The following is a 139,225-nucleotide window of genomic DNA, read 5'->3' on the forward strand; positions in this document are numbered from 1 at the left end:
AATTCTTTGGAATATGTTTTCAAATCTTGATGGACATCGTTAACTGGGATTCCGACATTGGCGGATGATGTCATGCAAAGGTAAATTATTTACATATTCATGGCACGTCCTTGGAGAACGTTCTGGAATCCGAAAAGAGCGTTGTCCTGTGTTCTATGTATGACGTCATTAGTTTGGAATGCCGGACTGCTTTTACAAATATCGTTTTATCCATTTTATTATAAACTTTTATCCAGATGTGTAGAGGTCATTTGCCATTTCCTCGCACCTATAGTGACCTAAAGCTTGAGTGCATGAATACATGTTCAATTTCATCACATGGCGTAAGTACATATACTTCCCCTTATAAAAAAATGTTATTACTTATTGTTCATGCAAGGTTTGATTGACCCAGCAAGTTGTTTAGTCCTCACACACTTGCAATTATTTCATCACTACTTTCCGTATAAAACACTTGTGCTAAAACTACAGGCGGTTGTGTAACCTTACCTACCAGCAGTTCCAATGTGATTCATGTAGGTATACGTATGATGAAGTATTGTATTTGCGGACTAGTGTATGTCTATCTGCTAATGAGTACTGATGCGCCGCCATGTTGAGATGAAGTAGTTGTTCCAATGTCGATTATAACTGTCTTACAACTGTTCCTTGCTGGGTTTGATCACACTTCAACTAAGGGTGCTCACTATAACATAGGGTCGGCATTTATACACTCACAAAAATGTTCTATAATATGATGAAATCGAATCATATAAGAGTGTTTTTGTATTATAGTAAATTAACTAATTTTCATGACAGAGAGTTTTAACTGCCTGTTTGGGAATCTCATTTTCAAAGTTAACAAAATGCAACCGATCCTAACCGAGAAATATTAATATTTGCCTGTGTTACATGTCATAGGGATAAGTCGGAATGTATGGACTTCCACTGATATAATGACAGACCTTTTAACGTTTATGAATCTTGGTAAAGCTTAATTAAAGTCAATTTATATACACTCAATCAAAACGTGAACTAGGGGAATGAAATGATAAGAAACTACAAAGCGAATTGTGTAGCACAATACATCAGATGTACCATGAAGAAAGGGAAACAATACCCTTATTAAACACCGTAAATAAATTCTTGGAGTTTCAGTGGTTTGAATTTCTTTAAAATACTTTAGAATATGGCACTGTCAGTTTGCAAGGGAAACGATTCGGGTTAAACAATGCTGCCTCTGTTTCATTAAAGAAAATTCGACCAAAGCATTTATCGTGCTGAAAACATGGTCTTGTTTCTTGTTAACATTTGAATGTTAAAGGAAAATACTCTCATTTCTATTACCTATAAGCATTAGCTAAAAATAGTTATGACAGACAGGAAAAAACATCTACGCTTGTGTGTTCAACAGGAAGTAATAACGAAAACAAAAATTACCACAACGTCACTTCAGAACGACGAAATATCAATTGAAATATATAGAAAAAGGCAACAAAAGGCACACTCAGGACATCATTTCAAACGTGAGGGACACCATATCAAACGACAAGAGACACAAGATTAAACGACGAGACATCAGATTAAACGACGAGAGACCAGATTAACGATGAGGCCATATTAAACGACAAGAGACACCAGATTACCCGACGAGACACCAGATTAAACGATGAGAGACCAGATTAAACGATGAGAGACCATATCAAACGACGAGAGACCAGATAAATGTACGAGAGATATCAGATTAAACGACGAGACACCAGATTAAACGACGAAAGAAATCAGATTAAACGATGAGAGACATGTTAATGGACAAGCGACACCAGATTATACGACAAGAAACCAGATTAAACGATGAGAGACCAGATCAAACGACGAGACACCAGATAAAACGATGAGAGACCAGATTAACGATGAGGTCATATTAAACGATGAGAGACCAGACTAACGATGAGGCCATATTAGACGATGAGAGACCAGATAAATGTACAAGAGACATCAGATTAAACGACGAGAGACCAGATTAAACGACGAGAGACCAGATTAAACGATGAGAGACCAGATTAACGATGAGGTCATATTAAACGATGAGAGACCATATTAACGATGAGAGACATCAGATTTAAACGACGAGAGACACCATATCAAACGACAAGCGACACCAGATTAAACGATGAGAGACCAGATTAAACGACGAGACATCAGATTAAACGATAAGAGACATGTTAATGGACAAGCGACACCAGATTATACGACAGGAAACCAGATTAAACGATGAGAGACCAGATGAAACGACGAGACATCAGATTAAACGATGAGAGACCAGATTAAGCGACGAGACACCAGATTAAACGATGAGAGACCAGATTAAGCGACGAGACACCAGATTAAACGATGAGAGACCAGATTAAACGACGAGACATCAGATTAAACGATAAGACACCAGAGACAAGATTAGCGATGAGGTCATATCATACGATGAGAGACCATATCAAACGACGAGAGACCAGATTAATGTACGAGAGACATCAGATTAAACGATGAGAGACATGTTAATGGACAAGCGACACCAGATTATACGACAAGAAACCAGATTAAACGATGAGAGACCAGATTAAACGATGAGAGACCAGATTAAACGACGAGACATCAGATTAAACGACGAGAGACCAGATTAAACGACGAGACATCAGATTAAACGATAAGACACCAGAGACAAGATTAACAATGAGGTCATATCATACGATGAGAGACCATATCAAACGACGAGAGACCAGATTAATGTACGAGAGACATCAGATTAAACGATGAGAGACATGTTAATGGACAAGCGACACCAGATTATACGACAAGAAACCAGATTAAACGATGAGAGACCAGATTAAACGACGAGACATCAGATTAAACGATGAGAGACCAGATTAACGATGAGGCTATATTAAACGATGAGAGACCATATCAAACGACGAGAGACCAGATTAATGTACGAGAGATCAGATTAAACGACGAGAGACCAGATTAACCGACGAGAGACATCAGATTAAACGATGAGAGACAGGTTAATGGACAAGAGACACCAGATTATACGACAAGAAACCAGATTAAACGATGAGAGGCCAGATTAAACGACGAGACACCAGATTAAACGATGAGAGACCAGATTAAACGACGAGAAACATCAGATTAAACGACGAGAGACAGATTAACGATGAGGCCAGATTAAACCATGAGAGACCAGATTAAACGACGATAGACATCAGATTTAAACGACGAGAGACACCATATTTAAACGACGAGAAACACCATATCAAACGATGGGAGACACCAGATTTAAACGAAGAGAAGCACGAGATTTAAACGACGAGAGACACCATATCAAACGACGAGAGACAACATATCAAACGACGAGGCACACCATATCAAACGACGGGATACACCATATTTAAACGACGAGAGACACCATATCAAACGACGAGAGACACCAGATTTAAACGAAGAGAAGCATGAGATTTAAACGACGAGATACACCAGATTTAAACGACCAGAGAGGGAGCGGAAAAAACCTATAAAAGACATGCTGAAAATCCACACAAAACTCTTAACGCCACTGCTCCACAAAGGCAAACATGCCCTGTACCATATCAGACACCTATCATGATGTCATCTGTCGTTACTTAGTTTTTTTAGGTTTTTTTGTTTGGTTTAATGGCCTTCATCAGTTAACGTCATATACAGACGCGTGCCTAGTAAGACACTACCGAAAACAAGGAGAAGGGGAGTGAGAAAACCACAGCACAAGTGTTACAATGGGGCAGCAGATCCATGTTGGTTTCCTCGATGCCGCATAAGCAGAAGACACAGAAGAAAACCTCCAATTCTGCAAGAATCTACAAATTGGTCTCTGCTTAAAATGTACTGTAAGATACATTTTGATACAGCAGGCATTTTCTTTCCCGAAACCTTGGCTAGTCTTCAGGCTAACCCAGGACGGCATGTGGACAACCTGCTGTATAAAACATAGTGAACAGAGTCTTTAACCATGAATGACATTCAAACATGACTTTGCTTGAATACAGTTCACGATGTCGATTCCAACAATTCCTTAATGTAGAAAACTTTTAATTAAAAGTTCACTAGGACACATTTACCCGGAAAGATACTTCGAGAGGATCTCGATAAGCTTATCAAAGGTGATTTAAGTAGACTTATTACTGCAGAGACAGGGAAAGCAGCGGTCGTACAATTTAATCGTCACGTTTGTAATAGTTTCGTATTAAAGCGGCTATGATTGACATGCCGTGGGCAAATACCAGTGCATGAATTTAATCGTCACGTTTGTAATAGTTTCGTATTAAAGCGGCTATGATTGACATGCCGTGGGCAAATACCATGAAGCTGACAATGGGTATTTACGGGCCCATTATTCAATTGGGCGTTCTGAAAGGTAAGTTTCTGATATACCAAATCATAATCGAACGATAAAGGAAATTTTGGTTAAACAATATGTTTGTTAAACAAACAAATCAAATATTCTCCTTAAGTGATATAATCTTAAACTGTCAACATAATTAACTGGACAGTTGTAGACTATTTAACTCTCAATTATCTCTTGTGAAAGTTACAATATCATAACGGCAACAAAGCCTATACAGAAACCTATGATCAGAATCGTGGCCATTTCTTGCTGTTTAAACGATATTGCATTAGAAGAAGTTTCACCGTTTGTTTTACCTAAACTAGCATTTCAGGAAGAGGTTCTTAAATTGTTAAATTTCGGCTTCAAAATAATTAAATTCAGTCCTGTTGGTTTGGTTTTGTTTCCGTTAACGTTTTATTAAAAGCTAAGGTCATTTAAGAACGTGCATGTTTGTATATGTGTGGCGGAGACAGGGTATGCTGATGTACTTGCTTCCTTGTGATAGCGCGGATATGATGCCGTCTTTATAGTGTTATCTCACTGAAATACCATGCCAAAGGCAACCAGCACAGCACTCCACCGGACACATTTTTCTGACAGCGGGTGAACAAGTTGTTGCCATTCCATAAAATGCTGAACGGAAAGTAGGGAATAACAGCTACCATTTTAAGGACTTTGATATTCCCTGGCCTGGGGACAGAACCCATTGCCTTCCTCACCTTGGCGAACGTTCAACATTGAAGTCAAAAGTGTGGTATTGCCAAGCAATGCGTTGCCAAGCAATGCGCTAGGAAACAAAGGGAAGTTAGAAGTAAGTAGAAAGCACATAAATACCCCAAATATTGCAATGGGAGCAGCTGATTTATTTTGGTCGCTTTTGTGTCCCCAAGTAGGAGGAACAAAAGCAAATCCCCAGTTCTGCAGGGGGTTTCATATTAGTCGCCTCGATACATTCAGTGCGTTACAGCAGGTACATACTTTTCTCGATCCCCAGTCTGCAGAGGTGATCAGTCCTGTTCACAAACTTAAAGGTTGATAGTTTGAGTGGAAGAATCATTGATAATGTATGAAATTATATATACATTTGTAATTTAAATCCATAATTAAGTCGTACAATACTTTGAAATTAGTTTCTCTCTTTAGGAGGGGACAGCAAACACCAACGTATAAACATTAAAAACGATTAATAGTATTGTGTTGGTGGGACGTTCACACTATTATGTGGTCCTGTAAGAATCATGATATCCTGCAAAATTAAGATTCAACAAAAGCAAACATATTTATGCATAAAATATCAAACAAAAAAATAAATAATCATATCTATGAAATACAAGTGCTTGTTTACATTTCTCTATTGTATCCTGTAAGAAATATTGTATTTTTTGAGTCTTTTATGAATTCGTTCTTTTGAACCTGGTTCAACTCGAAAAAGCAAACGATTCAAATGTTGAGTCTATCAAAATATAGTACAGATTCGCTCCCATCCCGCAGATGAGGTTATACATATGGCAGCTTAAGAAAGTGATTTGTCCACCATCTCTATCTTGTTTCGTCCTTCCTTGTCACGACATTTTGCTTCTGTTATGGTGTCTCCTTGACTCTCATTTTGTCTCGCCTTTCAATTTTGCATGTGATTATTTAAAAGTGTAGCCAACCCAACTAAAGCACAGTATCTATTTGTCAAAATTTTGCATACAAAACGATTTATCAGTATGGCTTTGGAGAGTCTTTTCAATTACAATTTAACGTAAACTATGACAACTATCTGCATATTAGCAGAAGTAGTTTTGATGTTCCTCTCGCATCATTTGACTCATGTATTGTTGATTGTATGTTGATTCAGATACGCTGTTTTGATTGGCTATACTGGCTTCCTGTTTTAATCCTTAGTATAAACACGAAAAATAACCTACTTATCCCAATGCAAATACATTTGAACAAATACTATGTGTATAATGTTGTGGGGGAATCTGTATCTCCTTATGCTAAGTAGTTCACCGTAGTAAAGTACTCTTGTGAAATTTGACGGCATTTCCAATTACACGTCACTTAACAGCAGGCAGACTAATCGGAAAAGGGTTTCAAAATTGGTAATTTGGACCGGACCGGCTCGTGCTCGTTCGGTTGTTACCGAAGCGGAAATTTCAGAAAGTGCGTCAGCGTCCTGTTATCAACGATTTTAGACATCAATTGTTTTATTACGATTGGCGATTCTTAGAAAATGTATGTCCGTGTTAATAACATGCTGTACCTTTCGATATATGTGAGTATTTTTTCTGGGAAGATTTTTTAATGGTGTCTTCGGTAATAACAAATATATTTCACTCGTGTGGCTAATATTTTGATATTTTTCACTCGTGCTGCGCATATTAAAATATTAGCCACACTCGTGAAATATATTTGTTATTACTGAAGACACCATTAAATACCCTCTATATATTGTTGGCGCGATCAGCTGTGCGCATACATGTATGCACGTGATATGTGGTGACGTTGACCTCGAAATAAACGTTAACGAGACGTGATCCGCCCGCCGATGACATAACACTCAGACATATCTTGCCGCCCGCCCAGAACATTCATCACCCACGCCTAGTGCTCTTACATCGGCAAACAGTTGTAAAACACAACGATACAATCAATAACGTAAAATATGAGGCAGGTCAACAATTCGTCAAAAGTCATGCATATAATAAGAGTTCATTACAGCGTTAACATTCCTTTTCAGGTTTAGAAATTGTAAATTGATTTCATTTATTATATCGACTAAGCTGACAATTTTCAACAGTGGGGTGTGACAATGTACAAATGGCGTGCATTCATAGATTCTAGCATCATCATGCATATCACTCGAGAACAGTCTTTTTGTTCTCGCTTTTACCTTGAGAAGGTTTTCCGAATCTGGTTTTGATAAAGCTGACGAGATTCGAGTGCCTTAACTCTAGCGTTTACTGCACAGCATTGTTACATGTACATAAAGATATCTCATGTTATTACTTGGCACCGCGGGATCCCCGTATTGAGCCTCATCACGGCATCACGTAGATCTGATAAATGCGATATAACCAGGATAACATTGTATGGGTCAATCTGACTTATCATCGCAAAGGTCTCGTGTCAAACATCGCTGTGAAATCTCGAGGTGCAGGTAGGTCATTCATTATGTCAATTAATTAGTGGATCAATCAAGTAACATGTCATATAATTGATGTATGATATCGATACCTTGTCATAAGTGTCGTCATATCTTCAATGGGCGTGCACAAGACCATTAGAAGTTAGAGCATACATATGCTCCTGGAGTATATTGTTGATGAGTCTTATAACGTCATTTGTGTCAAAGCAGTTACTGTTGAACATATCGGATAGGTCAAAGTAGTGTTATACGATGCTTTAGTTGGACATAACTTAATTTGGGACGGTATCGTTAGTTACAGTTAATTAATCTAAATGTGTCCAAAGATTTGTTCGCCTCTGTGGTTCAAACGCCATCTTGTCGAGACACTAACGACAGCCGTTACGTTTACACTGCTTTATGGTCATAAGTTTTACTTTTTGTCGCAATTGAATGTTCACCAGAGTACCTTTACTGTAGATGTGAAATATGTATCTCGCGATTTATTTTAAGTACACGTCATGGTTGCCTGTGTTTGAAGGTAGATATTTGAGAAAGCTTGTGAAAATTTGCTATTATTCACATCGGTAGATTGTCCGTTTCATTAGCTGTAAAATAGTTGTTAAAATGTATCTCAGTTATGACGGCGTTATTTCAATATATCTTAATAAAGATCGACGTATTCTTTGTCTGTCCGACATATTGCGCATTGGTGCATAAACACTGATATAATACAAGCGTATTGAAGTTGTTAGAGAGCTGGAAATCAGATAATGTCGTTCCGACGGTGTCAACGTATTCATTCGTAAAGGATTAATTAACATCGAATTCAAATATTTCACAATCGCTCAAAGAAGATAAACACAGGTTATAATAATTTCGCGAGATCAAATTTTCGCCAAAACAAACGTCTTTCTAATCAAAATTATCTGTTCATGAAAATTGAGTTAATTTCAGAAAACTGGTCGCCACGTGTATTGATAAGTACATTGTGTAATCTATATGCGTGCTTTCAGGCAGAAATCCACGAGCTACGCGTCACACACAAGTGGTATATTTACTATACTGTTATGTGTGAGTACCATCTATCTGGACAAGGCGTATGTATACACATAGTGTGCACGTATTATACAGTTAAGTATGTAAATATATACATGTACATGTACAATAGTATGGGCAGACATTTTATTTAAACAAATAAACAGATATGTAAAAATTCGGCTACTCCTTCCGAACATATTTTGGCGGTACTAAAAAACGGTGACGACGAATGGAATTGTTTTCTTCCGCATGTATTGTTCACAATGCCTCAAAGGGAGCTTAATATGACAAACTAGCATATAACATCTCCCAAGTTTTCACAAAGTTTTGTCAAGTTTTAAAATATGACAATTTTATAAAATGTTAAATCACACGCGATACAAATGCATTAAAACATGGTAAAACCCACCCACAAACAATACACTTGTTTTTAATGATCGTAAGTGGTTTCCTCAATAGTAAATTTTATCATGCTCGTGTATTCTATATTGCATAGGCTTTCAAATCATTTACTGTTACTAAATTATCATTATAACTGTAATGTGATCTACACAGGCAACGTGCGTGTAAAACATATTGAAGACGACACGTGCATATATATGTGTGACACCACTTTGACCCCTAGAGATGTATCTGGCTCGCCACATTATGTGGTAAGCGTGTGCGGAGATTTTACATATGTTTCTATTGAGAAACGACAGCATGAGTAAGAGTAAGGTGAATATTCTAAGAACGGCGTGGGATGGGAACATCTCAACCCTTCGGATTTGTCCAGGACACAACAACCGTCCAATAAAAGGTGTCAGATTTCGGGTTTCTCCATTCCAAGCCATAACACTCGTATGATCACCCTGTTTAACCAATTTCTCTAAGTAGGTGTTTATGTTTATGAGTCAACAAGCCATCTAAAAGATGGTATAGTCACTATTTAATTCAACCTTCTGATAAATCATATCTCAATATCCTAAGTAAACATCAAAATTCAAAAATATAATTTCGATCACTTGTATTTTGGATATTGAAATGGTTTATCGCGACGTTAACTAAGTCAATAGTAAAAGACTGAAGCTGATGTCATTGTTTAAAAGATTTACCAGCATTATAACATGTCAATCACTTTTGTGACCCTACTGGATATTACGAAATGACAACTTCACTTAAATGTTCCTTTATATACCTTGGTAATGCAGAGCTTACTTTATCTTCTACTTCAAACTGTGTAGATAATACTTTACCAGCCTTAAATCAAGATGGGTTTTGCGATCCGAGTCCACGGAAATCATTGTGAAATTCCCCAAATAATGTTAGCAGATTTTGAAAAAGACAACGAAGGCTCAGTGGCCTAAACTAATTAATGTACTTAGGAAAATGTGTCACATCGTTGCATTCTGTTGTGTTATATAACAACTGTGTAATGAAAATGTGTAAATGAAAAGTACATTCATTTAAATAACAAGAGTAATTAAAGTTTGTTTTATACAAATAATAAATGTTACTAAAGGACACTTTGTGTACGTTTATTAATTTCACACGGTCACCAGGTCCTGGGTTTTAAATGTATTTCCGGTAAAATATGTTGTCGGGGTATTTTACTATTTACTACTAACGTCGCTATGTTTCAACACCAAAGTACAAATTAAGTATATCCAAATTCCATATATGAGTTCCGAGTATATATATATATAATCGCACGCCCTCCATCCATTTTAATCATGCTAAGATTATGGGAATTATTGAACCAAAGAAAATAACTATATTTCGAATTAAACATATATATTAATGCATCGTTATAGAGGTGAATTAATACAGTGGTTACTACGAAATAAAAAAATAAAAAGATACATGTCTTTTTATCCCCAACTTTCACCGAAACGGGGGATATTAATTTGGGTTTGTCTGTCTGTCCGTCTGTCTTTCTGTCACGCTTCGTTTCCGTGCAATAACTACAACAAATGTTAACCGATTTTCCTCAAACTTGGTCACAGGGTGAGATGTGTTAAGGGCTCGGCCAAGTACGATTTCAGCGGACCCCACTTGTAGGGGTTATGGCCCCTTGAATAACGAAAAATGCCATTATCTGCCGTTTCTGTTAATTAACTCTCGCAAATATTATTCGATTTTCTGCAAACTTAGTAACAGGGTTCAACGCATTAGGGGCTCGGCCAAGTTTGACAACCACTTTAATCGGACTCTATTTGGCAGAGTTATGGCCCCTTGATTAACGAAAAACGTCATTATCCGAGTTTCCGCTTAATTAATAACTCTAGCAAATATCAGCCAAATTCCTTTAAACTTGATAACATTGTTTGTGTTCCTCTGTCTTTCCACCCATCTCGGGCACTCTTTGGTTTTCGTGTGATAATTGCTGTATATATTGTTAAGATGTTTCAACCAAATTCCTTATATACATCCAACTCATGCTAAGTTTACCAACCGATGTGATTGTGCATATTTACGGATAATCAATGAGGTATATATATATTTCAGGCTATACATTATGCCTAAACAGCACGATGCTCACATGTTTAAACCTAACCTCAATAATGCTAACCTACAATATGTCCTGCAAGCGGGGGATATAATTTCCACGAATTTGCTTGTTTATTTCGCATTTATGTGCCATGATGATTGTTTGACCTTGGATAATAAGAATTCCAATTATTACTTGTATGCCAATTATCCTCTTGAACTTTTAATGAAATGAATCACATATCCCTCGGACAAAACCTTCTATTTCGACACATTTAAGAGTATACTTCTTGAAAAACACAACAAAGGCCGAAATTAAATATACTAAGGACGATATTGTGAGAATGATTAAGTTCCTAGTAGACAATGTGTAGCTCGGTGGCAGGATTTTCCAGTAGAATGTAGGCATTCCTTTGGGGACAAACTGTACCCGTCGTCTTGTCGATTTTGTTTTGTTTTCATATAAAGCTGAATTGATTAATATGCTTATCAGGATTGCCAAGACTTTCAATTTAACGTTCAGAAATATCTACGAAGTTTTGACTGTGAAAAACAAGAAATGCATTGACTATATCAATCGTATATATACTTCTGGGCTTGAAATTAAGGACACCACAGACTCTTCTCCTCAAGCTGATTTCCTCGATCTGTACTTACGTTATGATCAACAGTGACGGCTTAGTACAAAGCTGTAAGATTAGCGGGACGATTTCGACTATCCGATCGTGAAGTTTCCTTTTTTTAATAGTAACATCCCTGACTTTCCTACTTTCGACAGATTTCACAGTTGCAATCATGATCTTGCAGAGCTTTATGCTATTTCTTTGTGTGATATGAAGGTCGATAATTTTAAATATGCCGGGTGGCGCCGATGAAGCAGACGACACTTACCCTTCCGGAACACCTTGTCTTACACTCCTTCTACTTTTTCAAAGGTATCCATGTAAATCGGTCTTTTGTTCATATCTTGTACTCGTTTTATCGATTTTGAATTCGAATTATGGCTTTGTTTATACTTCGATATTATCATACTGAACGTAAGGCAAAGAATAACAACAACCCTTTTAAACCTGCATTTTTCTCTGACAATGAGGTGCATGACGTTTTCCTTGTTTTAATGTCCCAACAACTTCTGTTTGCAGTTCGAATACTGTCCATGTATATTGATGCTGTGGTATGTGTTATCCATGTGTGGTAAATATGTGATGTACTTTATCTGTGTGGGATAATGGCGCTGTAAATTTGTTCCTTATTTCTCGGTGTTACGGTATATTTGCCAACGTGTGTTCGACAATTTAATCCGTATGTGTTCACGTTGAAGTGCAATTTGTCCACATCTGTTAACAATTCTCTTTCATTGTTTAAATACAAACAGAAATCCTGAAATTATTGCATATTGTTATTTCAGATTCCGTGTTTTCATTTCCTTGTATCAGATTGATTGTACTTATACTGCGTATAGTTTTATTCTGAGAGTCACTTTATGTACTTATTTACAATAGGACTCCATAGTAATATATAAGGCGGTTAACTACAAATAATAATGCAAAGTCACTCTGTGTGCTGTTGTGTCTTTTTCTACTAAGTAAGATATACATATTGATGATGGCTTTGTTTTACAGGACATACCGGTGACGATAACCACACACGTAACATGTAGATCGCCGCACGATGAAGTCATGTGAGATTGAGTGTCATTTGGTCATGCTTGTAGACCTCGTGATGGTAAGTATTGTAAATATAAACAACATCGTCAATAAATAGGTATATACCCATACCCCGAATTTTGAAAGCTTTTATACTACGACTGTCGTTTTCGTTTATTTTATTTAATGTTTTCAAACACGTTAAGGCCTGTTTTACTGCCACAATGTTCCCAATTTATTTTATGTCTTTTCTTTTCATCTTGGAGTTTTGTCCGTTTTATATAAGTCATGAAACAACAAAAAGTGTGTTGCGGCTTAGAGGTAATTCCCCGTGTCAGTCTGTTCTTCTCTCATTTTGATGTTTTGCATATATATTACCTGGATAGCAATAACGGTAAAGTGTGGGTTTGGCAGTTGAAACGTTCTGAGGTGCAACCTTGCAGTTTCTGCTGTTGCTTTTCAAGTGCTCAGTTTTTTAACAACTATAGTTCTGTAAAATACGTCTAAATATATCATATATATGTATTGTTCTGTAGAATAAAACTTAAACAAAAGTGCATATTAGTGATAGCAGCTAGTATGTATTTAAATTAGCAATACTTTAAAATCAGTAATGAAAGCACACCGGTGAACGAAAATATAACCAAGAAAATATGTTACTATAAAATAGCAATAATAAGAACGCATCAATACATGGAGGCATTATCAAGAAAATCTATTAAATGTATATAATAACGACATTGAGGGATCACCTGTGAACGTAAAAGTTACAAGAAAACGTATTGAAATAGATCAAATAGAAATAGTAACAGCATACAAAAGAACGGAATTCTAATCAATAACAAAAATCTTTGAAATTTTATATTTGTATTTGCTCTGTACTACTTAAGGTAATAGGATTGTGTCACCATTTCTCAGTAGAATTTCTTCAAATTTTGTAGTTGTATTGCTTTGAGGTAAAGAAAATGTTCTGCAACAAAAACAATATAGGTTGTCAGAATTTTAAGGTTTTTAAATGGAAATTTATGTAAAAAGGTGTGAATTCTGAAATCTATTTTTTCAATATTTGTTTAGCGTAAGCGGTTCATGTTATGTGATTCATTGTGAATACGTCAAGAAACTTTAATGTGTAAATGTAAATCTAAGTGTGTACATTTAATTCCACCATAACACACCAACACACACGAATATCTGTTAAATATACTAAGCAAATGAAAATGTTCTTTTGCAGAAAAAACACCATTTTAACAAAGGATTTAAATGTCCCAGTTCCAGACAGGATGGTATCGGCAGGAGGCAGCTTTCTACGGGAAACCCTTGTGCCAATGTTCTTCTTATTTCTCGTCATGAACAATGCCTCATTTTCGAATTCCATGTCTATTCCAAATAATGTCGAACAAAACGTCACAATTTTTACCGACACAACTGTCCAATCACATTCCACGAAGGCTGACCGTTGCATACAGTGCATACTGCCATCTGGCGAGGATTTCAAACATAACGCATTTATCAAAAGGCCGCCGGAGACCTACATAGCGTATAAAGAAAGCACCGCTAAATTCGAATGCATTCCTAGGTCATTTAACAACTCTAATGGTGATGTCACCGTCACATGGACAATTCCGTTTTCTGTTCCGGTGACGACATATGATAAACTACATTCCCAGGATGCAACGGGGGCGTTTATAACTCCAAACAGCTCTATTTTGATTATGAAAAATGTGCAGCCCGAGTTCTCCGGAATTTATCAGTGCGTGGTGGAGACTTCGGAAAGTACTATAATAGCTGAAATGGACTTGGTCGTTCGGATATATTTTGTGGACATGTACAGCTGGCTCATCGCGGGAATTCCTGGTTTTTTACTCGTAGCCATGTGTTTAGTTATCGTCTTCTTTTATTGCAAAATCGAAAAAAATCGCAGGGAGTTCTATCGTGCACGTCGAATTATTAAAGAACAACAAGTTTTATACAAGTATTAACGTTTCGATATGTCATTTAATATTTCTTTTAAATAAAGCAGAACTTGATAGCTGCATATTTTATTCGATTATTTGTCAATTTCTTTAACTAAATACATGTAAATTATTTTCGTCCTCTGAGCTATGAAATTCGAAATACTTGAAATAGGACAATTCAGGGAAACCCGGAACGCTGCACTTACAGGCGTTGCTTTAACATATCAGCGAAAACCGCCATTGTTAATCCAAAGGATTCTTTAAACAAACTGTCTCCTATTTTATAGATGTATTTGTAGTCTCTGCTTGTGCAACCAAACAGCCTTTCGAATATGGAAAAAAACGAATCTGTCAAAATGATGTGCTGATCCCCTATACCTTTGACTATACATAAATGCGACCGTTATGTCTAATTTGTTATTTTTGTTGTTGGATCCAGAAAATACGGGTGGAAATAATAAGGAAATTTCTAAAATGAAAGACTGGAGCTGATGCAAAAGGATAAAAGAGATAAAACATGACCTTCAATTTCAGAGTGGTCAGGGACCCATGATTAGGTCATTCGGTAAGAGATCTGCAATAACCCTCGATATCACAGTAGTCAAAGATAATTTCATTGGTTAATGACGTGTAGCATGTTTTTGCATAATTAGCTAACAATATATAAATACTTCTTCATAAATCATTCACAAAATAGCTTTCAAAATGGTGGACGTTTTTCCTCCGGCAATCTCCCATACCACTTAAATGATGAAAACACCACAGTGCAACGAAACATTTCATTATTCTTCATTTCAAATACCCTCCGTAAAATCATTTTCAAATTTCGCAGGTGTTGGAAACATCGTACTTTACTATCACCATAGTGTTTGATGGAGTTCGTGTTTTTGTATTCGAGGTTCCTAACTTTTAACCAGCAGAGAGTAAATTGAGATAGGCGACGTTGAACAGTGATGTGAATATGCTCCACCAAACTTTTGGTGGATTCCATAAAAATGAATGAACTAAGGATCATCTAAAACATATAGGCCTAGTCATTTTTAAGTCTTCTTCATGCCGACAACGGTAAATTGATAGCGATGTAATGTCTGTATGCAAGCAACTTTAAATTATAAACAGTGTTCATTGATTAAGAAAAATCACATCGAAATGTATCGTAATGATTACTTGTTTATTCAAGATTTAAATCGTTGTTTGGTCAATAAAACATGTGTGTTTCTTTAAAGTTCTGGTGTTTTGTGTCCTTGTGAAATCCGGTGTCAGTCAGTAAGCTCATAGATTTCATTCGACAATCTCCCCAAAACATGTAGTGCAGGTGGTAACAGACATCATACACACTACGATATGAACACGAATTAACCTCCTAGCTATACCTGGAAAGTGTCTTTCTGTTGGCAGCCCAAACTCCCTTTTCAGGATTAACCAATATGACAGTCCATGCAGAGCTTACATACTTGTCTGTTTATCCTGGTTTGCTCTTAAACTTAAGGTTATCCGTCATCATCTGGGGCCCCTCATTATTTTACATTCCTCAGATATATTGTATCATATTTAGATATAACCTACAGCACCGTGTGTTAGGTACAGGTTTCTTACTGCTTTCACTAATATCCTGTCGTAATTTCATATCTGTTACCCTTTTTATATTTCATCCATCCATGTTTTCTTTAATGCAAGAGCCGGTTAATCATCTCCTGATATTTGACTACACCGACAACTAGACCTAATTGTTATCTCCAAGTTATACATTTCAATTTTTATCAATGTTCTGTTAATAAGACTTAATTTGTTAGAGCCGGTAGTTGTGGTGATGGTCGTCGTATTCATGATAACAGTTAAGATGTAGGCCTTCACTGAATACTATGATACCGTTGGTGATGATAGAGACGGTGGTGGTGGTGGTGGTGGTGATGGTGGTGACTGCTAAGATGTAGACCTGTGTGATATTATCCTGTTTTCTCTGAAAGGTTCATTCCCGTTTGTGCTTAGGAAAAGACAAAGCTGTCTTTGCCTACCATTGGAAACGACAGGTCAAGCGCGCTATCACTAGAAGATGTAAACGTCACAATCGCGTCATCACTTTATGTAGTGTCACCGAGTGTCATCAATGCTGTCACACAGTGAATGTTTGCCCGGAGACACTAGGACATGAGGACATGACATTACCTTGATTCGGCAAAGATTAACATGGCGGGTGTCATCGTTGAATCAGAAGATGTTTTCCGTTCCGGAACATCTAGTCTTACAATCCTTTTGTTATACACGACTATAGGGAACGTAACGCCCAAGATACAAGCATGTCTTTATCGTTTTTTATATCATCTTGATAGAAAAGATAAAGCCAAGATATCAGTCATTATTGGTTGATATATCGAAATCATCATCACTGAAAAGCTTTCATCTTTATTATATTTTGGTCAGGACACATAGAAAAGAAAGATGACGTTATATTCATAAACTAGATATAAAATGTTGACATCCTAACAGCTAGGGTAATTTAAGGACTTGCCTCAATGTGTATAATGTATGCATGTATGTGTGCTGGATGCGGTATGATGGTGTATTTACCTCCTTGCGATAGCGCGGATCTGATGCCGACTTTAGAGTGCTACCTCACTGAATACAAGCCCACGGTACCCAGCACACTATTCCATCCAATTACACTAAATCCTTTCTGATTAAGGATCCCTATACCCCAAAAATGCCGTTAACACTATGGTTTTTATTAATTCTTTCTGTAAAGAAAACCACACCTAGCGGGACAGTAATGAGAAATGAAAACGATGAAATAATTTAATTAAAGCTATTCCCAAAAAGTCATGACCGCGTATTCCGCAATGTTTCGCGCAATATTTGTAATGAAAACTTCTGATTGGTTAAAGTTATTTAGCGATGAAATTACTGCGCAATGTTGTGTTTTGTGCAATCATTTTTTTATCAGGAATGGATTATGTATCCACCAACTATGAATTAAAAAGTAATGTCTCACCTTTTACACCAAATTATAAGGGATAAACAGAATTATTGTTGGGGTTATACAGTATATACCGAAAGTGCTTGGTTTGGTTTGGTTTTATTTTGTTTAACGTCCTATTAACAGCTAAGGTCATTTAAGGACGGCCTCCCCTGTGTACAAGATACATGAGTGTAATGTATGTGTGTGTATTTTGGGAGGCTGCCATATGTTCGGGTTTGTCTCCTTGTGAAAGCGCGGAACTGATGCCGATTTTATCGTGCTACCTCACTGAAACAAACTGCCGAAGTCACCCAGCAGGACACCCCACCCGGTCACGGGCGAACCAGTCGTCCCACTCCTAATTTGCTGAGCGTTAAGCAGGAGTAGAAACTACCATTTTTAAAGACTTTGGTATGTCTCGGCCAGGGGACAGAACATCAAGCCTTCCTCACAGGGGCGAACGATCATCAAATGGCTAAAAGTGAGGCATTGTCAAGGGAGACATTAGGAAAAAGAAAGTTATTTAGAAAGGAGAGAAGAGATAAGGTCCCAAATTTAGTCGGATCTTACGATCATGCAATTGGGGGCAGCAGGTACAATTCTTACGCCCTACCTACAGGGAAATACCGAAAGTACACACAGTATATATACTGCATAATAAAAAAAAATCCTGGTTATTCATTAAATACACAAAATATAATAAATAACGACATTCTGAGTGTAGAATAAGACCACGGGGCTACACCCGGATTCGAGCCCTGAACTATAGACCTTAACCTATCGCTCTTACCAGCTGAGCTACGTATAACTGATCGACGAAAGTTATGTCTAAACGGAAGTTAAGGGGAGGTTACTACATATAAGAAAACCTTTAGTGCAGTGGGTCAGGGATCCTTGACCAATTAATGGTGAAATACTGATATCTTTCAGTGTGGTGCTTCCTACCTGTGTGCAGTCTTATACTTTGATGACTTCCGAAGTAACTCGGCTCGTTACAGATTATACATGTAAATAGTACTATACAAGGAACAAATAAGCTGAAATGCCAGGTATTCTTTACATACTTTATGAGTCGGGTTAAGCAAAAGAGCCAGTTATTACATTGGTTGTAGATGTCTGCACAACATTTGCAGGATTGAATTATCAATGTGTTACATACCATGTTTCTATCATTTCCTGTTCTGAAGAACATAAATATTTACAGACAAACAGTGTTATGCTGCCTTTGGTTAAGGCTTTTGTACAAGTGTTGAAGATCATTCATGTATATCCTGAACTACATGTTTTAGGATACTGGTATTTAGCAAAATATCAGTTGATCTAATATTCAAAACAGAAATACTTATTCCCTTGTCAATTAACTTGTTTTGTACTTAATTACCATACTTTTCGCCCATGTTGAAATTCGTGAATATCACTTCATTTTTACATATATAAGGTTTTATTTTCGTTTTAACGTCACTGAAAATAATACGATATCTCCGGAATACAATGTTAAAGCAGTTTTAAAACACACCCATCTCTTTTCCCTTACATCTATTTCTTTCACCAAATACAATATCTTGATACACTATAATTACTGTTTAATTGTGTCTGCCATGCAAGTATTTTATTACCATGAGAAAACGGCTTTGTATAAGTTTTCGAAAGTAGTTTGAAGATGCATTACTTATTGTATGTGTAGCGGAACTGGACTGGGTCGATCGTCGCCGACCAGGTAGCTCAATACGTAGAGCGTCCGTCTGGAGTTCGGAGGGTCCCGGGTTCGAACCCTGGTCTGGCCGTTACATTTTCTCTTTCCCCTGTTACAAAATTGGCGAGCTTGCCGACCCTTGTTTCAAGCGTTTGGAACACCTATACAGATAATTATTCGTTAACATAGGCGGTTCGGAACACCTTAACATAAAGGTTTACGTTAGATTCGGTCATTCGGAACACTTGAACAGATAGCTACATACGTTAAAATATAACAACACACAATATTAGGTTTAGCTCTTTATTCATTCACAACATCTAGTTCACATAATCAAGTTCACAGTCATCGCTTTACCTCTATCACGATTTACACAATATACATGCAGACAAAGGTTACCATTGCCGCATGAATACTTTCCGTAATGTTGAATCCGGTATTCAGTTTCCTGCTAATATAAGCTATGAATGAGGTATTTCACATATGGAGTTATATAAGATAAGTAACGTAAAAACAAACAAAACAAATGTATGACGTATTTGAACATTCGCGTGAGTCGGTCCTGTGGTCCAGCATTAAATAGAAGGCACATATAGAGTTCAAATCGGGACGGATTTAAAACGTACTAGTCAGCTATAAAAATATACAAATATGAATCTCAGTCATTTTCGTCCAAATTTGCCACTGTCTTACTTCGTCAAAGTTGATTTGCTTTACTTTTATTTCACACTGGAAGTATACATGTCCCAAACCTTTATGTTCCAAATGACAGCCAAATCACAAGACTTTTTTTCCGGAAACTTGTATCTCGAAAACTTTTCTCCGAAACTTGTATCACGAAAACGACGTATTCCATTACAACGGAAGCTGGAACAAAGTGACACATCCAGATCACTACAGCTTACGGAATTTCTGCAACTTGTGTTGCATGGATGACAAATTAATGTCTTCAACATCCTGGTCCTTGGTGTTTGATCAACGTCACTCCGACGCATTTTATTGACCGGAAGTGACAATATTCTGTATAATTGATGCAGAGAAACTTTTTTTCCGGACTGGCTTTTTTCATTACTATTGAAAATAGATTTGTTTCGTAGTTTAACTATTTGCATACGACATTAAGCATCTCACTTGCAGATTAAACTTTTACATGTGCAGTACATTGGTATTGAGAATTTGTCAAAATATCGCTCACTGTGCTCCGAGTCTGGTTCCACAAGAAGAAACAAGGTGACGTTTTGCGCTTCACATGTTTTACATCTGCCTCGACTATAAATAAAGAACATGATAAGTTTGTGAGTTTACTGGAACACTAAGGAAAGTATGACAAACAATTAAAGTCAAAGATTATGAATATTTCATATGTTGTTTATCATAAAAGAATCTTTTTCATAGGAAAATTGAATTCTGATATTTTTGGCGCATTTTTAACCAAAAAAAGAAAGAAAGAAAGAAATAGTAATCGGTACGTCTGATTTGTGTCATTTCGTTGTTTCGTCTTTGCGTCCCGAAAAGACGAATATAACCAATCTTATTTTCTATCTTTCGTCTATTCGAGGTGAATAGAGGAGAATTTACCAATCTTCATTCTCGATCTGTCAACAAGAATCAAAAGTTACTATATCTCGAAGTGACACAAATCACCGACCGTGAATCACCGACCGTGAATCGGTATTGATAAAATAATGTGACATCAACTAACTATTACACAATTGGTATCAACATCTTTTTATATTTCTCGTCAAGTTCGATTTAATGAAACTAACAAAATTGGTCGTTTCATTTGCCCTCGCAATCGACCGTATTACCATGTTCTGTGATCAGTGATATAGCAAAATCTGTTTTGATTCGCCGCTTTCTTTTTAGGTTACTATCTTAATAAGAATATTTACAAATTACAAAGTAGATTATTATAGCATGCTTTCGTGTAATTAGATTAAAATATTGTCTTCAGAACAATTCATTGCCGACATATTCCATGAAAATGTTCATTCAATGACCTACTGCACTTAAACATCAAGATCACACGCAGATTTGTGCGAGCTCCTGTAAAGTTATAGTACATAGTTGTAGACTTACAGCAGCTCTAGGTATTAACAAATGGGCTTAGATGAAATAATATAAATTACCTGTTGGTTATCTTGGTCTAGTGGGATGATATATTGAGTTTGTTATTTTATCATGCTTAAGCGATTTTACGAGAGCACAATCCAACGAATGGCGACTGTGGTAACCAGGTTAGAGATAATATTTACAAAATACAACCTGTTCGACAGGGTCAGAGTTAACGGTTTTACAGTACACATGTTAACATCTTAATTGATAGAGATCAATTACGTCACTTAGTATGCTAAACGACTTTATGATTGACTTAAATATTAAAAAAAGTCAGTTGTATCCTGCTGATAAAAAAGATCAGTTATACGATATACCTGGCACTCTCATAAAAAGTCAGAACTTACCGTCCATGTCCCCGGTGCGGATCACAATTGTCAACAAACGGAATTGCTTGAGACGAGTTGGTAAAGTGGGTTAGGGTTCTAATCAGGCCATCCGCGTTTCGCATTGTTTTGTTCTTAACGTGCTTAATAACTCTGGGGAAAGAAATAAAATACTGTATATATTTATTTCAAATTGGTGTACATGTGTAAGTTTGCCTAATCCTATGAATATCTTTCACGAGGGGTTTAGCCAGAATTGAAATATGACCATTCACACAACAAAACAATTGCTGTCTGGGATATCATATGAACACATGCATTATACATATCTTTTAATACATATATACAATTGTTCGATGTTAGCGTATTATATTTTTGGGATAAAAATAATATATCATCGTTACCCCATATAAATGCTCAACTTGCTTCTCAAATGCTTTATTTACAACTAGTTGGCTATAGTACTGTAGTAAGATTCACCAGGTAAGTAATAAAACTGACTGTATGATCACTATAGTAAGATCACCAGGTAAGTAATAAAACTGTCTGTATCACTGTAGTAAGATTCACCAGGTATGTAATAAAACTGTCTGTATCACTGTAGTAACATTCACTAGGTAAGTAATAAAACTGACTGTATCACTATAGTAAGATTCACCACCAGGTATTGATAAAACTGACTGTATCACTAACGTAAGATTCACCACCAAGTATGTAGTAAAACTGACTGTATCACTCACGTAAGATTCACCACCAGGGATGTAGTAAAACTGACTGTATCACTGTAGTAATATTCGCCAGGTATGTTATAAAACTGACTGTATCAATACCTGGTGGTGAATCTTACTGTAGTAACATTCACTATGTAAGTAATAAAACTGACTGTAACACTATAGTAAGATTCACTATGTATGTAATATAACTGACTGTATCACTATAGTAACATTCACTAGGTGAGTAATAAAACTGACTGTATCACTGTAGTAAGATTCACCAGGTATACAATAAAACTGGCTGTATCACTATAGTAAGATTCACTAGGTATGTAATATAACTGACTGTATCACTATAGTAAGATTCACTAGGTATACAATAAAACTGTCTGTATCACTATAGTAAGATTCACCAGGTATTGATAAAACTGACTGTATCACTAACGTAAGATTCACCACCAGGTATGTAGTAAAACTGACTGTATCACTGTAGTAAGATTCACCAGGTATACAATAAAACTGTCTGTATCACTGTAGTAAGATTCACTAGGTATGTAATATAACTGACTGTATCACTATAGTAAGATTCACTAGGTATACAATAAAACTGTCTGTATCACTATAGTAAGATTCACCAGGTATTGATAAAACTGACTGTATCACTAACGTAAGATTCACCACCAGGTATGTAGTAAAACTGACTGTATCACTGTAGTAAGATTCACCACCAGGTATGTAATAAAACTGACTGTATCACTGTAGTAAGATTCACCACCAGGTATGTAATAAAACTGACTGTATCACTGTAGTAAGATTCACCACCAGGTATGTAATAAAACTGACTGTATCACTGTAGTAAGATTCACCACCAGGTATGTAATAAAACTGACTGTATCACTGTAGTAAGATTCACCACCAGGTATGTAATAAAACTGACTGTATCACTGTAGTAAGATTCACCACCAGGTATGTAATAAAACTGACTGTATCACTGTAGTAAGATTCACCACCAGGTATGTAATAAAACTGACTGTATCACTGTAGTAAGATTCACCACCAGGTATGTAATAAAACTGACTGTATCACTGTAGTAAGATTCACCACCAGGTATGTAATAAAACTGACTGTATCACTGTAGTAAGATTCACCACCAGGTATGTAATAAAACTGACTGTATCACTGTAGTAAGATTCACCACCAGGTATGTAATAAAACTGACTGTATCACTGTAGTAAGATTCACCACCAGGTATGTAATAAAACTGACTGTATCACTGTAGTAAGATTCACCACCAGGTATGTAATAAAACTGACTGTATCACTGTAGTAAGATTCACCACCAGGTATGTAATAAAACTGACTGTATCACTGTAGTAAGATTCACCACCAGGTATGTAATAAAACTGACTGTATCACTGTAGTAAGATTCACCACCAGGTATGTAATAAAACTGACTGTATCACTGTAGTAAGATTCACCACCAGGTATGTAATAAAACTGACTGTATCACTGTAGTAAGATTCACCACCAGGTATGTAATAAAACTGACTGTATCACTGTAGTAAGATTCACCACCAGGTATGTAATAAAACTGACTGTATCACTGTAGTAAGATTCACCACCAGGTATGTAATAAAACTGACTGTATCACTGTAGTAAGATTCACCACCAGGTATGTAATAAAACTGACTGTATCACTGTAGTAAGATTCACCACCAGGTATGTAATAAAACTGACTGTATCACTGTAGTAAGATTCACCACCAGGTATGTAATAAAACTGACTGTATCACTGTAGTAAGATTCACCACCAGGTATGTAATAAAACTGACTGTATCACTGTAGTAAGATTCACCACCAGGTATGTAATAAAACTGACTGTATCACTGTAGTAAGATTCACCACCAGGTATGTAATAAAACTGACTGTATCACTGTAGTAAGATTCACCACCAGGTATGTAATAAAACTGACTGTATCACTGTAGTAAGATTCACCACCAGGTATGTAATAAAACTGACTGTATCACTGTAGTAAGATTCACCACCAGGTATGTAATAAAACTGACTGTATCACTGTAGTAAGATTCACCACCAGGTATGTAATAAAACTGACTGTATCACTGTAGTAAGATTCACCACCAGGTATGTAATAAAACTGACTGTATCACTGTAGTAAGATTCACCACCAGGTATGTAATAAAACTGACTGTATCACTGTAGTAAGATTCATCACCAGGTATGTAATAAAACTGACTGTATCACTGTAGTAAGATTCACCACCAGGTATGTAATAAAACTGACTGTATCACTGTAGTAAGATTCACCACCAGGTATGTAATAAAACTGACTGTATCACTGTAGTAAGATTCACCACCAGGTATGTAATAAAACTGACTGTATCACTGTAGTAAGATTCACCACCAGGTATGTAATAAAACTGACTGTATCACTGTAGTAAGATTCACCACCAGGTATGTAATAAAACTGACTGTATCACTGTAGTAAGATTCACCACCAGGTATGTAATAAAACTGACTGTATCACTGTAGTAAGATTCACCACCAGGTATGTAATAAAACTGACTGTATCACTGTAGTAAGATTCACCACCAGGTATGTAATAAAACTGACTGTATCACTGTAGTAAGATTCACCACCAGGTATGTAATAAAACTGACTGTATCACTGTAGTAAGATTCACCACCAGGTATGTAATAAAACTGACTGTATCACTGTAGTAAGATTCACCACCAGGTATGTAATAAAACTGTCTGTATCACTGTAGTAAGATCACCAGGTATGTAATAAAACTGACTGTATCACTGTAGTAAGATTTACCAGGTATGTAATAAAACTTGCTGTATCACTGTAGTAAGATTCACCAGGTATGTAATAAAACTGGCTGTATCACTGTAGTAAGATTCACCACCAGGAATGTAATAAAACTGACTGTATCACTGTAGTAAGATTCACCAGGTATGTAATAAAACTGGCTGTATCACTGTAGTAAGATTCACCAGGTATGTAGTAAAACTGACTGTATCACTGTAGTAAGATTCACCACCAGGTATGTAATAAAACTTGCTGTATAACTGTAGTAAGATTCACCACCAGGTACGTAATAAAACTGACTGTATCACTGAAGTAATATTCACCACCAGGTATGTAATAAACTTGGCTGAATCACGGTTGTTAGTATGATAAAATATATGTAAATATTTGTACTGATTAGATCTAAATTATGGTTAAGATAATATAAGATACAGTTGTAAATAGAGTTCTTGTAAGATCTAGTTAATATAAGAGAATACAAAGGTGCGGAGGTAAGGTATGTCTGCATTGTGTGAGATCAGATTTTAAAATGTCAGTTAAGATATAGTTTGGTTGGAATTTGAGCTGTAATAATATTTGAGCCGGAGCTAAATTGAAAGATATTAAGATCGACGAAAGAACTACGATCAGATATGGATATTCTTGAGGTAGAGCTAAGACAAAACATTTTTGGTTTTGAGGTAGAACTAAAACAAAATATAGTTACTTTTGAGTGAGAGCTTAGATGAGAAATGGTCAGTGTTGAGGTAGACCTAAGATAACATTTGAGTTGAGGCTAAGATGTTATATGGTTTGTGCTAAGTGTTAAGGTAACGTTAAAGAAACGCATAAGTAATGGTTAGATTTCAGTTAGAGCTAAGATATGAAAGGGTTAGTTTTCAGTTGTTAGAGCTTAGATAAGATATGAGTTAGGTGTAGATTATGTATATATTACAGGCTGAAAAGATATGACATGCAGACACGAAAGGTATATGGTACTTACGTGGGACAGCAGTTGTCATTGTCACTCTTCGTTGCCCTTAAAGTGTCCATCTCCTTGTTCATTCTGCCCATTGTCTCTGGGGTGTGAAATAGTCCAGGGTATTTAGCGACGTCGCGTATTGCTGTATGACTGTTAGAGTGGTGAGGAGGGTCGCATGTGTTAATTTGTTCTGTGTATATATTCTCTTCTGTCTTTGTTTGCTCGTCATGTCTGCTTTCAATGTCAATGTCACTGGTGCCTTCTAGGTCGATGGCTTGAATAACAGCAATATTAAGGTCAGGGTATAGTACATCATCAGTGTTCCTGCCCAGTACAATGGCAAGGTCACGATCTGAATTAACAATGTCAAGGTCACAATCTGAATTAACAATGTCAAGGTTGCAATCTGAATTCACGACGCCACGATCTGATGTTACAGTGCCAAGGTCACGATCTGGCTTTAAAATATCAAGGTCATAACCTGAGGTTAAAATATTAGGGTCACAATCTGACGACACATTGTAAAGATCATGATCTGATTTTATAAGGTCAGGATGAAGTTCGTGGGTCTTGGATTCCTGAAGCATTTCAAAGGAATATGCTATGGTTACAGCTACAGCAAAGAGCAACACCATCATCTGTGGAGAGACAGAGTCATTTATCAGATAGCTGAGACACAACATAATAGCGAAACATGATCAAATAGACACTTGTATGTTAGAATGGGGAAAAATACAACTGTTGATTATAAAGACATTTACATCCTTCTATCATTCACTGTTTTGGATTCTAGTTCAATGAAGAAAGAACATATGTCGACGGTATTCAGTCGATAACAGTTTTTAAAACTTTATCTTTTTCCAGTGGTCCTAATAAAACAATTATCATTACAACCTTTAAACATAGAATTGTGTTGTTTTTATTAGTTTCATTAATATCTTCTAATAATCAGTGACGATTAGTTGCGACATTAGGAAATAGTTTGTAAAGCTTTACGTATGCGATTCAATCCACCCGAGTAAAGTTTATCATGACTTTCCCGATATGTTCTTAGCTACGATACGTGTGAATTAATCTAAAAATCATGATATAAAATAGCTATGAAATATTTCAATCTCCCAAAACATTTTCCCCGCTAGGGTTCATAGACTAAATATCTCGTTACTGTTATCTTAATAAATTTCTTGTTAACCTGTATCTAAATAAATCTCTGATTAACATTTTCTTAATAAATCTCTTGATAGCATCTATCTTAATAAATCTCTTATTAACATTTATCTTAATAAATCTCATATCAAAATGTATCTAAATAAATCCGTTATTAATATGTATTTAAATAAATCTCTTATTAACATGTATCTAAATAAATCTATGAATAATGGTTATCTAAATAAATCTCTTGTTAACATTGATCTAAATCAATCTTTTATTAACATGTATATAAATATATTTCTTTTTGGTTCTATTAAATTGTTCCTATTATTCAGATGAATCTAAATTAATCCCTAATAAACATGTATCTCATTAAATTTCTTTTTAGTTCTATATCATTATATCTCTGATAACGTGTATCTAAATAAATCGATGATTAATGTTTATCTAAATAAATCTCCTTTAACATTGATCTAAAATTCTGTTATTAACATGTATCTAAATAAATCGATGTTTACCTGTATCTACCTTAATATATGATTTACCTGTATCTACTTAAATTTATGATATACTTCTATCTAAATAGATACCATGTTAACATGTATCTAAGTAAATCTCTAATTTACATGTCTGAACAATCTCTTGTTCACTTTTCTTAATAGTTTCCATATACATAGCAAAAATGATATTTCAAGTAACGTGTATGGTTAGTTTGATGTTAAGATGCAAAATGAAGCTTAAACAATCAGTATAGGGTCGAGTGACAATACAAAAAGTAGGCTACAAACCGTTGTACGTGAGATGTTCATCACCATTCTCTTCTCAGTATCTTTTTCTCTAGAACGATATGGTGTGATATTCGGATGTTCTTATTTATGGTAGAAGCTTGATTGGAAATCCAGATCATGAGACAAGTTGAATGAAACCCATCATCACGTCACGTGACGCACTTACTACAGGCCTCGTGAATCCTTAGGAGGAAATATCACGGAAATAAAGTGTATCAATTATTGACGATTTGTTGGCTTAATAAGTCTTCTTTACATTTGCTATGTCATCGTATATGTCATTCATTCTACAAATCTAGCACTACGAATAGCTGTATAAAACACCTGACCCTAAGCATTGAGTGTAATTTTACAATAATGAAACTGTCCCTACAAGATATCACAGATAGAGATTACACTTTAGTGTACTGTTAAGTATGCAGAACAAGGGAAGGTTATGAGTGTGTTGACATAAAGAAATAGGTCAATACACTTTATCACGATTAATTACGGATATATTTGTACTCGAATGAATTTGATTGGCTTATGCATAAATCGTCACAGTGACTGTTGCATTTCAGTGAACGACAAGGTTAATTATGAAGTTAATAAAACAATATTTTTTTACGTGTATCGATGATAATAGTTTCAATTAAAAAATATATGTGTTAATTAGTATGCTAGAGTAATGTTATGACGTACGCTATTTTATGTACAGGTTGTTAGGACATGTAAGGGTAAATAAAATACAAAATAATCTAATGAATTTGAAAATTGTATATTATATCCAATTTAAATAATCTAAATTGTATAGTCATCAATGTTTTCTACTTTACAGCCATATATGTATATCTTCATTATTGTTTTAAGGGAGAATACGATTTTATATCTTTTTTAATTTTTATCTTATCCGATTAAGATTTTGGAAATATAATATGTGTTTAAATCAGAATCTATCAGACAGGCAGTCAGTGGGACGGGTAACATGTTTACCCATTCTGCTCCTCAGTGGGTGTTAATGGCCGGGGTCATAAAGATGACTCAAGAGGTAGCCATTTGGTCGCTGTTCCGTGGCTACAGAGTATCAATATATATCAGGTCCACCGGGGGGAAAAACAGAACACCGCGTGAAAAACTCGAGAGATTTGGTGTCAGATTTAAGTGAGGACAACGTTAACTCGCACATGCGAAGTGTCTCTATTTTACTAATACACTAGCGGACGAGACTGCAAAGGCCATAAGAGATAGGTTAAATGTGGACAGAACCCAGAAGAAGCTTTCTTGTTGACATTATCATTTAGTTGTTGGAATTGATATTCAACACCACCTTCTTCTCTTTCAGGGGCACTATTTACCAGTATTACCTAGTAAATGACCCCTAGAAACAAAAACGTACAAACATACAGAGAAACTAACGACATGGTCACTATCCCATACATAAAAGGAGAAACTAGCCGGAAATTTGAGACAGGTCTGAAAACTTCAGAAAGACTTTGAAGCCAGGAAACAGCAAGTCTACACTAGAAGTACAAAGAAGACATCGGAGAGACAAAGCAATAAATCAGCGATTACAGAACATGCTAACACACACAACCACATCAAAGACTGGAACAAGTCGAAAGTGCTTGAAAGGGAGGACAACTGAATTGTGGGGAAAATCAAAGAACCTATATGGATTAGGAGGTCAAGGGGATTCGGGACGAAAGGGGCTACAAGCCGAGTCATCTTAATGACCCATTTGTAACATCCACTAAGGGACGGAAAGGGTAAAAATGTTACCCATTCCCCTGACTGTCTGTATTAGAGTGCTATTGGGCGAAATGTCTCGATACTTTTGAAAGCTGATTTTACTGTTTCGGCACACTGTGGCTTAGTGAGTTGTTTTCAGAGGTTAAAGGTCAAGACACCGGGGAAACAGACCTTTTCAAAAGGCTTGCAAAACAATAAGTTTTCAACAATTCCTGCTTGTATTCAAAACTAACCTAGCCTTTATTACTTATACCAAACTGATGAATCTTATTACGAATAAAGGACTGAACGGTATTTTTTCAATGCTCATGCTGGTATGATAATGTCGTTCAATCCTTATATAACAGCTATAGTAAAAGAAACAATATTCATATATTTAAACAAAACACATCTCTTACGTTATTCTTTATTTTAAGAAGCTTTACGAAGATCTTCATAAAAGACTTGTCAAGGATGACTCATAACAATTTCCTTTGAGGTCCTTTGTCGTTGTAGACTTATTATTTGTTTGGTCGTCGTTTAGCGTCCTCGCAACAGACAATATCACGTGTGGTCATGTGACTATAGGGAGACACCGCCCGAAAGAGAGAGCACTCTCTATATACTCCAGGGGTAACACTCACTTCCACTCTCTCCACCCCTGGAATGTGTCGTGACCAAATTGAAGGTTCAGTGTGCAACACCTTGTTGGTGAGAAAAGAAGACGTGTTCGATCTTTTGATGTACATCAAAAGAATATCGCAGTCGCGTAACGTTAAAATTGACTGGCTTTGACGCGGGCGTCGCTCCTCTCTAATCTTCAAAGGAGAAGGGAACAGCCTAGCGATTGTCAAGGTTTTTTTTATCTGAAACCAATCAAATAGATAGCCGGTGCCTTAAATTTTGTATGACATATTCCAAGGGTGCAGAGAACGTACGTGAGGGTAACCCCTGGATATCGAAGATGAAGAGAGTACATAGGAAAGAAAGTAGACAGGAAATATCAAAACGATCTTTAGGTAGAGAGAGTGAAGGCTCTTGGGATAATGCATGGTTATGGAATAAACTTGGATGAAATTTGGGAAGAAAAAATAAGAAAAATTGAGTCAACCATACATTGTTGGAAAAAACGAAATCCTACACATCAAGGATTTTTTTTTTATAATAAAATCATTAATACTCTCAACTATAAACTATGAAGTATCACAGACAATTATACCACAGAAGCATAAAATCACCATAAATAAAATAATTTACACATACTTATGGAACTCTAATGTAAATAAAGTTGCAAATGAAACATGTTATAGAGAAATTAAAATTGGTGGATTAAATATGATCGATCTTGACTTAATGGAGACGTTAAAGGGTATTAAAAATATATACAAGATCATTAACTCAGAACTACAATGCTGGAATGCGTTGGGGAAATACTGGCTTCAAAAATATGATTCTACCTTCTCTCAAAATTTCTTTTTGTGTCAATGTAACACTACAAAATCACTAGAATTACAAAATATTTCACAATTCTATAAGATCTCTCTTCAAGGTTGGCAGGTTATGCTAAAACGACGTTCGGTAAAAACAAAAAATGAAGTACTTCATCAAAGGATATTTGGAAACATAAATATCACATTCATACAAATCCGATCTTCCTAAAACACTGGACAAATTCAAATATAATGAAAATAAAAGACATATGGAGTGAACAAAGAAATAATTTTTTAAACTCTCAAGAATTATTGGAGAAGTTACGATTCAAAGATAACTGGATATCAGAAATCCCCATAGTCAAGAAGGCAATTTCTTCATGTAACAATTGGTTACAAGAAATAAAATCAATTAACCATGAGACTCCAGAAATTGAGCCCATAGTTGTAACTGATGAACTACACATAAAAATAAATAAAAACGATGAAGTAATAGATCCGAATAGATTAAAGAATAAAATATTGAAAGAACTAATTTTGAATAAGAAATACTATCCCAAAACACAAAATAGCTGGGATGCTGTTTATCAAAATGATGACACAGATTGGGTCAAAAGGACTTCTTTAAAATCATCAATAGCAAACAGGAAATGTAACGACTTCCAATGGAAATGCTTGCATAACATTATTTCTACGGAGGTAAAATTATTTAAAATGAAACTGTCGAACGGTTTATGTACACTTTGGTATTCTGTTCAAGAAAATCAAATTCATTTATTCTTCAGATGTAATAAAATAACAGTTTGGCAGACAGTTGACTCATTGATTAACAAAGCCTTACAGGAAATATCAAATTCCAATCAAGTATACCAAATAACTGAGAAAGTTGTAATGTAAGGAAGCTGGAATTTAAACCAAGAATGTAATGCAGTTATCAATTTGTTTGTCTTTACTACATAGTGGCACATATGGAAAGAAAAAATAAGATAAAATTTGATGATAAATATGAAGTTTCTGACTTCACACAGCATATTTTGAAGTGTGTAAAACAAGAACTAAGGTTTACAATCAACGCAATTGAAATTGAAAGCGTTAAAAGATATCAACAATTGGGGCGTACAAATTAGAGAGAGTCGGAGAATGACTATGCTACATGTACTATGTACAGGGATAAGGCCAGGCCCCATCTTGGTATTCCCAATTATATTCTGGATAATAAACCATAAAATAGAAAAAAACAAAAACAAACAAAAAAACGATCTTAATTGATGCATTGACGGTAGCAGATTTGTCATGTCCTCCTAGTCGAGGACACTGCACTGAAGCAAACCCCGAATCTGGAAGGGCCCCACAAATAACATAACTAGGTATTTTGTGTAATACATCCGAACATTGGAAAGCGCACTACAATCTTAAAGGATTCATTTATCTTAAATAAAATTCAATATGAGTATTCCAGCTCCATTTCTCCAATTAGAAAGATGCAAAAACTAGTTACAATCGAGATATGTTATACAAGTTTATATAAGTCTAGTTGTAGAATATTGACATAATACTTGTGTACGGCCATAAGCATTTTTGTTTTTATTTTAGATCGTTTCTTAGACGGCCGTGGGTTTATAGCTGTCATTCAGAATTTCAAAACTGTACTGGTGAACTGTTCCATAATTTAATTCCATTATAAGAAAATGTTAAAGAAATACACTTTTTAGCATTTGGTACTTCAATGTTAACTGCAAAAAACTGAAAAATAATATTCCATCGTGTCAGAAAAACGACCGATTCATAATATTCGGTTAGTTGTTTTAATTCGGAATTTTGTTCTGCACGTTATGCGATAAATATTTAATTAGAAGTTAATTACTTTTAAAAATAACTGACATTTTATAGATCTTCATACCACTGAATTTTGTTTTCGAATCTGTTGCACAAAATGTATTATCCAACACAGGCTTGATAAGTAAATGGTGACACAATAATTATAGTATCTAATATATATGAAATAATATGATAAGATAAAGTAGTAAATAATGACACGTACTACGTAATAAAACATGCGTTGGTTTATTTCTGTATTTATTTACTCATGTTGCTTGAATGTTTTCCCCTTTATTAACATGGCAGGGCAACAACCTTTGCTTTATTAATGCGAGGCTAAGATTTCAAGCAATTTTAATTATCATAAACTACAGCTGGGTATTTTTGTCGATCACATCTACTGATGTTAGTGGAGTGATTTCGGGGAAGTTAAATAATTGAAATTTGACTGAATTATCCGTTATCTAAGGATTGCATATAAAACACGAGAACGAGGTAAACATGATACATTGTGTATTAACCATCCTATTTATTTGTTGTTTTCCACAAAATCGTATGATGTATGATTAAGAAAGTGACAACTTTTAACCGTCTCAAAAAAAGAGGATACACTCTAGAATCTACTTAGTATTACTCAATAGAATTAGCTGACATCTGACAAGTGCGTAATTGCGTCAATAAGTAACATATACTGACTGTTCATTCATGGTTAGGGCAAGGGCGTTACCTTCATCAGAAGGTAATCAGACATTTAGGCCGTCATCCTGTTTCCCCCAAACCCAACCAACTTCGCCCCTATCCATTGCACCCTTCCTGTTAATGATATCAATACACAATGGACAAAATTATAGTAGTGAAAAGATTTTCAATATATATATATATATAAGAAGTGAAAAGATTTTTTTTCAATATTTTCACCTTTTACCGTACAATACTTAGATATAATGCAACTTGCATCCACCTCTATTCAAGCTTTATCATAAATGACTGTAGTTTCGTTCAACCAGACGCTTGATCACTTGTAATTCAAGAGACTCTATCTCTGTTCGGCGTAGCTTGCGCAGGCAACAATAGTTTGGTTGAACGAGACTAATAAGACTGACGAAGGTATGTGAAGTTCAATTATTATACCTCTACTTATTTTACACTATACAAAAGTAACCACATAAACAAGATATTTCCCCTCCAATTGCATGTCAGGGAAATAGTTCGTCTGGAGGGGTGCGATAGTTTTGAAACTATTTCCCTCGGAAAATGCGGGAAATTGAGTGAAGTCGTGGGCGGGGCCTGACCGAATATTGACCAATCAGCGCAATCGAATTACGTCGGCAATTTACGGCCAGCGGAGTCGGTACTTTCTGGACCGACCTTCACCTCGCATTGTTGTTGACAGACGACAACAGAAATGGTGACCCCCAGGTTTCCTGTGTTGGACGAGAGCGAGTTGTCGGACATATTGGAGGCAAAATTTGTTGTCTAATAATATTTAGAATATTGTAAGGGAGTGTTTGTATCGGTATAATAAAACAGTTGAGGTATGAGTATTTCGGTATATAGCAAGATTATCATCCCCCGAGTCCAGGACTATTTCCCGAGGCTTCGCCTAGGGAAATAGTCCTGAACTTGGGGATCATAAACTTGCTATATCCCTCATACCCATACTTTAACTGTTAACTGTAAATTATTTCAATCATATCATGATATATCAGTATACATAGCAAACAGTGTAGATTAATAACACAATACGAAATATTTTGTCATTGAAAAGATAAAGCAGGTAATGTGGCCGATTTTATTTAATGTTTGGGCTGAATATACAACAGATAAAACAACTTATTAAAAATCTCTCAACATTGCAACTTTCAAATAGTTAAATAAAACATAAAACTTGTTACGTATGCGGAACAACCGGTTCGTCCGTTCTAAAATGTAACAATTTTGAATATAATTTTCACCTGAAAGCAGCATTAGATTATTAGATCCGACCTTATTTCATAAAGGAACAACTGTGGTCCGACCGGTTCAACCGTTTAACCGAAAACAGCCCTGGTTCACAAGTCAGTTGCGAAGATGTAGTGCGTTATGACGCTATTTTAATTTGTCGCATTGACACAGTCTAACAATAAGCGATAAATGACCACGTACTACGCCCCATCAAAATATATCTTAAGGGGATAGTCATTTATGTCAGGAGTTGTTAAAGAAACATGAAAAATATTAATGCAATTAACGCAATCAATTTGGACAACTGGTGTCTGATACAAAAGGTTATATAGTGTTAAAGATAATTTATAAACAATTGTGATATCATTACTATTTCCGGACGACATTGTCACAGTTCCTATTGATAAAAAAAACATAGAAACCCCGTTTTCCCCTCGTGTAGAGTGGTGTCTGTGTATCCGGATATATTCAAGGAAATATTGATGAAAAAACCAAACCCATTTTTATAAATCTCCTATAACTTCTGATCCTGTATTCTTAAAATATCCCCATCCTAAGACTCAAGCTCTGTGCAGAACCGCAATTTCCTGTCACAGTGAAAAATCAATAATAAATCACATTTTGTCTGTCATCTGGATGCATTTCAGAGGGATTCAAGCCAACTACTTTTTAAAAATGTTTACACGACTTTTCCACCATGTAACATGATTTTAGAGAATTGGTCAATGTATTATTGTTTTATAATTTTTTGTACATTATTTTTACTTGATATATTATCCTTTGTTAAAAGGGCAACGCGATAACTTTTCCTTCATTAATTCCGTGGCTAAATGTTTGAAGAATTTTAATTATCATAATTTACAATTGGGTAATGTTTGTCAGTCACATTACTGATGCTATTGGGTTAACTTTTTGGAAGTTAAATAACTGATATTTGGCTAAATTATTCGCTTCGTAAGGGCTGTTTATAAGCAAGAAGTATTTTGTTGTGGTTGAAACATGAGAACGAGGTAAACACAGGTTGCTCAGTTATAATACAAATTGATGATACATTGTGTATTAGCAATCCTGTTTATTTGTGATTTTCCACAACAACGTGTGATGTGTGATTAAGTTCTTAGTGAAAAGGATACACTCTAGAATCCACTTGATATTGCTCACTATAATCACCTGACCCGACCGTTACTGCGTAGAAAGATATACACCGACTGTTCATTCCTAACCCTTTCTTATATCCTTACATTCATCCTTAGTTTTTTTCGATTTTTCTTACTTTAGTCTTGAAGCCCACCCCTTTTCTATGTTTTTTAACCTATTGGTTTTACTTTTTAGATATTGGTGTTTTGGTCTATGAATGTGAATGTAAATCTGATTTTGTTGTGAAGTTCCGTAGCATTCTAGTTGGTTTCAACGTAAGGTTTGGTTTGGTTTGGTTTTATTTTGTTTAAATGCGTGTTGTGTAAGCGTGCATGTGTGTTTGTGTGCTGGAGACAGGGTTTGTTGGTATACTTGCCTCCTTGTGATACCCCGGATCTGATGCCGACTTTATAGTGCTATCTCACTGAAATATCCTGCCGAATCATTATGCTGAACGTTAAGCAAGTAATAACAACTACAATTGTTAGGACTTTGGTATGCCCCGGCCTGGGCACAGAACCCAATTTCTCACAAACTTCACAGGGTGATCCCGTTGTTGCTAGGGAAAAGATTAATAGAATCCATCCCTGATGTGAGGTATGGATAAGGTAATTCAAACCCTCGGGATAAAATATTGAGCAGGAGACCGAGGCCTATTGACGTCATGCAAATGAGAAATGCGCGAACAGTTTCAATCTTTACTAGAAGAGCAGCTGTTTTACGGGTTTTAGGAAATAAGCAAGAAATAGAATCCATTCTTTATGTGAGGTAAGGATAAGACAATTCAAACCCTTGGGATAAAATATTGAGCAAAAGACCCTCGGGTCTCCTGCTCAATATGTTATCCCTTGGGTTTGAACTACCTTATCCATTCTTCACATCAGGGATGGATTCTATTAATCTTGCACCCCATTTCACGTGACGTGACGTCGCAATGGCTCAACAATGACGTGACGTCACGAATTTGGAAAACTCCGATGCCACAATGCGGAAAAGGCGACGTGATGAAATTTAAACATTTTACAATATATTTACCGAACACATTAGAAAGATGAGATTATTTTTTCTGCACAAACTAAGTTTGCAAATATGGAGTAAGCTTAATCTGGCTGACTGATCCGTTTTCGTCTAAAAAGCTCAGGGGTGATTGATATTTTCAAAATGGTAGCCAGTCGAAACGCATTTTAATGGTTTCTGAGCTTATCTGGTGGTTGGAAGAAGAAAAAAATGCTCTCGGCACAGCCTCGAGTTTTACCAAATTTGAAACCCCTCGGGTGGAATTTCCCTATCCTACACACCTGGGCGAACGTTCAACATTAAAGCCGAAAGTACGTGCTCATCTAATTATAACATAGCCACCGTGGTGTCATCTGATCACCTAACATAACTTTCGTATTTTCCTATATACAGGTAAGGTGCTAGGATAAATATGGTGTCATTTATAAAACAACAGAATTTAATTACAAGTAAACTATTGTCTATATTATAAGGTGTCTTACCATATATTGTTGTTAAACTTTGTTTGTTTATGTGTTTTTATTCATGTTACACACTTAATATTTATATAATACACGTCATCGAAATATTAGTGTTTATTTTCCATTTGATAATATAGCATACATGTCAGGATTCTTTGAGACCGATCTGTGAGTTTTACTTTAATTTTAAGGGAATTTGGGTCAAAATAAAGGAGGTTTTATTCGTAGTGTATTTCACGTAAAAAATAAACCAAAAAGGATTTTTTATGCTGACTTGTAAATTGCACAAACTTTACAAAACAAAATGTCACATGGTTGAGACAGAATGGGAAGAGATTTACTTTACTATTTCACAGAATTTGCTTTCAGAGGTTAAAAGTCTTAGCGGTCACAAGTTCTACTGATGTTAAATTCGATACACATTATTCCAACTTTGAAGAGTGAATTTTGGTTAGTTAGGATATAGCAGTTTTCCATGTATTGAATTACGTTTGAAACTGTTGGGCAATGTAATAGAATCTGGAAACATGGACTAAAATGATCAGCATTACAATTTCTAATTTTTAGATCTCCTTTCATGCACAGCTGGAAATTAGCATTGAACAAGTATCCAGTATACATGTTCATTTTATCTGCTTCTAATAGAGAATTGGTAACCAGCATTTAGAAGGAAACGTTCACCTCAGCCCCTTTCTAGAACAAGTCAATATGTATTTGTGTGTTAGTCATACCGATATGGGAGTAATAATAAAGTATCTGTCAAAAGATACTTTTAGGTTAACACTTTAAAATTAAATCAAACAAATCAAAAACCATATTCGAAGTCATTTTGAGATCACAACAATCACATTAAAACAAAAACTGTGATTCCATTGATCAAGTTTAAATTATTAATAATTGAAACCTGGTTTTAAATGTAACATTTCGGGTATTAGTGGGCAAATGTTTATGGAGGCCTTATAAGGCTTTGCCCAAGGCTCGCCTGTTCAGACAATGCTTTACAGATTGTTTAATGACAGACTTGAATAGTAATCTATATGCCTTTGTTAAAATGATAACTGACATTAAGGTTAGTTAACAGTGTTTTCCTTCTGATCCACAATAATTTACGACTGTAATAACATGCAGGTACAATGCATTTTTAACTGTGAAGATTTGTAAAAAATGTACTATTTTGACTTCTGATCAATAATGAAAAATGAAAGTATGCTTTTTACTTCTTGTGTACATCTACGATGCATTACCACAATACTATATTTCTTTACAAAGATAATGGAATATTTATTTGATTAAAGTATGTGGCAGAGACGATATTTGTGATATCTATATTTATGTCTATATATAATATTATCCGCCTGAAGAAGCCCTAGAAGGCAGAAAGGCCTAGCGGACGATCTGAAAAATTTATGTTTTTATTCTATAATATTACCGTATATACATATATGTTCTGATATAGTAATATTTCTCAATAATAATATCTATTACTGCGAACTAGACATCCATGTTAGGCGAAACTTGGGCCGTTTTCGTTTATCGCGGTCCGAACGGTTTGACCAGAGTTGTTGAAATAAGGTCGGATCTAGTATTCTGGTGCTGCTTTAAGGCGAGCCTTGACACAGCCTTACACGGCATGCATAAACATTTTCAGGTCCGCTAGTATTAATACCCGAAATGTTACATTTAAAACAGACAACCTGTTTGTTCCACATAAACGTATGCTAGACGAGACTAAACCATCTGACTGACACATTCATGGGTGTATGCCAAAGGAGATGCTCACAGTCCACTTTTATGCCAGAGTATTTCCCGTGCATCATTTGCGACTCGAGTGGTAGGTTGGGGGACTTATGAAACGGTCCCCGTTACATTCAAAACTTTATTAGTAATTCCATTGTTATATCATATCTTTACCGTCAGAACTAAAAAATCTTCAATCTTTTCAAAGCTTCCGTCAAATCTTCTCTGTTGATTGAACATGTTGTTGCTTTCATGTGTTTCCGCTCTGTCTATGGTGTCAGTTTTCTGTTTTAGCCTATCTCTATTTAGAACATCTATGAAGTGATCTCTCCCTCTTTTGTAGCACAGTGATGAAGAAATTTAGCCTGTTAATACATGTAGTAGTGGTAGAGCACGGTTATAATATAACCACTTACATCTTTTAGCAAAGCTAGTCCAAAGGACTTCTTTTTGGAGGGGGTGGGTGGGTGATTTTGTTCACATACATGACCTACACTTATGATTACATTTAAGGTCAAAGGAATCAAATATTAGTGGAAACATATTAATGCCTTTTCATGAACAATACAGCCAAGGGTGAAAATAGTTGTTAAGTAGCATTCTGGGAACGTGGAAAGATGTCTATCTAGTTTGTTCAAAATATGACCAAATTTGATAGATATGCAATTATATTTATAAAATATATAAGCTTCCTTTAATCTACTTCAATTATGAAACAAGTTATCTCAACTAATATTAATCGCTCTTGCTAGCCCGGATGTAAGTGAACAGGGGGGTCTTAATGTGGGAGGAAACTGGAGCAGGAAGGTGATCCCATATACCTTTTCACCCTGAATCCCCTAGGGGAATCAAACCCTGCCTTGACGAAAAGCGAGTGTGTTATCCAGTACATCACCCAACCACACTAACAGTTACAGTATATATCCTGCGAAATACACTGAACGATCAGGTTGTAGTTTGCTAATATGAAGTAACTACTTATGCCTAAATTCTGTCCATCTTCTGACACGGTTTCTGTTTGCCCAAGATGTCTGCAGATGCATCGACTGACCAAGTGCCCTTGAAATGAGGGCCCGTATTCATGAAACTATTTCCATGTTCAAGCATGAATTCTGTATTCAAACAAAAGTTCTTGTTTTTCATTTAAATCAGTTAAATTAACATGGTCGAAATGTCAAGCGTAAACTTTGAAAATAGTTTCCGGCTTTCTGTTTTTTCAAAATACTTCAAAATTATTGATAAAGTTTTTTCATTTATTAATTGATTGGTGGATCAAGAAATTGGGCTTCAGCACAGAATCCGAGTTTGAGCATGAGAATGGTTTTTGGAATACGGGTCCTGGTCATATGCATTAATCAATCTGGTTTTAGTTAATACTTATTGTTTACAATATTTATCCAACAACTACCTCATGCCTGGTAATAAGCCCACCCAAATATATTACAGATCAATAGAAATTCCTGCAAGTGATATTCTATTTTTCTATAATGAGCCATTAACTGTCTATTTTGAGTCAGAACTTATGTTGTGTTTAGCTGTGGTTATCAAAGCTAATCAGCTTTGAACCCTGGGACCAAATTTTCTTACCACAGTACTTTTTTAGGAATTAAATACATGGTTGTTTTTCCTTTGAGAATTTTCTTGAATACAATCATTTCATTGAATTTCTTTTTACAGAATGTAGAACTATACCTCACAATAAACTTGCTATTCATATTCAATACCAACAATGATAAGCATCACTGGGTACATATCATAAAAAGATGTTGTTGAATATCTACTAAAAGACAGTGTTGAATACCTACTGTACAAAAGGAGACTTTTGCCCTGTCAAACTTTCACCCTTCATAGATATAAGAAATATTCGCTCAGTGTTAATTTTGCCTAACACATGTAATGAATGTAAATGATATATGAGTATGCCCTCGTTACGGAGGCGAAAGATAAATGTCTGAACATTTTCTATTGTACAGTATGTAATTTTGAATGAACTTATGAACATACAACTTTGACAACATCGGAGCATGTACATAATTTATTATAGGTGACATATAGCGATGATGGGAGGGCTGATATTTTCTATCATAGAGATTCATAGCATAACCCTCAATAAATACAACAAAGAAAACAGGGCACAATCACTACACCAAACAATCCTGGTGTAGAACAAATCTAGCACAGCCCTGGAAATATTACATTATTACACTAAAGTATCGTAGTCCTTGTATCAGTCACTGGTAAGTAGTCCTTGGGTGGGTCATATTGACATCTGTCTATTTTCAGGCCCCACCTGTACATGCACTACAGCCACAGGATGTTGGCACTGTGTACATTTTGGGGAATGTTGTGCCGTCTGTGCAGTGAAGGGTGACATTATGTGCGACAGTGTTCTGAGGTTGACAACAGTTACAGTTGTTGTCAAAGCCACGCATCAGTGTAGTGTATTTCGCGCGAGATTGACAGTAACCAGAACACTCTGTGAGATCTTGAATCGGTTCCGTATTCTGACAGATGACATTGTTCCTCGTGACCTTGAAAAATCCTACAGTGGCAGCTGGTTGACCGAACATTAGATGTGGCGAACACTCTGAACAAGTCTGGCTTGCAGTTGCTATGACAAAAAAACGAGGTAAACAGATTTAATGCACTACTTCTCAAGACATTCTGAGAGAAATTGTATAATGATTTAAACATGAGTCTTTATTTTTATTAAAAAAAAAAGATTAATTTCATATATACTGGGTATGCTACTATTTTTGGTTATAAATAAGGGTTTAATGCAGATGTTACACGCCTGCAGGGAGGCCTTGATTGAAGTGTTAAAAAGGACATCACGAAATATCTCCCGAGTTTCATTACAACATATTTGTACCAACTATTGCTGAAATGAAATGCCTATGGAAGGTTGAAATAAAATAACTGGACATTGAGTTGTACAACTTACCTCTGACTACACAAGTCTTACAGCATCCAGTGCTGTCATACTCTGTCTGGTTCTGAAAAAAAATCAATCATTTAGTCAAGAGACAATTTCATTATTTTGTCAGGAAGGCCCATTCTTGAAAATAAAGTGAAAGATTTTTTCAATCATAAAATTTAACAGATTCCACTATTAATTCCTAGTTTTAAACAGTTATTAGTGTTTTACAGGAGTACCCCAGGGATTGAAACATTACACACTTGTCACTGTCCCATTTGATACACACTTGATTCTGTATACACAATTAATGCTGATACATAATTATTCAATAGCCATGTACACTTGTCAATAGTCCGATAGTCTAACTTAACTGTTTCAGAGTGCTCCTATTTTTTACATACTCATTTCTGTGAACTGATCTTTCTGTACCTATTCTGAGGGTAAGTTATGTATCACTACATAGGTGTCTCAGTTTTCAGTTTTAATATAGATGAAAATATCATTTTATTCAAAATGAATCTGAAATGTGTCATTTTGCAACTAGCTTGGTACAACATCCAAACTTTGAAATATACTTTTCCAAATGTAAGGAGCTTACCCCTTTGCATGTTGGTAGGTTGTCAGTGCGACAATCAAGCTGTGTTTCCCGTATGAGATAGCTGGTACTGCTCACATCAAAGTCACACACTTTGGAGTAACATCGCTGAGCTCCGGGTAGGGATTGACCATCCTGAAACATATATGTTTTTATTTTATATTTGATGAAACCATAATCTGAATTTCAACTTCCAAGAACTATATATTTAATAATGTAAAAAAATAAATTTAGAAGGCAATGTTTCTTTTAGTTGAATATGATATAAATTTCTTATCGGTGCAACCCTTTTGAAGTAAAGTGACAAACAATACTTGGTGAAACTTTTTTCAGATACAGTAAAACTATGCCATACTGCCAAGAAATGTCCATGGAAATGTTTTGCATCTTAAACGGTTTAGAGACACATGATGAAATAAGCACAGAGGAATTGTATCTCTTACCTTGAAGACTTGACCATTGGCCACGCAGCCAACAGACCTACACTGACCACAGCACTGGTCAGTAGCATTAACTCGCTCCTCTCCCTGTGTAACAAATATAAAATGCATAATTCTGGGCTTAACCTTTAATGAACATCATCAACATCACATAACACATATGAAAACAGGCTTATGCACAAAATTAGATTTATTGATCTTTCTACGTAAGTTTTGAGCTTACATTAACATATGTACACTAAATTCTTTAAAAAAATCTTGAAATCAGAAGAAAAAGCTGAAATTATAATACTATAAAAGTGTGGAATTTTCATGCATGGAAATGTTCATGTTATAACTCTTTAAACAGATTGTAGTGTGGACATTTTTGTGTGGTTCAGAAATCTTTATTAATCATTGACCACGACTTTACTCACCAGTTTACAGTCGGGACATGTCTCGCTGTGACACACCGTCTCACTGCTTCCATCAGCCTTATCAAGTGTACACTGGCATGTTTTACACATTCCATCTTTCCAGGTCTCGCCAACCTGAACGGACATAATCAGTTACCATTTTATGACTACACATGTACAGTACATTTATGTTACAAGTTACATACATATTACATTACCATCTTCAATCACTTAACCTTTACAATGATTTACATCAGAGATCCTGCTGAGGTGTTTGCAAGGATTTGAACTAAATAGGTATGGTAGTTCAGCTATAGATTACTAGGTGCAGGTCGGGTTTACTTGGCCCCTTAAAAACTGCATCCCTGGCCCATATTAACTGGTACCCTTGACCATTATAATTTGTGACAGCAGGTCCAAAGCAACACAAAACTAATCTCTAGTTACTTGAGTATAGTGCACACTTATAATTACTGATGTAGGTTTAGATCCAAGTTGTTGATAATCTAACAAGAACAGTATTAATATGACGGGACACAGGACCCGTGAAAATTAGTCATTAGTTTGAGTGAGGGTTTGTGGCACTGTGAATTGAGCAAGAGAGAGAAGGCCCTGCTACCAAACAGTAAAGGGAGGTAACCTCTGGTCAGTGAGGCTTGTGTAGCTTACCTGGTGTGTGACTGGGTATGGTGCAGGGTTAGGTACCGCAGTGGCGTTGACAAAACCTGAGGTGTAGCGACAGACACTGGGCTGTGGAGTGGGAGTAGGTTTAGGTACTGTAAAATAGATGAATAAGATGAGGAAACCATGACGATGGTGAAACAGGTGTTAAAATTCATTGGATCTGTGTCAAAGCCTACACAATACAATCTGCAAGAAATACATCTATTAAACTAAATACAGTAAAACTTGTCAAAATCGTCCATTTAAAAATAATGAAACCTACATAATCAAGCCTTTTGACTACTTGCAGATCAAACTGTATATATATGTGTGTTTCTATGCAAGTTAATCTGACATGTGAAACTGAAAACTTGTCAATTTCAAAAGAAAGCTTTGTACTGAATTTCTTTGTACCTGATGACATAACACATTATATATTTTTCCTTCTTATTCTTAACCCAGAATAAGTATTACAATTGACACACACACAGCTGTACAAGATTACAATGGAAGGTTTAAATTTCCTAGAGAGGTCGACAACTTACCACAGGCATACATGGAACAGTTACAGTCGGTGTCCACCATTGTGACGATTGAACCTGGACGACATGATGGGCGTACGGGGGTAGGACAGGTGGTTGGGCAATCTGTGAAAAAAAAGGATACATTGATAGAGGAAGGGGGTGATGTTATGGGAGGAACTAAGATTATAGCAAACTGACAACATTTTTACTTATCTAGTTAAGAGAAAGCAAGCTGTTTGTTTTAATGAAAAAAAAAAAAAAAAAGGTTTTATAAGAGGTATTTTGTTTTCAGAAAATCAATAAGAATATTTTTGAAAGTATTCATGGCAAAAGGTCAATATTTTCATGATTAGATCTTATCTGGATTTTGAAATACCTGGGACCTTAAGTGATAAGAGCAGCTAAAATTCTGTGGTACATTTAAAGATCAGCAGCTCATATCCTGAAGTAACTGACCCTGCTTGAATCCAAAGGTAAGCCGAGTAGCTCAAACCTGAGATAGGCTGAGCAACACAAATCCAATGCTGGTTTTGTAACAGAGTTCTGAGGCAATAATACAGTAAACCCACATTATAATTTCATCCTTTTGTCCTGAGAGAATTTGGCACTATAAGGGGGTTTGGCAATAGTTGAGGAAAATTTATAAGAGGATTTTTAAGAAAATGAGAAGAGACATTGAAATATGATGGCGGTAAACAAGATGGCAAATAGAATGAGGGGCAATACATTGAGGTTTTACTGTACAAAAATCTAAAATCTTGGAAGTCATATTTGCAGGTCAAAATAAATACAGTTCTAATCATATCAGTATATCATCTGTCCTGGTGTTTTTTTGTTAACTTACCACATCTGAAATGGAGACAACACTCGCCAGGATTGATGGCGGCCATGACGTGGGGCGTGGTACAAGTAACCTGGGAGGTGCTACAGTGGTCAGGCTTGCACACTGCCTGGTAACGATCACAACAACCATCCTCTGTTTTCACTATCTGGGCTACCTCACCTTCTTGAAGGAATGGTCGTACTAATGGCTGGCAAGCAGATGTGCTGCAGTGGTCTGTAACACAAAAATAAAGGTAAGATTATATAAATGGTAGGCAAACATCATGGCTGCATTAGTCTGTAATACAAAATATAAGAATTATTATTTGATGATTTTTTTTTTGAAATAGTATATGTTCTAAAAGAATGAAATTCAAAACTGAAGATTTATGTACAATGTACAAGAATTCAAAATGATCATCTCATGGTGATAAACACATAAAAAATATGTAAAATTTGAGATATTTTTCAAAAATCACACATTAAAATTAGTGTTAACTCCTCTTTAAAATAATCAAGACATTGAACAGCCAGAACCAACCTATTGTCAAATGGCTGATAAAGTCAACAAGTTCTTAGCTCATTCACACCTGAGATTTCATAATGAACTATTCCAACCTTTGAATTGGAAGAGTTCATGTGCATCTTCGGGGGTAAATGAGTTAATACAAATGTTCAAATTTGTAAATAATGTTACTGAAAAATAACTAAGATTTTGTCTTTATTGCTTTTGGACGATTTTGAGTTTTATCCCTGTCAGGAATGAGCAAGACAAGACTTTGCATGTTGTTTTAACAGAATTATCATCAGAAGCATTGTCGACGCTGTTCTCACCTGAAGTTGGTATGGCAGTAAGGGCTGGAGTTGGATTTGGTGTCACAGCTGAAAGACATAATATTAGTTGTAATCTTTTTCATAGGAAGTAGAAAGGATCAGAAGAATTCTACACCATAGGTTTGAAGATTCTCAAAGAAATATTGAAAATTAGCAGCTTTAAAGAAAGAAAAATTAAAGAACCAAAATTTAATATAATTTGCATGGTATTGAATACTCAGTTTATTTGTTGTATGCCATTTTGTTAAATAATAATTGCGGGCACATATTGACAAGGAACAGATGTTTCACAAAATATTACTTGTAGTTTAGATTTTTTGCACTATGGTTTATAGTGTAAAATTTAGATGTTCTTGTAAATTATGCCAACATTTTAAAAGAAATCATGAATCAGGGAATTTTTAAACAGTACTTACCCGTTGAACACTGGCAGTGATATCTGATCTTGTAGTTTGTACATTGTATAGGGAAATTATCGATATCCTGGCACGACAGACCAATATCAGTGGTACACTGAATTATCTCCCCTGTTGAGTAGGACGGAACATTCATGTCGATCGAGAAGCATTCAATTCGGTCGAGTGTTCCACCAGCACAGGCTCCTGTGTGTTTCTGGTATAGAGCGGCTGAGGGTTCAATGTCTCCATCACTTGTCCTGTTGTTCTCGTTGTACCAAGATAACCATCCACTAACACAGTCTGAAAGGATAAAAGACAAACAAAAACTACTCATGTAGCTTACAAAATCTTAAAAATCAGAAATGCAGAATTTCCCGCACTTTTTATATGTAGTGAAACTGTATGGGCTGGATCGATTGTCGGCGACCAGGTATCTCCTATTGCAAAGCATCTGTCTAGAGTTTTTAGGATCACATGTTCGAACCCTGGTTTGGCCATGCATTTGTTCTGTCTCGTTACATACAGTGTATATATATAGAGTGGATTACTGTTATTCAGCTAAACTTCATTACCAGCTAAAAGTGATTTTTTTATGTTATTTGATTACTGAAATATTTCTGTATAGAAAACAAGAAAACTGTTCCCCCGAACTTAATGCCTGGATTACTGGAACAATTCTCTATATCACAATTATCACTTTGACTCAAACTTTACACTGTTACAACCATTCTTATAGGAGACCAACACAATACTAGATACACAAGTACTGACACTGTCATCCCCTTTTTTTCTTCCAGAAATTTAGAATATATCTTTGAAAATATCCCCACATGAATTTGTAAATCATGAATTAAGATATCTAGTGAATACTGTACACAGGAATTTTTTTTCTGCAATTTTACCGGTAATGTTTCGGCTTTTTTCGCCCACTGTATTATATTAAATGAGGGGGAATTTATCATTACAGCACACATTAAATAAACAACATATCATACACAGTAACTAAATGTGAAGGGTGAAATTCATACTGGGCAAATATGTGTTTTTCTGACAAAGGGTTAAAATGTTTGTATGGGCAAAAAATTTCCAGTATACAGAATTTGTTCAGGCTTTTTCAAAACATATTCATTGTATATGTAGTGTAAAAACTCTACATTAAGCCCCATTTCATTCACCACCTTGCTTCATATTAATACATGTACCAATATATTTCCCTTATTTTTTACCAATTTCTTTATACATAGCTCTTTCCAAATACTGCGCTTCATGGTATAAAAGATATCTTGTAGATCATTTGCAAAGATATTGAAGAGAATTACAGCTCCTGCCCTGGTCATTTACTTACTAGATGTACTTGGAGTAGAGTACATGTCATGACCTGGGATTGGCTTTGTTGGAATTCCTGGGGCGCGGGTAGGTGTGACCTTGTTAACATCTGGTCCAACTGTGGGGGTTCCCAGTGAACCTCCAGGGGGAGCAGCACTGGGTGTGACTGGGGGGGTGAACAAGGGCACGACAACTGAAAATAGAAACATTACACGGTATAATATGAATACTGATCAAGTTTTATCAGAAACCAGTCCTTTTTGATGAAGTTATTGTGCAGAGACTATTGACAAATTAGAGCATAGTATACAAACTAGTTACGAAAAGATTTTACGGTTTGTTTTCAAAAAATGTGTTTCCTCCTTTTTAACATCAGAATAAGGAGTTAACATAATGAGTCTATTGAATTGTATTGTGTTAGGCCAATCCACTTAACTCTTGAATGTTTGCTCGGACAAAAGGATTAATTGAAGGATGCTCCGAATACTGCAAAAAGCTAAATACAATTAATGTAGATTAAATTAGCAGAGTCAGATATCTATGATTTTTCAAAATTCTACGTACCGCATGACAGCTCGTCATCGATACAGTCAATGACTCCATCACACTTGGCAACGGCGGGGATACACTGACCGTTTCCACAGCGGAACTCACTGGCATCACATGTGACACAAGAACATTCACAGGTGGAGACGTTGAAACCTTTGGTGTAGCCCTGTTAACAAACATTTCCTATTTAACCACTGGTGATACCTCTGTCTCTGTAATTTCGATGATATTTTTAATTCCGATGGGGTGTGAACTTATTCTCTGGTATTCTTAAATTTAACAAAAAATAGCTTGATGGTCATTTTCAGATGTTCCCTTCTCCCCTTTTTCCCCATTTTAATCATTTGATTTCCTAGTCGATGGTTCATCTCATGGGTTTAATATTTATATAAACATGCATGCAGGAGGTTTCTCATCTAACATGCTCCTTTTGTTTCATTCATTCATGCTCTATTTGTTCTTGATAACTAGCACATTTATATTTCTTTTATAATAGTAAATTATATATAAATAATATATATAAATATATTTTTACATTTTAATAAAGTCAAACCAGCTCTACAACCAATCACCTTTGTAGTGATTTCTTTGTAAAACTGAAACCATTTGTCTAACTTCCAATGTGTGTTTTCTATACACATTTGACTGTTTATAAAAATCACTGAGCTACATATGGATACTGTTACCTATATTTATACTGACCATGTCTACCTGTTTACGTAGCCAGATGTTTCTACGAGAGTACTTACGTCCATACATAGAGGACACTGTTTGGGCAGACAGGACACTTGTCCAGCGAAACACTGGCATGTCTCACACTGGGAATTCTCCATCATGTCACCAGGCTAAGATGAAAAACAGCCAATATTGTAAAATAAAGGTAATTTATTTCCACTTAATACATTCCATGTTATATCTTATCTTTTTGTGGAGCAGTGTATTCAAAAGAGTTCTTATTGATTTTTCCGGTTAGTTATTATACTTATGAACTTTATTTATTTTACAACAATTATGAAATAAGTCAGTTCAAATTATAATAATCACTCTTGTTGGCCCGGATGTTTTCGGTTGACGCCTTAACAGACAAAACCAATGGAACAGTTTGTAAAAAGCAAAATGACAATTCACAGCTTTGATTTTGCAGTGTTATTTTGTTGATTTATTTGTGCAGTATTAAATATGTGTGCTATTAAATTTTTGAAGTTTTAATTTTGTGCAATATTAAACTGGCAATTTTGAAACTATAGGTTTACAGATTAACTGTCCTGAAAAGACCGGGTATCGACAGTGGTGTTGAATTTGCTGATTCAGCATATTGTGGAAACGGCAAATATAACACTAATTTGCAAAAATTACCACGCATGAATTCTATATCTAAAGGTTTCAAGTATGTTCAATCAAATCAATGATAGTTCCATACAAGCTGAAAACTGTTAATTTATAGTTATACATCAGCACCAATACATGGAAGTAAAGACATTTACCCGAACAAGTTTGCCCTCGATGAGACAGGTACATTCCGATTTCCTCACACAGGTCATGCCATCACAGACGAGACCTGGGGCACATCCATTCACTGGACAGCGTGATGTATCAATACCTTCAAAGCACACAGATCCGTTGTATTTGTTAGTGACGAAAACAGTAGATCCCATCATCGGGGCCATAGACGGGGTTGGACGTGGGATGGGTGGCACTGAAAATTGAAAAAATTAAAAATTAGTAATCCAGACTACTATTATGGAGCTTTGTTTCCTAAAATCAGGAATACACACACATTTGTTTGTAATTCTGGTAAGGGTAGGTTTGTTGGCAATTTCTGTTTCAGAAATTCTCTGAATATTGACTCATTTATAAACAGCTACAATATTGGCTCACTTTTGAATGGCTATAATATTCATTATAAAGCTGTCATTTTTAATAAGACTCACTCATCCAGATATAATATGGTGGCCATTTATGTTGAATTGCAACTACTAGAAAACCTGCAAGTACCAAAATTTAGGCTTCAAACTCACTCAGGTTCTGAATTTAAGTGCCTAAATACAGTTTATGGGACAAACAATGCTTAATACACTGTACCAATATCCAATATTTGCATCAACATTTTTTGTTGTTGTACATTTTGAAGTATCACATACAATTCATTTAAATAAACTGCCAAATAACTTGAGCTATGGACGTGTTCTATGGGAACCTCCACTCCAAGTAAACCTGTACTCAGATACCTTTAAAATAACTCCAAAAGGAATTTAAAGTGGTCTCTTAACACAGATGGTCTCCTAATAAGGTTCAATTGTACCTACCTTTTAACAACAGTACTTACCACACTCGGGACTGTTGCGCAGACACCCAAGTCTGACCTTGTAGTCGAAACAACCATGACTGTCTGCCTGGTCAGCGTTGTTGCAAACCAATCCCTGCCACAGATTACAGCTGACCACTTGACCGGTCTCGTTGTATGCCACTCCAGTGGCCGTGCGGCACTCAATCTTCATTGGACTGTGACAATTCTGTGAAGCGGCCTTCACTTTTTCAATCCTCTCGAAATCTCCACCACTGAGTGGAGTGGGTTGGCCTATATTTACCCAAGCATCGTAATCTACACAGCTTTCATCTGGAACACCAGGCAACAAGAGAAGCTAAATAAATGAGGTTTTCACGTCCCACCGCACGCACCCATCCATTTGCTGGTTATTTCCCCATATTTTTTTTAAATATCATAATAGTGTGAACCTTGTTATCTAGACTTGTTTGTTATGTTAAATTTCCAGACAACCATGTACATGTAGATGCCCCTTTCTGGTTCCATAACCTAACCTAATCTTAATTCTAAAATATATGTCTCCCTTGAAGTTTTACAACTGGTACCTGGTAAATCTAAATTGAGGTTGAAGGGACATCACTAACATTACTGAGGTATAACTTGACTCACTAAACTTACCAACAGCTTTGGTAGGAAGAGGGGTAGGTATCTTTCCTGGAGTGCCTGCAGTTGTCACTGTAAGAAAGTTGATAAATCATATCAGATATGGAATAATTTTATCTTCAGTAAGATTCATCAGTTTGGAAATATGTAATATCAAAGTATATCATTTTGATTGCAGATTAAAAAATAAATTATTCCATATCCAAGTTTTACCTTCTTCACAAACAATGTACATATTAAACCTGTCACAATGTTGGAAGACCAACTGGTCCCTTTGTCAAGCTATCATAGACGTTGTTACAAGTTTGATATGTGCATTGTTTGTGCATAAAGTAAAATTTTGATATGAAATAATTTTATTCATGGCATCTTTAAATTTCCAATAAAAATGGTTTGCTTTGAGCTACAAATGGTAACTATAAAAGAATACTTGCTTGTTCCCTAACATCCATACTGTTACATCATTATACATGTATACAGTCCGTTAAGTTGAACCAAGAATTTTCTGTAATAAAGTTGCTGACAAACATATCTTCACAGATACGTAACATACTATGTGGAATGCATTCATTGATGTTATTACCAGAGATTTATGAGAATACCAGTGTGAATTTGAATCCTGAACTATACAGTGGAACTTGAATGGGTGTATAACTGGCAACCATGGCCAGCTGATAGAGCACTTGTCTAGAAATCTTAGAGTCCAGATTTAAATCATGGTTTGCCATTTTACCTCCAAAAGAATTGAATGAAGAAAAGGACTTACTTGGGTAAGAGACAAAACAGCCGTGGATTTCAAACCTCATCGTAACCTTTCCATGGTAGCTCTGTGGATTTATCCTGATGTAGCGAGCTCGGATCGGGTTGGAGAAGAAGTGTGTAATGGGAGTGACAGAGTCGAAGTTACCGTTGAACAACTGCAAATCAATGTGACACAGTTATTTAGCAAAAAACATTCCATTTGAACAGCAGACAAGCTTTTATAAAAAAGAAACAAAAAACTTGAATAGTCTCCTGTGTTTTAATGAAACAAATCCTTATGATCATATCTCAGCATAATAAACTGAATCTACAAATACATTTCCTTTAAATTGCAAATTAACTGGTTAACATTTCCATGGGTGTTTAGACCTGTAAGGCTAAAATGCTGACTTTGGAGGATCACCAGAAATCAAGAGCTTTTGTTACCTTTGACATTAATCTGCATGTAAATCTACAAAGTCGGTTTCTATATTTTTAGAAAAGAACAAATGTGTTGGGACGTGATAAACAAAGACATAATAAATGAAGACAGCTTTTGTTACCTTCTCTGCTCCATCCTCTCTGTACGTGTTCCAGTTGAGGCCGTCTGTTGAGTAACGCACGTAGTATGACGTCACATAGGACGGTATATTAGGGCGGCCCTGGGTGGTTAACCCGGAGATCAGGGATGACTGTAGGAAGTCAACCTGTTGAAACAAACTATCTTTAGTAACTAGATGTAACTAGTGCTACATAAACGAGACTTATTAATGAAGTCACCAATTTTATATTGAATTCCGATACAATTTTTTCTACATGAAAGGATAAAATCTTTTAAGAATCAAATAAGTTAATAAAACATTTTTAAAGGTAGAGTTTTCTCCCTTATATGAATACAACATGAGTAGAAAAATGCACTACCTAACATTTACAGCTGTCTGTGCTCACATGAATTGGGAATATAGCAGCATTTTTAACCCTTTCACCACTGTAAACCATAATGGACTCATCCTTAATTTTTTTTGGTAGAGTCTATGAAAGTAACCTAGGGGTGAAAGGGTGGATGAAACTGGAAGGATATCTAAAAAAACAAGTTTTTAAGAAAAGAAAGCTCAATTTTGCTGAGGGAAGCAGCCTGTTATTATTAACTGACATGTAAAACCTAGTCTAAAAAATACTGCTGAGATAGACGGCTGCTATGATTATCTGATTTACCTAGTTACACGGGCTGCAACGATATATCGTCATATTTTGAATACGTATGATGCACAATATTTTTTGAGAGGTTAAAATACACTTCCAATATTTTTAAAATTTGGTCATTTCTGAATTTTGTCTACTCATATCGGTTCCAACACGGCGAGTGGCAGCTCCAGCTTGGCATGCACATCGAACGGCGTTAATTGTGTGAATCTTTAAAGTCATGCCCATTTTGGACCAGGTCTATTTCCAGTTGTAATATTGCCATTAACATTTGCAACACGTCTTTTCTCTGTGTTTCTTTTGTTACTTTATTTATTGTGATACATATTGTATCATGACCACAGTATCATGATATGAATCATATCATCATCTAAATGTACCGTTGCAGCCCTACTAGTTACAGGAGACAGAAACAGTCTAGTTTCACGAAGACCTAACGATAAATCACCTGTACAAATTGGTTCTTGTTATCAATGGCTGCAGTCCATGCTGTGGGTCCTCCAAGACGAGCCTTGTATGGGGCGGAGTTAGCATCACGCGAGGATGAGGCTGTAATCATGTCATCACGGATCTGGTGGTTCTGCATTCCCATCTGTTCCTTACAGGCAGCTGTGGAAAGTTACATCAACTTTACTAGGTTTCTAATAATTATTGAGTATTAAATCTCAAAGTAGGATCATTTTCAATACAAATAGACGCTGAAATTGTTTTGATAATTCAATAACAAAAATGAAATTCTTGATAGCTAGGATAGTGGGTATCACTAGGTATTCTCAGTGGGTATCACTAGGTATTCTCAGTGGGTATCACTACGTAATCTCAGTGGGTATCACTAGGTATTCTCAGTGGGTATCACTAGGTCTTCTCAGTGGGTATCCATAGGTATTCTCAGTGCGTATCACTACGTAATCTCAGCGGGTATCACTAGGTACTCTCAGTGGGTATCACTGAGAATACCTATTGATACACTCTGAGAATACCTAGTGGTATCCACTGAGAATACCTATTGATACACTCTGAGAATACCTAGTGACACCCCACTGAGAATACCAAGTGATACCCACTGAGCATACCTAGTGATACCAACTGAGAATACTTAGTGATACCCACTGAGGATACCTAGTGATACCAACTGAGAATACTTAGTGATACACACTGAGAATAACTAGTGATACCCACTCAGGATACCTGGTGATACCCACTGAGAGTACCTAGTGATACCCTACTGAGAATACTTAGTGATACACACTGAGAATAACTAGTGATACACACTGAGCATACCTAGTGATACCAACTGAGAATACTTAGTGATACACACTGAGAATTCCTAGTGATCCCCACTGAGAATTCCGAGTGATACCCACTGAGCATAGCTAGATATACCCACTGAGAATACCTAGGTATTCTCAGTGGGTATCACTAGGTATTCTCGAACTCAGTCATCCTAATATTTGTAATGTGACTTTACCTGGAACCAAAGGAAAACTATATTTATTATTTGTTCGGGGGTAACACAGGGCAAAGCTTTTAGTAGTTTAAATCTTTCAGTAACAAAAAAATGAATTTCTTGATATCTAGGAAAGATCTCGAAGTCAGTCATCCATGTCAAGTGACTTTACCTTATAAAGTTTACTTACTAGGAATGCTATTGGCGGGGGTCACAGAAACGGCTGTAGGATTCACAGCGCTGTGAGGGGGTGCTGGTGTAGGAATGTCTGTAAACAGAGGAATACCAACCGAAATAAGATGGTTATACATGTATCAGCTTACAGCTTTGATTTATTTTCCTTTCATATATAAATCTCACCTTATCTCCATTTTGGTACTAAAAATCATATATATATATACCCAAAATGTTTATTTTTGCAAAAGATCACTACAGAAAGTTAAATTCTCTCAAAAGGGCAAAACTAACTGAAAATTTAACTTACCAGCGCAGTCACACCAATATTGGACCTTATAGTCACTACAAGGAATAGGGAAGTTATCAGCATTGTTACATGTCAGACCACTATCAAGGTAGCAGCTGGCAATCTCTCCAGCACTGGCGAACTCGATGCCTTCTTTTGTCATACACTGTATTTTGGTCACGTTTCCTCCAGGACAGAACTGTTTCTTCTCAGCAGGTGTCATGGCTTCGTGCTCCATGTCACCACTTGTGGGGTTGTCGCGGTTCAGCCACTGCGACCAGCGTTTGTCACATGGTACAGGGGCTGGTGTTGGCTTTCCTGTTTGACCTACTGGGGCCATAGTTGGCTGACCAGTTTGACCAGCTGGTCCTAGAGTTGGGTTTCCAAACTTTCCCACCATGGGATTGACTGTTGGTGTTCCCAGACAGTAAAATAACATTAATTCAGATCATACAGGAACGATTCAGTCATGTTTATTTAAAGAAAAGTTGTGTTCCAAATGCTTATATTTACAATTCCACTGCAAGTTCTTATACAAACATTACATGAAGATAATTCATTCCTAGTACCATAAACACAATAGGATCAGGGTAATCATTTGATAATTCTACAGCTGACCTGCATAACATAAGAGCGTCATAAGAAACAAACATTTAGATGCATATTAAAATACCTTGGATGACATAAAACTCCTAAAGGTAATAGAAAATGCATTGGTGTTGAACCTTTCTGATTGCCAGATACAAGATGTAAGTTTTTCTGGTAATATTTCTGGGTAAATTATTTCTTTTTTTCCCCATGTTAACTTACCAGCACAGTCACACCAATATTGGACCTTATAGTCACTACAAGGTATAGGGAAGTTATCAGCGTTGTTACAGGTCAGACCAGAGTCAAGATGGCAGGTGGCGATCTCTCCAGCACTGGCGAACTCGATGCCTTCTTTCGTCATACACTGTATTTTGGTCACGTTTCCTCCAGGACAGAACTGTTTCTTCTCAGCAGGTGTCATGGCTTCGTGCTCCATGTCACCACTTGTGGGGTTGTCGCGGTTCAGCCACTGCGACCAGCGTTTGTCACATGGTACAGGGGCTGGTGTTGGCTTTCCTGTTTGACCTACTGGGGCCAGAGTTGGCTGTCCTGTGTGATTTGGAGGTGAAGCAGTGGGTAATCCAGAACCATCAGGATGAGGTGCTACTGTTGGTGTACCTAATAGGTAAAACATGGTTTGTAATTCATAACTCTAAATAAAAACATAGATCTTTTATTTTACTCTACAAATCAAACCATTGTCATGCCATTAAAGATCACACACCAATTTTACAGATATCAAAACAATTTTAAGAAAAGCTGAAACATGTAGACACAAAGGTAGACTTCTTAAGTGTTGCAATGATTTTGAGAAAAAATAAGTAAAGCTTAAAATCATAAAATTAGTCCAACAAATACAGCAAATACTGAAGACAGCCTAATTAGCCAGCTAAAACATGTAGACACAAAGATAGACAGGTAAATTGTTCTCGTGGGAATGAGTATCCTTTTATTCATTTATGAGCCAAATAAATTAAAACAGTTTCAACTGTTACCTGTATATCATTGTTACCTGTATATCATTGTTACCTGTATATCATTGTTATCTGTATACCATTGTTATCTGTATACCTTTGTTACCTGTATATCATTGTTATCTGTATATCATTGTTACCTGTATACCATTGTTACCTGTATATCATTGTTACCTGTATATCATTGTTATCTGTATATCATTGTTATCTGTATATCATTGTTACCTGTATATCATTGTTATCTGTATACCATTGTTACCTGTATATCATTGTTACCTGTATACCATCGTTACCTGTATATCATTGTTATCTGTATACCATTGTTACCTGTATATCATTGTTACCTGTATATCATTGTTACCTGTATATCATTGTTATCTGTATATCATTGTTATCTGTATATCATTGTTACCTGTATATCATTGTTACCTGTATACCATTGTTACCTGTATATCATTGTTACCTGTATATCATTGTTACCTGTATATCATTGTTATCTGTATATCATTGTTACCTGTATATCATTGTTACCTGTATATCATTGTTACCTGTATATCATTGTTATCTGTATATCATTGTTACCTGTATATCATTGTTACCTGTATATCATTGTTACCTGTATATCATTGTTATCTGTATATCATTGTTACCTGTATATCATTGTTACCTGTATATCATTGTTACCTGTATATCATTGTTATCTGTATATCATTGTTACCTGTATATCATTGTTACCTGTATATCATTGTTACCTGTATATCATTGTTATCTGTATATCATTGTTACCTGTATATCATTGTTACCTGTATATCATTGTTACCTGTATATCATTGTTATCTGTATATCATTGTTACCTGTATACAACTGTTACCTGTATACCATTAATTGTTACCTGTATACAGTCATTATCAATATGTTTCTCTTACCCTTAACAGGTGTCTCTCTTTAAAATTGGAAAATATCAGCTTGTCACCCCCTAGGGGGAGATAGTCTCATGCAGAATGGCGTGATTTAAGTCATAACAATTGTTTGACGTCACGTCAACAGTATCAGACCATGGAAGACAACTCAGGATTTGCTGGAAAAACATGCAATCAGCGCTTGTATTTCATGCAATCACCACTTGTTGGTGGATTTGTGAGTGAAACAGGATGGGAGAAAAACAATCATCCCATATACCTTGAGGGTGTGACAGAGAAATCTCCAATCCGAGGGATGACGTTCTTGATTGTCTTACCGAGGCTTTGGTAGATTCTATTAATCTTTACAACTGTTAGTTACCTGTACATCCATACAATTGCCAGCGAAGTGCAATGGCGCCTTCCCAGACAGCAGGTATTATCTGTACATAACGAGCCACAAATGGTACTAAGTTCTGTTTCACAGCACTGTTGGAGTCGAAGTTTCCACCGATCAGCTGCAAAGATACAGTAATACATTCTCAATACAATTGCTCAGTTCTGCAAAACAGTAAAAAAATGATTTTTACAAAAAGTTTCCTATCTTGAAAATATACAGATTATGACATCTCAAATACAAAACATTGAAAACTGAAGAAACCTGAAAGTTAGGTGGCCATACACTAAGCTATGGGTGTTCATGTTATTTGAGGGTATACCTAAACACAACATTTCAAAAGTTAAGATTCTGGCAAAATTGACATTATGTTTAAAACAATATATATTATAGAAAAGTAGCTTAAAATGGCTGAAAACCTCAGGGAAGTGATTTCCTTTCTTATTTAGAAATATTTATCCCATAAGATAACCCCATACGCTCAATAATTCACCCATAAGCTTAACATATATCTTAAATCTCTAAGGTACATACACTGAATTCTTAAATTCTATATCTTAAACAACACTTAACTCATTTATCCCTGAAGACACATTTGAACTGTTCCAATTCAAGAGTTGTAATAGTTTATTATGAAATTTCAGGGGTGAATGAGATAACATCAATACATTAAGCCCTATATATTAAATCCATTAGCTGTATACTTTAAACCAATAAGTTCCAAACACGTAAGTTCTATACCTTGGGTTGACCATTCTCCGAGTAGTAAGAGAAGCGTCCACCATCTACAGAATACATGATGTAGTACGCCTTGACCCATGATGGCTGTGTTTTGTGACCCTTGCTGGTGAGTCCCATGATGACCTTGGGCTGTCCAAGGTCAACCCTAATCCACTGTGACTTGTCGTTGGTGCCGGACACCCAAGCTTGGTCCGTGAGACGGGAGTGTTGTGGACCAGTCAGAGCGGACTGGCTTGTCGAGGCACTCAGAACAGCATTGGACATATCTATCACTGTGCCTTTGTCCATAGGGTTTTCACAGACTGAATACAGATACATTATCAAAGCATCAGATGTGTTCAAAAGTCATGTAATGCAGGATTACATCAGTGTCTTTTTTACATAAATTTTACAACAGCCTGTTCTTTTATTAACTGGGAAAATATAGCATTATTTTTATTGATTTTTTTTGATCATTTTGGGAAAATAAAGCACTAATTTACTGAGTTTGGGATTACAGTAGAGGGTCCTAACCTTACTGAGTTTGGAATTACAGAACCGGGTCCTAACCTTACTGAGTTTGGGATTAACAGTAGAGGGTCTTAACCTTACTGAGTTGGGGATTACAGTAGAGGGTCTTAACATTACTGAGTTGGGGATTAAAAGTAGAGGGTCTTAACCTTACTGAGTTGGGGATTACAGTAGAAGGGCCTTAATCTTACCGAGTTGGGGATTACAGTAGAGGGTCTTAACCTTACTGAGTTTGGGATTAACAGTAGAGGGTCTTAACCTTACTGAGTTGGGGATTACAGTAGAGGGTCTTAACCTTACTGAGTTGGGGATTAAAAGTAGAGGGTCTTAACCTTACTGAGTTGGGGATTACAGTAGAAGGGCCTTAATCTTACCGAGTTGGGGATTACAGTAGAGGGTCTTAACCTTACTGAGTTTGGGATTAACAGTAGAGGGTCTTAACCTTACTGAGTTGGGGATTACAGTAGAGGGTCTTAACCTTACTGAGTTGGGGAATACAGTAGAGGGTCCTAACCTTACTGAGTTGGGGATTACAGTAGAGGGTCTTAACCTTACTGAGTTGGGGAATACAGTAGAGAGTCCTAACCTTACTGAGTTGGGGATTACAGTAGAGGGTCTTAACCTTACTGAGTTGGGGATTACAGTAGAGGGTCCTAACCTTACTGAGTTGGGGATTACAGTAGAGGGTCTTAACCTTACTGAGTTGGGGAATACAGTAGAGAGTCCTAACCTTACTGAGTTGGGGATTACAGTAGAGGGTCTTAACCTTACTGAGTTGGGGATTAAAAGTAGAGGGTCTTAACCTTACTGAGTTGGGGATTACAGTAGAGGGTCTTAACCTTACTGAGTTGGGGATTAAAAGTAGAGGGTCTTAACCTTACTTGAGTTGGGGATTACAGTAGTGGGTCTTAACTTTACTGAGTTGGGGATTTCATTCAGTAGAGGATCTTAATCTTACTTGGTATGAGATGACAAATGTGGGTATAAACCTTACCTGGTGCAGGGGTCACAGAAGGTGTTCCAGAGGTTGTTGTCACACTCAGGGTAGGAGCTGGACCTAGAATAAGTATTGAAAAAATTCACAACATGTCATGGTATTTGGAAAAATTGTCCTGAGATTTAAAGTCAAATACTGTTTTCAAAGCCTAGGCTTGACTTTTTGATCTTGCCTCATGATTTATGCAAGTTATAAGAAAGTTGGTTTGAGCACAGAATCCATGCTTGAGCATGAGCAAAGTTTTTGTGAATACAGGGCCTGATCAGGGTCATATTCATAATATACCAAGTTTGAAGAAAATCTTCTTGGTACAACTAGTGGGAAGATTTTTAATATTACTGTGAAAATGGAGATGTTCACTTATTCTGCATTGAGTGAATTAGCACAAAAAATATTAACGCATGGATATCAAGTTATAGATTATATATATCACAGATTAATTTGTATAGAGTACATAGATTTTCGAACAATTGCCTTAGCGAAAAATTCCATACAGCCATTAATTTAAAAAGTCAAAAGCAAACATTTTCCCCACCCTATAATTTCACTTAAACAGCACACAGTAGCCTTAACAGTGACCTTCAGATAAAACTATAACTGGTTATTGGATTTTATAATGCTAAATCTTTAAGGAATCATAAGGTTTTTTTGTTTTTTTTTAAACATTTGACATCTGTGACTTCAAATAAAGCAACTTATTTTCACAATTACAATAGTCTTTCATAGAAGAAAGCTACATGTCCTAAAAGAAGACCATAAGCATTGTAGGAACTAAGAAGAGGATTTTGATTTTGAGAAGCCATAATATTTTAACACTGACTAGCAAATGATTTTCAGATACAAATGACCAAGCATTAATGCAAATTAGTATGTTTTTATTTTACTTACGGCAGACATCACATCTATATCTGATCTTGTAGTCGGTACAGGGGACAGGGAAGTTGTCGGCATTGTTACACACAAGTCCATCAGTAACAGAACACTTGATGATCTCCCCAGAGGATTCAGCAGGAGCATTGAGGGTCTCGTCCCAACATTCTATTCCACTGATGGTGCCAAGGCTACAGAAGTCAGTCTGTTTCTGGTACTCCAGTGCAGACACCTCATGGTCTCCGTCAGCGGTGTTGGGGTTCACTTGGTTTATCCATGGTGATACTGACACAGAGCAGATCGTTGGCTGGGCTGTGGGCTGACCATTGGGTCCGAGTCCTGGACCAGCTGTAGGCTGACCATTGGGTCCTACTACTGGACCAGCTGTTGGCTGACCGTTGGGTCCTAACACTGGCCCAGCTGTGGGCAGACCGTTTGGTCCAAATCCAGGTCCAGCTGTGGGATAACCATTAACATTAAGTCCTGGACCGGCTGTGGGCTGACCATTGGGTCCTAATCCTGGGCCAGCTGTAGGCTGAAGATCTGATTAAGAAAAAAATCAATAGATGGAAAATTGAGGTTATATGGTGACTTTTCTCAATGTTAAAAACATATGAGTGCCTTTCTATCTTAATACGAATTTCCTGAGAGGATTTATCACCGTAGCTCTCAGTGTCATGTCTACCAGTAGGTTGATGCAACTAGAAAACCTGTAACATCATTTTCTTTCTAATACTAACTCCTGATTTTTTTCCATTATGCCTCTGGATATCAAATATTTTGAACATTCAATATCTTTCCTTTTTTTTAAAGGACTAGGCGCGTTAAGGGTCATTTCCTGCCTCATAGGGGATTTTGAGTTAGTTATTATTTTTGTAATCTTGAATAAATCAAGTACGTAAATATGAAATATCTAATTCATTCAACAACTAGTTAAGGAGAAATGGCATTATAAAGAGACATAAACCAGCATTTTCATAATAAAATGCGTGAATATTGTCTTTTGTGCGTTATTTGGTTTAACATTGGCCATTTTGAAGGAAATTAACTTAATACTTTAAAATTTTTGAAAGCCTCCGCATGCAACAAACAAATTAATATTTGACATGTTTAAACATTGTCATTACCAGTGTTCACTCGTAGAAAGGAAGTTTTGTTTGTCACATGCAGAGTCTTTGCTTTCTGCATGTTAACTGTCCAAAAACACCACAGTTTGTCTATTTCTGCATAGCAACGCAATTCGGTTGCTAGTTGCTATGGTAGGGCATCTACACATGCTCATTGGAAAAAATATACACCAAGAAAGATAGCCCCCAATTAACCAATATGACGTTTATAACAGAAATTGGTAAATAAATTCAAGTTGAAAGTGTTACTAAGTACTTGTAGTATTGTTGACCTCACCACGCCAAACAATGCCACACCATACCATCCTACATCTAGTCCAATGGCTTTTAAATGTCAAAATATCTACACCAGCTGCAATCTACCAAATTTATTTAAAGAACTCGGCCCTTACAAGGAATAAATAGATATCTAAATAAAAAATGACCATTCTCTTTCTCACATATCAAAGATTTATAGTGTTGATTACTTACAATTATGTAATTTCCTACTTACCATTATGTACACTGGTCTGTGTTTCACTAAACATGTACCTCTAACATTCTATATACAATTATACATAGTTGTTCATGTGACACTTAATAAATGTGAGACATGCTAATGCAAACAGCACACCAATTAAAGCTATCGGCAGTAATACACAGGGATTGAACTTAACTCAAAGGCAAAATTTGGGAACTGTAATAACTGTATGAAAATCTGTTAAGCTTTCCATCACATTTTACTATAAATGATGACTTACGGCAGACATCACATCTATATCTGATCTTGTAGTCGGTACAGGGGACAGGGAAGTTGTCGGCATTGTTACACACAAGTCCATCAGTAACAGAACACTTGATGATCTCCCCAGAGGATTCAGCAGGAGCATTGAGGGTCTCGTCCCAACATTCTATTCCACTGATGGTGCCAAGGCTACAGAAGTCAGTCTGTTTCTGGTACTCCAGTGCAGACACCTCATGGTCTCCGTCAGCGGTGTTGGGGTTCACTTGGTTTATCCATGGTGATACTGACACAGAGCAGATCGTTGGCTGGGCTGTGGGCTGACCATTGGGTCCTAGTCCTGGACCAGCTGTAGGCTGACCATTGGGTCCTACTACTGGACCTGCTGTGGGTTGACCATTTGGTCCAAATCCTGGACCAGCTGTGGGATGACCATTTGATCCTATTCCTGGACCAGCTGTAGGTTGACCATTGGGTCCTAGGCCTGGACCAGCTGTGGGATGACCATTGAGTCCTACTCCTGGACCTGCTGTGGGATGACCATTAAGCCCTATTCCTGGACCAGCTGTAGGTTGACCATTGGGTCCAAATCCTGGACCAGCTGTTGGTTGACCATTCAGTCCTACTCCTGGGGCAGCTGTAGGCTGAAGATCTGTTTAAGACAAAACAAATCAATACCAGCAGATAAAAAATTGATGTAATATGGTTAATTTCTAATTTTTCACAATGTGAGAGTGTCCTGCTATCTTAAGATTAATTTAGTAACAAGATGTAACACTGTAGCTCGAAAGTGTCATGTTTATCAGTATTGTTAGGCAGCAAAAAGTCCAGGAACATCTTTTCCTTTATAACACCAACTCCTGATTTTTGGAATTTTGCCTCTGGATATCAAATCTTTGCATTATAAGGAAAAGATTATTGAAGGTAGAAGCAATATTCACCTGTCATATGACGTGAGTCAAAGTATCCATTATCAGACTCATAGTATACAAAGCCATTTTCAGTGTACAATAATCCAAATAATCATTCCTTATACTAGGTAATAGTTCATGTGACACTTTAAAATGTAAAACAGGTTACTGGTAAATGAAAATATCACAAAACTTAAGCAATCAGCATTAATAAACAGGAATTGAATTTAAGCAAAATCAGAGAACTGTATTTACTGTGTTGTTTTCCATTATAATTCACAATAAATGAGGACTTACGGCAGACATCACATCTATATCTGATCTTGTAGTCGGTACAGGGGACAGGGAAGTTGTCGGCATTGTTACACACAAGTCCATCAGTAACAGAACACTTGATGATCTCCCCAGAGGATTCAGCAGGAGCATTGAGGGTCTCGTCCCAACATTCTATTCCACTGATGGTGCCAAGGCTACAGAAGTCAGTCTGTTTCTGGTACTCCAGTGCAGACACCTCATGGTCTCCGTCAGCGGTGTTGGGGTTCACTTGGTTTATCCATGGTGATACTGACACAGAGCAGATCGTTGGCTGGGCTGTGGGCTGACCATTGGGTCCTAGTCCTGGACCAGCTGTAGGCTGACCATTGGGTCCTACTACTGGACCTGCTGTGGGCTGACCATTGGGTCCTAGTCCTGGACCAGCTGTAGGCTGACCATTGGGTCCTACTACTGGACCTGCTGTGGGTTGACCATTTGGTCCAAATCCTGGACCAGCTGTGGGATGACCATTTGATCCTATTCCTGGACCAGCTGTAGGTTGACCATTGGGTCCTAGGCCTGGACCAGCTGTGGGATGACCATTGAGTCCTACTCCTGGACCTGCTGTGGGATGACCATTAAGCCCTATTCCTGGACCAGCTGTAGGTTGACCATTGGGTCCAAATCCTGGACCAGCTGTTGGTTGACCATTCAGTCCTACTCCTGGGGCAGCTGTAGGCTGAAGATCTGTTTAAGACAAAACAAATCAATACCAGCAGATAAAAAATTGATGTAATATGGTTAATTTCTAATTTTTCACAATGTGAGAGTGTCCTGCTATCTTAAGATTAATTTAGTAACAAGATGTAACACTGTAGCTCGAAAGTGCCATGTTTATCAGTATTGTTAGGCAGCAAAAAGTCCAGGAACATCTTTTCTTTTATAACACCAACTCCTGATTTTTGGAATTTTGCCTCTGGATATCAAATCTTTGCATTATAAGGAAAAGATTATTGAAGGTTGAAGCAATATTCACCTATCATATGACGTGAGTCAAAGTATCCATTATCAGACTCATAGTATACAAAGCCATTTTCAGTGTACAATAATCCAAATAATCATTCCTTATACTAGGTAATAGTTCATGTGACACTTTAAAATGTAAAACAGGTTACTGGTAAATGAAAATATCACAAAACTTAAGCAATCAGCATTAATAAACAGGAATTGAATTTAAGCAAAATCAGAGAACTGTATTTACTGTGTTGTTTTCCATTATAATTCACAATAAATGAGGACTTACGGCAGACATCACATCTATATCTGATCTTGTAGTCGGTACAGGGGACAGGGAAGTTGTCGGCATTGTTACACACAAGTCCATCAGTAACAGAACACTTGATGATCTCCCCAGAGGATTCAGCAGGAGCATTGAGGGTCTCGTCCCAACATTCTATTCCACTGATGGTGCCAAGGCTACAGAAGTCAGTCTGTTTCTGGTACTCCAGTGCAGACACCTCATGGTCTCCGTCAGCGGTGTTGGGGTTCACTTGGTTTATCCATGGTGATAGTGTAAAGGAGCAGATCGTTGGCTGGGCTGTGGGCTGACCATTGGGTCCTAGTCCTGGACCAGCTGTAGGCTGACCATTGGGTCCTACTACTGGACCTGCTGTGGGTTGACCATTTGGTCCAAATCCTGGACCAGCTGTGGGTTGACCATTTGGTCCAAATCCTGGACCAGCTGTGGGATGACCATTGGATCCTATTCCTGGACCAGCTGTAGGTTGACCATTGGGTCCTAGGCCTGGACCAGCTGTGGGATGACCATTGAGTCCTACTCCTGGACCTGCTGTGGGCTGACCATTTGGTCCCAATCCTGGACCTGCTGTGGGTTGACCATTTGGTCCAAATCCTGGACCAGCTGTTGGCTTTCCGTTTGGTCCTAAGCCTGGACCAGCTGTGGGATGACCATTGGGTCCTATATCTGGACCAGCAGTAGGTTGACCATTTGTTCCAAATCCTGGACCAGCTGTTGGCTTACCATTGGGTCCAAGGCCTGGACCAGCTGTGGGCTGACCATTGGGTCCTACTCCTGGACCTGCTGTGGGCTGACCATTTGGTCCCAATCCCGGACCTGCTGTGGGTTGACCATTTGGTCCAAATCCTGGACCAGCTGTTGGCTTCTTATCAGGTCCTAATCCTGGTCCAGCTGTGGGTTGACCGTTTGGTCCTAATCCTGGTCCAGCTGTGGGTTGACCGTTGGGTCCTACTCCTGGACCAGCTGTGGGTTTTCCATCAGGTCCTAATCCCGGTCCAGCTGTGGGTTGACCATTGGGTCCTAATTCTGGTCCAGCTGTGGGCTGACCATTGGGTCCTACTCCTGGACCAGCAGTGGGTTGACCATTTGGTCCCATTCCTGGTCCAGCTGTGTTTCCCCAATATGGTGGTATTAATCCTAGATCAGGTGTGGGCTTACTTTGACTACCAGGGACTGGACCTGCTGTGGGTTGACCATTGGGTCCTAATCCTGGACCAGCAGTGGGTTGACCATTTGGTCCCATTCCTGGTCCAGCTGTGTTTCCCCAAGATGGTGGTATTAATCCTAGATCAGGTGTGGGCTTACTTTGTTTACCAGGGACTGGACCTGCTGTGGGTTGACCATTGGGTCCTAATCCTGGACCAGCTGTAGGTTGCCCATTTGGTCCCACTCCAGGACCAGCTGTAGGTGTTCCATCAGGTCCTAATCCTGGTCCAGCTGTGGGCTGACCATTGGGTCCTACTCCTGGTCCAGCTGTGGGTTTTCCATCTGGTCCTAATCCTGGTCCAGCTGTGGGCTGACCACTGGGTCCTACTCCTGGTCCAGCTGTGGGTTTTCCATCTGGTCCTAATCCTGGTCCAGCTGTGGGCTGACCACTGGGTCCTACTCCTGGTCCAGCTGTGGGTTTTCCATCTGGTCCTAATCCTGGTCCAGCTGTGGGCTGACCATTGGGTCCTACTCCTGGACCAGCTGTGGGTTTTCCATCAGGTCCTAATGCTGGACCAGCTGTGGGCTTACTTTGATTACCAGGGACTGGTAGTGTTGAACAGTCCACTCCACGGGGCTCACAGAACACCCGAACCTCATAGTCATAGCAACGTCCTCCCGTGGTTGTCTGTCTACTGTTGACACAGGTGAGCCCACCTCTGTGGAAATCACAGATAATTCCAGACTGTCCAGCCTCTGTGTAGGACAGGGAGGTGCCAGTCCGCCTACACTCTATAGCAGTGATGTCATCAGTGTCACAGAAACTGTACTGGTGTCGCAGATCAACAAACAGTTCCAACTCAGCCACATCATTAGGCTTATTTCCATTCATCCAGGTTGACCATCCACAAACTGGAGGGCTTGCTGTAGGCTTACCATTTGGTCCTAATCCTGGACCAGCTGTTGGATGACCATTGAGTCCTACTCCTGGACCTGCTGTTGGATGACCATTGGGTCCTACTCCTGGACCTGCTGTGGGATGACCATTGGGTCCTAGTCCTGGACCTGCTGTTGGATGACCATTGGGTCCTACTTCTGGACCTGCTGTGGGATGACCATTAGGTCCTAATCCTGGTCCTGCCGTAGGTTTGCCATTTGGTCCTACTCCTGGACCAGCTGTGGGCTGTCCATTTGGTCCAGATCCTGGTCCTGCTGTGGGTTTTCCATTAGGTCCTAATACTGGGGCTGCTGTCGGCTGACCATTGGGTCCTAATCCTGGACCAGCTGTTGGAAAAATCTTACAGTCGCAGAAAACACGAACCTCATAGTCTTGACATTTCTTATCTTGCTGTAATTCATTTCTACACCTGAGACCTCGTATTCTGTCACAGGTGACAATATCACCACTAGCAGTGTAGGGCAAGTGGTTCTTAGCAATGCGACATTCAATTCTTGTCATCTGTTGGAAGGTACAAAGAGTCATGGAATTCCTCATACTTGACAGTGATTCAAAGTCTCCAGCCAACACTTTACCAGGTTTCATAACTGTTGGACTATCTGTATTAATCCATGAAGACCACCCACATATTGGGGCAGCTGTGGGCTTACCATTAGGTCCTAATCCTGGACCAGCTGTGGGCTGACCATGAGGTCCCAGTCCTGGACCAGCTGTGGGCTGACCATTGGGTCCTAACCCTGGACCAGCTGTGGGCTGACCATTTGGTCCTAATCCTGGACCAGCTGTGGGTTTTCCAGCAGGTCCTAATCCTGGACCAGCTGTGGGCTGACCATTGGGTCCTAATCCTGGGCCAGCTGTTGGCTGACCATTGGGTCCTAATCCTGGACCAGCTGTGGGCTGACAATTGGGTCCTACTCCTGGACCAGCTGTGGGCTGACCATTGGGGCCTAATCCTGGACCAGCTGTGGGCTGACCATTGGGTCCTAATCCTGGACCAGCTGTGGGCTGACCATTGGGTCCTAATTCAGGGCCAGCTGTTGGCTGACCATTTGGTCCTAATCCAGGACCAGCTGTGGGTTTTCCATTGGGTCCTAATCCAGGGCCAGCTGTGGGCTGACCATTGGGTCCTAATCCAGGGCCTGCTGTGGGCTGACCATTGGGTCCTAATCCTGGACCAGCTGTGGGCAGACCATTCGGTCCTAATCCTGGGCCTGCTGTGGGCTGACCATTAGGTCCTAATCCAGGGCCAGCTGTTGGTTGACCATTGGGTCCTAATTCTGGTTGTGCAGTGGGCTGACCATTTGTTCCTAATTCTGGGACAGGGCCTACAGAAACATAAGTTTTGTGAAGAGCATACAGAGATGATGATTCTTAATGAAGGATAATTGTAGAACTGCATGGATGTGTATTATTTTTATTTTTTTAAATATTGGATTTCATTTTTTTAGACAGATATAATACTTTACATACATTGCATTGCGAAGAACTTACATGATCTTAAGTACATGCATTTGACCTTAAATTCTGTATAAAGCTTATAATACATAAAGAAGAATCAATATGGACAGAAGTATTTGACCTAACAGTTTTGCATGATAAGGAAGAACCTACTTGTACAAGGGCAGAAGAATCGGATCTCATAGTCTTTACACTTGTTGCTATTTTCCCAGTTGAGGCACTTTAGCCCTGTCTGGAGGTCACAGGTCAGCTTCTGGCCCGAGAGGGAGGCATCAGTGTGTGTGGCTACATCCCGACACTCCACCTGGACGGGGTTCGAACAGAATGTATGGTCTTCACGAATCGCAGACAGAGACTCCATATCACCCACACCGATTGCAGGGGAATCCACACTGATCCAGTACGTCCATGCACATGCAGGGTGAATAAACGTGGGGATTGCTATTTACAAAGGAACAGTGAAAAAAAACAATAAATTTCAAAAGTCATTACCTTTACCAAGTATTTTGTTTCTAGATAAATTTTAATTAAAATGGCCTGTTCCCACATGAATTGGGAAAATATAGCACAGTTTTTACTGAAATTGAAATGATATTTCTCATTTTTCTTCATTTTTGGAAGGCACAATTTTACTAGGGGAAGCAGTCTGTATTCAGCAGTAAAGCTAGGGAAATATAACTCACTGGTACCATAAACACTTGGAACAATTTTACATTAAAATTCAATAATGAATGGGAACCAAATATACGGCCCCTATATCATTTTATAATGTCTTAGCTACAGAAACTGTGGCAGCAGTCTAATTACATATCAATATATCTCAGCTTGGTGAGTGATACTTTTCCTGCAGAACTTTGTGCATTAAAATAACGTTTAATAATATTTCTAAGTAAAATTTATAAAGAATTGCCAGCAAGAAACATAACAGGCCTAGGTTGGGACTACTTTTTATTGTTAAGTGTGGTTGATGTATGATGGAAGTGTGGCTGATGTATGATGTGTGGCTGATGTATGATGGAAGTGTGGCTGATCTATGATGGAAGTGTGGCTGATGTATGATGGATGTGTGGCTGATGTATGATGGAAGTGTGGCTGATGTATGATGGAAGTGTGGCTGATGTATGATGGAAGTTTGGCTGATGTATGATGGAAGTGTGGCTGATGTATGATGGAAGTGTGGCTGATATATGATGGAAGTGTGGCTGATCTATGATGGAAGTGTGGCTGATCTATGATGGAAGTGTGGCTGATATATGATGGATGCTGTACTGTATGTGTGAGTTGATGAAGCTCACCTCCAGGCTGAGGGGAAGGTCCTAAGGTTGTACTCAGGCAGTTATTATCTCGGATACAGCTCAATGTGTTGTTGAAGCAGCGACAGACAGAGCACTCATCAAACGGATTTGTCCATGTCTCGAAGGGCTGCAACAAGAATGTTGAAATTTTGTATATTTTTTCGGGGGTATTTGTACTTGTTTCAGACCAAATACTCTGTCCAACACTTCATTACGCTGTTAAGAATATTCATGCTACATTACTGTTACATCTAAGTGCTAAGGACCAAGAATGATTGCAAAAATAACTTTTATAAGTGGAAATTTAGAAATTTTGACAAGGGGCTAATAACTGTATATCGGGGAATATTTTGCCACAGCTAAATAGTCAACTTGCAATTGTTTGCTCTTCACAATGAGGGCGATATTATCATCAGAGTGAATATAAATACCCTATATATTTATGACATTTTAGTGCGAAAAATAATAATGGGTGAACGTGGATTTTAACCATTGAAGTACAAATTTTTGACAGGGCGAAAGTTTCCCAGTATACTGTAATTGATGACACATTTTAAAAGCAAACAAGGGTTCATGTATTTAAAATACCTGTACATAAGTAATTCTAAATCAACAAATAAAGCTTATTTAACATTCTGAGGGAAGTAACTCTTACAAGTAGTACCAGCTGAAAACAATGAGTTACCTTGGCGATGGAGCCATCTTGTTTCCGACAGGGACACATGGACTCTGGAACACAGGTGCCTTTGTCTTTGAGTTTTTCTCCAGGTGCACAGGCGAATGTGTCTGTCTTACACATGGCCACACATGCATCACTAGTCTTGCAGCTGTCTGTCAGGCTGGACAGACTGTTGCACATATCCTCGCATTTGTACGCACAGGCATGCAGACTCTCACCTGGTGCACATACCGCTGAAATCCCACAAACACAGGTTATAATGTGTGGCTCATCATTTCTTATTTCAAACACAGGTTATATTGGGAAAATATCAAAGTAACTCCACAAGTTACTGTGCATTATAGTGTAAAGTAAGCTGGGTTTTAAATATTGAGTTTTACTGAAATTTTATATCATTACTTGTTTCATTGTACAATGAAGTAGAAATTGTATCCCATCTTATTTCTGATCAACTGTGATTTTGGAGGTAATTAACTGATGAAATATATTGTTTCTGTTAAAACTGAAAAGTACTGTATGACATGAATGCACTTGGCCCTGTTGTTGACCTATAAATAGCAAGAGTGACCTTGGCATTGACCTTGGTACCCTGAAATACTTGCTTATCTGAGAAATTTTGGAAATCACAAATAATTTGTATGTTTCACATTGTGTTCTGATGATAATTCTGCATCCTCATACATATTATTTGTTCAAGGAAATCATCCAGAAAAATTAGAAACGTTAAACAAGCTCTCAAACCTAAATTTAACAAGTTACAAAAGTCTGCAAAGCTATTTTTGCAGTTGTAAATGGTGTAAATTGAAGTCCCTGTACATGTGCTGTTTGTAACAACATGATACATCTATGTACCAAATTTGGTTGCAATCAGTCATTATTTCAATTTTGACCAATCAGAAGCTACGAGAGCTATCTTGAATGTGCAGCAGCCGAAAAAAGTGTCTTGAACATCTAGGCAGGCCAACCAGTACTAAGTTTCATTTTAATTCAACTTGTTTTTGAGAAACTGTACGGACAAGTTCAAGGCGAGAGGTAAGAAGAAGAAAAACACTGTAAAACATTAAGTACCAAAATGAAGGGGATTTATATACCATTCAGTATCAATGGTGAAGACCCACCTGTGGATGTCTCTATGATCAGATTTGTTCCAGATGTTGTTGAGATCATTCCGGGGTTACCTGAGGAGAAAATATAGGTTATTCATGAATGTAAAACAAAACAAAATGCAGGAAAATAATGAAATGTTCATTCGGGCAATTTTCATAAATTTCTTGAAATTTTGAAGTATGTGTCAGGAAAAGAAGATGATATTCTTCCAATAGGATTTTTGATTTTTTGGTATGTAGTCTTTATCTACTTTCTATTAAGAAGCATTTCATATATGCCTCCTTTGTTTTCACATATTATTACTAAAGATTATTTTTGTTTGGTATTGTTAACTTTTCCAGCTACGTGATACAAAGGAATCTTGTGACAGTAAGATGGTGTCATCCAGATTTCTGCTAAGATATACTTACAGTAGTCGTTATTCCAGCACATGACCTGGACCTCGTAGTCTTCACATTGCCCATTCTGTTGGTCACGGTTGTAACACCTGAGTCCATTGGTCACATCACATGTCACGCCCTTCTGCCCGGCAATGGCTAGGGGTGTTTCGCTTCCACGAACACGGCACTTAATATCAATTATGTCCTTACAAAGACCGTACTTGTACTTCAGCCCATTAATGGTCTCGAAATCTCCGCTGTTTAGGCGACTTTCTGGAGTGTAGCTGTTCAACCAGGAAGACCAGCCGCAACGGACGAAAGAGGGTAGGGATGTTGTGGAAACCCTTGCAGGTGTGACAGCAGATGTTGTATGTGGTGAACATTCGCAGTAATAACGAATCTTATAGTCGTTACAATCTATCGGGTAGTTCTCCGAATTAAGACAGGTGAGACCAGATGCCACGTTACAGGTGACTATCTCTCCTGTGCTGTAGAAAGGGATGGGGTTTACCTCGTCAGATGTGTAGCATTCAATTTTCGTGACCTTTCCACCAATACAGAAGTCTTCAAGGTCAGTCTGACTTGCCTGCTCATGGTCACCATCACCACTAGATGGTTTGTCTTGGTTTATCCAATTCGAAAATTGACTCTGAGTACATTGCGTGATTACTACCGTAGGAGTTCCGATGTCTGGCAAACCTGGGGTAGGAGTACCTATAACATACAATAAAATCTGAGTACAGACTGGGTCACTAAAACTGTGTGAGTACTGGCAAAACTGGGTAAGGAGTTCCTATAACATACGATACAATCTGAGTACAGACTAGGAGTACCTATAACAGACAATACAATCTGAGTACAGACTAGGAGTACCTATAACATACAATACAATCAGAGTACAGACTGGGTCACTAAAACTGTGTGAGTACTGGCAAACCTGGGTAAGGAGTTCCTATAACATACAATACAATCTGAGTACAGACTAGGAGTACCTATAACAGACAATACAATCTGAGCACAGACTAGGAGTACCTATAACAGACAATACACTCAGAGTACAGACTGTGTCAATAAAACTATGTGAGCACTGGCTAACTTGGGTTAGGAGTTCCTATAAAATACAATACAATCTGAATACAGGCTGTGTCACTAAAACTGTGTGAGTACTGGTGTCTGGGTTTGGAGAATTTAATACATACAATCTGAGTACATGGTAATGGATACAGCTGTGTGAGTACTGCTGCCTGGCATACTTAGGGATGGAGTACCTAATATATACAATCCGAGTACATTGTATGGATACAACTCTATGAGTATTGATGCTTGGAAAACTTTTGGTTTCACTACATACAATAGGAGTACAGTGTATCACTCAAGCTGTGCAAGAAAATTGATATTTGGTTTATCTGGGGTTGGAGTACCTTAAACATACAATTGGAGTACAGTGTGTGATTATAGGTGCATAGCATACCTTTAGTAAGAATACCTCATACATACATGTACAATACAATCTGATTACAGTGTGTGATTATTGGTGCCTAGCAAATCTACCATAGGAACACCTAATACAATTTGATTACAGTATGTGAGTACAGCTGTGTGATTATAGGTGTCTAGCTTACTTGGGGTAAGAATACCTACTGGTAGTCACAAAATAAAATGAGTGGGAGTTTTAAAATGTAAATCTCCTTTACTTTTAATTTCTGAGATTATTTCCAATTTTTTAAAAGTTGATTTATTGTCCATATGGATTTTTTCTTAGAAAGAACAAGAACTGTATGCAATTTACTAACTACAAGTAAAGTAATGTAATGCATTGAAAATTAAACTGCATTGTTCACTACCTATATAATTCTATATAATCAACCCAACCTCCCCTATTTCCAAATGTAGTCTGGGTACATACCATTGGGTCCTAAACCTGGCTGGGCAGTGGGCTGACCATTGGTACCTAGTCCTGGTCCTGCTGTGGGCTGACCATTTGGTCCCATTCCTGGACCTGCTGTGGGCTGACCATTTGATCCCATTCCTGGACCAGCTGTTGGCTGACCATTGGGTCCCATTCCTGGACCAGCTGTGGGCTGACCGTTGGGTCCTAATCCTGGTCCAGCTGTGGGCTGACCATTGAGCCCTAGTCCTGGTCCAGCTGTGGGTTGACCATTGGGTCCTAGTCCTGGTCCAGCTGTGGGCTGACCATTGGGTCCTAGTCCTGGACCAGCTGACGGCTGACCATTGAGTCCTAGTCCTGGACCAGCTGTGGGTTTACCATTGGGTCCTAGTCCTGGTCCTGCTGTGGGTTGACCATTTGGTCCCATGCCTGGACCAGCTGTGGGTTTTCCATCAGGTCCTAATCCGGGACCAGCTGTTGGCTGACCATCGGGTCCCATTCCTGGACCAGCTGTTGGCTGACCATTAGGTCCTACATTGGGTCCAGCGGTAGGCTGACCATTGGGACCTAATCCTGGACCAGCTGTGGGTTTTCCATTTGGTCCTAATCCTGGACCAGCTGTGGGTTTTCCATCAGGTCCTAATCCTGGACCAGCCGTGGGCTGACCATTTGGTCCTAATCCTGGACCAGCTGTAGGCTGACCATTGGGACCTAATCCTGGACCAGCTGTGGGTTTTCCATCAGGTCCTAATCCTGGACCAGCTGTGGGCTGACCATTGGTTCCAAATCCTGGACCAGCTGTTGGTTTTCCATTAGGTCCTACACCTGGACCAGCTGTTGGCTGACCATTAGGCCCTACATTTGGTCCAGCGGTAGGCTGACCATTGGGACCTAGTCCTGGACCAGCTGTGGGTTTTCCATCAGGTCCTAATCCTGGAACAGCTGTGGGCTGACCAATGGCACTCATTCCTGGACCAGCTGTAGGCTGACCATTTGGTCCCATTCCTGGACCAGCTGTTGGTTTTCCATCAGGTCCTAACCCTGGACCAGCTGTGGGTTGACCATTTGGTCCTAGTCCTGGTCCTGCTGTGGGTTTTCCATCAGGTCCTAATCCGGGACCAGCTGTGGGCTGACCATCGGGTCCCATTCCTGGACCAGCTGTGGGCTGACCATTAGGTCCTACACCTGAACCAGCTGTTGGCTGACCATTAGGCCCTACATTCGGTCCAGCGGTAGGCTGACCATTGGGACCTAGTCCTGGACCAGCTGTGGGTTTTCCATCAGGTCCTAATCCTGGACCGGCTGTAGGTTGACCATTCGGTCCTAATCCTGGTCCAGCTGTGGGTTTTCCATCAGGTCCTAATCCTGGACCGGCTGTAGGTTGACCATTCGGTCCTAATCCTGGTCCAGCTGTGGGTTTTCCATCAGGTCCTAATCCTGGACCAGGTGTGGGCTGACCATTGGGTCCTACACCTGGACCAGCTGTGGGCTGACCATTGGGTCCTAATCCTGGACCAGCTGTAGGCTGACCATTTGGTCCCATTCCTGGACCAGCTGTGGGTTGACCATTGGATCCTAATCCTGGTCCAGCCGTGGGTTTTCCATCAGGTCCTAATCCTGGACCAGCTGTGGGTTTTCCATCAGGTCCTAATCCTGGACCAGCTGTTGGCTGACCATTGGGTCCTAATGCTGGACCAGCTGTGGGTTTTCCATCAGGTCCTAATCCTGGACCAGCTGTAGGTTGACCATTCGGTCCTAATCCTGGTCCAGCTGTGGGTTTTCCATCAGGTCCTAATACTGGACCAGCTGTGGGCTGACCATTGGGTCCTATTCCAGGCAGAGGTGTGGTGGAATATATGTCATGTCTTGTTGGTTTGGTAACTGCAGTTGGAACAGAATAAAGAAGTTAGAATATAGTGATCAATTTTATCCAGAACTAGTAATCTACAGATATGTTTTTGGTATCATCTCAGCTGTGCAATGGCATGTTCACATAGGGAATTTTAAAGGTGTTTGCTCATCATTTACAAAGTACATTTTAATTATCCTACCTATCTATAATGACTCGTGTTATATGGATTCCTGTCTAAAACCAGACTTTGATAAGTCCATGCCATCTTAGAACTTCTTTTCTTGATTTAACGATTCCTGTCCCACTGCATTGAAAGTTTTTTGTATAATTATACAGTAACCTCCCCTTATCTTAGTTGAGGGTATATCTGTAGAACAGTTAGGCCGGGACACCTCCTTCGATCAGGTAGCTCAATCAGAGCAATAGTATAACAACCTGTAGTCCAGGGTTCAAATCTTGATCTTGTCCCATATTTTATTTTTTGTTCAATCAGAATATTGTTTTTGATTAATGTTTGTTCTTCTTATAAAAATTATGCAATGTATAACATAAAATACATAGTAACTGTATACAGACTGGAGGTGTTTGACGTTCACCGGCAGTCAAAATTTTGTCCTTCGACAGTAAAATCCATATTTGCCCGGTGTTAATTTCGCATTTACATTTACTGACTATGTCTATGATGTTGTTAACCAGTGTTTGCTGTAAAGAGAGATTTGCCCTCACTAGGAAGGGGCAAAAAAGGTGAACATTAAACTGCAGCCAAAATGTCCAGTTTACAGTTTTCCCAGTGGTACGGGGATCCTTAACCCTTTCACCAGTGTAGACCATAATGGACCCCTTCATATGAATGCATGGTAGTCTACTGAAGTTACATAGGGGTGAAAGGGTTAAGTATGCCAACCTTATCTTATCTGGACACTACCTACTCTGGAAGCATGCGGTGTTTACCAATAATGATTGATAACTACTTGTGAGAACACACTGCATATTTTGGTGTTAACTTTCCTCGGCCAACTATCACTGAAAAATTGTTTGATGCAAAGATGTCATCTGCTGATATATTTTTTTAAGTAATGTAACTGACCATGCCTTAGAGCTGTTCTGACAAGAGTGCTACATTTCAAAGGGTAAAAACTGGCAAACAAAGCTATTCAGCTTGTTGATATTGAACATTACAGACTGTATAAACAGGACATTTTTTTAAACAGCTAAATATCACCGTCCTAGTCACGTGTAGTTTTTATGTTTTATACCGTATATATAGAGGTCCCTCAATGAGTTATGGTTGGTTATCATGTTTATCTCAATGGAGTTAGTTGATTTTCAAAAAGAATAAAGACATGTGGTTTACCGAGCATAAATACATAGAAATTCCAAAACTCAATTCGGAATAAATTCATGAAATTTTCATAAGCATAAACATTGAAATATACAATTTCACAATGAGAGGTAAATGAGAATGAAAATTGATGAGCCTTCAGATATATTTGACAAAAATCTCTCAAAGATTTCTCCAAGCCCAATTGTGTTTTCTTAGAAAATCTTAGAGAGTCATTCATGCATGCATGCATACTGAAAAATAAGATGTGAAAAATTCCTAATTTTCTAAAATATTTCTGATCAAAACCTTACATGCACTTTTGAAATCAAGGAAGAAAAATCACTTAGTTTAAAACTGACAGAATGACTGCAATAAAATTAAATTAAAAAATTTGGTGTTGAGTGAAACCAATAGGTACAACTTACTGTGTAATCAGGTGTTTTTCCAGGGTCCCAAATTTCGTGGTTTCCCAACAAAACACCATTTTGTAGGTGCATGAATTCAAGGATTACGAGTACCCACTCAAATGGAGAATTGTTTAATATCAAACTTGGAACTACTTCGTGGACTAATGAATTTGTGGATGAAGGTTACCCATGAAATGTACAAAATTAAAAACTTCACAAAAATTTGTGATTCTAAAGTACTGTATACTGTATATACATGTATGTAAAAATGCAAAATGGGATTTACAAGTCATGAACATGATGGGTTTATACAACTATACATACATGCACATAGTTCTTTGCACTGGTACTTGATCTTGTAATCCTGACAGGAAAATGGGAAGTTCTCCACATTTTTACAGGAGAATCCTGTCACTATGTTGCAGGTGATGCTCTCTCCACTGCTGTAGGCAGGTGTATTATCGGCGGCCAAGTAACACTCCACCTTGCTTATCTCCCCTTGGGCACAGAAACTAATTTGAAAAGGAAATAAATTGTGTAAATTCTCTTTAAACTAGAATTGTTATTATGAGGCAAACTCATAGTTCCACATGGCCCCCATACCATAAATTCCTCTTTATACAAAACCAATTATAAGTTGAGGCCTTTTAGGGACTTGCAACAATTTGAAAATTTTCTTGGAAATATTGCAGAAAAATACTAACATATAACAAATACCATGTTCTGAGGTGTCGTGGATAAACTCCATGCTTTATATCTTCAATCAAGAGGTCAACAGAACACATACAAGAGGTGGGATGTTTTTTTTATATAAAGTAAGTGTTATACAGGTTACTTTGATATACTTTCACATATTGACACAATATAAAATTCATCAAAAAAATTATCAGATTCCTTTCTATGTAAATAAATCAAGTTTCCAGTTAGGTAAAGAGGGCAGTCACTTTTAAGTTATGAAAGTTCAGTCTGTCTTGAGCTAGAAAAGGTCAGTCTGTTTTGAGCTAGAAAAGGGCAGTCTGTTTTGAGCTAGAAAAGGGCAGTCGGTTTTGAGCTAGAAAAGGTCAGTCTGTTTTGAGCTAGAAAAGGTCAGTCTGTTTTGAGCTAGATAAGGGCAGTCTGTTTTGAGCTAGAAAAGGTCAGTCTGTCTTGAGCTAGAAAAGGTCAGTCTGTCTTGAGCTAGATAAGGGCAGTCTGTTTTGAGCTAGATAAGGGCAGTCAGTTAGGATTACTTTCATACAGTTAAATCCTTTTGGTGTCTTTGAAATCGGGGGACCAGAGACCAGTGACTTGAGGTATCCTGCCCTGACAGAGGGTCCAGCTGAACAGTATTGATTAGGGTAGACAACCAAGGGTAGCTGGTTGAAGTTCAAGGGTCTGAGTTTTACAAAAGTTTGAGCTAAAAAGGGGCAGACAGTTTTGGAGCTAGAACAGGCCCAGAGTATACTTACGGAGCTAAAACAGGCCCAGAATATACTTACGTGTGTTGTTCTTCTGGTGTCATGAACTCCAAGTCACCTGTTCCTGTGCTGGGCTTGTCTCTATTGAGCCAAGCTGACCACCGTGTACATTTTTCAGGGGCAGCAGTTGGTTTTCCATTTGGTCCAAATCCTGGACCATATAATATAGGATTACCATTGGGTCCTAGTCCTGGTCTAGCTGTTGGCTGACCATTGGGTCCTAGTCCTGGACCAGCTGTGGGCTGACCATTGAGGCCTAGTCCTGGTCCAGCTGTGGGCTGACCCTTGAGCCCTAGTCCTGGTCCAGCTGTGGGTCGACCATTGGGTCCTAGTCCTGGTCCAGCTCTGGGCTGACCATTGGGTCCTAGTCCTGGTCCTGCTGTGGGTTGACCATTTGGTCCAAATCCTGGACCATATAATATAGGATTACCATTGGGGCCTAGTCCTGGTCTAGCTGTTGGCTGACCATTGGGTCCTAGGCCTGGACCAGCTGTGGGTTGACCATTGGGTCCTAGTCCTGGCCCAGCGGTGGGCTGCCCATTGGGTCCTAGTCCTGGTCCTGCTGTGGGCTGACCATTGGGTCCTAGTCCTGGACCAGCTGTAGGTTGACCATTGGGTCCTAATCCTGGACCAGCTGTAGGTTGACCATTGGGTCCAAATCCTGGACCAGCTGTAGGTTGACCATTTGGTCCAAATCCTGGACCAGCTGTGGGCTTACCATTAGGTCCTAGTCCTGGACCAGCTGTGGGCTGACCATTGGGTCCTAATCCTGGACCAGCTGTGGGCTGACCGTTGGGTCCTAATCCTGGACCAGCTGTGGGCTGACCAGGCACAAGAGTTGTTGGTTCTGTATTAAAATATAATGTGTGTTAGTTAGTTCAATATAAACAAAATTAAGTTTTCCTTAACTTCAATCTGTAATCTATATAAATCTTTCAACAACCAATCTAATAACACTATCTGGTGAGAAATATATCTGGTGAGAAATCAAGTTTTGTTGTTGAGGGTTTAAATTCGTGTAAGTAAAATATAACAGTTAAATACACCTTATATATTAAATAAATTTTGTGAAAATCAGACCCTTGCACTTCAACCGGCTACCCTTGGTAGTCTACCCTAATCAATATTGTTGATAATGTTGACTGAAGCCTCAGTCAGGGAAGGATACCTCAAGTCACTGGTCTCTGGTTACACAATTTCACAGACACCCAAAGGAATTAACTGTTTAACTAATAATATGCAATATAAATATCAAAGTAATAATAACTGTATTACCAGGAAATTATCACCTAGTCAAACTTTCACCATTTGCCAATTAAATCAATTGTCACTCACTGTTAATTTTGCCCTTCACATCTCATAACTAAGTAAATTATGTTATTTACTTATATAAGCTGTAATGATAAAATGGGGGNAATATATTATACTGCTTAGGCTATAACAGGTAGAAAATTATACTGTAATTGGATAATTCACTTTTGGGAATTAATTTAATACTTTGCAGTGGAAAAAATAAATAAATATGTTTTTTAACAAAGAAAAACCTAAATCATAAACCGGAGATTCCATATATTTTTATGGTAATTCTGGATTATGTATGTCTAGTTCTATTAATTCAACAAATTTCCCTTTGATAGGTTAATTACTATCAGATTTATTTAACTTTCACTAAAAAGTACCTGAACCACAACAACTTGACCTGTGGATCTAAGGTCAAATTTTAAGAACAAAAATTAAAAATTAAAAATCTGCTTTGCAAAAACTGTAAAAGTTACCCTTCCAATTTCAAAACATTACCTACCTGAGCAATCACAGAAGAAACGAGATGTAAAGTCGTCACATGGAAGAGGTGCGTTATCCTCATCGCGACACACATAGCCATTTTCTGGAGTACAAGAGCTCAAGGCAGCACTGCTGAGGTAGGATACACCATACATATCCTCACATTCGACCTTTGTGATACGTCCACCATTACATAGACTCTGGCGTTCTGCTGTGGACAGGTTCTCCACCTCGCCACCATCTCCACTGGGAACATGTTTGTTGATCCACACCGACCACTTACTCTCGTTACACAGAGGAAGGTTGGTGTTGGGCGTTACTCGTGGAGGCGGGGTCTGGATGGTTGTTGTCACATGAGAAGCACACTCGTCGCAGAAGGCTCTGATCTCGTGATCCTGACATTGTCCTGAGGGTTGCTTGTTGTTGAGACAGACAAGACCATTGTAATCAAGTCCGCACATAATGCCAACCTCACCCGTCGCATTGAACGTCATGTGTGAACCGACGGCCCGACATTCAATCTTAGTGATCTTGTTCATCTCACACGTACGGATGAGGTTCTTCATGTTATAGATTGTCTCGTACTCTCCGGTCTGGTCAGGCTTGACTGTACTGATCCAGGGTGTCCAATACAGGCAGGACGTCGGTACAGGCGTTTTCTCAACAAGACCAGGCACAAACGGCTCTAGGGTGGATGGTGAAATGAACGGCTCCATTGTCGACATCTTATTGAAGGGTTCCATTGTTGAGCCAGGGATGAATGGTTCCATGGTGGTTGGGGCCGGGGTCGGCGACAAACAGCCAACAAGATTAAAACGAAGTCCAATACCTTGGTGCCACTCCAGTGGACGAATCCTGGCAAAAATCAAATACTCATGAAATAAAGAGTTGCATCAATTTTGAACAGTGATATACAGGTAGTCAGATCTGAAAAGCATGAACATGTTTTTTTAACTGGATATAATTGGGCATTCATCTATTATTGAAGTTTGCACAAATTTAAGCTGTTTGAGGAAGGTAGTATATGCTCATTCAGCATGCTTTTAACATAAAGCTACAGGATCAAATCAAAGCACCATGGCATCAGCACATGTTTCAGAATATTATCACTAAATCAACAATGTTTCAATTGAAATTAGCCACTAATTAAATAATATATTCAAACTGAGGATCCATGTGCACTGACAAAACTGTAACTATGCATTCAACTTTTTTTCAGACATGATCATAGCAATAAGAAATCATTTCTTAAAAAAACACACCCTTACCACATTTTTATGAACCAATTCACAAAGATGAAAATTGATAAACAAAAAATTATCAATAGCAGTGTACTGAGTGTAAATATACAATAAGACAAGACCAGGATTTTAACCTCTGGGGCCATCCATCATATTATTGTGACTTAAACCAAGTCAGCGATAGTACCAGGCCCAGTCGTACTAAACTTATACACAAAATAAACTTAAGGGGAGGTTATTTCAGTAGAACTTAATAGTGTTTTGAAATATACAACAGGGTTAGACTCGAATTTAAACCCTGGACCATCCATCATAAAAATGTATTACTTTGGCTTTATTCCAGTAAACTACTAAATCAACAATAGTACCAGGTCTGGCCCAGTCATGCTACAGTTATATACAAAATGAAGTTAAGGGGAGGTTACTTCAGTGGTATTTAATAGTGTTTTGCCCTCATTGGAACAGAGATCCTTAAAATCAAAAGTAATAATGCATTATTTCTAACCTGATGTATCGGGCGTAGATCATAGGGAACGTATTGGTGATGGGAGTGTTCTGATCGGTGTTACCGGAGATCACCAATGGGGACTTGTCGGTCATGGAGGCTGTCACAGGCAGGAAGTTCTTTCCATCGCGACTGTAGTACACCTCATACTTGGTAACCCAGAATTTCCTGTCTTGCTGGCCCTGGCTCATGATTCCCGCGATGTGATACGGGGCTAGGAAGTCAACCTGGATGTACTGTCGGTCATTCTTGACACTGAAAATAGATAACGTTTTAGTACTCAAGGTCAACCAAATTTGTACTGTATACAGGAATATTTTCGCCAGTTTAACTTTGTCCTTTTTCACCCTCTGTAATGCAGGCAGATTTTTAAAATTCCAACATTAATAAACACAGCAATCAAATGTGAAGTACAAAGCTAACTCTGGGCAAATACAGATTGTATCAGCATAGGGCGAAAGTTCCCGAACATACAATGTTTCTTCAGATATAAGTTTAGTATTTAGAAAGGCAGTAAAATGTTTTGAAAACACTTTAAGCAAAATTGCTTCTCTCCAGGGCTAAATTATGACAAGCCTGATTCTTAACTCTTTCACCACTGTAGACCATGATGAACTCATCTAGATCAATGCATGGTAGGGTCTACTAAAGTTACATAGGGGTGAAAGGGTAAACAAGTGTTCAAAAAATGAATTCAAAATTAGAAATTTGGGAAACGTCTGAAGATTTTTGAATATTCATGTATTTTGTCTATAGGACATTTAAAATCTTTGTAGGTAAAGTTTTAGTCTTGTAAGTCCATATTTTATTAATTGTCCCAGATTTATTGTTATAAAGCTAACCAGGTTAAAAAGAACTTGGCCCTGATGTAATGTTTTATGAATCAGTGAATCAGTTCCCAGGTTAGAAGAATTTAGGCAAATTACTAAGGTTAATAATGATATATCATGCTACAATATAACAATTCCTAAACTTTTATGTTACACGTACGCAGGTATCCATCCACCTCCATAGCTGCCGTCCTTCTGCGTGTAAATACGGCCACGGCTAGCTGAGTGGAAGCGGTCAAGGTAACTGGAAGCTGACAACTGGAAGTCCTTGACAATTTGTCGGTCAGCCATGCCCATGGGCACATCACAAACTGCAACGAAGGAAGTTTATATAATTAAGAAAGTCTGCATTACAAAATAGCTTATCACACCATATATGTAAAAGGGTATGGGGTTTGTTCTATTTTCCTATGATGTTTTACAACATATGTTTCAGCTTTTATCCTCAGGTAAACCAAAACAAGAGGTCCATTGGGCTTTTATTGCTTGCATTTATTCATTTAAGATTTTTTATGGTCATGAAATAATTCTTTACAGCTAATTTCATCAAGTTTATATGCATATGGGGTTTGGGCTTGGTTTTCTTTACCATAACATATTACAACAGTCACTGCTTCTATACCACGCTACCTCAGGTGAACCATAACATGTAGTCTCAGCAATAAAAGTGGAATTTAAGATTCTACTGTTGAAATCGTAACATGTTGCAGCTGCTGTGACTTTAGTTACCTGTGTTTGGTGCAACAGTGGGAAGGGTAGTGACACCAGGTGCAGGAGTCGCTGTGGGCACCCCTCCTTGTCCTGGGAGAGGCATGGCAGTTGGTTTGTTGGTTGCCCCTGGAATAGGAGTTGGCAGAGCAGGAGTATCTGGAGTACAGCCTAGAATGTTCAGTCTCAGGGCAGGACTTGAGCCTTGGAAATGCAGCGGGTAGATCCTAATGAACTGTGTGGTGATGTTACGGTTGAAGAGCTGTCGGACCGGAGTTGAACTGTCAGTGTTACCATTGAACACCTTGGCAACAGGGGAGCCTGGTACATCGCTGTAGGGGGTAAACACCTTCCCATCTAGGGAGGTGGTAATCTTGTAATCCTTTACCCACTGCTGCAAGAGATGACCGCCCATTGTGATGACGCCAGACAACAACTTAGGCTTCTTGAAGTCAACTTGGATCCAAGGTGCACTGTCTGTAGCACTGTAACAACATCAAAAAATTGAGTTTTGCAAGTGAAATCAGAGATGAAAATGGGCTTATGGACAAAAAGGCTGGAAGTTCAATCCTTTTGATGGGAAATCGGAAGTTTGGATAACACTAAAACCTGAACAAAGGCTCAAATCGTAAACTTTTTTTATCTCTTCAAAAATTAAGGAAAATGTTATGTAAGAATGTATTCTTATTTCTGATGAAGAGTTATCAGTTAAAATTACTTTTGGTATCAATGTACAGTGAAATCTGTCTTTAAGAACATAAAAAGGACTGAATCAATCGATTGGCTATCACAGTGTCCATATAAACCGAGGTTACAGGTACAGAAATTAAATCTTCATTAGCCACAAACTCATATCAGACAGTACAGGTCGTTATTTAAGTCAGGTGATGATAAAGTCATGTTTTTACTTTATATATATAACAGGATGTCCTTAACTCATTCACCCCTGAAATTTCATAATGAACTATTCCAACCTTTTAATTGGAAGAGTTCAAATGTGTCTTCAGGGTGAATGAGTTAAAGTTACGTGTCTGTCAAGGCAGTTTTCACTATACATGTATATTACAAGATGTCTTAGAAGTCTGACGATGGTAAAGTTGGGTTTTGCTGTAGATACTCTGAAAACCAGCCCCTGCACTACATGTAAGCCTGCATAAATGAGACCTTAACTAGGTAACTCTGTAGAGAGCTCTGAACTTCAGTAATCACAAAACCCATTTTCACTCAAAAGAAAGACCGGTCACATGGATGATTGGTTTAGACAAGTAACAGAAGCATTGGTTTTGTTGGTGATAATTTGAAAGGTTTTTACTGTATACTAAGGCAAAATACAATTAAAAAATCTTGTATTTCCGCTAACCATACCTACCCTAGATTTTTGTGCCTGCCCTGAAGTTTGTATTGGCATTTCGTGATATATACACTGTTAAAGTCAGAACTCCTGCTCTATATGCGGTAAGCATAGTAAAAATATTTTCCAAAATATTTTATTTTTACCTACCTACCCAATTTTTTTCTGAGGATGATAAAACTCTGAGGAAAAAACTCCAGACATTTTTGGGATATTACTTAGATTATATTATGCATTCACATCTAACTTAAAACCGGGTATGAGGAATACATACCTCGGTATCCAGGCAGTTTGTGAGAAGATTCGGCCCATGCTGGGGCTATGGTTGTTATCCTTGGAGGAGGAGGCGGACAGCTGACTGTTGCTCACCACATAGTGATTCTGCAGGCCCATAGTGGACAGGCAAACTGATGAGAGCCGCAAAGAAATATTTCAGTAATGATGAACAATTTTAAAGTAAACAGATCACTTAGGAAAGGTCCTAACAACCTGTCTATAGTACCCGGTATGCATTCTCCTTTATAATACCATACAACACTTGATGATTAGATGTTTCCCTTAATAGGCTTCAAAACATTATCCAAGGCAGAACCGGTAAAGGATAATTTGATTGGGATTTTAATGCTTCACAAGAATAATAATGGTCATAAATGTTAATAGTTAATGATTCTAATTATTTACTGTACAGTTTATTCATAAAACTTACAAACAGTACTGTTGTTATTTCAAGCATGTTTTCATTCATCTCTGTTTTATGTCTTTACATCTAAAAATGTACTATATACAATTATTTGTCTTTATCTGTGATATCTTAATCAATCTTAATCATGCTTAAAACTTCAGAGTCCAATCCAACTTTTAACCTTCACTGTTTAAAACAGCATTACTGTCCCTCTTCCCATGTAATGACTACATATAGTATGTTGGGATACAATATATATAGAGAGAGAGAGACTATGTATAACATATACAACATGTGACTATCTCTCAACATATATGAGTGTTGTGGTTGTCATCCTTACCCTTTGGTGGTGCCTCAAATTTGCCAATTGGTGGGGCAGCCGTGGGAGCTGAATGACCTGGGGCAAGGGGCATGGCAGTGGGCTTGCTGTATGATCCTGCATTTGGGGCTGCAGTGGGCTTGGCAGCACCTCCCAGACTTGGTGCAGCTGTTGGGACACCCTGGCTGCCAGGCAACGGAGCAAGTGTAGGTCGAGGAGCTGATGGATTACAGCCCATGATGTTGAACTTAATGGCGGGCAGTCCGTAATATTCAATTGGTGTGATCCTCACATACTGGGCAACAATTTTCCTGTTGAAGAGGTAGGTGACTGGAGTGTAGCTGTTTTTGTCTCCGGGGAAATGTTTAGCATTCGTATCATTCCCGTGATCCTTGTATGGTACATACGTGTTTCCATCCAAACTTGTTGATACAGTGAAGGATGTGACCCACAGTGGAAGCTTGCCTTGACCTTGAACTACAACCCCAGTTATAGATTTGGCCTCTAGGAAGTTCACGTCAATGTGTGGATTCTTATCAGAAAGTCTGAAACAATTGGTTTTAGATAATAAGCAATTTGCTTAAATTTTTTAAAAGTTAAAGAAATATTGAATATATTTAATATGTTTTGATGGATTTATTAATTGAATGAAACTAACACAACTGTTTTTAGGCGTAGTAAAGTCTCTGAAAGGTTTACTATTAACATGTTATCTGGGAAGTCAAATAACTCAATGTATACTACCTAGGTATCCAAGCATTTCCTTTGCCGTCACCATAGAGACGACCTTGGGTGGCATTGTTCTTAGGACTCTTGGAGGATGAGGCAGAGATCTGGCTGTCACCTACAATGAGGCTGTTCTCCAGTCCCATAGGTATAGCACACACTACAACACAAAATATATTTTATTGTTTTAATGGTAAAAAACACACTACAACACAAGACATATTCTATTGTTTTAATGGTAAAAAACACTGCAACACAACACATCCTACAGATTCAAAGGTAAAATGCACACAACATATCATATTGCCTCAATGGTAAAATACTCACTAAAATACACTGTACTGTCTCAATGGACAAATACACTGTACAACACAATATATATATATATATAACTGACTTAATGATTTCCAAGTAAAAATATTGCGTTAACGAGGGTACTTTTACTAATGTTTTATGAAAATATCATAAAATATTACACTGAATTGGTGTTTATCTTCATAATTTGGCAGTAAAAGGGTAAACAGGTCTTTCTTTTATTTCTTTAAATTCATGGTGTTAATATTTACTGTCTCATATTTTCGCGCTACCTTTGGTGACCCGAATATAGCGAAATAAAATCTGCCCGTAAATATTAGCAACTATACAGTACTTATAGGGTGTTTCTCAGAGTGAAAAGACATACCTGGTTCCAAGGTAGTAATTGGTACTGGCGTGATTTGGGGTTTGCTGGTGACTTTCCCTGGAGCTGGAGTTGCACTGGAGAAACAACCCAAGAAGTTCAGTCTCATTGCAACTCCTCCAGCAGCAGCGTCAACAGGAATAATACGAATGAACCTGGCTGTGATTTGGTGGTCGAGTTGATTGATGACCCTGTTGCTTCCGTCAGTGTTGCCGTAGAACACTTTTGGCATTCCTGTTGCATCAGTGGAGTAAGGACGATAGCTGATGCCATCCTGACTTGTAGAGATGATAAACTTGGTCACCCATTTGGATTCTATTGGACTCCCCTGGGTGATCACTGCAGTAATAACCTCCGGGGTGAGGAAATCTACCTGTATCCAGTCTCGCTTGTAGCCACTCCTTACATGCAAAATAAATGCTCGGTTTCATGTTTGTGTGTAAACACAATGTATTAAAATTAATAAAAGCATTGTTAATTTTTAAAATCATGAGGAGAGGGTAATATTGAAAATATTATTCTGCATAATGGTAGATCATTATGCACATTTATCAAATGCTGGTGGCTTAAGAGCAGAAAGTTCATGTTTCCTTTGTTTCACTGATTGGTCCAGAATATTGGTTAAAAGATTGAGAACAATTTTTACAGAAGCTGAGATTAAATTAAAGACAAATATATGAAAAAAACATGTTTCCTTCCTTTTTCTTCAAATATTGTGATTACTGTGTTTGCCATAATTAGCACCCAGGGCTTATAAAATCAGCTTAAATCAGGGCACTTATTAGGATGATAAAATGTGAGTTATCATAGAACAAGTTGTGTTACTACAGTATAACAGAAGGACATTATAAACATCCCAGTGTGACTGGAGGTTGGATATCAAATGTTTCATCACTTCACAGGAAATTCAGCCATGATCACCAGACATAAATCTCTGCTTTAAAAGTATAAGTACTGTCAATCATTGATCAGGCCGGGTAAGGTCTGGAATGGGGAGGGGGATTATAGAATTACAATTCTTCCTGAAAAAGGGATTGGGCACTTATAGAGGGAGGGGTGCTAATTATGAAAAATATGGTATATGGTCACTGGTATAGATTTATTCTAATGGTACTCACTCTTATAACAGTTACAGAGATATCATTGTACTCACTTGGGTACCCAGGCTCCAAACTCATTGTACAATCTGCCAAAAGATGCTGCAGACAGCAAATCCCGGGAAGATGATGCTGTCATCTGGGTATCCTGGACAATCATGCTGTTGTCAACACCCATTGGTTCAATACAGGGAGCTATGGAAACAATCCGTTACAAAACTATAGGATTGATAGCAACATATCTTCATTCATTTCTGTTTTGTCCTAAAAAATCATTTTTGACCAGCATCAATAGTACGAAGTAAGTGTCCAATAAATATATCATTTTTAATGATTTTTAAGTTAACTTAAACAAACTCATTATCTGATTTTATAACTTTCAAAACTTCTTTATCCAAAATAATAATAATACCTTTAGTTGTTGGTTTTCCATCAGGACCTAGACCTGGTTCAGCAGTGGGCTGACCATTGGGTCCTAATCCTGGTCCAGCTGTTGGTTTTCCATCAGGTCCTAATCCTGGACCAGCTGTGGGTTGACCATTGGTTCCAAATCCTGGACCAGCTGTGGGCTGACCATTGGGTCCTGATCCCGGACCAGCTGTTGGTTTTCCATCAGGTCCTAATCCTGGACCAGCTGTGGGTTGACCATTGGGTCCTAATCCTGGACCAGCAGTGGGTTTTCCATCAGGTCCTAATCCTGGTCCAGCTGTTGGCTGACCATTAGGTCCTAATCCTGGACCAGCGGTGGGCTGACCATTTGGTCCTAATCCTGGACCAGCAGTGGGTTTTCCATCAGGTCCTAATCCTGGTCCAGCTGTGGGCTGACCATTGGTTCCTAATCCTGGACCAGCTGTGGGCTGACCATTGGGTCCTAATCCTGGACCAGCTGTGGGCTGACCATTTGGTCCTAATCCTGGACCAGCAGTGGGTTTTCCATCAGGTCCTAGTCCTGGACCAGCTGTGGGTTGACCATTGGGTCCTAATCCTGGACCAGCTGTGGGCTGACCATCAGGTCCTAATCCTGGACCAGCTGTGGGCTGACCATCAGGTCCTAATCCTGGACCAGCTGTGGGTTGACCATTGGGTCCTAATCCTGGACCAGCTGTTGGTTTTCCATCAGGTCCTAGACCTGGCCCTGCTGTTGGCTGACCATTTGGTCCTAATCCTGGACCCGCTGTGGGCTGACCATCAGGTCCTAATCCTGGACCAGCTGTGGGCTGACAATCAGGTCCTAATCCTGGACCAGCTGTGGGCTGACAATCAGGTCCTAATCCTGGACCAGCTGTGGGCTGACCATAGGTTCCTAATCCTGGACCAGCTGTGGGCTGACCATTGGTTCCTAATCCGGGACCAGCTGTGGGCTGACCATTGGGTCCTAATCCTGGTCCAGCTGTGGGCTGACCATTGGTTCCTAATCCGGGACCAGCTGTGGGCTGACCATTGGGTCCTAATCCTGGACCAGCTGTTGGTTTTCCATCAGGTCCTAATCCTGGACCAGCGGTGGGCTGACCATTCGGTCCTAATCCTGGACCAGCTGTTGGTTTTCCATCAGGTCCTAGACCTGGACCTGCTGTTGGCTGACCATTTGGTCCTAATCCTGGACCAGCTGTGGGCTGACCATCAGGTCCTAATCCTGGACAAGCTGTTGGTTTTCCATCAGGTCCTAATCCTGGACCAGCTGTGGGCTGACCATTGGTTCCTAATCCTGGACCAGCTGTGGGCTGACCATTGGGTCTTAATCCTGGACCAGCTGTTGGTTTTCCATCAGGTCCTAGTCCTGGACCGGCTGTTGGCTGACCATTGGGTCCTAATCCTGGACCAGCTGTTGGCTGACCATTTGGTCCTAATCCTGGACCAGCTGTGGGCTGACCATCAGGTCCTAATCCTGGACCAGCTGTTGGCTGACCATTTGGTCCTAATCCTGGACCAGCTGTTGGTTTTCCATCAGGTCCTAATCCTGGACCAGCGGGGGGCGGACCATTTGGTCCTAATCCTGGACCAGCTGTTGGGTTTCCATCGGGTCCTAGTCCTGGACCGGCTGTTGGCTGCCCATTGGGTCCCAATCCTGGACCAGCTGTGGGCTGACCATCAGGTCCTAATCCTGGACCAGCTGTTGGCTGACCATTTGGTCCTAATCCTGGACCAGCTGTTGGTTTTCCATCGGGTCCTAGTCCTGGACCGGCTGTTGGCTGACCATTGGGTCCCAATCCTGGACCAGCTGTGGGCTGACCATCAGGTCCTAATCCTGGACCAGCTGTGGGCTGACCATTGGTTCCTAATCCTGGACCAGCTGTGGGTTGACCATTTGGTCCCAATCCTGGACCAGCTGTTGGCTGACCATTGGGTCCTAGTCCTGGGCCAGCTGTTGGTTTTCCATCAGGTCCTAATCCTGGACCAGCTGTGGGCTGACCATTGGGTCCTAATCCTGGACCAGCAGTGGGTTTTCCATCAGGTCCTAATCCTGGACCAGCTGTTGGTTTTCCATCAGGTCCTAATCCTGGACCAGCTGTGGGCTGACCATTGGGTCCTAATCCTGGACCAGCAGTGGGTTTTCCATCAGGTCCTAATCCTGCACCAGGTAGTGTTGGTTTTCCATCAGGTCCTAGTCCTGGACCAGCTGTTGGCTGACCATTGGGTACTAATCCTGGACCTGCTGTTGGCTGACCATTGGGTCCTAATCCTGGACCAGCTGTGGGCTGACCATTGGGTCCTAATACTGGACCAGCTGTAGGCTGACCATTTGGTCCTACTCCTGGGGTTACTGTTAATTTCAAAATTGTTAACAATTGAAATGGTACTAAATCAGGTATTTATGTTAAATGATATGGACAAATTTTATATTAAGATTCTTTTATGTATTTGTTCTTCATCAAGAATTGTTATGGAAGTGTTTTAATTGAAAGATTAGTTGCCTGTAAAAGGGAATTAAAGAGGTAAGTTTACCTATATTTGATATGTATAGATCACGCTTAACACTGTTACAAATCTCAATTCTGTCAAATATGGTAAGCACATAGTTATTGCCAATGGATACTTGCAAGATTTTTTTAATTTGTGTACCCTTGCAACAAAAATGTCAAACACAAAACAATTTTGTTCACAATCATCTTTCAATATAGAATTTACACTAATATGGTATTAAATTTAACTTGTGTACGTAGCTAAATTATACAGAACTAATTGTCCCTGGCAAAATTCTGAATCTATACTTAAACCTTAGAAAAGACCAGGTACCTGTAGAAGCTGATAGCAAGGGTTTATAGCAGCTGAGAACATCAAATCGAAGGGACACGCCAACTTGCCACTCGCGGGGTTGAATGCGCACAAAGTTTGTGAGAACTTCTCTATCAAATCTAGCGAAGACAGGAGTATTCTGGTCATGACTGCCGACAAATATCATCTCCTCTGCAACACCAGTCTCGTGATACGGGCTGAAGGTCACTCCATCGTCACTGACGAGCACAACATACTTGGTGACCCACTGTGGTGCGAGGGGATTACCCTGGATGACCACACCAGAGATTCGTGTAGGTTGTTTCAGGTTGACTTGTACAAACTGCTGGTCGTCATTATATCTACAATAATAATGTTTATATATAAACTTTATTTCTTTTACCACAATCATGAATCATTTTTTTTTAACTTATATTTATGAATCTTTTAGGTCATAATGGAAGCATGCGGGGGTCTGAATGTTGGAGAAACCTGGAGTACCAGAAGAAAACCCATGTAGTTAGGTAGGTGCCTGGGTCAAAAAAGACCTACCTTGCAACCCATGCAGCATTTCCCTTGAGTCTGGCCATGTTAGCGTCCGTGGAAGCACCGTTAGATGATGAAGAATCCAGCTGGTCGTTGGTAACTAGGACTGGACTGGACACTCCAAGCTCATTATCACATCCTTACAGAGAATCACAGACATATCATTATGTAACTCAACATATACATACAGTGATTTACCCTTTATAAGCCAATAGACATTAAAAGGGTCCAAAATTACTTTTTGGCTTGATTCTTCACAGATTTGACCCTATCTAAGCTTTGCAAGAAGTGTCAGTTTTCATATATAAAGTAAAAGACATAAACAAGCGACCAAGATTAAACTAGGTGAATGCTTACCCAATCTATTTTTTCCCAGTCAGATGGGATCATTTTGTGTATCAGTATATATGAGTTGAAAACAATGCTTAAAATCCCATATCACCCCAAAAAACATATTGGAAACTGTGTTTTCCACTATGATGATAACTTTGATAAATCATTTCTGAAAAGAAAACCAGACCTTACAGGGCTTTTATGAAAAGAATAATAAAGATGAAATAAACAAAATTTTATGAACAAGGGTGTTCTGAGTGTGAAGATTCAGTGGGTCTAGACTGATATTCAAACCCTGGAGTGAAGATTTGTTATACAATTGCTCTAACTGAGCTACTCTGACCCAACTACAGTTAGAGCTATGGTATGGAAATTAAGGGGAGATAACTGTATATACAAAAACCACAGTGCAGTAGGACAGGGATCATTTGAAGGAAAATCATTCCTCAGTTATGGCTGAAATCTCCCAAAGTAAAATAGAATTTTAATAGAAATAAAAAAAGTACAAAGTTAAAAGCGTTATTTTGCATACCATTTATTCTGACAGTGTGTTGTCAATAAGAGCCCGTATCTAGGGATTTTTCACCAGGTACTCTACCATTTGGAAATGGCTTCATCTGTTATCAGCTACAGTGTACATTTTGAATTCACTACAAAATACATCCTCCTTTTATTGAACCATCCCACTACCTCTCCCCTTCTAAATCATATCAACAATATGTTTTGCCATTACATGACCAAATCTTTAAACCATGTGTAACTGTTTCAGATCGTAGTACATGACTTGTATAGTACCTAATATAAATACACAAAGCAAATCGTGTCATCCTATTCACTTTTAAAAATATACAGAAATAAATGTGAAAGAAGCTTTATTCAATTCAACATTTGTTTTTCTAATAGTCTAAATTGTGAGAATCAAATGATTTATAAAACAATAAAAAAAATCTAGGAGTGACAAACATATCTTAAACTTTCAACTTACCTCCATTAGTTGGGGTATAATGACCATGTGTGGTCGTAAGGGGTATATATGTGGTCTTGCCAAGAAGTGGATTTGGTGTCAATCCTGGTATAGGCTTTCCATCAGGTCCTAATCCTGGACCAGCTGTGGGCTGACCATTGGGTCCCAATCCTGGACCTGCTGTGGGTTTTCCATCAGGTCCTAATCCTGGACCTGTTGGTTTTCCATCAGGTCCTAATTCTGGACCAGCTGTGGGTTTTCCATTGGGTCCTAGTCCTGTGCCAGCTGTTGGTTTTCCATCAGGTACTAATCCTGGACCAGCTGTGGCCTGACCATTGGGTCCTAATCCTGTACCAGCTGTGGGTTTTCCATTAGGTCCTAATCCTGGACCAGCGGTGGGCTGACCATTTGGTCCTAATCCTGGACCAGCGGTGGGCTGACCATTGGGTCCTAATACTGGACCAGCTGTGGGCTGACCATTGGGTCACAATCCTGGACCTGCTGTGGGGTTCCCGTCAGGTCCTAATCCTGTACCAGCTGTGGGTTTTCCATTAGGTCCTAATCCTGGACCAGCTGTGGGCTGACCATTGGGTCCTAATCCTGGACCAGCTGTGGGCTGGCCATTGGTTCCTAATCCTGGACCTGCTGTGGGTTTCCCGTCAGGTCCTAATCCTGGACCAGCTGTGGGCTGACCATTGGGTCCTAATCCGGGCCCAGCTGTGGGCTGACCATTGGGTCCTAATCCTGGACCAGCTGTGGGTTTTCCATTGGGTCCTAGTCCTGGGCCAGCTGTTGGTTTTCCATCAGGTCCTAATCCTGGACCAGCTGTGGGCCGACCATTGGATCCTAATCCTGGGCCAGCTGTTGGCTGGCCATTCAATCCTAATCCTGGACCAGCTGTGGGCTGACCATTGGGTCCTAGTCCCGGACCAGCTGTTGGTTGACCATTGGGTCCTAGTCCTGGACCTGCTGTAGGCTGACCATTTTGTCCTAATCCTGGTCCAGCTGTGGGTTTTCCATCGGGTCCTAATCCTGGTCCAGCTGTGGGTTTTCCATCGGGTCCTAATCCTGGTCCTGCTGTGGGTTTTCCATCTGTTCCTAATCCTGGACCAGCTGTAGGCTGACCATTTGGTCCTAATTCTGGTCCAGCTGTAGGTTGACCATTTGGTCCTAATCCTGGTCCAGCTGTAGGCTGACCATTTTGTCCTAAACCTGGTCCAGCTGTTGGCTGGCCATTGGTTCCTAGACCTGGTTTTGCTGTTGGATGACAGGCATCATTACAATAGACTCGCACCTCATAGTCCAGGCAAGCTGCAGTGTTCTGGTTGATGTCCTCACATACCAAACCACGGTTGATGTCACAGGATACACCCATCTGACCAGCCTGGTTTAATGGAGTTTGTTGGCCAGAGACACGACATTCTATTTTTGACGGGAATTCACAGAAAGAGTAAGCCAAGCGGAGGTTACTCATTGTTTCATAGTCACCTTTGCTTGAGGCGGTTTTCATGTAGCTGTTCATCCACAGTGACCATTCACAGGCTGGCTGGAGAGGATAAGGTACACCTGGCATAGGGGTTGGCAAGACTGGCTTTCCATCGGGACCAATAACAGGTGCAGCTGTGGGTTTGCCATTGGGTCCTAATCCTGGTCCAGCTGTGGGCTGGCCATTGGGTCCTAATCCTGGTCCAGCAGTGGGTTTGCCATTGGGTCCCAATCCTGGTCCAGCTGTGGGCTGACCATTGGGTCCCAATCCTGGACCAGCTGTAGGCTGACCAATTGGTCCTAATCCTGGACCAGCTGTTGGCTGACCATTGGGTCCTAGTTCTGGTCCAGCTGTCGGCTGACCATTGGGTCCTAACCCTGGGGCTGCTGTTGGAGCTGAAATAAAGTATCACAGCTATTAAACGAGATATAGCTTTTATTTTAAACATGTTTGTTATCACATTTTATTTGAAATCTATTAATTGTTATTACCAATTTTTGTTTTTTAACAGAGTTTCTAACTACCTGTTAAGTTGGTCCCTATATAAACTAAGTACCACAAGGAAGGTAGATAGTTTGTATAGAGAATACTTAAAACTATTGCTGAAAGGAATGAAAACTAAGAAAATTGCTGTGAATGATATACTGTACTCATATATACATTAAGTTAAAATTCTTTATTGTTAAAATGTAAAGGTAATAAACCATTAGGGTATCTACTTGGAAGTATCCTTTCGTGATAAGTAAGGTGACAATGAGTCAACTAATTAATAACCTACTTGTATAGTAATTAGGACGAGATAAACATTTGTACAGGGCCAGAACAGGCTCCTGTGCCAGTACACCCATAACAGACTTACTAGTATTAAGAAGAAACAAGACTGGGGGACAGGGACTGATTATCAAAATAGAGTTTGGATAAGTCAAAGCTCAATTACTACGGTTCCAGAATGATTTAGCAGGGACCAATCATTTGGGAAAATTAAGACAAAGATCAGAATTGGCTAGAGTGATTTGATATAAAGATCACTGTACAAATGATTTAAAGTTGCAAAGGTCAATAAATTAGAAATTCGCATCACATATTCAACTGACACTGAAAATTCATTGATCATACATAATGTGATCTACTCTAATTAAGAGTAAATGATTATTTCTCGGAATATATCTTAAAATTACAATAAATTAAATTTAAATAGTGTACTTTGACATTTTTCACATCTTACATATGACTTCATTTTCTTCCTTACTCACCACAATCACAGTTATATCGAACTTCGTAGTCATAGCAGATTTCGCCATTGCGTTGGTATGCATTGTTACACACCAGCCCTTTAGCCAGATTACAGGTGGCGCGTTGTCCGGCCTGGCCAGCCATTGTGTTTGTACCAATGACTCGACACTGGATCTCTGTGATCATGCTATCATCACAGAATGTATACTTCTCTCTCAGTCCTTCCATTGTTTCCACATCCCCTCGGTTGAATGCTGTGGGCACAGCAATGCTCATCCAGCTTGTCCAGCCATTTGCCACACACACAGGCGGTAGAACGGTCGGACCAGGTGGTAAGGTTGTGAAGCCTCCATCTTGGTGTGGTTTAGTGTATCCGGGACCAGCTGTTGGGTTGTTATGGCTACCAGGCTGTGGGTGGCGAGTTGGTTTTCCGCCCTGACCTGAGCTAGGACCAGCCGTAGGGCGGCCATCGGGACCAAGCACTGGACCAGGAGTTGGGTTGCCACTATGTACTGTAGATGGCCCGAGTGTTGTACTACAGTAGCCGTTTCTCTTGATCTTACCGTTGTCACAGTAACTGGAGATAAATGATATTGCCTGGTATGTTTAATGACGAAACTATGAAGGGGATTTAAATCAACTAGGTTCCATTTCATCTTGATTTACATGAAATAGTTGGATATCCAATGCCATTAAAAGACTTTTACAATGTTTTATTGTTTTGGTTACCTGATACTGAAATTCTACTCAAGGGTGTAGAATTTGGGATCAAAATTAAACATTCTGGTGTCCCGATACCAAATTCTACACCCAATGACGGAATTCCCCTATCTTCATACACATACAGATTGTGATAATGGTAAACTATGAGTAGATTTAATTGTGAAAATGCGAATAAAACCTGGACCTCAGAGGACAGAGATATCCTTACACTTGAATGTGACTGCTGTGTGCTGTGGGATAGCTGTCACTTTAACATTTAAAAGTATGGGAGAAACTTGTGTCTTAATAGGTTGTACACAACATGCCAGATGTATTCTTTTGCCATTGACTTCATATAAGAACGTCAACGTCATATATAAAGTGATAATGTTAATTCCTCAAAAAGGACAATCACAAATCAATTATTCTTGTATTCTGTGTTTTAAATATTGAAATAAATAAATGTAAATGTATTGGAACATCAACACAATTATTGGGCGAGGAGATCTATCATCCTGTGGGCAGTGGTAGGTTGAGGTACTGGTGGAGGAATCTGTGGTGGATACCGAAGTACTCTAGTAGAACCCGCCCAAAGGTTAAAACAAGTAGGTAAGTGACGGAGCCTCAACACCAAAGATTCTGTAAATGTAAGTTTTATTAATTTACATGTTTCAGATGGCTAGGCCAACTGTCATCAGAACCCTGACGATGGTTGGGATAACAGTTGGCCTAGCCATCCGAAATATGTAAACTAGTAAAAGACTTACGTTTACGGTATCCGTGGTGTTGATGCTCAATCACTTACCTATTGTATGTTTACAGTAGAAAAATTTGAATGGTAAACGAACAAGTAAATAAGAATCTTAAAAATCCTAAAAAAGTTCTGTTTTTGTCCTGCACTATAATTACCATATCTCGCAGTCAGCCTGGCAGACGGAGCCGTCAGTGATGCGTTCGTTTTGACGGTATTCCTTCCCATTGACAGTGCAGACAGTTGTGTTACAGAAGGGCTCTGGGATACACTTCATTGGTTTAGTTGAGCTGTCGTACACTTGTCCAGATGGACATGGTGCTATATCACATCCTTCTACACAGCTCTGCTCCTGACAGCCGGATGTGACAGTGTCGTAGACCAAGTGGTTGTCACAGGTACGTTTTGGGCACAGGGAAATGCAAGGGTTGTAAGTTTCACAATCCTCACACTGGATGGCTGAAAGACAAAAATACAGTAAAATGTCATTGCCCGGTAAATCTTAACAATTTCTTAAAACTGATAAATCTTTATGACAGAGGGAGTGAATTTTTTTTTTAATACTTTGTAACTATTTCACAGAACACAAATTTCATAAGAGAAATATCACTCACCTTATTCCTTAGTCTCTCATAGATACACATTATAAAACAGTCAGGTACATCTATACTATCTATAAAATAATGTTTAACAGTACTTTGGCACAATCATGTTTAACATGTTTTACAAAATTTTCTTAAATTCCGTCACTTTTGTCTAACTCTTTCCAGTATTATAAATATTGGAACAACTTACAACGCATTCAAAATTATCACCTCTCAATATCTGAAAGAACTTAAGGAAATAGTTTTCAAGAAATTATTTGGTTTGTTTTGATAACTCCACTGTCATTCTGTGTCAGGCGTAACTATACATATATTAAATTTAATGTATTTTAAAGATCTTTATGTGTAAATGTGTCAGGGCTAGAAATTAATTTCCGCCAAAAAGTGCACTTGTCAATCAGGTTAGTAGATTCCCCTTTTGCTATTCCATTTGCAAATTCCACCAACCCAATAGTATTCAGCATAATAAGTAATATCAAATTTGACAAGTAAATTTGGCAAGTGGTTTTCAGAAGATTTCACTAGACTCAGCCTACAGGGCTATTCTTAATGTCTACTCCTGAATGTATATCAACTTATTTGTTAAAGATTTATCTTGGGTTCGGTTTTGACAGGCACACATACCACAGTGTTCTTCTGTTCTCCATTTGATAGGTAGGCCACTAATAGCACACTGGTGAGCGTAGGCAGAGATGGCAGTACACAGACACTCACAGTCGCCTCCCAGGTCACAGGCGCACGTGTCAAAGATACACCTGTCAACAAAAGGAACTGCTCGTCATACAGGCACTCAACTGTTGTTGTTCCTCAACTCATTCATCCCTGAAATTTCATAATGAACTATTCCAACCTTTGAATTGGAAGAGTTCAAATGTGTCTTTAGGGGTGAATGAGTTAACATGCCAGTATAAATTGGAATGAAATTTCAGTTTCTGCAAATCATACAACATAGGAAATTAATAGCAAAGTTGGACCATGACTACTAGACCTGAAATCTGCAGCAAAACACTTCTGTGAAATATTAATAAAGTATAATAAAAAATAAAATAAAAAAATAGTGACATAAACAAACTCATGTGACAAACAGAAGTCCCAATTACACTGAACCATGTTTTTATTTGGTTGGTTTACATATTGAGCATGCAAAGAAAACATCATAACATGTACATAAATGTCTATCTTAAATACTGTAAACATTACAGGTAACAGATACACATATCTTAAAGAACACCTGCGATCCATTATATCATCTAATTATAGTAACACGTAGTAATCACTGTATTGTTATATTCAGTTATAAAACAACTCTTTCCTAAAAATGCAACAATTTCTATCATGTGTTACAATAACAATGTGTTATCAAAATTTAACTTAATGTGGCATTACAAGAATGTGCACACTAACAATATATATACAACAGAAAACAATATAAAGAAACTTCAATTCAATTAATCATAATTAAGCAAAATATTTAAAGTTTGAAAAGTGCTAAAATATTAATACAGGCAAAATATGTTTCTCTACATGTATATACCTGTCTAAGTATTCCTGTACAGGGATGAGATGATGGCAGGGTTTAAAGACGTGTGATTGCAGTATGCTGCATTTTCGCTGTGCCCAAGGTTTGCGGTGTGGAGCAGCCTCACAGGTGTCAGTTATCTCCCCTGGAGCAGCACAGGCCTGGCGAACCTTCCAGCTGTCAGCAAAGGTAGTTACCTTCACTGCTGGGGGTCCACCCTGGGGCATAGTAAAATCATCCAACTGGTCTCCGTTGAAGTTTCCGCACAGACCAACAACCTGTGGTATGATATTACATGAAGTTACTGTGTGTTAAATTATGATATGGCCCTCACTATTCCACAGCTAACAATCTTAAAAATGGAAAATAACAATGTACCATCACTTTCTTCAAATCTGGATGAAAATTTCCTTGTCAAAACTACAAGATAAAGGTTGAGCTTGTTGGGTAAGCCGGGAGTTTTTGCACTTCAAATAATAACAAACTCACAACTTCGGAAGCTACCTGCAATGAATTTCTGATACTATTTCCATTTATCCAAGTAAAAAACTTGGGTTTTTTTTATATATTATTGACATGTGTCAATTCTTATTTCTCATCTTGTTTCATGGAAAAAGAAATTAAATGTTCAAAATTCTTGCATGAGTAGAACTTTAAGCTTTACTAGGTACTAACTGACTCTCGGAAAGAAAATCACAACTTCACTCAATTACTGTTTTTTCTAAATGTAAACTCTAATATCCACTGACATTGTGTGAGAGGTATACTAGCTAGAACTGTGGGATATACCTTGCCCTTGTGAATAGTAGAAAGTTTGAGGTAGACTCGTGTGCCTTTGTCCCATGTCAGTGTGATACCACTGTCCGTAGTGATGATTACAAAGTTGCCGATCTCCTGTTTGTGGAAGGGAGAGGTTGACTCTACATACACAGGTTTGCCTCGTATCAGCTGGATCCTGAAGAAGTTCAGGCTCCCTGCAAAATAGTAAACAGTGGTCGCATGCAACATCAAATATAGCTATTTCCCTTTTAACTAGTAAACAGATTCAAATATTGGATTTTCATACTGATATGTAATTTAATCACTAAATAGTGCTTCAGAAGTATTTAAATTTTTAAGTTATTTGTTTTGTTTGCTGACATTACTAATTTATACCCATACTCATTGACAGTAAATGATATTGCTTTTACAAGAAAATAAAGTTATTTTAATTTTCATTTTGTGCGTTTCCCTAACACACTATATATTGCTTCTGTCTTTTTAAAACACCCTTTTTATCGCTTCGTTAAAAGAAAACAATCTGCAGGGGTCACTTATATGCCATACATATTTTCTATCAGTACATGATTAATCTTCTATCTTTTGCATTAAAATGAAAATTGCCACATTTCATTTATTATGAAAAATGATGTACTCACCTGGCACTCCCACTTCGAAAGTGATAGATTTGGTACATGTGACACCGCTAGTTCCACAAGGGATGTTTTCCGTGGTGATCTGGAACTGGTTGGGGTTATCCGGGGTTGCTTTGGCAAGAACGTAGTCACAGTTACCCTGGAATTCGTAGGTCTTGCCATCGAAGGTGTGATAGTGGGAATCACCATAGGCACTGCAGACGGCAGGACAGTCCTTGTTTTCACATACCCACTTGGTGCTGGTACACACACTGCAAGGAGGCAACAAGCAACTCTCAAACAGACATATTGCTGGGTGTTCAGGGCAGATAATGGATGCTATGTTTAAAGTAGATTATAATTATAATGAGGTACAAATAGAGATTAGAGAGATATATATTTCTGAGGAATAAGTTCAAGGGACATATCAGGTTATGCTACCTGGAATTCATTGGGAGTGTGTAAAACAAGCATTTGTTTAAATGTGGATACACTACTCCCCCTCCCTTGGTTTTGTCATTGAAAAGGTGAAAAAAATCTCTAAAATATCAAATGACCTGTCAGAGAAAAATTGTAAGCTTTTCCAGAGACCAAAATGACTTTCAAAGACTGGATACACTTTTCACTAAGTATAGTGGAGGCATCATCATGGGGAGTTATTAAATAGAAAATTAAGGGAAGATAACTCTCATTGCCATGATCAAGAAAAGTGTGAATGTACAAACCACTGGTTACAGTCTGTTATCATGGTCTCTCCCTCAAGATATGCCTTGCCGCCATGGTGACATGGACACTGGCCAGCCAGGACACAGTTGTCGCCCTCGCGCACATATCCTGGTTTACAGCGACAGCCTGGCTGACAATCGGATGAAGTGGGACAGCTGGGTGGCGTGGCCATGTTCTGACAAGTCACAGGGCAGTCAGAAGTACAGTTGGTGTATTCTTCACTGTCCGGGCAAGGGGACGAGATGGTGGCCACAGCGACATTGGGGGACGGTATCTGGCAATCCCAGCGTGCACTGCGACATGTACTACAATGAGAAAATGTTGAAATATCAGATATTGACCTGTAACTCATAATTGTTCGGATATCGTAAAGAGGATACAAAGTAACAAAGACTGATTTTATAGGACATCAACATTTTACATGTAAGTAGTATCAAACCTAACCGAGTGATCTCCTGTATTAATGAATGTCTTATGTAACCCTTGGCCATCCATGGAATATATGTTACTACATAATGCTATATACCGACTTTAAGGACTTTTTGCCTTATGCTACAAGTCATATGATGCCTTGTTGCTGTTCCATAGGGAGGCACATTTTTGTGACACACAACACCCACAATTAATTTTGTCTTGGGGCCCACTATTACTTACTCAGTTTTAAATGCCTATCCAAATATATTTTTTGGCTGCGGTTATACAACGGTCTGAAACATAGTCTCTATGTAACCTATAATGTAAATTGTTTGAAAATGTACCTACCCTAATTAAGTAAGATCTAAAGAAAGAAACACAACAAATTTGTTTGCCATACCAGATTTTATCCTGCATCATGACAGCTTTGCCTGGCTCCAACTGGCGGTCACCAAACACACAAGGACACTGGTCAATGGTCACACACTCGCCGTTGTCATTGAGAGATTCACCAGCTGGACAGCCACACCCCTCTGCACATTCCTGGGACTGCTCGCAGTCTGGATACTTCCCGAGAACATTACAGGTACGCTTACACTCGTTAGGGCACACCTGGTACTCTTGACCTCCAGTACATGGCAGAGCTAAAAAAAAAGGCAGTAAAAAGGGAGAGGTTATAGAGATGTCAGCATCATTTTGATCCTTGTTAAAATCATATTTCAGCCCCCTTACCAACTGTTTTTTGTTGTACTTTCCCCCCAATATGATAAAATAATCTAAATTTAATAGAAAAAAAAGAAAATAACAGAAACATGAACTAACTTTTTACAAAGAAACTCAAAATATGAAAGTTCATTTACCAAAATTAATTGACGAGACTGGAAGCTTTTGGAGATACTATCCAATAGTTTTCTTAATTTATTACTGCATCACATAACAGTCTTACACCCAGCAATGTTGCCTATGGGGTGATGTCCCCTTACAATTCACCAAAGAACCGCACCCAGGGTGAAGTGAAGGACAAAAGTAAAATAACATAACGTTGCAGATTGTACAAAGTAAGTAAATGTCAGGTACAAGTGTGCAGGCATACTGTAGTATACCCATCGATTAGCTTTAATTGAGATCTAACACAGTAACATGTTACATCAAAAACTGTAAATAAGATTTGGAAACTTTTCACCAGAATTACAATACTTTAGTAAATCATTTCTGAAAAAATATTCCTATGCTTTTTACAAACAAAACAAAAAAAAACACAAGATGAAATAAACAAAATAAATCAACAATGCCATAGAATGTTTTAGATATACTCTCTTATCATGGGTGGTTTGACAGACTGAAGGATACCTACCACACTCGGAGACGTTGAGACGCCATGGGATGGAGACCCCTGAGGAGGCACATCGCTGAGCGTAGCTTGCCAAGATGGGACAAAGACAATCTTTGATGTTGTCAAGGCATTGGCACATGTCGAAGTTACAGTCTTGTAGATCCACTGTGTAGTCCACAACACTGTGGCATGCTGGAGAGGAAAACATACAAACATTGAATCTCAAATCAAATCAGTAGACATGAGTATCAAAGAAGGGGGGGGGGGGGGGGGGGGGGAGTTTGTGGGCAGACCCACTAGACCAGCACATCAGTTTTCCTTCTTGCTTAATGCACAAGTGGTTGATACCAATGATCAAAATAAATTGAAAAAAGTTATTATCTATGAAATTGTACTAACGTTTGAAGATGTCACCAGACAGATAGGAACAGTACTGGTCTGCTTTGGCCTTGTTCTGGGCATTGTCTTCACAGGCATTTACGACCTCCCCTACGTCTTTACAGGTGGGGTTCACCTTCCATCGGTTCCCAAAGTTTGTTTCCGAAGTCTCAATGTCACCCTCTCTTGTCAGGAAGTCGTTGGACTGCTTGAAATCATAAGTGCCGCACAGGCCCTGGGTTTTGTTGACAAAGGTGGGAGGCACAGTGATATAGGCACGTGTTCTCCCGTCCCAGAGTATACTCACACCATTGTCCAGGATAGCCTATAAATTAACAATTTTCACACCTTTGAAAATTTGTATTTAAAAATTTTGAGCTGAAAAGACCAAAAAAAAATCTACTTCTTTCCTTTTGCAGTGAATTTTCCACTCAACATACTAGTGCCTGAAAATAGATCTACAAGCCAGCAGAACTAGTGATGTATACCTTGATATAAATTGTTCAACTGTGACAGTCCTATTGTTAACAGTTGTAATAGAAACGCACAGAGTTATGAATGACAAATAGTTTTGATACATAATACTTTAGAATGGAAACAAACAAAAAATGGAATCATAAAATATTCCTGCTTTCTTTTCACATAACCTTTCATCTGTGACAATACAACAGAGGTGGTATACAGATTATTGGAAGAAGAAGAACTTTTCATCAAGACTCAGTACATAACACAGACATGGAATTATTGCTTAAATATCCATACCTTTATAAACAGGGAGTTGACTGTATCTACAACAATGCCAGTTCCTCGGTAGGGCAGATTAGGAACGGAGACCGAGTCTACAGTGAGTGCATGCTGGGAACCCATCTTGATCGTGTGACCTTGGTACTCGATCGTGACTGACTTGGTACAAGAAGCAGTCCCGTGTCCGCAGTGGATGTTTTCTGCCAGCAGGTTGAAGTTTGGTGACACCTTCACCAGGTAGTAAGAACATTCACCCATGAAATTGTAGCGCTTGCCATCAAACGTCATGTAGTGAGGGTCGCCAGTAGCCGAACACGTTGCTTTACATTTCCTTTGGGTACAGTCCCAGGCTGCATCTTTACATGTGCTGAAAGCAAAATTTGTTCCAGTATATGTTTCTCTTATTCTCAAATCTTTCATGAGATAGATATTTGTCAAGAGGATATTCTACATGTTTTAGATATTTTACACATATCTGTACTGAAGATTTTCTATCGTAATTCGTCAATTTCGGTTTGTTCTTTTAGTTGACATGTGGATTCGTCAATGAGGCAGATAAGATTTATCTTTTATTCTATTCACATTAAAAAAATTGTTTGTAGAATAATTAGTTCAGCTTTTTTAGAAAAGAGAAAAAAGTAAATGAATACTAAATCCAATTTAGTTTTGTCAATGTTTCAAATTTATTAAAATAGAACTGAAATCTTGTGACCTCACTGACCATTCCTGTGTCAGTACACATACGTACCAGGTGTTGCAATCTTTCTTGATAGTATCCCCTGGTTGATGGAGGTGCTCTCCATGTTTACAAGGACACTGAGCAGGAGTCACACAGGTGTCCCCAGATACAACCATACCATCCGGACAGAAACATCCGTCAATACATGCAGTGTCGGAGCAGGTTGTGCTGGAGCCACATGTTCTTGCGCATTGACTTCCGCACTCCTTATGAATAAAATTTCCTGGGCACTGGACAGCTAGTGAAATAGTAAAATTGAAATACATATACATTACATCTTAAGTGTAAATTTAAAGATAGGAATTCGAACAGCTACTTAATAATTAAAATACGGTACACAGGGAAGCTTTCACTCAGTCAAACGTTTACATTTCACCAGTAAAATCCAGATTTTCTCAAAGTAATTTCGCTCTAAAGGTATCGTAAATATACGCATATTGTGCACATCCGTGTATAATGCCCATGTTATAATTATTTTTTGGATTTTTTTGGCGTTAATTGATATGCATAGTAGTACTACTAATATTATTAGTACTTTGTGTAAAAAAATTGCTTTCATAATTTATTCGTCCTTGTTACAGATCTAGAGGGCGAGTAAGGCATTGGTCAACATTACAGCATGTGAACATTTAAATGGTTATTCTTTCAAGTTAACCATGTCCCTCATCCAAAACTTAAAAAGAACGCTGATAGTCATGTTTTCTACGAATACATAGAAGTCTACATACGACATAGCTGATTTGTTCTCCAGGAGAGTTTCACGTTGGCCTCCATACAGGCACGGCTGTAGGCTTCGAAGCTGTTACAGGTACAGGTCTGGATAGAATTCTTACAGCAATCACTCTTACATGCCTCCAGGTAGGGCTGGGGGTCCACAGTCTGTAAACCAACATAACATTACATCAAACTCCCTTCAATAGGTTAACTCACCTCCTCTGCTACGAACTGCTTTGTAGTTTAATTTTAAATAGTTATTTTGAAAAAGACAAACCTATTTGCTCGACATTTGCTCATTTTAACAGAAATCAAAATAGAAAATTGTGACCAACAGTTTTCAGAGCTTTCAATAGACTTTTGAGAGTATGTTTTGACTCACAAAAAAATGAGCTTTTATCCCTGTGTTTTAAAGAACAGATCAATTTGATATATATTTTGACACTCAAAAATTCAGGGAACATTTTTATTTGACTTCTGAAATTACTTAATGTCAAGGGTCAACTGAAGCTTTGGTTTAATCAACCAACTCCTTATGTCACCAAAAAGCACTATTTGACAATTGCGAGACCACGTCAGCATCACCTACCGAATGGCACGACTGAAAGGCGGATCCCATGATTGTGGAGCAGGTGGATTGAGCTTGTGTGGCAGCAGCGGAACTGCATGTCTGTTGTGGTACATCAGGACAGGTGCCTGTGATAAACAATAACACAGGGATATGTCACATGCTATTTAATTAAAGATGTATTATAAGTCGGCATTACAGTAAATTTTATATAATGTAGGAATATAACAGGTGCCTGTGATAAACAGTAACACAGGGATATGTCACACACTATTTAACTAAAGATATATTATAAGTGGGCATTACAGTACATTTATATATAACATAGGAATAAACAGGTGCCTGTGACAAACACAGGGATATGTCATATGTTATACAACTTCAGATGTTTAAGAAGGCATTACAGTACATTTTATATAATGTTGGAATATAACAGGTGCCTGTGATAAACACAGGGATATTATTATGTCACATATTATATATATATATATAACTGAAGATGTATTATAAGTCAACATACCTGACCCAAGTGTAGATCTTTTCCATGTTGTAGCAAAACTGGCAGCAGAGGAGACAACTTTTCCAGAATCTGTCAGGAAGTCGTTGGACTGGTCCCCATCATATTTACCACAAAGTCCACATGTATTACCGCGCTGATCTGACGTAACTGCAAGGAACACAGACTCCCGTCCATCCCACCGTAACATGTATCCTAGAGTGCTTCTGACGATGATGTACGCGCCAAGCTTTTCGAAAACATGTCCGTCTCTAGTCGATGGCAATGTCATCAATGATCCATCCCAATGAACCGCTGGCCCTGTGGCTTCCCTCTTAAGTGAAACTTTCACGTTTCCGAAATAAATGTCAACCTGTCTTGAACATGGTGCTCCGGGCGAACACGCCTGATCATTTATAACGTGGATGTTGTACGTGTTGGCTGCACAGTCCTTCAGCAAAACATATTCACATTGACCCTGGTAGGAATACACCTTGCGGTCAAATGTCCGATAGTGGTCCTGTCCCCAGGCTACACATGTTGCATCATAGGATGCAGAATGACTGGGAGGGGCTCCTGTGGGTGGCAGACCTGTGGGGAGGTTAACCTCTGAAGGGGACCCACTGCCAACTGTAACAGATACAAGGATTTTACAACCAGTGCTAACCTGTGTTCATGTTCAATTGTTGCATTTATACATGACAAGTGTTCAAAAATTTTGTTTACTTTTGCAAATTCATTATATTTAAAACAAAATATAATACAATGAATATAAAATCTGATCTATATGTATATATATATATATAAAGGATTTGAATGATAAACTAAAAAGACCCATTATATTTCACAAGTGAAGTGAATATTTTGACATTTAGCATGTATACGTAAAAAAAAAAAAGTATTCAATCTACATTGTACAAGAGAAATTTGACTGTTATTCATCACAAAACTAACAACATCCTGTTTGTAATATCTTTTCTTTTTAACAACATGGTGTTCTGTGACAAGATAGCCCATCTCTTTTCAAAAATTGATGATACATAAAATGTTTCATGACATTACAAGAAATACTGTTAAAACCCCCCCAGAAATTACCTATTTCACAGTGGAGTCCCTTCCATCCCTGAGAACAGGCACAGGTGTCCGGCATGACACAGGAACCACCATTTTGACACCCTTTGGGACAAACAGCTGCGGGGAAAAAAAGATTGTACAATTAGTAGTTTTATAATAATTTAAATATTTTATGCCAACAATTTAATACACATAAAAGACACTTCACAGTGTAATTTATATATCAATCATACATCATAGGTAACTTTTTAATAAATCCCCATCTAAATATTAATGATTCAAGTTAAATGTCATGGCATACAGCTGCAGTCACATACTTGCATTTTTGCCAACTCTATTTTGGAACGAGTCTCTAGATTTTTGGCTGTAAAATTAGCATTTTCAAAATTATTTTGCTAAACTTTTTTATTTCCAAATGTCTGATGATTTCAACTGTATATAAGAACAACTCAAAGCAAGGGTGCCATTTAAAAGGGATGTTTCCCCCCTCGGCTGTATATAGACACAGGTCTGTAATGTATGTCTTTTATTTAGAACACATGTACATACATTGTACAGTATGTACTCCCCAATGGAAATTGCAGAGAGTTGGCAAGTATATTATAAATATGTCAAGGGGATGTTATTTTTATAAAGAATACAGAACAAGAACCATATGTCTTTAGAACAGTGTTAACTATGACCACTATATTTAAAGGATCTATTTGTTAAAAATATTATTGTTTTCAGATGAAAAATGACATTTTATCACACAAATTCCGCATACACTGCACAGCCTTCTATATATATATTACAAATCATAAGTAATAAGTACAATGAAGTCTGACAGTATAAATAGCATACTTGCCAACTTTCCTATTCACATGCAGAGGGAGACTCACATTTTCAACCAGTAAATTTGCTAAATTATTCAAAATATATGTCACCTAAAGGGTTATTTTGTCTCTAGGGGGTTTATATACACCTGTTACTTATGTTTTTGATTTTGATTTTGAGCATGCATGCAGAATCTCCCAAATAGAAATTTCAAATGTTGGCAAATACATTGTATATATGATACATATATATAGTCACTCACTATCATCAAGAATACTGTAAGGAAATGCTTCATGTTTCCATCTTCATTTTTTACATTATAGATGCCATAATAATGATATGCACTTAAATTTCATTTAAGGCATAGACATATCATGATCACAACTACCCGTGTAAGCATATGGACCTAACCACATGCGCTTGTATATGGTAGTTAATACCTAAGCTAAAATCCACTACTTACACAAGTGCCTGTGACCTAACAATGCTGATCATGAGCAGTTAACACGAGTCAATATCACCTGTTTTGAACAGTGTAAAATATGTAAAATCATACAAATGCTTTGCTTTTCACCTGAAGTCAGCCTTGTTGGCTATGTGCTTTATATTAATAAATGTGATATGTGGAAATCGACGTGATAATTGACATTGTGTTAAGGCAAAAAATGTACACAAAATATCATGATCACTGTTCAGGCAAAATCAACAATATTTTCAACAAACTGTTTCAATTAATTATTACACCTTAATCTTCATCTTACATCTTAATACCCGATAATCAAACCGCTTCCACCATTCTATATTTCGAGGGGAAATGTAGATTTTAAGAAATGGCTATATTTTTTTCTACACCGATACGGCATAACAGTTACTTCAGTATCCATTGTGTCACGTGCACCGTGTCAGATAAAAGGGTTACTTGAACTTATTTCCTTAGTTTCCGACCAGCTAATTGCGTTACAGGTGAAAGTACTACAGCAAACATAAATCCAATAAATGTCTTATTATATCAACTGTGTTAGGCCTACTTCGATGCTACAAATGATGAATAAGATTCCAATGTCGTGTCAGTCTCATCAGTCGAATTTCGCGCCATCTGTGATGATTTGATTTACTTCCGGTAAGACAACTCTTCTTCACTTCATATCGCATTTTTGCCCGAGTGTAAATAGCGTCCTGTTATATTTTAATTATCTAAGAAATATACTGATAATGGGGTAATAATTATGATATAAATAAATGTAGTTCTGAGTTTAATCTTAAACCGGTATTGAGTTTCTAGATCTGTAATCTTAACTTGTTAATCCGTGATCCGTTTTGATAGTGGTTGCCGAAGTATCACGTGATCTTTTACTTTCGTTTTACCTATATTTATGAGAATAAGTATGTACATTAACTTATAATATCATAATACAATCACGGAGTCGCTACCTAAGTCCACGATACAATTAAGTGGGTTTTCTGTCCCCTTTTTCATGCATTTTAATAATGAAAAAAAAAGGTTAATTATCTTAGTATCAGCTTCTAACACTATATATTTCATAGGGGATATTAAACGTTGAACTGTTTTGTTCTTTATCTTTCCAAAACTTCATGCACGTGGTCCAGCTACAATTCCAAAATTTATTTGTCATATTTCGAAAACCTCTAAACGGATAATTATGAATTTGCCTCAATTGCGTTACAATTGCCTTCATAAAAAGAAAGAAAGAAAAGTGTCAAAATGCATGAAATATGGTTAAAAATAAGTTTAATTTGGCCCGACAATGTATACTGCGCGTTCCGTAAGATAACATCAATTAAACATGCAGTTGTACAGTGCATGCAGCAGTTAACAAAAGTCTAAATCTGACCCAAATCCGACAACAAATATTGACATGAGTTGAATCGAGTGACGATTTTTTCCCCTGAACATTCTGTGCGAAACCTATACCACGCGTAAGGTTCGGAGATTACGGCTGAGAATGAATCCCGAGCGCGTTTTCATGAAACCATTTTCATACCCAAGCATATACATGTACTCTCTTAAATCATATGTGCCATATGGTAAACAAGTAAAGTTTAAACATTATAAAACAGTACTGTGTTTTAATAAAGTCCCTCCAAAATTCGTTGACAAAATTTGAATTAAATTATGTCCCCAAAGTGGTTGTAAAGTAGGAAAAGTACAAAGCTGCAGCAATATCAAGCATAGAGGGGGACCTTTGGCGTACACTCATAAATGTGTCAATAAATCAGACGCTACGATAGCCACGTTGGACGACTGATTAGAATTTGTATAAGTATCCGGCCAGTATAGTCGAACGGGAAACATTTGACATAAGAAGAAGAAGAAACACAGCAAACACATTAATTAAGATTATAAGAATTAAAGACGCACAGTCAAAATATAAGAGACCCCTGCGTTTGCGGAACATAATTTACAAGAACGAGACGTATAAATCATAGAAAGATCTTCTTATAGGTAAGAGTTTATAAGAATGGTTCGTTCCAAATTACGACTTATCATAAAGTGCAAATTGTCGAGAAAACTGTGGTTAAAATTGCAGTCTGACGATTATGTTGCAAGGGGATAACTCATACGACATTTATACCTCGTACAGTGACAACTGTCTAATTTGTCCGTTTACTTAATATTTTAATCCCATTTGTAATTAAAACTAATAGCATATATGCATTATGACACCCTATCCGATCAATATGTTTTTTCCCAAAGGGAACGTGTCGGCTCAGTCCAGTAGATTGAGAAAGTTAATTACAGTTTTCATCTGTAGCAAAAAAATATAAATTTGTTAAAACCTATCATCAATGTTGCCGTGATTAATTTGTCAAAACACGTCCCCCGCCCTACCGTTGCTTTGTTACTTACGTTCACAGATCGGCAGGGTGGGTTTTTCCCCGGGGGCAAGACTTTCCCCGGTTAGGGGGAAGTATTCCCCTGATGAAGAATCACACTCCCGAACTATGATGTTGTCGTTGGTTTCGAATTTATAACCATCGTCACAGCGAGCTGTGCACGTGCTGTGGAGATAAAAAAAACAAACAAACATCACTTTTACCCCGTTTTTTACCTCTCTTTTATCAAAATATATTTTCGACGACAGAGTTTCAGATAATTTCAAGAATTTCATATCCTCGAGACTGCTTGCATGTTTTCTGTATTTAAACAATATTTTTTTAAGCAAATAAATATGTTAACTATTTAAGATGTAAACAGTTGTGAACTGATTCGCTATTGTATTAGAAGTTTTTCTTTTATAAATAGCCGAACAAAATAATAACTAATTTAGACTTGTGTGATTTCCTACAAGTATAAACGAATTAGACGTTCTGTACTCCGTATTGACGAAGTTGTGCCACTCACTAGAAGGGGATATTGTCGCCACAGTCGATGTTACCATTGGTTGGGGCCTGGATCGGCTTACAACTTCCGGCGCCTGGAAAAGAAGCATTTCCCATGTATAAAAAATCAATAAAATATTTTATTTTTCAAATACAGTTTAGTCTAAATGCTGAAAGAGAGCGCGTTAATGAGAGAAATGTTTCAATCCGTTTTTAACGACATCTGAAACCTACGGATTCTAAATCTGTACATATCAGACAGGTACTAACAAAGTGGGGTACTATCAAAGCTAAGTGGAAAACTCAACGAGCACGGAGCCCTGACTAGATTTTCCAAATAACTATTGTGTATTTATTAGAGTCAGTCTCATTTACCAGAGCTCTGCACTCGGAAGTGAATTTAAACAAACTGGTCGACGATAATGACGTCATGTAACCACGAACGAGTTCATTTATGTAGCATCAACGCTGGAGAGGTCATCAGGGTCAATAAATGGTCGACAAAAACAAATGTGATATAACAATGTCATCAAATAAACGTAAGGTAAAAGACAAACGTCATCCTGAATGTAAGAATTAGTGGCTATGGTGAATCACATTTTTTTTTTTATAAAAAGGGAGACAAACAGTTTTCAGAGAGTTTAAGACTGTAGAAACAGTTATTTTTTTGAAAAGAGATTTAAAACATGTAACGTTATTATAGAAATTGTTTAGAGTTGTTCGACACGACCCAGTAACAAGACCGAAAAAAAGAAGATCAACAAATTAAATTTTCAGTATTCACGTCCACGAGGGACCCATATTGGTCGCCTCAAACGATCATACCGCGGGTATAGCGGTCTAATTAATTCCAATACGCTGTACTGGGTCTAGTATGCTTTTATGTACTTTTAAGATGGCGAAAATAAGCATATTTTGTATTATGCGTGTATGTGTTTCTTGACGACGAACTTTGTATGTTTGGTCGTCTATAAAATAGCCCTGCAATGAGCTCGCGCATTTTTAAGTGAACTTGGTTCGGGGTTACTTCCTGATATTAAGGTTTAAATCTTTTCTTGGATTTTATTTTTGTTAATGTTACGAACTTTCATTCCATAGGCTTAGCAGTGATTCATTCACAAAAACCTGTTACTTGGTGTTTCCAGATAGGTCTCTGGCTTCACACGGTAAACGCTACATGGCAAAGGCTTAATCCAAGTGCGACTTTAACTTTTTTTTTGTGAATAATCATACCGTTCACGTCACTCTTTATATTTTGGCATTGAAGCTTTTCGTCGGATATAAAGTATAGAGATTAAACCAGGGACGTGCACTTTGGCAAGTATCCCAGTTCTATCTGTCACACTGAACCCCAAGGGGGGCTAGTGAGAGTTGATAGCGGGGGTTATTCAAAGGCATACCTGGGGCTTATCACGACATCCAAGGTAGGTGAAAATGAAAAATGATTCCGGGTTTAAATCGGTCTTTTATACAACTAATTTTACCGAAGATAGCCAATAGCATCAGGTGTGTTTGGCTCGCACAAGCCGTGGTATGTCAATAGAGCCGACGTGGGTGTGTACACAAAGAGCAAGATAGGTAAAGGTCTACACAGGTACTCCACAACGATTTCATCTGAATTAATCTTTCAATGTTAGAATATATCCCAGTGCATTCGTCTTTCACAAATACTAAAAATTAATTGATTGGTTTTTGAGCTGTACATGACGATAAGCTGTATAAATGTCTAGAGGTATATATGTGATTGTACAGTAAGTGATACAGTGTTGGTATTAAGGTGACATATCGGCTGAGAATACTCTTTATAGTATAATAAAGGTATCAAAGTTGTATTTGGTTCAATTTTATCTTGGGGTTTTTTCGTTTCTTTGTTCATATTGTACTTACTCCTATAAAACTACTACATTTTTCATACAGCAAAATAATGTTAGTAAATATTGATCCTAAATTGACAAAAAAAAAGACAAATATTGATCCCAGCGACATATCATTTCCAAGAATGACGCCATACATCTAAATCCTATAAACCTACAAGCCTGCCGTCCTTGTAATTTAATCGGTGCACAGAATTATAGAGAAACGAAATGAAAAATATGCCTTTTGTCGATTTTTATGTTAATTTGAACAAAAAAAGGAGATTAAAAATGCTATAGTGGTGATTTTCAGTATTTTTAACCATAAAAAAATGCCATGCCTTCTTTGTTAACATGAATGTATACTGTTTATAAAATATACGGACTAGATGGACTGTCAAATTTTTCTATAAAGCTCACTAGAAGCTCGCTAAAATGAAAACGAGGATCTTAAGAATTGCATTGCGATTTCGAACGAATCGAGAAATCATATAAGATCTCAGGGGCGGGTCCAGGTGAGGGCGTTATGGGCGTACACCCCCCCCCCCCCCCCCCCCCNCAATTATTTTATGTTTTTTAGCAAAAAAAAGGTCCAAAAAAGATTTGTTTCTTTACGCCCCTCTTTCAAATATCCTAGAAACGCCCCTGGATCTTGTTTATTAGATGATCTTAAAATTTATCGAAACTTGCATAAAATAACACGACACTTCAACCGGTCACTTTACCTGACAACAGGCTCACCGATACTTGTCTATTTCCCCTATAAGTGCTACCTTTACACAGGAGAATTAATTAAGTCCATAGGAGCCAATGATGCGGTATTCTAGAATTTTATTTAAACGCGGGTTTTCTCCGGGTACTCCGGTTTCCTCCCACTTAACTACCCCCTCCCCCACACGCTACCATCGTTGTAATGGCCTGCTTCATAAAGCTAAATAAAGTTTATATGTTTATAACTATACTAGTATCGTATTCCAGAATGTCTTCAGATGCACCAGGAAACAGGGACATTTTTACCACTTTTGGTTCTAGTTTATTTCAGATAGATATTTTTCAACGTATCGATAATATTTAAACAATATTTATTCGTTTAGTTAGAAATAAATCTAAAGATAATAGAAATTGTTTAAGGGGATGATAAGTAAATGTTATTATATTCATAAATGTCTGATTATCATCCGGAAAGGCTTATTTAAAATAAATGTTTTCGTATAGAATACCCCTAATTTCACTTCAAAGTATCGCTCTCGTTCAGCTTTAATCGGGAAATAGCGTACAGCTCGCATAGAAAACCATTATTACAACTATTGTCGAGGAGAACACACACTAAAGCTTGTGGAACTACGTACCTGCGCCGGGTCCGAATGGGTCTGAGAAAGGGTCGAAAGCTGTAAGTACACCAATAAACATTCAATAACGATACATTTTGTATTCAATATTTTTAATATGTATGTTAATATCATGTCAAGATATCACAATGTCCTCTATTTTCTCAAATAATGCTTATTTTATATTACTGGTTTAATAACATCATCGGTGAACATTACTTTATAACGTATTGACGATACGTGGGTAAATAAACACATATTGATGGCGTAAAAGCTCAGTCATAAATAACGCAACGACCAGATTCGATTTGCAGATTAGAAACAATTGAATAATGGCATACTGTAACGATTATCGTTATTTGGCAAATGTATAACCGATGACAAAATCACTAGCTATCACTTCTTGGAAAACATATCTATAAGCGTACCTTGTCGTTTGGATCTCTTGGCTCTGAAACAGAAAAACAAATAAAATCATATTTAAAATGTATTGAAAATGAGTGCTTTGTTCTATGTTAATATCTTTCTGCTCTCTTTGGCGATCCTAAGCTCTGATTGTATACCAAACATTAGTTACTATTCACACAATTATACTCTTATACTTCTATAGCCGGTAATACACCATCAACATGCATAATCACTGTGTCGAGGATACATATTTATATGTGAGGAAACTAAAGTGAGAGAGAAACAGGTCAACTAATTAGGACCAAATCTAAAATCTAAAGTCAATACGCGGAGTCAACAACAGGGAGTGATTTGGTTTTATTTTATTTAACGTCCTATTAACAGAAATGACGTCATATGCCAAATTGCAAACCGGAGGCGGAATGGCTCCTGAACCACATGTGGTACACAGCTGTCATGTCGGTCAAATTCGGAAAAACGTGTACACATTTTCCTTTTCAAACTTCCAAGGGAGCATATCATTGTTGGCTATTTGATGACGTCAGAAACTGCGCAGAAATCGTTAAAGAACTACCTCGGATGACAAAGACCACTTTCAAAAAAACTGAGAACGCAGATATCGATATCGTAAATTACAGAACCCTGCCCTGGAATCATGAAACAATCATAGACTTCAAATTTTCCTTAGCAAGTTACGAATGACGTCACTTTTCATGGCTAATATTTGTCAAAACTTAAGAAACATTTTTACTTGAGATCATTGAATGACACTGGGGCCTTGTATTGCATAGTCTGAAAACAAGCTGTATAAATAGTGAGATTCACTAGGTATGTAACAAATATGCTACAAGTTGTTTATACAAACTATTAGAAATAACGGGAAAAGTGCAGTAACATTGGATCACGTTTCATATTCTGAAAGACACTGTACCTCATATCAGCATGATGGTGAAAACGTACCCGTCATCCACCCCTTTACCGAAATAGACGATCTGAAACTATGTCACCCTATCACCCACGCTTATCCAATAAAAAGAACAGCGCCCGGTGACCTCAACTGTTTAATTTATGATGATATTGTGTGAATAACGTCTACAAGTTCAATAGCATTCATAGCACTATAATTTGTTTGTTTAGGATTAACGTTAACGCAACAGCTGATGTCACGTGAAGTCGGGTGCTTCGGGGGACACACCAACGGAAAGAAAGAGTAGGGAAGTGAAAAAAGGCTACAGTTTAATTTCTTAATAATATACGGTAGAGTTATGACTTTTTTATTTTCATCAACAATCTTTTATTCCTAACTGACGTTTTGTAATAATATTCAACCAAGTAATTGTTTGTAAAATGGATCAAAATTTTGAAAATGTGAGATAACATGACAAACAAAAACTAATATAACAGGTTTACAAGTGCTTCAGAATTTCTCTTGAATTTAATATTCCGATAACGATTACAGCTACATTTAAACGCAACAAATCATTTTGCAATCAATTTGAACATATAAAATAGGTTTCAGCAAAAACTTTTCGACAAGCTACCCGACCTTTGAAAAGCTTATTTTGTTTACAATCATTTGAATAAATAAATATTGAAACGCAAACAAACCATTTTAATTTTTCAGGTAAACAAATTACTACTGTCTTGCAAGAAACGGCCTTACATCGGTTGAGTAATATCGGTCACTGTTTTACACGTAAACCAACATTATCTAAAGGTACAGCAAGCCCCCTAAAACAGGGTACAGTTCCCAACTTTCATCTTGATTTGTGAGAAAGAAGAAATAAAGCCACACATGACGTAGGTACATACATGAACTTCAGATCATGTCATTTCGTAGGAATCAATAAGTTCGCGAAAGAGGTTGACATGTTACAAGTCCGATGATGCCGTAATGCCGCATTATTGACAAAGGTATTTCCGATACATCTGAATTTCGATATTCCACAGGGTTCTTTAAATATGACTTATCAGGGGGCTGAAATAATGGTGACCATACCGTTATTTATGGTTTTTGTTAGAACCTTACAGAAATCCAGCACTGTCTTACAAACCAAACCCAAATACGCTTACAAATAACTGAATACTGTGCTAATAAGTAACTTACAACTTAACTCGTACTGCCTTACAAATGAACGGCTACTGCGCTTACAAATAAATTAATACTGCGCTTATAAATAAACCAATACTGTTCTTACAAATAAACAAAAATTGTGCTTACAAATAAAAGGCTACTCCGCTTACAAATAAACTAATACAGTGCTTACAAATAAACCAATACTGTGCTTACAAATAAACCTATACTGTGCTTATAAATAAACCTATTCTATGTTTACAAATAAACTAATGCTGCGCTTTCAAATACACTAATACAGTGGTTATACATTAACTAATACTGCGCTTACAAATAAACCAATACTGTGCTTACAAATAAACCAATACTGTGCTTACAAATACACTAATACTGTGGTTATACATACACTAATACTGTGCTTATAAATAAACCAATACTGTGCTTATAAATAAACCAATACTGTGCTTATAAATAAACTAATACTGTGGTTATACATAAAGTAATACTGCGCTTACAAATACAATGAATAATGTGCTAACAAATACACTGTAACTGAACACAGTGCTCAAATAAATGAAAACTGTGCTTACAAATAACCGAATGCTGTGCCTAAAAGTTATCCGACAGTGGGTGTATAGGTAAACAATTTCATTTTTCGGTTTGTACAGAAATAAGCTGAAACGAAACCAAAAAAGGCAATCTTACCTTGAGTCCACAAGAGATCCTGTGAGGACCAGTGTCAGACACACGGTCCCCAGAAGGGCACTGGGCGCCATCATAGGGTGCCCCTAAAACAACTACCTATGAGAAAATGTCACCTCTTCAAAAATGTTTCACACGAAATAGTTGTCACGTCTTCGGGGATAAAACCTGGTCCTGTGTTCCCTTTGGAAAAGTAGCTCTGGGTTGGGGATATTTATTGAATGTTAGTTTGTTCACGTGACCAAATATTTCAAACCCGATTGGTTAAAATGACATTCGATTTCTATCGCATTGATTCGGGATTGTAAGGTTTGAGATAACAGTAAATAAAGTTTTGTTGGTTGTGTGTCTCTGATACGGATATAGAACTTAAATGTCGTGACTTTAAATTTACCTTTAGAACTGATTTGATAAATGTTTCAAGCTGTAGACTTCATAAGTTTCGTTTACATTCATTATTTCTAAAGCTAATGGATTAAAGTATAGTTAATTCAGAAATCTGTCAAAGTTTTTAAATATGTATCAAATGGATTAAATTAAAAGATATCTTTTAAATAAGAGAACATATTCATATGTCTATCAGAGATAACGATTTTACAGAAAATAAAGCGTGCTTACTCGATACTCGGGCAGCAAGGACATCCGGTGCATATTTCACAACACGTACTTCCAGTAGCGTAATCAAACCCACCGTATGGTGTTTTTGTCTATATATTTACTTCTCATTTCATACAAATGAATTATTATATAATATACAAATGAACACAAATCAAATTGTACGTTCAGAAAACATGTTTACATAATAAATAGAGACAACAACGAGAACTGAATGATATGTCTTTTTATCATCAACAGCAATTAATTTGAGAATCGGAGCAAACTACAGAGACCTAGAACTGGTGGCGATTTGGTAAGTACGGCGATTTTACCTTTGTAGAAAATGAAGTACACACACATTTAATTTGGATTGTTTAGCGGCCCATCGAAAAATTCTGGTCATTTAGCGTCAAACAACAGTTTGTTTGATTTTGTTTAACGTCCTATTAACAGCTAAGGTCATTTAAGGAGGGCCTCCCCTGTGTGCAAGATGCATGCGTGTAGTATATGCGTGTGTGCTTTGGGAGGCTGCGATATGTTTTTGTTTGTCTCCTTGTGATAGCGCGGAACTGATGCCGACTTTATAGTGCTACCTCACTGAAACATACTGCCGAAGACAACCCAGCAGGACGCCCCACTCGGTCACATTATACTGACAACGGTCGACCCAGTCGTCCCACTCCTAATTTACTATTTTACTCAAAAACATGTAGAAAAGAAAACCGCTCTTCGTCCGTCCGTCCGTCCGTCCGTCCGTAAACAGTTATTGTTATCGCTTTCTCTCTCTCAGAAAGTACTGGAGTGATCGTTCTCAAACTTGATACGTAGGTTCCCCTTAGTCTGTAGTTGTGCATGTTTACTTTTGACAGTGATTATAAAAACAAGATGTCCACATAAAGAACGTAACAGATCTTTTTCATATTGCAATGATCGCTTTTATTTCTTTCACATTAAGTACTGTACTATTAAATATGTGAAACGACAACCTCACTTTGAATGTTGTCTTTTAAGCAGTATGAAGTTTAAATCAAACGTTAATACCTCAGGGTGCATTTATTTACATGACTCAATGAAACAGAAAAGATAAAGAAGAGAAATGATAGAACTGACATAGAACTAATGAAGATAGTACAATTGTGGGCGCAAATATCCCTGACCTCTGGGATATCTTGTTATTGGATTAGAATACAATAGCAAAAGACAAGGAAACTGTTTTTAAACTTAATTTATACATGTCAAAACTCAAAATCATCTGTCAAATCGTGTGACTGTCGTGTGGTCTGGCTATTCTACAGGTAACTGGTCACGGCAAAGAGGTATGGTTACCTTGCATGTCTTCCTGTGAATTTCCTTTTTTTATTCTTCGTAAATGTAAATTCAACATATGGAAAACATTCTGTTGTTATTAAACTAGTTGTCAATGTAAACGAAGTTAATGCCCTGGTGATCATTTAAGACTTTCCATTATTGACATAAGTTTACATATACTTTCTTAAACAGTAATTTCTGTGACTGATGGCTTATATCATTGAAAATGAAGAACTTTTTTCTCAAATGTCTGTCTTTTTCAGCAGCCCGTAGACTATATAGCTAGTGATCAACTTTGTTTGCATCATCCTGGCTCCAAACGTCGACCCAACAACTTTAAGTAAACTTGGTAAATATTTATTGCATGCAACTGCCAAAAGAAAAGCCCTTGTGGGTCAGTAAAAATCTATATGTTAAATGTGAACCATGAATTATCCTCCGCCATCTTGTATATATTGTACTTTATTATGAACCATGTGTGATGTAACTGTATAACCTATAGGCTGTATTGCATTTGGTAAATAAAAACTTGAAACTTGAAACTTGGTATTCATCTGATGCCCAAGCAACTTTGAAACATTTTGATCAATGGGTCTGATAATTTGTCAGAGTTCCAAAACAAGCAAATGTTTAAAAGTGGATTTTATTCCCTTTCGGAATCTGGACGATTTTAGAACCCTTCAACTCTACCTTTTCTCTTGTTTAGTGTATTTGTGTGAGGATGAATGTTTGTGGAAATTGATGTCCATGTATACTTGTCATATTATGTAGTCATGTGTTATATTTGAGGACAACAGCTCGTAGCCAATGACTGCTTGTAATCCTCGTAAAACAAAGAAAGAATTAAATTATTATTAATAAACAACATGAATCACATTGCTGTTTAATTTTGCTGTTATTTGTTTATTCGGCAATTTTGTCTTCAGGGACGCAGACACTTGTCACCGAATGCAGTATATCATTACACGTATATCTTAAACATTCGGATATCATAAGGGTTCACTGGGTGCAAAACAAATTTGACCACTGTTCCCTCTTACTTTTTGTACATCTAGATTGGTTATTTAGATAACAGGTGAGATAAAACACAGGCGGAAGTACGGTGTTGAGGTGTGAGATGTCCCGCTGTGGCTTTTGTAGGCTGTAGTCCAACCTGAAGTGCGTATTTCGAAAGAAATGCGGAATCATAGTTTATATGACGAAGCATGATTCTACAAGGCTTTCAAATAAATTCAGATTTCCTCCTTGTCAAAACCACACCTGAATAGAAAATTGTAAGTAACATAATTCGTTTATATTTTATTCTTTTATAAATTTATTTGCAGCTACCAGAGAATCATTCCTTTACAAATGTAAACATCAACAACCATTTTTGAATCAGACTGTTATGACACCTTGAAGTCTAGGACATGTATGGATACAGTACATCATGGGGGATTTATTACTAAACATAACAATGCCAAAAATCCCTGCAGGTAGGGCGTAAGAACTGTACCTGTTGCCCCCATTGTATGATCGTAAGAGGCGACTACAGTTGGGATCTTATCTTTTCTGTTGTTTCTAAACAACGTTCTTCTTCCTAATGTATCCCTTGGCAATGCCTCACTTTTGGCCTTTAGTTGAGCGTTCGCCCCTGTGAGGAACGCTTTGGTTTCTGTACCCTGGCCGAGACAACAAGAGTCTGTAAAAATGGTAGCTTCTACTCCTGCTTAACGCTCAGCAATTTAGGAGTGGAACGCCTGGTTCGCCCGTTGTCAGTATAACGTGACCGGATTGGGTGTCCTGCTTGGTGTCTTCGGCAGTATGTTTCAGTGAGGTACACTATAAAGTCGGCATCAGTTCCGCGCTATCACAAGGAGACAAACACGAACAGATAGGCAGCCTACCAAAACGCACACGCATCTTGCACACAGGGGAGGCCGTCCTTAAATGACCATAGCTGTTGATAGGATGTTTAACAATACTAAACCAAACCAAACCAAACCAAAAAATGTCAAACTACATTGTCCCCTAAGCGGAAGACGAGATAGAAAACTGCAATGCAGGGGCCATCCCTCAAGATTTTAAAACGCAGGGTGGTCCAACAGGTCTTTCCCCCTCGAACCTGCAGGGTTGTCTGTCGTTTTGTATAACGCACAGTACATAGTGCTTTATTTTGGAATTTTGTCATAAAGTTTTAACTTTCTTCTATTAATATTGTGTTTTGACTTTGTGCTGGCTGCTAACTGTAAAAATGGAAATTGTCACGAGGTGCACAATACAGTATTAAATTCTAAATTATATTTACATATATATAGAAATTTTCCAGAGTGCGACTAGTTTATTTAGTGAAAATCCGAAAATTTTAAGAGTTTTCCGGTCATTATTGGGGTTTTCATGCTGTATTTTCAGTTATTTTATGGCATCATCATTTATATATGCGTTGTTACTGCGGTTCATTTTGTCCTTGAGGTGTTGATGCAGTGGTATATTGTATAACTCTTCATGAAGTATCTTAATTACCTTTTGCCTTATTTAAAAAAAATATGGTGATATTCATTCCAGTGATAGTACTAACTTTGAAGTTTTCGCTGTGCTGTGTCGAACAAAGACTTCGAACGGATTATTTGATTTGACAATTGGTTTAGTTATCTTTTGTCTAACGTCCTATTAACAGCTGAGGTCATATAACGACGTGCGTATGTGTGTTGAAGGCAGTAAAAGTGGATCTGATGTACAGAAACTGCTTACCGTTCTTGAGTACATGATTTATACTTATAGTTGAAACACCGAAAATCAGCGATATGCCATATTTTAATAGCTATGTAAATAAAAAAGTGATATTCTATCACTCGGTCCTATCCAATTACTTTGGTATTATTCAAACAAGATGCCCATGGGCCTTCACGGTCACCGGAGTTCTGATATATTTATATAAATAGTTGATTTTTGTTTTTAAAACATGGACAGAAATATTATTCAAAGTCACAAAAAACAATAAAACCACCTTTTTCAATATCTAGCATATATATATATACAGATTGAAGACTGAAAAGTATTTGAAACTAGCACCTCTGATTCTAAACAAGGAAAATGAAGAAATTTTAGCACACTGACTCCTTTGGGTCCCACCCTACAGCTCTTAGGGGTAGGGCTGGCTCAAAATATCAAACTGTCAACTCAGGGTTATAATTCCAATCAAGTTATCAACATGTAATACCCAAAATATCATTTGCCAATATAAACCATAATACATTTTGCCCCCACCCCCTTCCCCAGGGGTAAACGTGAGACCCTAGGGTCATAAAGTTCACAATGTTGGTAGAGCACCTTGAAACCCTTCCATCTATGAAGAGTATTTGATTCTACCATATCTGGGTATTGAGAAGAAGATTTTTGAAATTTCAGTCAATTCGACCCTTTCTGGCCCCATCCATCAGCCCCTGAGAGTAAGTCAGGGCTGATATGTGCATACCATAAAACTGCTTTCCAATACTGATAATGTTAACCCAAATTGAATAACTTCCAATGGAAATTAAACAAATGTTGGTCCAAAATGTGATTTACCTATATAAACTATAGTAAAGTTTAACCCCTCCCCAGGGGGAAACGTGAAACCCCAGGGTCATAAAATTAAAAAAATTGGTTCAGCACCTAAGACCGTTCCTTCTATGAAGAGTATTTGATTCTACCATATCTGGTCTTGAGAAAAAGATTTTTGAAATTTCAGTCAATTTGACCATTTTTGGCCCCACCCATCAGCCCCTGGGGGTCAGTAAGGGCTGATATGTGCATACTATCAAACTGATTTCCAATACTGATATTGCTAACCCAAATTGAATTACTTCCAATGGAAATTAAACAAATGTTGGTCCAAAATGGGATTTCCCCATATAAACTATAGTAAAGTTTAACCCCTCCAAAGGGGGAAACTTGAGACCCCAGGGTCATGAAATTAACAATTTTGGTAAAACACCTAAAAACCCTCCCATTTATTAAGAGTATTTGATTCTACCATATCTTGGTATTGAGAAGAAGACTTTTGAAATTTCAGTCAATTCGACCCATTTTGGCCCACCCATCAGCCCCTGGGGGCGAGTCAGGGCTGATATGGACATACCATCAAACTACTTTCCAATACTGATAATGTTAACCCAAATTGAATTACTTCCAATGGAAATTAAACAAATGTTGGTCCACAATGGGATTTCCCTATATAAAAACTATAGTAAAGTTTACAATCCACCCAGGGGGAAACGTGAGACCCCAGGGTCATGAAATTCACAATTTTGGTAAAGCACCCTAAGACCCTTCCATCTGTGAAGAGTATTTGATTCTACCATATCTGGGTATTAAGAAGAAGATTTTTTTTAAATTTTAGTCAATTCGACCCTTTTTGGCCCCACCCATCAGCCCCTGGGGGTCAGTCAGGGCCGATATGTGCATACCATCCAACTGCTATCCAATACTGATAATGCTAACCCAAATTAAATTACTTCCAATGGAAAGTAAACAAATATTGGTCCAAAATATGATTTCCCTATATAAAAACTTTAGTAAAGTTTACCCCCCTCCCCAGGGGGAAACGTGAGACCCCAGGGTCATGAAATTCACAATTTTGGTAAAGCCCCTTAATACCCTCCCATCTATTTGATTCTACCATATGTGAATCTTGAGAAGAAGATTTTTCTTTAAATTTTAGTCAATTTGACCCTTTTTGGCCCCGCCCCTCAGGCCTCTGGAGGTGTGGACCATATAACTCACAATGTCGGTTGAACTTTGGCCATGGAAGGTTTCTGTAAAATTTCATTGAAATTGGTTAAGGGTTTTTTGAGAAGAAGTCGAAAATGTAAATTGTTTACGGACGCACGACGGACGACGCCGGACAAAAGGCGATCGCAATAGGTCACTTGAGACTTTGTCTCAGGTGACCTAAACATCATTATCACAGATGATTTTTTTAAGATATTAAAACGAGATTTGAAAATCTGAGTTAACCGTCATTGCACTGTTTAGACTGGCAACATCGACGTCTAGTTCCATATCGTTGTGACATGTAAAGACCTACCATAAAAACATCTACGGTCGTCATCCTAATTCGATGTTTGACTACAGGATATCGAGGGTCAAATCCCGTTATTTTTAAACATGCATGGAGGTAAAAATGTTTGATCTTTGTGTCGGGAAAGGTGACAGATACACATTTGTCTAAATGTCGAGAAAGTTGACTTATATAATCACCGTTATCGCCTAGATGTGTTGGGTAATTCTTGTGATCAGTACTGACTATCAAATCGTCATTTATAATGCCACACTGCTGTTTATTGCTGTTAGACCTTCTTTACGGATTAGAAACGGAACATTTTATCAACATTGATTGTGAAAAGTTTAAAAAGTGAAATCAATTTCAATTTGACACATCTGACAAAACCTACCACTTAGGGGAACACTAGGTTGCGATAAGGCGCCACTTACATGGGTGTTATTTGTAATGTGTTACACTCACAAAGAGGGGATTGCCGGTAGTGATAGGACGGACATTATGCATCAAATTGTGTTTTGTACGAAATGATATATCACGAGTAATCATTATTGCAAGCCCCAGGAATCTAAATAGTCCGAATTATTCTGACGTTTTATCGACTTTTTTCATATCGGTCTGTCGTCGATTAACGACGTTAATCGACGACAGACCGATATGAAAAAAAGTCGATAAAACGTCAGAATAATTCGGACTAGAATCTAAACAGATACACGATGTCAGTCTTTCATTATCTTAGATAAGATTATATGTGTTCAGTCCTTCATCATACACGAAATAGTTACCTAATTTATGCTGTTGGTATTCCATTATATAAGATACAAAATCATACATGTACGTACAGTTACATAAAATATTTGATCAGTTATCATTATACTTTAAAACGATATATATACAGACGATAGACGATTTAGTTTAAACAAAAACAAATCAATGGAAAGCAGTGTGTCTATTTTTTAAATCTTTGTGTCAAAGGCGTTATCACATACCAAGTTTAATCAATATAAGTTACGTGATAATTACAAGTTGAAATAACTTGTTTCATAATTGTTGTTAAATAAAAGTTTATTTTTTATCTTAATTTAGATATCAAGTTAGGTAACTGCACCATGGCACGACTTTTTTTTTATAGTATAATAGAAAATATCTCATAGATTCTATGGAATTTTCAATTATCTAAGTAGATTTTCCAATTACATAAGCGCCTTATGAAAGATCCAGCCATTCATAGTGATCGACTTAGGCATGGCTTAGCCAGATAAAGCTGTCACCCAGTGTCAGCTATTCTATCAATAGTGCCGATCATTTATTGTGGAAACTGAATTGCGATAGAATAAATCAGAAGTTTAAAATGGTTAAACAAGTGTCATGATCAATGATTTATTTCCTCAGTTCAAGTAAACAGACATCTTCACGTGAAAGTAAATTACTTTAGTCCATGTGTGAATTTCAATCACATTTTGTCCTTTTTTTTCTGTAATGATTTTTTTTCTGGATTTTTAATGCAAAGGAAATATTTTTTCTTATCATACAATCTATCACACATGTTGTGCAAGTCCTTTGTTCGTATCCATTTCAACGCATCCATTGAAATGATGTTCCTCCACAGATAATACTGCTGCGTCAATGTCAGTTACTTAATTTCCGCATGTCACAAAAGAATGACAGGGTCATACGAACTGTAGATTCGTGAAACTATGGTAACAAATATATATCTATTACATCGAATGTGACGTTCAGCATTGTCGATAAAATTACTCCTCAACGTTAAACGCTGGTGTTGACCAGTGCTTTTCTAACCAAATACAATACAATAGCGTAATTTTCAAAATGTCCCCTTTGTGGAGGAATGTATTTTTGAATTTTCTTTTAATGTATAAATTAAATAAAGCCTATTGTTTTTATTATTTCTGAACTTTTTAAACTACTGAAGATCATGCTTTTTTTGTTTGGTTTTATAAACTTCAACGCCCTATTATACGGTACCGTGCCATTCAGGACTAGAAGCGTTTTAAAGGAAAAGTTGAAGGATGGACGGACGACGGACGCTGCGCCATGACATAAGCTCCCTTCCACTTCGGGCAGGTGAACTTACACAACAAAAGAAATAACAGAAGACTAGTACAACAACCTATAAGACACCAAATAACTTTTAACCCTCCAAAAAAAGACACAGTATCCGTTACATTTGGAGATGTTAGTTGTATTCACATTGTGATGGCACATCACTACGGACGCGATAGCGCGTACCATTGTGCTGTTCAAAGTCTTTCAATATCAACTCGATGAAATTCCTGTCAGGTAACAAGCAAGTTAACACATACAAACTCAAGAATCTGTATATAAAACACAGTATACAGAAAACAAGAATTTAGTTTGACAATCTTTTTTTTGATAAAAGGGAGTACAAGAGTTTACTCTGTAGGAGATATGTACACTATGTGAACTGGGCGACACGAAGGGATTGTCGTAGAGACCTATTGTATTTGTTAAGACGTATACCACGTAATCAGTGCGGACATCATAGCAGTGGTGCACTCCCGCATGCCGATGTCTGGAGCTCGGTACTGGGGAACAGGTATGAGGTCACACGTACCCAGTATCGTCAGGTAACCTTTTATATCAGACGCATATCAAACTACTCGAGGAAATAGTGTACAACATAAACAGTTGTAAGACAAACTACTCAATGGAGAAGATTATATTACAAGGTTTAGAACAATAAACGTTTACCAAAACTATCAATGCACCAAACAAATTTCTTTTTAAACTGGAAAACACAATCTGAAAATGAAATGATCAAAATAACTGGGAGGTATATTTAAGCAATAAAATGATAGATGTTGAAGACCTACTGGTAACACTGACACATTGTGGAAGATAAACTGAATGATGCGTGATATTGACAGTTATACCAGCAGCTCTGCAACATCTTTGCAGTTTCTTGCTTATATTTTCTTATATATATATGAAATGTAATTAGGAATGATGATTTTCACTACAATTCAAAACGTTGTTATCCGTGAGGCATGCTCAACAACTAAAACAGTAAGAGAAAAAGGTGATGTCATGCGCCGTTTCATGCAAATAAAGATATATTAAAGGTATCATGACCGTTTTTTTCGTTTTGTTTTTTAATTCACACATTGTCCTAACACCTACGTGACCCGATATACGCACAGGTAATGATGGACCTGAAATACAGTTTCAAGAAATGGGCATGCAATTGATGGCCCAGGTTATCCATAACGGCACGTCCAAGCAGTGTTTGGCTAACTACGAGAGCAGTCTCCAGTTACTTGTCGCATTTGGTAGTTTTTTCTTCGTACTTAGGTTTCCCCCACCGTCAGAATTTAGCTTGTCTTTAAATGACCATTGCTGTTGGTATGACGTAAAGCACTAAAAAACAAACAAACAAACCTAATGTCATACTGGCTTCAAAGTTGGTTAATGTAAAAATAAAGAAAACCCTCTCCTGCTGATAACAAACATTTCCCCTACATTCACATTATTTTAAACTCTTTTCAAACAGGTTAAAAAAAGGATCAAGACACAAACATATCCTCACGGTACCCCTTTTAAATTATGGTTAATGAGTCCAACTATTGACCTCAATAAACGACATTACAAAACCAGCCTGTGTTTATCTTACAATAAGGGAACAAAGTGGTTATCACTTACTGTTATGTCCATTTAACGTTCTATACACCATTTGTAAGGACCAGTGAGATTAATTACGTTGTTTATCAGAGTGCTGATAAGGAGCACATTGTGTCTTTTCCTTGTGTTCCTAATATAGACAGATACACATTTTCTGTTAAAGTCGGTCTGTAATGTTACTCATGAAGTACTGATCAGCACTGAATTTCTGCTGAGGTCAACAACGTTTCAATTGATTTCGCCGGACATAATATAAATATATACCGGCCACGACAAAGAAAGTTAAGACGGGCTAACAATTTACATAATTTATTGGTGGGTGCTAGATAGAATAAATAAGATAACTGTTTTGGTTTAAATTCTTTTTGATCAGACGAGCGACAGAAGTACATGGACACTGTATTTCTATTTAATATTGTCAAAACAGAGGTTTGGTTTTACCTTGTTTAGCGTCCATGTCATATAGAACGAAATGAATATTTTTTTACCGTATTAATCAAAGAGCAAGTTAAAATCATTTATCACAGAAGCATCATATTTTCTTGAATCGTAGAAAACGAAGTTTGTATATAAAATGTTTTAAGGTGGTGATTCTCGAAAAATCTCGGACTTTTCTTTTGGCGTTTTGCCAATAAAATTGTTATAAAATTCATTTCTAAGATTATGCAAGTGAAAAGTCCATTGGCATTCGTTTCAATAAAGATAGTACATTTCAGTATTACTTAAGCAAACTAGTTCAGTCAAACTCGCTCAGATAAAACATGTCTTGCATCAACAGTTGCATTTATTATTTATTACCAACATGCATTATTTAGGACATGATATTACTATGAAAAATAGTATCAAAATAAATCCAAAACTTTTAACATAACATAGTATGTAGGCTGTTTTGAAACTCGCACAATACACAGTCTACCATTTACTTTAACCAACGATGTACAAAAACAGCAATTTGAGGACTATGTACGTTTCTGTTGACATACCAAGTGAATATCCCTTTTTCAATAATTTGTAATATTACGGTTTAAGGAAAAATAAAATTAAGTCGACCTCGATAGGGCTCTTAATTTCCCACAGGTGTCATTTAACAACTTTTAGTAATCGACGGCTATAAGAAATGACAACAGAAACGTGATTTTAAACAGAGTGATACCGAGTTATATGTGCGAATAATTCATGTCAAAGGTTTTGTTTTGTTTTTATTTATTTTACCGTCCTTTTAACAGCTAAGGTCATCTAAGGACGTCATGTCGAAGGCTAGTTTTAGTGCTTTCATTTACGAAATATATACTTTTATCCATTTCCCCTCCAATTTTCAAATACATGCAAAGTTGTAGGTATTAGTTTTCCAGGCCTCTATATTAATTCCTATTTGAGACAAAAGTGATATATCAATGTTTTATCTGAACAAAACAATGGAGAGTTGAACAGAAGCGAACATTATATAAAAAAAAACCCAGCGAAATAGAAGAAAATTTTCGAAATTGCCTCAATTTCACACATACCATAATACGTATGTCATGTGGAAATTCGTGATTTGTTTCGTTCTGTATTGTTTTACGGCCCATCGACAATTTGAGTCATTTAGGGCCAAACAACAGCGTAAAAATAGACATTCACTAAAAACTTAATACATAAAAACAGGAAACAAAAGGTTAAAATGTGTAAAGATGTCAAAGGACGACTTCCTCTCTCCGGTCTTCCTTGAAAGGAAATGTTGAGCCCATAGTTGGTTGAATTACAAAGAGTTATTGTTATCATTATCTGACAATTTTGCATATGACAAGGCAGAAACCAACCCGATTCAGCAGGGGAACCCTGTATCAAATATGTTTAGGTTTGGTTTGGTTTAGTTTTGTTTAACGTCCTATCAACAGCTATTGTCATTTAAGGTCATAGGATTGTATTGATAAACGGAAATAGGAAGTGCATCCCTAGTTGAAAATCCAATGTAGGGAGACAGTATCACAATTTCCGCATATTCTGATGTTTGATATTAAACTGATAAATATTGCATGTTTATTATTGACAGAACAGTGTGTTCTCTAAATATTAAAGTATTTCAAAGCAATCCAGGCATTAATTCAGTTTTTTTTATCAATGAGTCACATGTGTCCATTTTTCTGTACTTCAGGAACCCGGCTACCTATTTCACTACTGTGAAGTTTTTCAAGAAAGATAACTCTTTACATGCAATTACTATATGTACATGGTTTTATTATAAAATGTCAATTTTTAAACGTTTATAGATAATTAATTTTACACAATTTCAGCATTTATTAAATTGATATACATTAATTCAATATTAATCTATGTCAGTATCATTTTTATTGACATTATTTTGCCTAAAATTGTCTTTCATTTTTTTTTCAAAACTCACTCCTTTTTACATAAATTTCATTTCAAATCCTTTAAATTCTGACAACCTATATTTTTTTTGTGGCAGAAAATTTTCTTTACTTCAACGCAATATAACTACAAAATTGGAAGAAATTCTACTGAGAAATGGTGACACAATCCTATTACCTTAAGGACGGCCTCCCCTGTGTGCAATAGGCGTGTAGTGTATGCGTGTGAGTTTTGGGAGGCTGCGATATGTTCGTGTTTGTCTCCTTGTGATAGCGCGAAACTGATGCCGACTTTATAGTGCTACCTCACTGAAACATACTAGTGAAGACACCCAGAAGGACATTCCACCCGGTCACATTATACTGACAACGGGCGAACCAGTCGTCCCACTCCTAAATTAAGCAGGAGTAGAAACTACCATTTTGAACAGTATAATATATTCAGCAGAAAAAGAAATGTTAACAATAATTGTAACGGGGGCCTCTATATCTCGATTTGTTAAAATATGTTGAGCTTGACAAATGTTATGAAATGATTTATTGGGATGGATGTTATAAGAATATCAAATGTTTAAACAATCCGTTACGGTTCAACGATACTTTGGGACGTTTGCCGTGAGGTAGGGGTCATGTTTTAAAGTTTTCGCACTTAGTAGCGTCTATGACCACCATCAGCCTTGATGACTGCATTGCAACGACGCCGCATTAAGCTGGTGGAACGTCGGATGGTGTGAGGGGGGATGTTGTCCTGGTCACACGACGCGTATAGGGCGTTACGTTGTCATGCTGAAAATCGCCGCCGCTCACTGACCCTGCAGGAAAGGGACCACCTCGGGTCTTGAAATCGAATTATCGCCGCATTTACATTGCCATTAACCACCACCAACCTGGTACGATTACCGCCAGAAATACCGCGCAGACAAAACAAAACAAAACGTTCCATTGCCATAATAATCATCTATAGTGTGCTCGAGTCCAGTTATGGCGATTCGTACGATAACGTCGCGTTAACACAGGTCCAGTGTAAGGCATTCTCGCATAGTCACGATGCATTTGAAATTGGTTTCGTATCGTTTGGCCACTTAAACGGCGACCAAGCAATGTTCTTGCAGGAACAAACTAGTGGCAACGATGTTGCAGTTGTATACGGCGGTCTTCACGAAGGGTGGTAACTCGTGGTCTCCCGTTTAAACGTTGTAGTAACTTGTTAACTGTTTAAAGGCTACATCCAAAACGTCTCGCAACTTCACTTTGCATCACCCCTATCTTGAGCATACCGATAGCTCGCTCTCTCTACTTTAGACAAACGCCTTATTGCCTAACGCATAACTTTACCGAATCTCTAGCGAGTTTTCACTTGGAAAGAGTTTTGAGAATGCATATACTCCGCTTTAGACTATTCAGTATACAAGAGAAAATTGGAAGAAATTTGATTGGAGCTACAGGGCGATTTGCGAATTTCACGCATGACTGATTTAATTTAAAACACTGCTAATTGTTAGATATTCCTACCAAACTAACTTGCCACGAAACTAAAACGTCATTTTATAATCATTATAGATATTCTGCAAGGAAACTTGTTAACCTTTTTGTTTGCTTATGATATACAATGATTTATTTATTGAAGCAAAAAGAGAACAATTTCTTGCTATACATAACAGAGCCTGTTCTTCTTTAGAACGTAATTAATGATAAAACGACGTACAAATGATTAAGGAGGAAACGTGTTCTGTATTTGTTACATGGGTATGCTGATTACGAACACTCGTGGATACCAATGCGTGAATGACGTCAAGTCCTAATGGAAGTTTATACAAGCACATGCTCCGACCACGTTGGTCAACAATGTCCTTCAAACACGTGTTCGTACGTTCACTGTTTGAACCCGGGACAAAGAACTTATCGCGCTGTTGGAATACGTAAACAAAGTCATAATATACACCATTTGCACACGGGAGCTCTTAAACACAGTATCGCATACAGCGGGCAGTATATGACATACCCAACAACGTCAGGAGTGAACAATGCGCTTATCAACAACATATCCTGTTTCTAAACACGAATCTCACATGTTTGATCAATATGTAGACAATTTGTATTCATTTATCAAAAGTATGTTTTTCATTGTGACAAAAATCAGCAAATGTACTATTGTTTTGCTTACAAGCTACCGACATGTGCTGGACAGGAAAATAAGCCAGTAAGTCATATCGAGTCCGACAACATTAATTAGAAAAACTTACAAAACTTAATAGACCAAAAGGAAACGTAATGCTAAAAGGTAAAACAAACTGCAAAAAAAAGCAAGATATCATTATAGCAAGTATTCCATTTTGCTAAAAAAATAATATTTTGTTAAAAAAAAGTCTCGTGATTATCAAAAATCTTTTACAAATTCATTGTATTGAAACTAGAAAATGTCTGTCAGACACAAATGCCGCCGCTGCCATGTGAACTAAGTTTCAGTGTTCTATAAAAAAAAGTTACAACCACTTTGATCTTGATACCCTGAAACATGCACACACACAATTAGGTACTACACTTAAAGTTGATAAGTTGATTTTAATATTCATTTTTTTTTCTGTATGTTATTTCAATCTCCATAACATATTGAATGAAGTTGCTAAGTGTTTAAATTGAATCAGTTGATGATTTTCTATATATAGCAAGTGACCTTGGCCTTGACCTTGGAGCCCTGAAACACAAGGATGTCAGAGGTATACCCATATTTGACCTTTGCATAAAATGTGACCAAAATCCGTGAAAGAATGAAGATGCTACAATTTAAGTGTTTAAATTGCATCAGTTGATGATTTTCTATATATAGCAACAGTGACCTTTGCCTTGACCTTGGAACCCTGAAACACAAGGATGTCAGAGGTATACCCATATTTGACCTTTGCATAAAGTTTGACCAAAATCCGTGAAAGAATGAAGATGCTAAGTGTTTAAATTGCATCAGTTGATGATATTCTATATATAGGAACAGTGTCCGTGGCCTTGACCTTGGATCCCTGAAACACAACAATGTACGAAGTATACTCATACTTGACCTTGGTATAACGTTTGACCAAAATATGTCAAAGAATGAAGTTGCTAAGTGGTTACATTGAATCGGGACGAAACGGGACGGACATGGGCAACACTATATGGTCCCTCCCCCCATTTAATGGAGGGTTGTACCTTTGTATGAAGTATGACCATAATCTGTCAAAGAATGAAGTTGCTAAGTGTTTAAATTGAATCTGGAAGGGACGCGACGGATGCTTACATTGAATCTGGACGGGACGGGCATGGACAACACTATATGCCCCCCATTTTATGGCGGGGGCATACAAATATTTTCATATCAGACACATGATATTTGTCTCGAATCTGACCATCTTCGTTGTATTGTTTTGTATTGTTTAACGGCCAAACAATTTGAGTCATTTAGGACCAACAACACTGTAAAAGGAGACATTATCGAAAATAAACACATCAAAACAAAACTGAAAAGGTTAAAATACGTAAAGGATTAAAGAAATACATCAATATCGGACAAATTGGCTGCACAATATGTCATATTTTGTTGTAAAGATCAATAGAGTGTAAATAGTCAAATATTAATTGCACATAAACTGTATTGAATAATCTTTTCATAGACGGTACACCATAAAATCTGTCACGTATTTGTTTGAAAGCAGTGCATTCAATCATAAAGTGTTTGACTATAAATATGGTGGATTGCATGCATGACAATAAGGCTGGTCTTCCTTACGCAAAATATAGCCATGTGTGATGTAGGTAATGCCTATGCGCAGTCGCTAGAGGACAATTTCCTTTCTGCGGTCTGCTCTACTTGTTGCAAATGAACCAACATTAGGTTGAATTGCAAATAACTTGCTGTTTGATTCTTCAGACCATTTTATTTTGCCAATTCGTTTTAATAAAATTTGAAGGTTTAAAATCAGAAAAGGCAATTTAATATCTTTTTGTTGTAGTTTACAAGTACAAGGGCTGCTTTAGCAGCTTTGTCCATCTTCGCGTTGCCGTATATTTTGACATTACCTGGTATCCAAATCAAGATCAGGTGGCAAAACAATACAATTCTGTTTATACAAAGGGCGATATTTTGTATGAGAATTGTAATAGTGACAAAGAATCAGAATAAATTATTGCTTTGTTAATTTTATTATTTTCAATCTAAAGCCAGACCAACGGCAGTAGCTTCAGCTGTAAAAATAGATGCATTATTTGGTAATCGGCAGGAACAGATAAGTTGCTAACAACACATGCTGTTGCAACATTTTCTTCGATTTTAAAGCCATCCATAGATATAAGTTTATGTTAAGAAAAGTTGGACAGTTATTCGTTGTTCGTTAATCGGAATAACGAATAACTTTCTGACTTTACTTTCCGCGGGCGAAAATAAAGTTGGACAGTTATTCGTTATTCAAAATTTTACAGAAAAATGCACGACTTTTGAAAGGTTGCACGTTCAGGGGGTGCCAATGACAGTATTCACACCGAGGGTCATTAAGATTGAAATAGGAACTCACCCCGAGCTAGGACCAGGAACATTGATTTTGAACAAAATCTCAATTTAGACAATTTTCGGGTATAGGGTCCCAGGGGGTCTAGATGCACGACTTTTGAAATAACCTGTCTTTTCAATTATATCAGTACGCATGTCTGTTAGTCATATCGATTGTCTGTACGTGGAATGATAGGGGCGGTCTGGTTTTGTCAATCTTGTTTCCATGTTAGATCCATTAAATATACACACGACAGCTTTCATGTTGACTTACCGGTTATTATAGTTAAGGGACTTTATGGTTTCTGCCAAGTAGGGACTACCTTCGTATACAGCAGCACATATTGCCTGCATCTGTCGCATAACATTATAGTTATACTTGCTCTAGTGCGGGCTTTATACTTTTCCTTTTACTCTAAATTCTTTAAAAAATATTATAATATTATCAATTATTCAAATATTTGAAATAAAATAAAACATAAACACCATTTCCTTCTTTTAAACGATATTAGGTGATCGCATGGACCCGTCACTACGATATGTTAATGTAGTAGTCGTTGTTCTCTATACAATGATGTAAAGATTTAGTCTTGCCTAACCATACATTTCTAAAATACCTAGTCTCACCCAGCATACGTGTCCATATGTTCACACCTAATAATAATTTGGTTATAGTCTGTTTCAAAATGATGTAAGTGTTAGTACTACATATTATTATTTAACTTTTGTCTACCGGTACTTAATCAGAGAAATACTCCATTATATTTTTAATAAAAAATCACCACACGTGGTAGAAGACGATATAATATAAATATTAAAATAAAATAAAAAAAGGATAAATTTATTTTAATTATCTTTCTGAAATCAAAATAATTTATTTGTTTACAATTCCGAGTTATTATATCATAACAGCTGTAAGATACTAACCGCCGGCATGCTATTCGAATCTTTTTGATCAGAAGTAAAGCCTCATTACGTAACCTAAATATTAACCTTAATATCAATGATTGTTTGAAAATTTCGTCATGCATTGTCTAAAATTTGACATACAATCTAGAAAGGAAAATTAGTCATAATTTTTATTTTTCATTACATCACAAATGTCGAGAGTTAGCGATTGCCATTAAAAAGGAAACTTGATACGTTTTTCAAACAGTATGTACTTGTTATGCATCCTACAAGCATACCAGTTTATTTAACAAGGGCCTCAGCGGTCACCCGAGTTATATCATAGGTACTGGTAGCTTTATTTTGTTGTTTAGATGTGATGTGGAAATCAGCATGTAAACTAAGTGAAATACAATACTTGTCATGTCATCAAAGGATAAGAATTTTAAAATATTTGTAAATGTTCCCTTTGGGGCCCCGCTCTAACCCCTGGGGATGGGGCAGGAATTCCAAGTTTACAATTTGATACCGTCATCCACCAAAGATGATTCTGACCAAGTAAAAATAATTTCCAACAGAAAATTGTCAAAATATA

At 37.7% G+C, this 139,225-nt stretch overlaps 5 protein-coding genes and 1 long non-coding RNA gene across 7 annotated transcripts in view; 1 reads left to right on the forward strand and 5 right to left on the reverse strand.

Moving 5' to 3' along the window:
- Positions 1-15,032, forward strand: part of LOC110463735 — a 15,152-nt gene extending 120 nt beyond the window's left edge. Inside the window, exons 1-3 of one of the 2 annotated variants that reach the window (XR_002464424.1) lie at positions 1-80; positions 12,644-12,746; positions 13,899-15,032. The exon at positions 1-80 is cut by the window's left edge and continues 120 nt beyond it. This is a non-coding gene — a long non-coding RNA (uncharacterized LOC110463735). Of the gene's footprint in view, positions 81-7,305; positions 7,545-12,643; positions 12,747-13,898 lie in introns of those variants that run through there. The other variant, XR_002464423.1, reaches the window with a different exon arrangement.
- A 4,537-nt stretch (positions 15,033-19,569) lies between these two features.
- On the reverse strand, positions 19,570-28,258 carry LOC110463729. The gene is made up of 4 exons (XM_021518548.1): positions 28,157-28,258; positions 26,238-26,854; positions 21,734-21,865; positions 19,570-20,540 (listed from the first exon to the last, which is right to left on the reverse strand). Exons 1-4 carry the CDS (start codon positions 28,181-28,183, stop codon positions 20,399-20,401), a joined length of 918 nt encoding a protein of 305 aa, XP_021374223.1. The 5' UTR covers positions 28,184-28,258; the 3' UTR covers positions 19,570-20,398.
- A 13,169-nt stretch (positions 28,259-41,427) lies between these two features.
- Positions 41,428-75,466, reverse strand: LOC110463680 (mucin-5AC-like). Its single transcript, XM_021518478.1, has 35 exons — positions 74,897-75,466; positions 73,021-73,704; positions 72,622-72,681; positions 71,510-71,736; positions 70,825-70,951; positions 69,683-69,970; positions 65,953-69,396; positions 64,692-65,396; positions 63,503-64,135; positions 61,654-62,178; positions 60,763-60,825; positions 59,259-59,560; positions 58,503-58,638; positions 56,467-56,865; positions 55,678-56,064; positions 55,384-55,461; positions 54,195-54,355; positions 53,107-53,250; positions 52,569-52,719; positions 51,818-51,874; positions 51,200-51,490; positions 50,358-50,569; positions 49,623-49,718; positions 48,889-49,039; positions 48,344-48,517; positions 47,017-47,298; positions 46,601-46,648; positions 45,789-46,001; positions 44,966-45,067; positions 44,427-44,533; positions 43,779-43,892; positions 43,366-43,449; positions 42,926-43,057; positions 42,352-42,403; positions 41,428-42,018 (listed from the first exon to the last, which is right to left on the reverse strand). Exons 1-35 carry the CDS (start codon positions 75,375-75,377, stop codon positions 41,687-41,689), a joined length of 11,442 nt encoding a protein of 3,813 aa, XP_021374153.1. The 5' UTR covers positions 75,378-75,466; the 3' UTR covers positions 41,428-41,686.
- A 15-nt stretch (positions 75,467-75,481) lies between these two features.
- LOC110463681 (mucin-5AC-like) lies at positions 75,482-95,079 on the reverse strand. Its single transcript, XM_021518479.1, has 17 exons — positions 94,916-95,079; positions 93,604-93,736; positions 93,073-93,413; positions 90,251-92,599; positions 89,895-90,033; positions 88,745-89,142; positions 88,081-88,222; positions 87,358-87,881; positions 86,610-86,742; positions 85,006-85,469; positions 84,437-84,587; positions 83,447-83,701; positions 81,720-82,555; positions 79,940-80,765; positions 78,786-78,973; positions 75,534-76,759; positions 75,482-75,496 (listed from the first exon to the last, which is right to left on the reverse strand). The coding sequence occupies exons 2-17, from the start codon at positions 93,639-93,641 to the stop codon at positions 75,482-75,484; spliced, it is 8,025 nt and encodes a 2,674-aa protein (XP_021374154.1). The 5' UTR covers positions 93,642-93,736; positions 94,916-95,079.
- A 299-nt stretch (positions 95,080-95,378) lies between these two features.
- On the reverse strand, positions 95,379-111,678 carry LOC110463682 (SCO-spondin-like). Its single transcript, XM_021518480.1, has 18 exons — positions 111,615-111,678; positions 109,792-109,887; positions 108,721-109,326; positions 108,222-108,328; positions 107,647-107,797; positions 106,928-107,156; positions 106,198-106,546; positions 105,457-105,760; positions 105,079-105,249; positions 104,125-104,368; positions 103,310-103,615; positions 102,609-102,856; positions 101,980-102,164; positions 101,206-101,468; positions 100,296-100,426; positions 99,225-99,525; positions 97,634-98,190; positions 95,379-96,775 (listed from the first exon to the last, which is right to left on the reverse strand). The coding sequence occupies exons 2-18, from the start codon at positions 109,844-109,846 to the stop codon at positions 95,379-95,381; spliced, it is 5,604 nt and encodes a 1,867-aa protein (XP_021374155.1). The 5' UTR covers positions 109,847-109,887; positions 111,615-111,678.
- A 1,769-nt stretch (positions 111,679-113,447) lies between these two features.
- On the reverse strand, positions 113,448-120,464 carry LOC110463683. Its single transcript, XM_021518482.1, has 5 exons — positions 120,297-120,464; positions 117,538-117,560; positions 117,131-117,169; positions 113,951-114,023; positions 113,448-113,607 (listed from the first exon to the last, which is right to left on the reverse strand). Exons 1-5 carry the CDS (start codon positions 120,368-120,370, stop codon positions 113,448-113,450), a joined length of 369 nt encoding a protein of 122 aa, XP_021374157.1. The 5' UTR covers positions 120,371-120,464.
- Positions 120,465-139,225: the final 18,761 nt, after the last annotated feature.

Source organism: Mizuhopecten yessoensis, unplaced genomic scaffold, assembly GCF_002113885.1.
Source record: "Mizuhopecten yessoensis strain PY_sf001 unplaced genomic scaffold, ASM211388v2 scaffold10921, whole genome shotgun sequence".
Lineage (NCBI taxonomy): Eukaryota > Metazoa > Mollusca > Bivalvia > Pectinida > Pectinidae > Mizuhopecten > Mizuhopecten yessoensis.

What these genes read in the sequence shown, in the direction of transcription:
- LOC110463729 (XM_021518548.1), bottom strand. Translation starts at nt 28,183, where the DNA reads ATGGTGATGAACATCTCACGTACAACG. An exon ending in TGAACATCTCACGTACAACG is followed by an intron (nt 26,855 to 28,156) that starts GTTTGTAGCCTA and finishes GTCTCTCCACAG; the next exon opens with ATGATGGTGTTGCTCTTTGC. An exon ending in CCGCACCGGGGACATGGACG is followed by an intron (nt 20,541 to 21,733) that starts GTAAGTTCTGAC and finishes CTTTATTTATAG; the next exon opens with TCGAGGCAGATGTAAAACAT.
- LOC110463680 (XM_021518478.1), bottom strand. Translation starts at nt 75,377, where the DNA reads ATGGGACCCGATGGTCAGCCAACAGCTGGTCCCGGATTAGGACCTGAT. An exon ending in CGGAGAATGGTCAACCCAAG is followed by an intron (nt 58,639 to 59,258) that starts GTATAGAACTTA and finishes GTATCTTTGCAG; the next exon opens with CTGATCGGTGGAAACTTCGA. An exon ending in TACTGCCATACCAACTTCAG is followed by an intron (nt 46,002 to 46,600) that starts GTGAGAACAGCG and finishes TTTGTGTTACAG; the next exon opens with ACCACTGCAGCACATCTGCT.
- LOC110463681 (XM_021518479.1), bottom strand. Translation starts at nt 93,641, where the DNA reads ATGGCCAGACTCAAGGGAAATGCTGCATGGGTTGCAAG. An exon ending in ATCTACGCCCGATACATCAG is followed by an intron (nt 82,556 to 83,446) that starts GTTAGAAATAAT and finishes GATTTTTGCCAG; the next exon opens with GATTCGTCCACTGGAGTGGC. An exon ending in TTTCTTCTGTGATTGCTCAG is followed by an intron (nt 80,766 to 81,719) that starts GTAGGTAATGTT and finishes ATTTTAATACAG; the next exon opens with AACCAACAACTCTTGTGCCT.
- LOC110463682 (XM_021518480.1), bottom strand. Translation starts at nt 109,846, where the DNA reads ATGCCGGACACCTGTGCCTGTTCTCAGGGATGGAAGGGACTCCACTGT. An exon ending in AAGAAAGATTGCAACACCTG is followed by an intron (nt 106,547 to 106,927) that starts GTACGTATGTGT and finishes TTTTGCTTTCAG; the next exon opens with CACATGTAAAGATGCAGCCT. An exon ending in CAGGCTGACTGCGAGATATG is followed by an intron (nt 98,191 to 99,224) that starts GTAATTATAGTG and finishes ATTTATCTCCAG; the next exon opens with TTACTGTGACAACGGTAAGA.
- LOC110463683 (XM_021518482.1), bottom strand. Translation starts at nt 120,370, where the DNA reads ATGATGGCGCCCAGTGCCCTTCTGGGGACCGTGTGTCTGACACTGGTC. An exon ending in GGATCTCTTGTGGACTCAAG is followed by an intron (nt 117,561 to 120,296) that starts GTAAGATTGCCT and finishes TTTCTGTTTCAG; the next exon opens with AGCCAAGAGATCCAAACGAC. An exon ending in CCCATTCGGACCCGGCGCAG is followed by an intron (nt 114,024 to 117,130) that starts GTACGTAGTTCC and finishes CTTCTTTTCCAG; the next exon opens with GCGCCGGAAGTTGTAAGCCG.